General features: G+C 41.9%; 8 protein-coding genes across 13 annotated transcripts in view; 4 read left to right on the top strand and 4 right to left on the bottom strand.

Annotated features, from left to right (window-relative positions):
• ngb (neuroglobin) overlaps positions 1-114 on the top strand; it is a 2,935-nt gene extending 2,821 nt beyond the window's left edge. The window contains exon 4 of the mRNA XM_068580036.1: positions 1-114. This exon is cut by the window's left edge and continues 1,565 nt beyond it. The gene's annotated coding sequence lies outside the window, so the exon portion shown is untranslated.
• A 4,600-nt stretch (positions 115-4,714) lies between these two features.
• On the bottom strand, positions 4,715-29,002 carry tmem63c (transmembrane protein 63C). 5 transcript variants are annotated; one of them, XM_068580062.1, is made up of 24 exons: positions 22,987-24,803; positions 22,736-22,862; positions 20,226-20,468; positions 18,213-18,292; positions 16,930-17,017; positions 15,459-15,496; positions 14,576-14,718; positions 13,689-13,740; positions 13,489-13,597; positions 12,978-13,051; positions 12,763-12,843; positions 12,562-12,682; positions 12,213-12,346; positions 11,923-12,045; positions 10,670-10,823; positions 10,468-10,574; positions 9,737-9,823; positions 9,555-9,620; positions 9,300-9,462; positions 9,094-9,199; positions 8,184-8,351; positions 7,504-7,616; positions 7,348-7,422; positions 4,715-6,808 (listed from the first exon to the last, which is right to left on the bottom strand). In XM_068580062.1, the coding sequence occupies exons 3-24, from the start codon at positions 20,433-20,435 to the stop codon at positions 6,578-6,580; spliced, it is 2,523 nt and encodes an 840-aa protein (XP_068436163.1). In that variant the 5' UTR covers positions 20,436-20,468; positions 22,736-22,862; positions 22,987-24,803; the 3' UTR covers positions 4,715-6,577. The 5 variants fall into 5 exon arrangements, with proteins under 5 accessions (XP_068436163.1, XP_068436165.1, XP_068436162.1 ...); XM_068580064.1 differs by lacking the exons at positions 22,736-22,862; positions 22,987-24,803 and adding an exon at positions 28,922-29,002; XM_068580061.1 differs by having other exon boundaries at positions 22,736-24,803.
• An 80-nt stretch (positions 29,003-29,082) lies between these two features.
• On the top strand, positions 29,083-32,623 carry zdhhc22 (zinc finger DHHC-type palmitoyltransferase 22). Its single transcript, XM_068580066.1, has 4 exons — positions 29,083-29,209; positions 29,634-29,860; positions 30,709-31,266; positions 31,362-32,623. The coding sequence occupies exons 3-4, from the start codon at positions 30,711-30,713 to the stop codon at positions 31,637-31,639; spliced, it is 834 nt and encodes a 277-aa protein (XP_068436167.1). The 5' UTR covers positions 29,083-29,209; positions 29,634-29,860; positions 30,709-30,710; the 3' UTR covers positions 31,640-32,623.
• A 1,493-nt stretch (positions 32,624-34,116) lies between these two features.
• Positions 34,117-36,544, bottom strand: cipca (CLOCK-interacting pacemaker a). The gene is made up of 4 exons (XM_068580558.1): positions 36,411-36,544; positions 35,815-35,926; positions 35,255-35,403; positions 34,117-35,019 (listed from the first exon to the last, which is right to left on the bottom strand). Exons 1-4 carry the CDS (start codon positions 36,459-36,461, stop codon positions 34,237-34,239), a joined length of 1,095 nt encoding a protein of 364 aa, XP_068436659.1. The 5' UTR covers positions 36,462-36,544; the 3' UTR covers positions 34,117-34,236.
• A 2,292-nt stretch (positions 36,545-38,836) lies between these two features.
• On the bottom strand, positions 38,837-51,108 carry pgfb (placental growth factor b). Its single transcript, XM_068580819.1, is given in 8 exon segments — positions 38,837-39,316; positions 39,412-39,474; positions 39,583-39,612; positions 39,926-40,005; positions 40,091-40,287; positions 41,557-41,593; positions 50,915-51,058; positions 51,061-51,108. Coding segments are annotated over 8 exon segments (621 nt in total). The 3' UTR covers positions 38,837-39,294.
• Positions 51,109-72,903: 21,795 nt separating this feature from the next.
• On the top strand, positions 72,904-89,207 carry slc35f4 (solute carrier family 35 member F4). 2 transcript variants are annotated; one of them, XM_068580678.1, is made up of 7 exons: positions 72,904-73,150; positions 85,841-86,141; positions 86,666-86,885; positions 86,988-87,113; positions 87,200-87,392; positions 87,892-87,981; positions 88,548-89,207. In XM_068580678.1, exons 1-7 carry the CDS (start codon positions 72,922-72,924, stop codon positions 88,787-88,789), a joined length of 1,401 nt encoding a protein of 466 aa, XP_068436779.1. In that variant the 5' UTR covers positions 72,904-72,921; the 3' UTR covers positions 88,790-89,207. The 2 variants fall into 2 exon arrangements, with proteins under 2 accessions (XP_068436779.1, XP_068436780.1); XM_068580679.1 differs by lacking the exon at positions 72,904-73,150 and adding an exon at positions 80,817-81,351.
• Positions 89,208-96,396: 7,189 nt separating this feature from the next.
• Positions 96,397-101,659, bottom strand: ap5m1 (adaptor related protein complex 5 subunit mu 1). Its single transcript, XM_068580254.1, has 8 exons — positions 101,007-101,659; positions 100,211-100,871; positions 99,892-100,119; positions 99,670-99,809; positions 99,141-99,226; positions 98,926-99,038; positions 98,636-98,732; positions 96,397-98,544 (listed from the first exon to the last, which is right to left on the bottom strand). Exons 1-8 carry the CDS (start codon positions 101,072-101,074, stop codon positions 98,462-98,464), a joined length of 1,476 nt encoding a protein of 491 aa, XP_068436355.1. The 5' UTR covers positions 101,075-101,659; the 3' UTR covers positions 96,397-98,461.
• Positions 101,286-110,567, top strand: exoc5 (exocyst complex component 5). Its single transcript, XM_068580253.1, has 18 exons — positions 101,286-101,487; positions 101,875-101,969; positions 103,286-103,433; positions 103,565-103,759; positions 105,142-105,206; positions 105,441-105,469; positions 105,567-105,676; positions 105,872-105,916; positions 106,013-106,153; positions 106,233-106,315; positions 106,405-106,614; positions 106,744-106,891; positions 107,008-107,116; positions 107,793-107,913; positions 108,049-108,135; positions 108,236-108,344; positions 108,506-108,721; positions 109,278-110,567. The coding sequence occupies exons 1-18, from the start codon at positions 101,461-101,463 to the stop codon at positions 109,464-109,466; spliced, it is 2,127 nt and encodes a 708-aa protein (XP_068436354.1). The 5' UTR covers positions 101,286-101,460; the 3' UTR covers positions 109,467-110,567.
• Positions 110,568-144,179: the final 33,612 nt, after the last annotated feature.

Below are 144,179 nucleotides of genomic sequence, written 5' to 3' on the forward strand. Positions count from 1 at the left end.
ACAAAGTTTATTTTTATATTCTATAATGTATGTATTGTTAAAGAGCATCGTTTTGTTTTTCAAACGTGACATACAGCATATCCTCCAGATGTATTTACCTTGTGTGGGCTTCATTTATTCAAGATAATATATATATATATATATATCTTCAACTTCTAAATGTACAGTCCTGAGAAAAACGTTATAAAAGCTGAGATTTCTATTGAACTGTTTTATCCCTGATAGTCTGTACAGTACTTTCCAGCCACCAGGTGTAATGTTTATGAACCGTGTATGTGATGTATTTCTAGTGATTATCAGTACACAGCCGACATTAGGTCTTTTTAGCAGGCAAGACTGATAACTGGAATGTTATCCTGTTAACATCCAGCTGTGTACATATTGGGTGTGTCACTGTCTACCTCATCATTATCAGCTGCTATTGAACAGCGATGACTTCACCTAGTTATCCTTCAACCAAAAACGCACAGTACTATTGTAGTTAATACAAGCACGCACTCTTTGTAAACTGGATTCCATCCTAAACAAAACCTGTTGTGTGCTTATTTAAGACTAAATAAAGTGATCTTCTGTGGATATTTTACCGCTAAACAAGATCGGTGTGTTTTCCTCTCGCTCTCGGATTGTTTGTCAAAGAACGCTGATTGTTACAACACAATGGTGAGCGTTTGAAATCAATCATACGATGCCTGATTTCCTTCCCACTGACAGCCCATCTCTTAGTGTTACATAAGAGCCAAGCGCTGAGTGGCTCATCGCCCTTGGCTACAGAGACGAGCCCACTTACTCATGCACTGCACAATGTCACATCAAGATTGTTTATGGAATTTCTAATAATTGGCATGATGGTCTTTGCAATCTGGACATATTTCCAGAAGTCCTTATTGATGCTTGCACGTGTTCCGGTTTAAATATAAATATGCGTGTGTGTCCTGTAGGTGAAGCCGTAGTAATGAGAGAGGCATGGTCGTCGTAATGAGTTGTCTGAATACACGGGCCCCATTTCTCTCGTTCATACAATTTGCTTGTATCATTGTAAAAGTCACATGCGCTGGCTGTCTGTTCCGCTGTTGAAGCAGTGGCTGACATGGCCTTAATCTGTCTCTCTGCACTGCAAACAGTATCCCTACTCTCTCTGTCAAACGGAGAGCCTGTGGTATTTATGTTGGCTCCATGCTCCCTGTCTTGCTTGAGCCTCGAGAACCACACTGAGTTGTCTAGTCACTGCCCTGACCTCCACTCGGGTCACCTAACCAATGGTTATGCAGCGCTACTAACTAAAACACACTGTGTGTTTATTTACCTTGTGGTAGCTCATCGATCATACCCGTAGTTCAGGCTTTTACCTTGGAGTCTACGAGGAGGGCTGTCGTCGTCTGGAGAGGAGTTTGCGAGAAAAGACAACGCACATTATTTTTAGAAAGTCTGCAATGTGTTTTGGAACGAAGGGATAGTGAACGTTGTCATGGCAACTGTTAAGTGGTGGTCCAGAGTCGTATATGTGTGTGCATTTATTTTATACGAAGGAGGAAAGTGAGACATCGCAATGCTCCATCCCTCACTCATCCTAAATCCTCAGTGAGAAGTGGACAATGACGATGCGTGCAGGCTAATAAGGTTTGCTCTGATAGTCTGCGGCACAAGTCTGCCAAGCAACAGAGGGAACGAGCGGTCACTTCCCATGTGAAGTACGACCAGTTCAAGGATACCATAGGAGTCATATTCCTTTTGATAGTCAATCAAAATCACGTGAAAATTAATATCATTTTAAATCTTAAAAAAAAACCTCACAAGTAGCCTATACAGTTTTATTAGTCTGTAATTTCCAAAACAGCTGGGCACTGTAGTTCTTAAACCAGAGGAAATTATGTATTTCACATTTGGTGTTTTACAGTTTACACAGGAGGCGTTTCAACTGCATTTTTGCCTATCTCATGAGAACATGTCCACTTCAAGTTTGATCTATGCAGCCATCAACACAGGTCACATTTGTATTTGTATGTGTATTTCACATGCTGTTTGTATGTGTATTACACATGCTATGTGAATGTGTATTACACATGCTATGTGAATGTGTATTACACATGCTATGTGAATGTTTATTACACATGCTATGTGAATGTGTATTACACATGCTATGTGAATGTGTATTACACATGCTATGTGAATGTGTATTACACATGCTATGTGAATGTGTATAACACATGCTATGTGAATGTGTATTACACATGCTATGTGAATGTGTATTACACATGCTATGTGAATGTGTATTACACATGCTATGTGAATGTGTAGCATAAGCTATTTGCACCAGAGGTGCATTTCAATGCTTCAAGTCTACTTTCTTCCATTTTATGTCTGCACCTACAGTGATTGTGTATGAGGCTCTGAGCACTACCAAAACACGAGTGACCTGCAGTCAATACTGTGCCTGAACGCATCTTGTGTATAGACGCAGATGGAGGACTGAAACTGCTGCTCTGCTTTTGCTACGGGGGCTGTGTAGACATTATGTAAATGTCCTGCATAACCTGGTGTGTTGCATTAGATTACTCTTCTATACACCTATTACTTGGATATAATGATGAAGCAATTTATGCATAAGATTTTGTGATTTAAATGAAGTAAGACCTCTGTGAAACATTGTCTCCCAACTTTACAAAACAAGCTCAACAGATTGAAAATTGAGAGCAACTTCGTGAATAGCTATTAAATGGATCGTTTCAACTTTTATGTCAACATGGACAAAAGGTATGTCCAGTGCTTGCATGGCTACAAAGTGGAAAGAGTAAGATACTCAAGGGGAGAAAAAAAGTTCAAAATGATGAAGAGAATTGCAAGTACTTTGAGCCAAAATCTTATGTAAATACGAAACAACGCCAACTAATTCAGCAACATTTGCATGCTGAAACGAACCCCTATGGGAGCGACAATATGTTTGCTGCAGGAGGCAGAGACATTTTCTATTCCAAGCATCTGGGCAGGAGCAGACGAGCGACAGGCCACGCACCCAGAGGAATTCACCTTTCACTGAGAAGTATGCTCTCGGCAGTTGCCACGGGTGACAGGGGAAATATTCGGGACTTTTCTTTTCGTAACTCGCAGCAACAAAGAAGCACTGCATATAATCACAGGCATGTAAAGCTGTTTTCTGACAAACCCTTTTGTTGCTGAAAAAATGGCGTCCATCCAGTCAGTATGATAAACTTACTGCAGCGTCACTTTGCTTCTAGCATTGACACTTTGGTGCTTCCACTATAAGTTTTTATAAGAGGCTCACACAAGTAATGGCCACGCTCACCCTAAGATGTGGTTTCAGGGCCCAACGAGGCCTACAGTACGTAGCAAGGCTTGCCCCGAGGCTAGTTTGTATGCAGGTACACTGCTTCCAACACTAAGCTAACATGCACTGAATTCATTAGTCGCCTTTTCCCCCGGGCTGTGGATTGAGGAAATATGTTCTGTGATTATCACGGGAGAGACGGTCTGATCAAATGAATCACTGTCATCTGTCGTGCACTTAAGCTTTAGAAGAATATGCATTTTGGGAAACATACTTTTTTTAAAATTTATTCCAGAGTGTTAGATGACATGATTGATACTATTTCAATCGTCTCATCTAAATAATCACACTTTTCAGAATTCAAAATTTCTTTTAATTGTGCAATTTGATTCCTGAACCAGTAATGCTTGCCATATAGCCTTTTGCACATTTCCTGAAGGCATCATGTGCACATTCACTCTCGCACTACAACTAACCACATGCAATGTGACTCACTCTCTTCAAACCCTTCACATAGACCACAGTAGAGGAGCGCAATAAGGAGTTCACGGCACAAGATGAGTGGATTGAGCTGAATTCATTTTAATTTCAGATCACAGCACTAAACTTTTGACAGATGAAACTCATTGACAACACAGCTGACAGAGATCAATCTCAAATGCAGTCTTTGCTTCAACCTCAACCTTCTTGAAGATAGAACAACCCACATTTACAGCAGGCTCACATAATGTATGAAATAAAGCACTTATGATACACACATTTCATAACCATGAGTGAGAACTAGTGGACATGTCTGGAAAGCTAATGTACCTCCAAATAGACCTCGGGTGGCCAAGCCAACAGCATATGAACAGACAGGATACAATAAAACCAGTAAGCATGAAAAAGGACGATCCCTCCTTGCATGAACATTAGAGCTAAAAATGACCTAATATGTTTTATTTTGTATTTTTCAAAGGGAAGTATGTTTAATGATCTGTGAAAGCCACAGGACACATTGGTAGTTCACAGACAGACATTTTGAGATGCTCTTTGATGTTTATTTTTCCAAATAGATTTTTCTTCATGATTCTCTGCACTGACCACTCTCGCTCTGCTGCCAGCTTTCATCTCTTTTATGCAGCAAGAGGAACTGCAGCTAGATTTCATGTAAAATGTAGCAAACAGATTTAATATTATGCAGAACATGTCATCAGTAAATCTGAAAACAATGTATATCACAGGCCTATGATTGTGTGGTTACTGTAAATCTGACATGTTAAAATGAAAGGGAAATCCAATATAAGTTAATGGCACTGGATAAATAACTTTCAAAGATTGTATTGAACTTAGTCATACATCTTATATGAACTGAAAAAATATTGATTGAAATCCACAACAAGGCACCAAAAAGGACACAATACAAAACATCTGAAAGAAGTGTTGGAACTGCTGTGATGACACACACACACACACACACACACACACACACACACACACACACACACACACACACACACACACACACACACACACACACACACACACACACACACACACACACACACGGCTTAGTGGTGAGCTTGACTGTTCTTGACTTTGAATTTAAAATAATTGGCTGCTTGTTCTGGAGCTTTTGATCGTATCACATGGTGTTCATCAGCTGACGAAGTTAATATAGTACAAAGTTAATATCCGGTTGACCGTGACCATGACAACTGAACAAACTAATCTTCAGAAGAAGACCATGATATGTAGTCAAAAGCTCCAGAAAAAGGCAGAGAGCACTTGTTTGAAGATGTTTTGGTCAACATCTCAGTGGAATGAGCCTGCTGCGTATCTGATGACAAACAGAATTTACTACCCACTCCCTGTTTACTACTCTGGGTTCTTTTTTGTGATTGTTGTGTTTTTATCTCTTAGATGTTTCTCCGCCCTTTGGTTTTGAGTCCATGCAGCATATTTTAGGCCGTGCTGGATTGTCACACGAAAGGGAGTGTTTGTTCAAGGCACAGCAAGAGACATAAATAACAAACTATCAGTTTACATTCAGGGGCAAAACAAAAACCTTTCATCCCCCAAACTTGGCAAACACACAGACTGACAATGAAATTAGCACATGTGAAACTTGACCCTATGGTTAAAGATAGAAATGCATACCTCATTTATACATGCATGCATGGAAATAATAAATGAAACTAAAGAGTTCAACATTTTTTTTGTTTTCTTAGAGACACCACGATATATTTTTCAAAATATTCTGCAATTTATGATAAAAAACATATTTCTTTTCTTGCAGAAAATTAGATAAGAAGATAATATACCACGCTCATATGTGAAAGTGGAATCAATCTTCTCATCTAACTCGGCAAGAACATGAACTATCGTAATACAAAATGTTAAACTATACCTTTAAAATAAATACATACAAATTGGATCACGTACACAGTCAACATAGCATAATAAGGGAATACTCTGATTATGACGGGACAGTTCTGCAAATCCTTAAACAATCTCCAGTAGCCCCCCGACCCACAGCACAATATCAATGACACCAAAAATACAGTAGCAAAAATAGCAAAAAAATTGATAATAGTTACAACTAGTTTCAGGTACAGTCAAGCTGCTTGTGCCTCCTTGTTGAGAGTGTACATATATTACAGTACATCTCCGAGTTACATTCGGCCCTCCGTCTGTCTGCGCTCTCACTGCAGATGGCTTCACAACTAGCTGCCCTCACCCTCAGCCTCCCTGAGCTCTGCGTTCGAGGAACCAGATATCACCCGGGCCCAGACCACTCTGTCAGTCTGCCGGGGCAAGCCTGCTCACACCACCCACACTGATAGGAACTTTCACCTCCACTCATGTCCAAGTGGCACAGCATGGAGAGAGGATCTCTGATAGCAACCCAACAGCAATTTCACCCCGGACACTTTCATTACTTTCAACCTTTTTAACTGGCAAAGGAAGTCACAGGGGAAGTTGCGATCCCTGTCATGTAGCATCCAATAGTTTAACTGAAATAATCTGGATATTTAGGGATGTATCGTCAGTAGAGATTGGTGTTTTTGTCCATGAGACAAATTCAGGAGATGTTTTAGCAAACTGCTGTCTACATATTTATAGTGACGTTCACATGGATCCCGCTCCTGCATTCTTTCCTCTTCAGGTTCTTCATCAAGCCCAGTCTGGTCTCAGGGTCTGAGGCAACGCAGTTGGACTCTGAGGTCAGAAGCGAAAATGCAGCATTGCAGCATTTAGCAATCTGTGCTCCCCAGGTGAAAGACACGTGGGATCAGCTTGTGGGATTTGGTGTTACTGGAAGCCTACAGGACTGTCCATGAGGGGGCTGGAGCAGTAGGAGTCTGGGGGGTCTTGGAGTTCAGTCTCATGGGTCTGAGCGTGACCTTCATCACAACGCTCTTCCTCCGCCGCGCCGTGGCTTGAGCTTTGGGAGCTGGCCATGGCACCGTAGCTGTGGTGGGCCGGGGACGGCATGGGAGTCAAAGCCAGCTCCGGCTCCAGCAGCACAGACGCCACAAACAGCTGAAAGAGGAAGATCGACATATAGTTAATGATGGTGTCACGCAGTAAAACACTCAATTCACAGGGAGTACATGAGATAAAAGTATGTTTTATGTTTTGTACTTGGGTTTGTTTACACACTACACTTAGCTCATACCCAAAGTTAAGCTCTTAATTTTAAGTCTGAGTCTGCATATCCTGGATCCAGTCTAAAAAAAAGTAAATAGCAATTATCATAAATTAAGGTTTGGACATATGTAATATGCACTTTTAAGGATCATGCAGTGTTTTAACTCAGTGATGGATGAAATATGCAGATTATTAATGTATTCTTTGGATTATTTACCTGACATTGATCATAAACACAATGCTTATATATGCAACACTGTTCAGAAGCTGACTCTTAAATCTCAGATGTCAGAGCTTCCCACCAGCACAGTCACAACACCTTATGTAACTTTTACACAAATCAAACTATAACTATTAACATGTACATCATCCTCTGAGATATGTTTAATGGTCTACTGTCAGGCTAATAATATAAATATGAGCTGCTGTACACTAGAAGCAGTTGTGGATGTTACAGTGCTCCTGTCTCCATCAGTAAACGTCTCCTCTGCCGGCTGATCAGACATCTGAAACAAAAGATAGCACATTATTTATTATTAGTGCATCTGTAGCTGAACTTAGTCTGTGTGGGTTATAGCAGAGCTGACCTGATAGCTTGTTGACTTGTCTGGTTGCTTCCTAAGGCACAAGCGAAAGAGGGAAAAGGCAATACAGGACAGCAGGGACACTAAGGTGAAGAGGGTGATGGGATGAACTGGACCTGTAACAGTAAGGGGCAAGAAATTACAACTTAACAATGTTATATTGTACACTCGCAATACAATGACGGTCACAGACACTTGTGGCATCACAAGGGGACACGTAGTGGAGGGGCGCTACATTCCAACGTATAACCAGCGCCGACACTACAAAATGGCCACCAGGGCCAACACTACATCTCCCAGACTGCCTTACTACTCACCGGCTGCAGGTGCTTAGGACACCTAACTGAGGCAAGGCTGGGAGGCTTAATGAAGGGCAGAGCGGAGAGCACAGGGGGAAGAAGCTGAACAAGCAGAAGGTGAATCCACACCTTAGTGGAACGAACAGGACTGCAGAGAGGACCGTGTAAACCTACCTGGACGTGACCGTGTTGAGTTTTTGTTTGAACTTTTGTTTATTATATTTTGATCTATGGACAATACCTTGCTGGTGGGATGGGAAATATACATTCTCTTTTGTTTACACTTTCTTAAGTGCCTGTTTCCAGATCTTTTCTCGCACTGCCCTAGCGACAACCCGTGACACTACACACTGTAACAGGATACAAAAGGAAGTGATTGAATACCTAATCTGAGCATTGAGAAGAAGAGCAGCCAGAACATGCAGAGGATGGGCGCCAGGATGACCTGGCTGATGGCTGCTCTGTGGATCCGTTGGCTGAGTTTAGTGGGAACGTACGCATAGTAGATGTTGTAGCGGTCGACCATGTGCTTCAGGATCACATAGAGCAGACCTACAGGGGCAAAGAAAACACATTCAAATATCCAAAACACTACAGCATTCTTATTCTTTGGAAGATCGATGGCGGTATTGTTATTTGCGGTGGAAAGAAAGAACACTCTGGTATGGTCCTTCAACGTTATATTATATTTGTTGTTCTCCAAATGGCCGAACCCAACACAGCCCCCACACAGCCTTAAACACTGAATATGATGCTCAATGCAAAGTTGAATGCAATATGCAATTACATTATTGGGACATGGCTACAGAGTGACCTGAATTAAAACTACAAAAATAAAAATATACGTTTATTTTTCAAATGAATAATTATCCCATTCAGCTTTGGCAGGTATCCTGTGTTGTTTTTTGTGTTCCCACCCAATGACCTTATCTGCCAATGCTCTGCCTAAAAAAAATAACAATATGAGTCACAGACCTGCAGGGCAGTATGTATGAACGGGCCGGTTCTCACTAGTATTTGACTGCAGTGGCAAATAGACGCTTAGTGAGCTCTGGGCAGAGACAGGAGCAGAGTGGGCGTCTGGCTCACAACTCACTGTGTCTGGGTGTCTGGGACTACAGCAGCAAATTCACACAGTCTGCATCGGACTGGCAGGCAGTGGAAGAGAGTGAGGTTACAGCATGAGTGGAGACGACACATGCACACACAAGACTAAAAGGGACGATGATGGGATGGTCGAGAAAGACAGAAGGTGGAAAGAAAGAAGAGGTAGATGAGGAGGTATGTTGCTCACCAAAGGGCGTAATGATGGGACATGTGATGCTGTAGGTCATACTGACTGCAAAGATACACATGGTCCAGGCGTACTCCAGGCCAAACTGGAACTCATAAGCCTGGCTCTGCATATGAAAACACAAAGACAGTAAGATGTTTAAAACACAATCGTATATACTTTAAATAAAAACACTGGGATAAACTAAAAGATAAGGCTCAGCTGACCCGTTTGACATGAATGCGCTCAGCCTGGGACTTGGCAAAGCAGAGGCGGAAGGCATACACTGTAAGTGCTGGGATACGAAGCAGCTCCATAGATGTGCCAATCAGACTGGACGTAATCACATAGTTCACAAAGAATGCTCCGTTGTCAGGAAGAAACACACACCTGCACCAAGAAAACAAAGAAGCTGAGAAATGTCTTCCTTGGAGTCATGATACTATTTATATGTTTAATTTGAACAGAAAGAGTTATCTTACTGGAATTTGACCTCCTTCTCATCCAAGAAGTGGACATCAAAGAGCCATGTGAAGAACAGGTCCAGACTAGAGTCAGGAATAAATAAGAACAATACATCTTAAAGCTGTAACATCAAAATAATTTTGTGAGGAAGAAGTATAAAAACAGAAGTTAAATGTTTATTTTGTCTCTGTGGATGTACCTGGACAGACCAAGTGATGGCAGGATGATGACCATGAAGACCAGCAGGAAAAAACACTTGTGCATCGTTACTTGGTTCTCACCAGTTCTGAGACAAGGAATGAATAACATGGGATTGTAAGAACATCGTTATTCAATGCATATTTTGTTATGTAAAACATATCCACGCAGATCCCTTCATCATAGTAAATTAATAATGTGAAATAATGTAACGTAAAGTCAGCTGACTCTACAAAAGTCATTAGTTGGGTTCATTAGCACGAGCTACGCTTCTCAGTCCAGTGAACAGTTCATTTGCATTCGGTCCTTCGCACATCACGCCTGCACAACACGTTTGTGGGGGTGGTTATGTAAAGAAAGGGTGGTCATTGGTGCTGCGGGAGGTTGTCTCCTTATGCACAGTAGTGCTGCTCCTCCTCCTGCTAGTCCCAATGTGCCTTTCCCCTGCGCATGGTGACTACTGTGCATATCATTACTCTCACATGGAGATCTCTATGACAACCTGCCCAGAATAACAGTGCTGGGAGAGTGACAGAGAGAAGATGGAGGGAGGGAGTAAAATGAGCAACAGGGTGAAAAAGAAAAAAATAATTGAGACAGGTGTGGTGGGAGGGGAGAAATGCTGAGAGGTGAGAGGAAGACGGGCAGCTACACATGAAGGGTCTGTTTGAAGAAGCAAAGAACAGGCATTTTCATTTCAGAGGAGAGAGATGGCAGATGGCTGGTGAGTACCTGGTCCAGTGGGACTCAAAGAAGGCTGAGTAGTAGACGATGAAAGGCAGGAGTACCGAAAACGCCCACAGCAGGAGAGTTGGGAAGAACTGGGTAATGACAGGGCTCTGGATTGGACAGCAAAATGATTTATTGACGAAAACGAAGAAAGTTCAAATGTAGCATTGAGGCCATGCAATTAAACTTAATCTCAAACTCTGACCTGCAGACTGTCCACAGGCCTCGTGACGTTGAACTTGTCCATCGTGTTGACGATGATGGCCGGAGTGGTGAGGAAGAATAGCAGCAGGAAGAGGAGGATGTTGAGGAGGACGCATCGGAGCCACCAGCGAGATCCGCGCACTGACAGGTTTTCCCTGGTGACGGAAGAAATAATGAGCGTCAATACACAATCATCCAGTAGGACAGACAGGACATTTAACACACCACTCTCTCCCTGACAAGCCTGCACTGTATCTGTTGACATAAGCCTGAAATAGCCAGCTCAGTTGCCTCTCGTATGCGAGGTGGTGTGTTTCCACTGCACTGGACTGGAGAGCGGGTTGGGAACAGCACACTTCAACGCTCAGTTTTAATGAAGGAACAAAAGTACCTGCTCAACCCCACAGCCTGCAACTTCTCCAGAAAAACACAAACACACTGCAGCCAATCAGGCGTGAAGCACAAGCAGTGAGCAATACCATGTCTTTGGTTAATATCATATACATATGCATCACTCACTTGTTACATAACCTCACTGGGACTGCTGCATTTATTCTCCACGGTAAGAGACATGCCTTTTAGCTGAATCGATCATAGAATGAGTTTGAATCTGATTGATCTGCTACAAACACAAACATACAGACTGATACATCTTAAATGTTACTGTTGGTTGATTTAATTTTCTAAAAGAACAACACAGAGGGCAACAGGAAAATGAGTAAGAATAGTATTAAAAATGTAGAAGACATTCAGATTTGTGTACCTCTTGTCTAAATAAATATACTTTTTAAGGGTTATCATCACACGCTAATGTTGCATTAGCAAAGTTGCCGCAAACAAAACATTGGTTTAAACTCTAGCCACATGCAGAGGTTTCCAAAGACACCAATGTGCCAAGATTAATTACAGGGAAATGTGTCTAAATGATGTACTAGTGGCTATTACACGCAACATATGTGTCTCCAAGTTTCTGTTCCAGTTTCCTCCCACAGTCCAAAGAGACATGAAGGTTTTGTGCATTAGATTGCTTTTACTTTAGTGTTTGAATGAGTGTGAATGTGAGTGTACCAATGCATGCTGGGATATGTTATAGCTTCCTGCAACCATGCATGGAATACCTACATATAATGGATCTGTGGATTTCTGACTTGCTACAAAAGTAGTAGATGTGTAAGTGTGGAAAATGTTGACTTTGCTATTAAGGGGAAATAAGGTTTAAGAAACTAAGTGAGTTCCGGTAATGTCAGTACTTACCAGATGATGTCACTAGGAGCAGGTGCGTAGTTGACCCCCCACCTTTGCGACTGCACCACAGTGGTGATGCTGGACTGCTGGGGTCTGCGACGGCAGCGTACACAACCATAGTCCTTCACAATGCTGGAAGACAAAACAATATATACAAGAAGGGATCTGCATCAGTACTCAGTAATGTCTGCTTTCATGCCACTTCATGAATGTTATGCTAGCTCCCAGATGTGACAGGGTTTATGTGATGAAAGGACCTGACAAACATAAACCCTGATGTCATGCTGTTGTTTACTCACACAGCAGTCATCCTCTCATCACGAAAAGTCACAAAGGCAATGCCGAGCCTCTTCATGGTGATGCGGTTCTTCTCAGCGTTAAACTCATCTGTCCGCTTTTCTTCTAACTCGCTGTAGTACTGTTCGGCATCCACCTGCGGATAAAAGTTAGAGCACACATTACTCACTGCATCTTTCTTTCTCGGAAAGATTCTTAGATTCACAGTGGCAGGATATCTTGTCGCTGCATGTTCTTATTTCTGGATTGCAGTGCCATCCAGTGGTAACAAACTTTCTGTGCAGCACAACTGACCCGCAAGTCTATACGGGCAGTTGCCCACAAATCCCAATTATGTTGATAAAAAAGTACCTTTTCAAAGCCACAGATGTCGCAGCAGAATATCTGAGCACATGGATGGGTCTTGATCATGATCCTCCCCTCCTTTTGGGCCTTTGTAGCAAAATACAGCCTGCCTTTCATTGCCTTGCGTCTGCAAAACACAGCATCCTCAGACAAGAGCCTCACACTGATCCCAGACTGTGTTGGTCCAATGTGGAGCAGCTACTGTACCTCTCTAAGTCCAGCCTCATCAGCTTGTGGACATCAAAGCAGAATCGGATATCAGTGACAGTACAGCTGGGGTAGGCCTCACTAGTGAACGAAGCAAAAGGAGTTAATCATCGTGAAGGCGATGAGATTGTACATGGACAATGGTCTTATGACATTAATGAAACAAAAGGAGAGGATTTAACTTAACAATGAAAAAGAGAAGAAAACATGTGTACTGGAAGTGTTTGGTGAGGAGTCCTGGGTCAGAGATCTCTCTTGGTATGGAGGTAATCATCAGTGTCCTGGCTACCTGAAACACATAATGTCACCATGACATACAACAAGCTGAAGAAGAAATACATCGTCATCTTTAAAGAGCGAAGTATCAGCGTCATGGCTTTATGGATGGCAATGCGGGTCTGTTGGCTCATCACGTTTTTGCTCCAGCGTAAAGTGTCTCTACAATTCCTGGATGCATTTTCAGGAGATTTTAAACCCACAATCATGTTCTCCTCAGGTTGAATTGTAATCATTGGTGACGCATTCACTTTTCATCCATTGCAACCATCATCATCTAATTCATGAGCTAATGACCTTCCATCCAGCCTCAGCTGTATTTTGTGTTTAACGCTAATTAGCATGCTAATGCGCTAGACTAGAGAAATGGACTTAATAAATTTGATATTTTTGCAGTATAAAAATGTCCAGGCCTAAATGTTTAAACAGTATGACGTGGTGGTGTCAGACCTTCTCATCTTCTCGGTACTCCAGCCGTATCAAGTGGTGAGCCATACACAGCAACGTGATGATGAAGTAGACCAGAGCCAAGATGCTGTGCAGCCACAGAAAGCTGTCCCTATGAGGCACAACAAGTGTTTCAACAAATATAAATATGGTTCTGCGCTATTTCACAAGATTTGATGTCATTCATAAAATGCTAGACTTACTTTGCACTAACATTAGCCAGTGTTGTTCTTCCAAAGTTTTCAGGACTGTCTCCTGTAGAGATAATGAAACATGACAGAGAGCGACCCATTTACATTTTCTAATGACGAAAAGGAAACCTCGCCTCTTTTGTCTGTAGGCAACAATGAAGCAATGTTGCTATTCAGAAAAAAAACTTTCCATCCAATTTAATGACATCTTTCTCATCTCAATGAAATTTCACACAACATTCAAACATCACAGTCATCCTAACTCTGGTGTTTTAAGTCAGGCACCCTTTGTTTGCTGTTACCATGGCAGCCTGACATTGGGTGTTGGTTTATTTAACGACTACGCCGACACACTGGTTCAACTGGTTCATCAGATGATAGCCAGCAGTAATAAAACGTGTCTGTGGACTATAATGGAACAGCTTACTCAACACTTCCTACAAAATAAAGCACACAACTGCCAAAAGGCATTTCTGCTGCTCGTTAGCAGCTAATGTTCTGCACGATCCCTCCCTTCACACCTACATGTGTATGTTGAGAGGAAATGAAGCAAGTTCTACTCCTAAAAGCTTCAGCTTGACGCTACAAACTCCCATTTCATGAAATGCAGCCATTGTGTATATACATAATAGTTTCACTTCCTAATCTTGTTTTATGGGTCATTTTAAGTTAAAACTACCTTTTGAAGTTAATTTCAGCGTTAATCCAATTTCAATACACTTTTTTCGAAACTCAACTTTACCACAGATTATTTTAAGCTAATGTTTCAGCGTGTTTGACTAATACATCCACCGTCTCTGTGTGGCCTGGCTTCTCCCCCTGCGAGATGCCTCATATGACTCTCCTGAGGTTAAGGATATCCCTCGGCCCGCAAGACCATAATCAAAAGACAAACATACCCAGGAGGTTCCCAGAAAAGTTGACCGGCAGGATTATGGCCAAAGACAGCAGGCAAACCACTGTCATGAGCAGGATGATGTGGCGCTGGAAGGACAGGTATGTGACGGCGTCGATGCCACATTTGCTACGGATCTCCTCATCCCTGCAGGGACAGAGATGGGAAACTTTCAGATTCCCTGAATCACATATTTAATAGACCAAAAACGCTCAGTGCCACATGGCAAAAAGACAGATTGTTCCTAAGGTGTCAATAATGGAATTTCCACACTTGCACATGTGATGGAAATCAGAGCTGTGCAATATCATCTGTTTATGTATGCATCTCTGTCTACTGCCAGGACAAATGGGCCTACAGCTTATTTCTCATGAGTAAACTGTGGCACCACTACTTTAGCTGTGGTTTCCAGGCGGGAGGTTCAGGAAACCCGGTCACAAAATAGAACAAAAAGAAAAGCATGAAAAAAATGAAATGAAGAAAAGAGGGGCACGCTGGTCACATGGCGGCCCACACATTGCGATCTCTCAGGGTGGGTTTGCACTTTCCTAGTTAAGCCACCGGCACGGAAGCTAAAAACAGAAGCACCCAAACTCCACCATAATACTATGGAAACCATGGGCACCGGGAAAATCATTTTTTCTACAGGCCTAAATCTGTTGCGTGTAGTCAGACAGGAGCAAGAGCAAATATTCAATGGGAAACCCACGGCACCAGCGGTCGCTTGGGCCCAGACTCGTTTGTTTTTGCTGCTAAATGACATATGACAAGAGACTTTACATTTGCCAGTGACATCAGCTTTGAAGACAGAGGGCCAATAAAAGGACAGAAGCTAAGATGACAGAAGGGTAAAAATAATGACAAGGACAACTGCTTTGTGTACTTACTTCATATGGTAAAGTGATGACAGCCATGAGCAGAAGCCCTGGAAAGAGCAAAGTATCGTAAAACATGCATGGATTAGTTATTAAAAATAATAGATGACATATGTATACAATTCTGCGCACCACATCTGGCTGCTTGCAAGCATCCTCTATTTGCATAGTAATAAGGTCTGCAGTGGCACAGAGGGGGAGATTTAATAGGTCTAGCCTGGAGCAGTAACTACTTTACTGCAGCCTCAGCCTTTAGTAGGCAGGGCGATGACTCCAGTCTGACTCTTTGTCTTACACCGTTATACACATGCAGGGAGTGACCTCAGTTTATCACACAGGTGTCATGGAGTCACACAGTCCAGCTGAGCAATGAGTCAAACTTTCCTCTTCCAACAGTTGATGCAATGCCTTCTTCGACATGTGGACTTATTTGTAGAAGTGCGGCGGGCTGCATTTTTAGACATCGAGATGGCGTTGGTAAATTAACTGTGACACCTTGTTATCTATCCATCCATCCATCCATCCATTATCCGCTTATCCTGTTTAGAGTCGTGGGCGCTGGAGCCGATCCCAGCTCTCATTGGGCGAAGGGAGGGTTCACCCTGGAAAAGTCGCAAGTCTATCGCAGGGCATACATAGAGACAGACAACCACTCACTCTCACATTCACACCTACGGGCGATTCAGAGTCCAATTAACTGGAGATGTATGTCGTTGGACTGTGGGAGGAAGCCGGAGAACCCGGAGGGAACCCACGCTGCCACGGGGAGAACATGCAAACTCCACACAGAAGGACCTGCCAGACACCTTGTTATGATTACTGTAAGGAAATGAGAACATGACCAGAAAGACTGGTAGACAGCCTATCATCAGTGGTATTGTTAATGATAGTGTTTCTGTCCGTCTTTCAGTCTCCTCACATGCTATGTACGCATATTTACACATCTGGCTAACAAGGAGCAACATTAGCATTCATTCAGAGTTGTGTTTGTGTCCATCTGACTACTAAGTCCAATATATACCCTCCTTTCAGCTGTCAACCAATTAAATATTCACTCCTGCTAAATGCTCCACTAGCAGGTTGCTAACTTTGAGAGTGGCGCTTGAATGCTGTCAAAGCAAAACAATGAGCTACAAGCTACTGCGAACGCTCCATAGAGAGTTGGCAACTCATTCTCTGTTGTCTCATCTCTATCCATGACCTCTTTCCCATTATGTGTAGTTATTAATACTTTGTTAATTAAAAACCACACTCAGAGGTCAACTTAGGATGGGACCAGTGCAGGTTTGATCACATAGACTAGAAAAAATATTCTAGTCGGTAGGAAATGCATTCAATACTTGTTGTGAGAACTTAGGGACACGTGTGTTTCGTTGGAAGCCGTTTGTTTAGGAGGAATAATACGTTTAAATGATGTTTAAGGAGTTTCTTGTTGCTTTTAGGAGCTCGTGAAAAACTCTAAGCCAAACAAAACCAAACTCACCATGTCCTTGGTCTCAGAGTCGGAGGGGCTGGACTCTGACGGAGACTTCTCTTTCTCACTTGGTTCTCCATAAAACAGGGATGTGAGACTGAAAAGATGAGCGAAGAAAAAGCAAGATTATCATTTTGATTGACGACCTTATGAATGCATCTAATATTGAATATGTCAGTGCTGTAACAGTAAAGACATGATGTAACTGCTCCAGATGGTCCCACGGTGTCAAACTCTCTACATAAAGAAGACATGAAACACATTCATTGTGGTTGAATCTAATAAAGCCAGTGTGATGATTGAATTTCTGGATATTGTTCTCTGAGCCGTACCAATGACAGCTCAACATTGTGTCAAATTCAGCAGCGTAATTTCATCAGTGCCACAGAGAACTGTTTGTCAAAACACACAGATGCTGCTTGCCCTTGGGTGCTTTAAAGCCGCTGCCGGTCAGGCAGAAGTAAGCGAGCACGTACTCCACTGAAGAGGCGACTCAGGTCAAGCAGAAAAACTGCTGCAGACTCGCGCCGACGGCTGGATGGACCTTGACTCATTTTGTATGATTAAAAGGAATATGATAATTGCTAAATTATTTCAAGGATAAGCCTGGAGATATAATTTTGTTTTCTTACCGCCAGAAAATCTAATGAAAACAACCAAAACAACAGTGAACCATAATGTAGCCTAACAGTTAATTAACATATTGTTATTAGTGATCTTTTTGTGGGGTTTGTGGACAGTGAGTAAAATAAAGACTAACAGCCTCATAGGCTTATCCTCAAAGTGTTTTTATCAGGGAGAAATTGACAACCATTGGCTGGTTTATGCCACTGGCTCAGGCCTCTCTCATTTATATTGCTGTACATTTAACATATAATGGTTTTAGGAATGCCGATCAGGACAAAATAAACAATTTCTTTCCAAAATTAGTTTGATCCAATCCGGAAATGATTATTAGTTGTAATGATTTGATCATTTTAAAAGAGTAAAGACCATCCAACCACTCTCCAATTACATATGCTCTGGATGTGTATGATCTGTGTTGACACATATTTTCACTGTTACTACCAAGGATGTGAATACACTGCCACAGTGGCATTTATCACTCGATAACAACACATGAGCATTATAGAAGCAAAGGCAGAGCAGCTCTTTGCAGAACGTCGCCTCCTACGCAGCACCATCACCAGCCAGCAGAGGGAGCTGGAGGCCTCACGGTCAGGACTGGAGCGGTTCCACTGAAAATCCTAAAATGTTGGCATGGCTCACAAACCAGACGTGTCAGGGTTCACCTGTCATTCTCCATCAGCAGAGCCAGGCGGCCATAGTCCCATGCGGCCTTCCTCAGACAGGAGAAGATGAGCAACAGGATCTAGAAGACAGAAACAGAACGTGAGCGCATGAAGCTGCTGAGAGTAAGATTCACACACTCATCTTCTCCAAAAACCTTTCCATACTGGTCGGTGCGGAAGCTGTGGCCTGTCTCTGCATGTTCATAAGGAGCCTCGACATAATAGACAGGTTCAAAACGCAGCAGCAATAATGAGCCATCGTCTTTCTTTAGAGTGGTACGTGGTTGTCTTGGAAACTACCAGAAACCGGTCAGCATGCGCACACAAACACATGCTGTGCACTGCTGCCAAACGAGTGTGGTCAACAGCGAGAACAAATATGAATAGCCTCCAATCCGCCACAAATGGAAAACTAAAGTGTAGCATCACAATGAAATTTAAAAAAATCCTAGTCAATGATATATCATAGACAAATTCAAATCACAGTATTAAACCATTAATTAGTTAGAGTGTAGAAGACATTTGGTGTTGTGCACAAAGGATGACAGCAATGTTAATAAGAAAAAAGCCCCATTAATGATTCATTCTTTAGTGATCGAGAGTCTTGACTAAGGCGACTAGCTGAATAATGAGCGCATGTTCACATTAACAGTCAGGGTTCAAACTCCCTCTTTGAATAATAACCTCTCCGTTATCTCGCTCGTTTCCCGGTGTCTGTCTCCACCTGATGTTTTAGTTTGTTTGGTCTTCATGCGTGGGCATACTCTCCTTAAGTCCCACAGATGATTCATTCTTATTCTGTATGATGATGGAATTGATGCAGAGGCGTGCTTCCATCACCTGGGGGGAAGCACGCTTTGACTCATGCTCGTCATTAAGAGACAGCGGTCGACCCTCTGTGTTGTCTTGACAACTAGGCAGCGATAAAATGAGCCAATTAAAACACAGAGGTGACAGATTGAGAGTGATATCAATGCAGAGATCAAGCTTGACAAGGCCTGACAGGCCCTATTTTTATCTGGAGACAGGAGGAACATATGCAATTATGTTTGTAAACACTAAACAGTGTGTACACACCGTATTATACGATGTGAGGGGTGAATTCAAATGTGCAGACTGAATGCATTGTGATATCTATGACATACACATAATGTGTGTATTTGTGTGTGTACTTGTGCATCATACCAAGATCCAAAAGCCTTGGCATAAAACAATTATACAACATGTTTTTTTAAGAAAATGGCTTGAATTAAAGTTTGATTTTAAAGACATTTCCTAGAGAAAAACAACAAAGTTAAGTGTTCAATGCAATGTAACATCACTCTCCCTACTGTTTCTTTCATTTATTTAAAAAAATCTGATATTTAGGACTTGCACTATCCATAATATTTCTTATCTATTGTCACTGGAAACTGATGCCTATCCCAGCATGCACCGGGCCAGAGGCGGGGTACACCTTGACCATGTCACCATCATATTAACAGACAAACACTCAACCCTGGGAGGAGCTTAAAGTCTCAAAGTTCACCTAACCACATCTCGTTATACTCTCAAGGGAATACAACACGTTTAAAATGTCATATCCAATTTTATATGGAGGAAACTCATGCAGGGGAGGAACTGCATGCAACCTCCAGATAGAAAAGCCCCAGCTGTGTGACCCCAGGGCATCGTTTTTGTGAGGCGTCAGTGCTGATCACTTTCACCACCAAGGACTGGATATGACATGTGTCCCAGTTTAAATTTTTAGCCATTTAGGTCAAAGTATGTTTGCTGATCATACTTGAAGGCCCCTCAAAGACCTCTCAAAGCAAGAGGCACCTGGGTTCGATCCCGGGCTAGCTCGTCTGTGTGGAGTTTGCATGTTCTCTCCCAGTGTTCGTGTGAGAATGCTGTCTGTCTCCTGAGATAGTCTGGCGACCTGTCCGAGGTGTATCTTGCCTTCGCCCAATGTCAGCAGCCCTGAATTGAACAGTGGGTACATATAAAGGACGGGTCGGTGGGAGTCAGTACCAGCCAGAGCACGACATTGATGGCGAGGACCGTGGGCACGCCTCCAAACGGCAGACCCTGGAGGACACTGCTGCGGGAGTGTGAGCGGTAGCATCTGTCCGTAGTGCTGTTGTCTTCCCCAAAAGAATCCAGGAAGCTGAGAACATCCAGCTCCACACCGGTCCCCTCCACAGGGGGCGCTCTTGTCCCTAACAGCTCAGAGTGCGCCATCAGCACTGGACCATACCTGAAGAAAAGACAAAGCTGCAAAGAAAGTGATCATTAGCCAAGCTGTTCGACTTCCTGTTATCTTTGGCTGTTTTCTTTAAGCCTTGATACACACTTGTTAAAGCTCTGGGATGCTCTTGCTTCAGTTATTCATCGTGTCATCACAATGGGTTAACTGATAATCCATAACTTCTGTAATAATACAATGATGACTTGTGATGGTGACGTTGTGATTGTCTAAGCTATTTTTTACTTAGCATAAGAGGAGGAAAGTCAGCAAACTGAATCCGTAATGGAGTTAATATTTCAATATTGTTTAAAGTTAAAGCCCGACTGTGTCAACAAAGCAAGGAGAAGCTCTGGTTACAACACAGAGGGAGAGCAACTTGTATAAAAGCTTTCTAATGCTATATTAACGCTCTGAATACCGTAGATTACATCCTTAACATACAATTGTTGTGTCTCTTTCAGACTAATAGCTGTCATTCACTCTAAGTGCCATATTGAAAGCATTTGCAAGGATCAGTCTTATGACCATCACAGTCCATTAGCAGCTATTGACCGCCGTGTCTGTTTTTCTATCTGACAAATGGAAGTGATGATTGGATGACACTGCAAGGTCTAGTAAAAAAACAATAATATGTGTCAGGGAGATGCCCTTTTAACTATTTAACCATGAAGACAAAAGCATATTTCTGTTGTGAACTGAATTTACCAGTACAAGAGTAAAAGCTTAAACTGTTTAACAGCTCGCTGAGGATTGGCAGTTTCTGTGTATCCTCTTGTCTACAGAGGCATGTGCAGGATATGATCATTCACTGCCATGACCACAGAATGGAGGCCTGAACCATCTGTCCTCCAGCAGCACACACTCTCCACACGCTCGATCAATACACTCCAGGATCCCAGCTGCTCAGCTTGTGTACACTCCTCACCGAATAAACAGTCTGAGGAAATGGAGCAGCAACAGAGTGCTGACAAAGCTTTGCATCAATACAGCGAGTGAAAGACATCAATCATCCGATTTCATGGAAAAAGAAGTAGGATTTCACGGTATTTTGATAGACTGCTGCGACTGTAAACACAGTAGTAAACAAACCGTGTGCTGCGCAGCAGTGAATGGCAGCCAGAACTGCATCACAGCCCTCTGCTGCCCAACTCTCACAAGAGATGTGAGGTAACACAAGATTGAAGTGAAAAAGGAAGAGGAAGCTAAAGGCCTCCTAACAGGCACACATTACTGATCCCAACCTTGGTGTGATTTCTCACTGCGCCAATGATGTCACTTCCTGAGAAGTTGTGTGAAGCATTTAGCAAACAGCCACAGCAGGATGTCTGGTGTAGGACGGCGAGCTGATCAATGGCTGTGCTGCTGGACTTCTGTACATCATAAAGAGGTCTGGAGACCTCTTTTAGCAGCTCTTCCTGCACTGTTGTAGTCTCTTATACTTTCTTTTGTAAAAAAAAACTGTATTGCTCGCAGTCAATATTCAGATGCTGTCAGCATCTGAGCCTCCCTGTGGAGACAACTGGGGAGGAGATCTTCTGAGGACGGACCACAAAGAAAATCCATAATGCCACACACACACACACACACACACACACACACACACACACACACACACACACACACACACACACACACACACACACACAGAGCCTGTAGTGCTGGTTCCAGAAGCCGAGGTATCGCGCTTTCTCTCTTTGCCAATAAATGAACCTTCGATATGCACAGGAAGTATTATTTTACAGCTAAAAGTGGGTTAATAACTGAATAGGTTTACAGTTCAAGGAGATAGCAAACAAAAAACATGTCATTAACGGCATTTAATTCATTAGATCGTTTATATCTTACAGTTATTTCATGATACATTTTATGTCACATTTTAGAACAAACCGATGGACGAACTAACAAAATGATTTACAGGAGATTTTGAAGTCGTGGGATCAATATAACAATAAATCAACTAAAGTATCCCTGAAGTTTTTATTATGGTTGCTTGAGCATTGCCTGTGATAACACTATGGTGATACTGTTTGCAGCATTTTCCTTTTTTTTAATCCTCATGTTGAAAATTCGAAAATGGAAAGCCGCATGAAAAAGTAAACTGTTCAGTGCCTATTTTTATATTCCTGTGAAGAGCTAATGCAGCAAACAAATCAAAGAGGAGCTGTGTGAACTGTGACAAACAGCAACAGGAGCTGAATCAAACAGAATTGATGCCTTACACGGAAGAAAATACAACTCACTGGCTGTAAACTGGAGCTCCAACTAAATGTGACATGCGGAAGCGTAAACAGACCTTTATCGTCTCATCGACGTTCTTCTTCCTGCATCAGACGAGTCACTTTGAACGCTGCTCCCTGCTGATGCTCACAGCTCCACTCTTCCTCTCCACCTCCAGAACAGAGCAGGATGCTGAGGGCTGGCTACGGTGTGGTTTCACACAACATTTGGACAAACGTCACAGCATGACTCGGCAGTTTAACAACAAGACTCCGTATATATTATTTCTGTCTCACCCATCGTATACAAACACTCAAACGTGCTCACAGTTATCCCATGGTATCCATTTCGTCTCCAGCTTATTGAACTCAGCAAATCTGAAGTCTTTTTAATCCTTTCCCTCTGCTCATTTCTCTCCTCCTCATCCCTGACTCAAGCTTCCAAGCCAATGCAGCAGATTACAAACTGATGTTTGGTTTGGTTGGCAGCGTCGTGCCTCCCGCTGGCAGCGCAAGTGAAATCTCTCCTCTGTGCTCAGTTAGACTATTACGATCACAGATACTGAAGTCAGTACAGGAGCCGCCAGCTGGTGAAGAAATAACAGAGTTTGAGTCAGAGAAGCAGAAAAATAGAAGAAAAGGCTAGCTCAGGTCAGCTAATCAGCTCATTGCACCAGAAAAAACAGCTGAGGTATCTGTGTGTGTGTGTGTGTGTGTGTGTGTGTGTGTGTGTGTGTGTGTGTGTGTGTGTGTGTGTGTGTGCGTGTGTGTGTGTGTGTGTGTGTGTGTGTATGAGAGAGAGAGAGGGAGAGGAAGGATGCCGTCCCTGATGTGATACAGTCAAAACAATTAAACTGTAAGTCAGAAGGTCAATAACTTGCATTAAACCCTGATTCAATCCAGAGATATTTCATCACTCCCTCACAACTTTTTGATGAAATCAGTTTCTGCTTTGGCCTACCATGACTTGTTTAAACGCATCATTATTCCGGTGGTGTCACAAACCCAAACTACTCACAAGTTTAAAACATAAATAAAAGCATTGTGATTCATCATCTTGGCAACATGGGTATCTGTGGCCTTTTTAACCACGTCATTTCAAAATAGCGGCTGGTACAAGGAAGAATAGATCCTGTGGGGTATTTCTGTACACAAAAATCATGAGAATGCATTCAATAGTTGTTGAGATATTTCAGTCGAGACCAAAGTGCTGAACTGACCGACATCGCCCTTCATGGCTTAACACACTGACAAACAGAGGAGGATGGTACGGGCAACACAATTCCCTGTCAAGATATAAACCTAGCGCGTTGGCCTCCACTAGTCACATTTACTACCCTTTTAAATCACTTTACGGGACCCCTTAACAAGTGCTCTGTCATGCTGAAATCAGAAGCCGAATCTTTGTTACCATAAAGAAATGAAACATTGTCACACCAAACATTCCTTACTGGGGTTGGGTCCTTTTCTCAGCTGCACCAGAACCGAATGGCCAACATAAACCATTTGATGGACCGCCCCCCTGGAAGAGCTTTCTCTCATCATCAAGCATTCAGTTGGACCAAGATTCATTGCCTGCCTGAGGAAATGAGATAGATGGTCCTGTTGAGCCAGATAGATGAACCATAAATAAAATGGGAACTTGTGTTGACTTCCAAACCTCTGCACCATATGAAGTGCCAGCGACTGCGAGATAAGAATACCCCCAAGGAGAACTTGCAATCACCATAAATAAAAGAGTAATGGCTTCAGAGCTGTTGTTCTCTTCTTGACTGCAGCCTTGTTAACCGTGCAGTTTCCCCTTGCCACCATACCTGCATGGCAGGGAGAGGTTTGACGCTTCGCCTGCATTTCAACATCTTCTTCTCAAAGGCCCAGAGCTGGTAGAATATTCATGAGAGATTTTGAGCTGTTCTCTGCATGTTAATCTAAAACTGAGCCGCTGATTATGTAAATCCTAGTGTTTAAAAGGTATTCTGTTAAAACAATCCTTCTCTAATGAACTGTTAACAAGCCGACAAAACATGAGTCATGACACGAGTTGACACATTGTGGAAGCAGATCTGTCACAGTATACCTCCCGCTGTCAGTATGCGGAGAGGCATGGGAGCATACTAAAAAGGCAACAGTGGGGAGACACAACAATGTAAACACATATTGACTTGAAGAATGTCAGCTTCAAAGATGTCTTATCACACCAGAGTTGACGCTGTCATCCAGTTTATCAGTGCTCCCATTCACTGTACATGAACTACATGGCGAGCAGGGACACCTGAACATTACACCTGCATGTGATCTCATCATAAAGCCCTGAGCATGAATACGCTGCCTCAACTCTTCTAGGAAGGCTTTCTACAAGATGTTAAAACCTGTTACAGGTATTAGCTCCTTGCCACAAACACACCAGTGAGGGAAACATTTGCTTAGAAAATACTTATTTTACCTAAATTGGAACTGAGGAGCCCAAACGATGAAAAGGAGCACCTGTTTGTGGACATACCTTTTAAAAGGGTACCTTCTCTGGAGTTTGTTGGGAAGTTATAATGGAGATGCCATGAGTGAGTGCATCTTATTTTGAACTCTACAGGAGCGACAGGCCCCTGCTGTGATGCTTCTATTTGGAGGGTGGTGTTGGGGGTTGTGGATGGGAAACCCTCATCAGACTCCTGCCTGAGGGGGAGAGGGGTGGAGGTAATCACACAATCTGCTCACCACCTGCTCAGCTCAGTGGAAGAGGGAGGAGGCTTTCCCTCTTTTCATACCTCTCTCTCTCTCTTTCTCTATCACACATAAACACAGATCACCGAGGTGTGTCTGCACAGGGCACACAGTTATTGCAGCATCCCCCACCCAGCCTGTGTCTGAAGGCTGAATGAGCCATAGCATGACTGGAGTGATGACTGCACACACGGGTCCTGATCAACAAACCAAACACCTGCTTCCTGTCTGGCTGCACATGCTCAGTAGGCCCCCAGGGGAGCGCTGTCTGCGGGCCGCTCCTCATTAGAGGCCACCTGACATCAGTGATGGCTTCAGTACCACAAGTGTGCTGGAGGAACCTGACTAACAAATAACAATCTGTGTTTTCTCTGCAACTCAGAGCTTCTTGAAGATTCCACCCACAGCCTCTTATGCTGCTGGAGTGGATCCTAGAAAAGGCCCTGAGACTCAATCTAAATCACTTTCACCCCCACATCTACAATAAAGTGTAGACACTGCTCTTTTTAACAGAAGCCTTCAGATACATTTCTAATTTTTGGAAGCATCTTAACCATATCTAAAATTAATACACAATTAATCAATCAAATACGTCTTTCAACATACAAACATAATGTCAACCAAACATTTAATATATGCATACGTATGGAAGCAATTGTAAATGGTTTTATTAATGCTGTTTCCAAGAAGCTTGCACCTACATTTGAAGCCTGATATATAATTTTTAACTGCTGCCAATCATATTCTAAAGAAGAGTATGATGGCAGACAATTAATGTTTGTAATGCAGCACATCAATCTACACACATACAATCAAAATGGTCTGCAATGATAATTTTCCAAAGCCTATGTTGGCATATTTTAATATCTTGTATTGCCCGAGTAACAGTACAAAATCTAGTACAATTGATACATTATCAAATTAGTTGTTTCACACATTGGACTAAACAAATATTGACTGATTATTTCAGCTATAATGGGAAATATTTGAAAACCACCAGTGTGGTCATGTACAGATAACATCTAATACATACTTATTATGTCTTAATAATTAGCATACAATGTGTGACGATTGAGAGGACAAGATAGCATGACATCTGAAAATATCTTATGTTCCATGCTTACTGGTGTTATAGTAAGCTTATGGCAGCGTGCATTTTGCTGGTGAATATCTGTGTATGATACACGAGTTACAACGCTGCCTGTGTCAGTGTCACTGTGATGGACCCCTGTGGAATAGGAGGAACGTTCGCAGCAGACATCTCAAAGAGCAGAGAGCCTCGATCCTTTCCACTGACGACATAACAAGAACAAAGCTGTGTCTATCCAACCTTTCTGCTGTGGTTAGATGGCAGGAGCAATGCAAATGGAGGACTCACTAAATGATCAGCTGTTTTGTTCCAATATTCTGTATTTTCGATTTTGCATCAAGTGTTTTCAGATTAATTGTATTCATACACGCTGCCACCATCATCCTCATCATCAGCACTAACAGAGAGGGCAGGAGAGGAAAGTACACTGGAGAGCAATCTGTAGTACCACAGTAGCCATCCTTTACAAACACATTTAAATTAATGTAACGATGAATCAAGAATCGAGTCACGCTTCAACCTCCTACTGGTGTGATGTTTGATATTCCTGGAGCTTAAAACTTAGTGTAAGAGATGTTATTCCTCTGCACAGTGTTTGGTCTCTTTCCATGTGATGCAGAGCAGATTATGTGATTTTGATGCTTTGCACCATGAGAATAAAATCCACAAAGCATCTGTCCCTCCAATGTTTTTACTGTTTGTTCATTATGTGCAACTGGAGCTGTCTACCTGCCTGAGGTGCTGAAATACACACACAGACTGAAGGAAAACATAACCAAGACAAAGAAAATCCATGGCGAGAGGCTTTCGCGTGATTCTCTCATACGTGCAACTTTCTAACGTCGGCCTGTTCAGAGGTTGTACACGTAATCCATATCCATCTCTACTGCAAGCACTGCAAGCACTTTTTTTCAATCTCAGTTTAGTCTCTCCTGAAATATGAATATTTGTTTGATGCTCGAAGATGACCAGCATTAATTTGCTCTTTATTCTTGATAAAATGTACTGTGCACACTTCCTTTTGAAGTGGTGGATCTCATTTTTAAAGTGATAGCACACTGATCATGTTTTAATTATGAACACTATCAACAGTTCATTGTGACAATAGAGATTTGTAAGGCATTGAAATGTGAACAAATTGTATACTTAAGCCTTAGATTGAACTACTAGTTTGTCAGCCATGACACTTTCGTAGTAAATAAAGAGTTCCCTGAAATCCTTCTTGAAATATCTTGTCCTCCAAACGTCAAAAGCACAATATCTCTACACATGAAAATTCATAAATGGCAGCCTTGGAACATGAGTGATCTCTTGGATTAATAAATAATACTAATTGCAATCATCAATTCAATGTATCCTCAGATGGGATTATTTACAGACCCTATTGAAATACATTCAGGGAGCTAAAATCATTTTTCTGCCTTTTCCACTTGCATGAAATTATTTCTTCAAATGCTTTTAAATGCTGTGCACGGATGACCCGCTAAAATGTCAAAAGCCTATTAGAAATTTGACATTTTAAAGGCCACTTCCTTTCATCAGTCAGGTGCAAATGGCAGGAGTTGTAAATTGCATATGGAGTTTGCCTTGGCTTTGAAAATTACAAGACTGCATATAAAACCAAAACAGACTTATATTTAAAAACATAATTTCCTTACTGTCAAATGAAATGTACTTTGTGTATAATTAACTATGACATCAGCTCATCACATTAATTAATACTATATGCCTCCTAGAATAATCCATTAGAAGGCGACAGAGCCAGTAACACTGATGAAACCTGCTGCATATGCAGGAGACATATGGACTTATGGATTCAACAGGTCAAACTACCTGCTCACTTGACCAATAACAGCTTTGTGTCCTTGTAAATCCAACAGAAAAACAGCAACAACAACAAAAACAACAACAGCCTCCTGCAGAGATAATATAGCATAACCACAGCATGGCTGTGATTCCTTATGCACTAGTATTACTATAATTATGCTATTATTATTATTATTATTATTATTACAGTTGGGAGTTAAGGTTGCTCATTAAAGGTCTTCCACCCATTTGACTCAATTAGGAACAATAGATGTTGTGTGGAGGAGGTCTGTTTTGGGTGTCATAGGCTGACACGTTGCCAGAAGCATCTTCAGACTAACAATAACAACACGGTACTATAATGCAGGGAGCCTTTGGACGTTTAGACTCAATTCTAAAATCGTATTTTCACAACTGAAAGAAAATGTGCCTTTCTTTCTTTCTCTCTCTCTCTCTCTGCGATCAGACAGATCTGGGCGACTGTGTTCGCCTGCTTACTGCAGCACTCACACCAGTCTGCACACCAACCTTCCTCCTCCGGCTGGAACTTGGTGGAAACGATTGCGCCATAAATAGCGCATCACACCCCTCCAGTCCACGTTTGAAGCACCACATGGATACCAAAGAATATTTAAATCACATCACTCACCTCAAAAAAGCTTCCTGGTCGCTGGTGTCTGGTGTTGATGGGTGCTGCTTTGTTTTTTCTCCAACACCAAGAAACAAGAGAAACTCCCACCTGCTCAGGGGCCGTCTGACAATTAAACACCTGCCTGGAGACTGCTGAGGGAGCGTCAAGTAATGCTTTCACTATCTGGTTTTCGTATCTATTTTTAGCATATACAATCGTATTATCTGTTATCATTATACAATTATGATACTGATTACGTGATTTAAAGCTCAATGGTACCAGCAGAATGACTGAGACAACACAATGGTAAGTCCATTATATTACATTTATATCACTAAGGTGACGGCACTCAGACTAAAAGGTACAACAATTGAGGATGCATTGCCACTCCAACATTGTCTTTCCTGCATTGTGTGAAACGTTTAGCCGCATTAGCCCTGACAGACTGAACAAAGCTATTTTATAACTAACAATTAGAGTTCATGAGCCAACTCCAACAGTAAATGAATGGATAATAATATTAACATAGAGGCCTAAGTATAATCAAACGTAGGCTACATTTATTTAAAGTATTTGAAGATTATTTTGCTAAAAATACTTATCTAAGTGCATGGCACGTTTATACATTGTTTTACTGCTATTCTAACTGGTTAAAATGATCCAAATACCTCCTTCACTGCTCACAATCAAATTTCAATAATGTACAAAATGATGTTTTATCCTACGTCAGATTCGGGCTGTTACTAAAAACGAGTAAACTACCCAGCCAATAAAAAGGAAGGAAAAACAGACGCATCCAGACCAGCAGGCGGCGGTAGAGAAAGGAGCTGGCACCCCGATAATGAAAAAAGGACGTCGATGTGGATCAACATGACCTTCTCTGCGTTTGAATGAACGTGCGCTGAGCCGAGGCTCCGCGGTGCTGAAAGGACAGCTCCTGCTCTCCAGCATCTGCAGGTAGGCAGCCGGGACACCACGAGGATGCTTTAATTGTGTCATCATGGGAATGAAATGACTGACGCCATCATTGGCACCGTCTGAGAAAACACGAAGGAGAGAGAATAGCGCGATAGAGCGCTGTGTGTGCTGTGTGTTATCTAGGGCATTGATCGACCTCCATAAAGCATTTAGAAATGAACATAAACACCTTTTTTTAGGGTTTGGTCTGTGGGTCCCTTCCTTCCTTCTTTATGTGCTTTCATTTTGTGTGTGTGTGATTTGTGCTGTAGAAGATAACAGAGAAAAAAAGGTGAGATATTTTTAGTATTCTCAGTTGCCCCCTAGAGTCTCCAGACCCTACTTTTCAGAGAAATGAGTTTTTCTCAGCAGCAGCTTACACTCTAGTTATCAAATGAGCAGCCAGAGAAGACATTTTGATGCTCTATGTGGTCATAAGTCTGCCACGTTAAGATGCTTCATGTAAATAGTTCTTCTCTGTATTGTGCTTATTTCCATCAGAACTGTAAGAACCATAACAAGATATGTTGTCATAAAGTACATTATAATTCACAATACAAATATAAGTATCATCTATTCAAGGTGCTATTCTAAGTTCTATTAAATGTTATGGATTTAATCTTTATTTTTATTTGACTTCTTTTGATGAGGTCATGGTCAATAGCTCTCATGTGGAGCATGTGTTTTCTTAAAACCAACAGAATATATTGTGTTAGCCTGTAACTGTTCATTTTTCAAGGTAAACATATGAAATGGAGATTTATTTTGTGTCAAACCTCTGGTACATAATTGCTCCTCTGAGGCTCGAGCGTTTCTGATAACATTGTGCTTACTGTGTCTTCACACAGATATGTTCACCAGGATGTTGAAGCTGAGGCTTCTCAATGCTGTAGCGCCTGCCTACTTCTTCATGGCTACAGCAGTCACCTTCATTTTACACTTCTGCTTCTTCATCCCAACAATCTTCCCAAATCCGCACACATCACTGACAGCGGCTACAACTCTTCACACAGTTGTTTTCCTTTTCTTGATGTTCAATGCACTTGGAAACTACTTAATGACTATTAAATATCCGGCTGAAAGCGCCAACGAGACTGTGGTTCCAGTGTGTTCAGCGCACTGCTCAGACAAAGTGGACGCACACTACCTCCTGAACAATCGCCACTTCTGCAAACTGTGTAAGAAAGTCATCCTTAAGAGGGATCACCACTGCTTTTTTACTGGAAACTGCATTGGCAACAAAAACATGCGCTACTTCATCATGTTCTGCATCTACACATCATGCACTTGCTTGTACTCGTTGGTTCTTGGTGTGGCCTTTCTAACAGTGGAGTACTCCATCTCCTTTGAGAACCCGCTGACCTTCCTGACTCTTCTCCCTCTCTCCACGAGTTACTTCTTCGCAGGTGACTTGTTCAATTATTGCAACTAAAGTGAATACTTTCAGATACTTGTTGACTTGCTGAGCATTACCATGTTCCTTCTTAATTCTCTCCCACAGGAACGATCTCAGGCTTGCAGTTGTTCCTGGTGCTCATGCTCTATGTGTGGCTGGGCATCGGCCTGGTCTGTGCAGGGTTCTGCTGCCAGCAGGTGCTGCTGGTGGCCCGGGGACAGACCTGGTGTCAGATGCAGAGAGGGCAGCTCGTGGAGAACCGCAGCCCTTGGAAAAGCAACCTGAAGGATGTGTTTGGTACCCGCTGGATCCTTGGCCTTATTCTGCCTGTGCAGACCGCGGAGACATGCTCTGAAGACACAGATGCACATAAGCAAGACTGAGTGATAACCACGTCTAAAATAGCTTCCAATAGGTCACACAAGTGGCACAAGTTGTAGAAAAGGGTTTCTCTGGATCTATGGGGTGATTCACTTGAAATACTACATGGATGCTTTATGACCTTTGCAGTAGTGTATGAACTAGTTAGCTGTTAGCACACATTCCTTTAAGGACAGGAGCCATATATCAATGTGAAACTTATGAATAGGTGCATAGTGTAAGTATCTCCTTTAATAAGTAAGTAGCTTTGTGACAAGGCAATATTAAGACTAATAAGTTGGTGGTTTGAGACATTCAGACGTTTTTTCATGCACCGCTACACACTTGCGTCAACATAAAATACAGTATAAAGATGGCTTTGCATAAGTGCTTGCATTTACGGCTTCACATTTTGATATCATGCTATTGATTTAAAGGCCTGCACCACACGGTGCTTTGAGATTACCAATCAAGTATGTTGTTCCTTGTAGGCTGCTACAATGTGACATTCAGGAAACTTGGGGTAGTTTTCACAACAATAATTTACTTTGACATTAAGGGCTAGGAGACAAGGAAACTACAGTACGTCTACAGCATAAACTGCCGGGTTTGACACCAGTCTTTTGACAATGAACTGTCACATGTTGAGAATGATTTTTACTAAAATGAATGTGACTCAGACCGAGTGATCTGCTCCTTTATAAGAATGGGTGAGGGAAATGTGAAGACTACAATAGTATTATATCCAGGGTATTATTCGCAATGTGCCATAAACATGTCTTACATGCTTACAGATGACCCCAAAGATGATGTATTCACTACACTGCTAATGAGAGGGTCCTCTGTTTAATAAAGATAATAATAGTATTAATAATAAGGACGTGTCACTGTAATGCTGCTGCTACAGCTACTGGCGTATTCAACATCATGTCAAGGCTGTTTTGGATTTCAACAAATATACTTTTTAGAGCTATTTTGTCTATTCCTGTTATACCAATAAAGTATTAAAATCCCATCAAGCAGCTGGTCTGTGTTTTTAAAAACTACACATTGTGACATAGAAAAGTGAAATAAATGACTGAGAGGAAATGGTTTACAGAGTTTTATTAGTCAAAGTGACATTTGCTAAAGAATAACACAGAAAGCCCTTTTTACAATAATAGTAAAAAAAAAAGAAGCAATCTCTGAATAGTAGTCATAAAATCTTTTTGTAACTCTCCTTTTGCTCTTTTACGACAAACACTATAGTTTGATTATTTCTTAGTTTAGGACTTGTGATTTGAAAATATTGCAACAACAACCTTTTGTTGCAAAACAAACTTAACATTTAAAACTGAAACATTAATGACTTAACTTGTCTTCATGCTATTCTTTCTACATTAACTTTGCTTAGCTAGGACATAGTTTGTTTTGTTTCAGATAAGAAAATCAAATCTTTGGAGACCTTTAATTCAACTTTCTTCCGCTTGAAACTCACAATCGTAGCTGCTGAGCGTTGATGTGCTCGAGCTAACATGAACATATTAAAAAAGGCACAGGTATCCACACAATCATGTATATATGACATTGGTTTATCAGACAGAATTGTCATTTAGGGATAAAAGTAGTAACGTTTGGCACCAGAATTGTCAGCCAACTTATAACTAAAGTGCAAGTGTCTGTAATGAACTATTTAGTTGTTGTTACTTTTCTTTGATGTTTCAACGTAGACACAACACTAACACTACGCTGAAGCAGCAGGAGAGAACATGGCAGCAACATGTGCAAAGTCAAGAGAAAAAGATGGACGGCTACAGTATTTCACTTGCTACAGTTTGAGCTTTCGCAAACGCTGATGTAGTTCTTCAAGAGATCTTCTGAAAAAAGGACCTTCCTTATAATGTGAATGGTTTGTTTACGTTATTCACACACTTTTGTTTTGGTTCTGTAAAATATTACAAATATAAAATAGGGACTTCAAGTAACTAAATTGCCCTCTGAACTCTCTGATGGACCCAGCTGATGTTTGAGAATAGAAACTGTTTATACGTGTACTTCTTCACAAAGGAGTAATCTGCTTATTCACTTACATTTACCATCCAATTTAAAAGCAAAGTAAATGGATGAGATATTGTCCTGCTGATTGAATATTTCATTAAAGAGCCAAATGAAACACAGGCCAAATGAATCCACACCGGGTTTCCTAAATTATGCTTCTATTTTCACATTCAGGGCATGTATGAGGACTTAACCCCATGTGCCTTATGTAACGTATACTTGTGTCCAATGAAAATAAGAATTCAACATGTCCAGGACATAGCCCTTGCAAGTGACACTTTCTATTTTGAAACTGCAGAGGCAAGACAATTCATAATAGGCAAGGGTTTAAACGGTACGCATGCTTCTTTACTCCCACTTGGTTTTCATATTCGACCATATTCTCTCTGCATATTTGTTTAGAGAACTGGTACTGTCCTGCCTGAAAAGCGTGAAAGTATAGTTTAGTTATGAGCTAATGTTTGTTATGCTAGATTATTTTACACAAAGACAGCTTTCGTAAAGATTTGAGATATATATTTTCACATTCAATAAATCATCTTCATCACCTCCTGATTGAGAACCACTCACGTCCATCCCTTTATTACACCAGGACTCTCTGAGCTTTGGCTCCCCGTTGCTCCTTGTCTGTGCGCTGCAGAGAGAGCTGCAGTTTAGTCCAGAGCTGCGGGTCTCCGGTGCTCTGAGCCTCCAGCAGCAGAACCGTTTGCTCCTGAAGCTGCTGCAACTGCCTTTGGGTGCGCTTATTCTCCTTGATCAGCTGCTTTGTGCGCATGGTGATCCCCAGCAAGCCAGATTTGTTGAGAATGTTGTAGGTATTACTGAAACGTTTCAGTTTGTTCACGTCCATTGAGAGCGCGTCGTCCTGGTCAGCATCCATCCTGTTGCTGTCTGTGCCAAACTCATCTGTGTAGGGCAGCAGAGAGTTGCTCCCTGCGAGCTCGGAGAGAGACTTGTCACTGTCTGGATTCTCAGCTGCCTGTGACCGGTTGTTTGCTGCTTCAAAGTTTGAGATGCATTTGACAGCAGTCTGCAGTGCTGGCTGCGGGCTGGGGGAGCTGTAGAGCCTGTGACCGTGATGGTGTCGCTTCTGTCGCTGGTCATATCCTGACGTTGAACTCACCCTCACCTTGGAGGATCCCACCCTCTTAGTGGGCTCGTCTAACAGGTGCGGGGCGATCGTGGGATATGACTTGAGGATGGGCATGTAGCTTTTTGATTGTCGGATATTTTCAGAACCCGTGTTTGAGGAGCTGCTGCTATCATTTGATGCCGTTGTTTGAAGGATAATCACCTGTGACTGAGGCTTCACTTCCACGGGTGAAGGTAAGCCCCAATGATCTTCTGCTGGAGCCATCGGGGAGGGCTAGAGGGAAAACAACAACTTTAAGTATCATGCTACAACCTATAGTACAAAACATAAATTACAGTTCTTAAATACAAGGAGCATACATACAATTGACAAATATATAATGGTCAAATCACAATGTACACAATCACGTTATGTTTGCACTCTTAGCAGAAGGTAATTTCACCCTGAATTGACAATAAAGCCCTGGATTAGTGCCATGCAGAGGTGGACATGTGTTCCTGTATTTTACCTGCTTTAATAGAACGTTATTCATGATGATCATTGGAGAAAGTCCAGCATATGGGCCTCCAATCACAGCCACTTGCGAACCAATCGGGTCAGTCCTTCCTGCATCTTCAGAGTCAGTCAGATCGACTGTACTGAGCTCAGAGCCGGCATCTGAGGAGGGGGAGGAGAGCATATGGGTTTTAAAGCACGGTATTTACCTCTCTATTGGGGCAGAACATTAGCTCTATGAAAACAGTGGCAGATGTAGATAAGCCTCTCCAGAGTGTCTGGAAAAGGATACCATCGACATGAGGAGGAGGGCGTAACCAGATCCAGGTCGGCCTCAATAGTGAATAGAATAAAAGTCATAACAAAAATTGACCCAATACCCTACATAGAAAATGTGACCTGGAATCCTACATTTGATTATGACTGACCTTGTTGATAGTCATGCTTTGATAATTATATACGGTACACTCAGTTTACTACGAGTGCCATACTGGCAACAGGACCATGTCAAAATCAAACAAACCCAAAAGTTAAAAAGGTGTATAACTTTACAGTAACATACAACAAACAAACCTGAGAAGCCTGAATCTCTCTCCAGGTCTGACGTGGTTGCTCCAAAGTGTGTTGCCTTGGTGAATGATGGTGTCCTGTGTCTGTCGGGTTGACTAAAACTGATCATATTTGCCTGGAAAAATGGAGCGTTAAGAGTTGAAAGGTAACTGACACTCTCAAAACATGGTTTTGACAAGTTCAATGTGCTTTTGCTTTGAGTTAAAACTTATATAACGGCAAAGTAAAGACATTAGGTTGGTAAAGACTCCAATTAAGACTGAACACAGTGAAGAAATCAGTCAACCTGTAAACAAACAGTTTGTGCATGTTTTACACTCCATTATTGTGTATTGCTATCTTTTACTGTCTTGATGGCAGATCATAGATCAATTCAGTTTGTGTTGGAGGAAATGTCCCTGACTGAATAAGACAATAAAAGCTTTAGGAGGCCTGCACTCCCACCCAGCCAGTCTCAGTATTCAGTCTCATACTTTCCAACATCTACTGACGCTGCTCAAAGTGAATTGACGAATAAAAGATGTCAATGAAACAATAAACACGACATGCAGGGAGTCCAGTCTACTCAGCTCGTCTGACCGCAGCCACAGCTAACTTACTGCTGCTGCTGTTGAATACAAACGCACATCTGTCAACACATTTTTTTTCATTTGTTTTCAACCGTTTAAGTTGACCTGGTTGAGGTAACTACCCGTCTGCTGCAAAACCAATCGGTGCTCGGTGAATTGCAACATGGTCAGTGATCCGTACTCACTGTTTCCTGTAGCTCGCTTAGCTCGCTATGAGACGCTTCCGCTCGGCAGCCAGCGCATCACACTGTTACTATGCACGTACACACCTTCACCAGGACGCCCCGTGCTCGGAAACAAGTATCCGTTCATGCTGCCGTCCAAGATTAGCAACAACGTCAGAGTGTTTTTCCAACACTTGCACTGGACTCTGGTTCAGCTTCTTCTACTTCATTGAGACGACTTGCATACTCACTGTTGCAGTACTGCCATCTTCTGGAGTTACCAAGAGTCCTGTTCTCACTGGGAAGCGACACAAACACCTCCTGCAGTCACACGCGGTGGCTAAAGGGGGAATATACTATGTATATATAATTATATTAGAAGTATTATACATAATTTAAGGAGGGGAAAGGCAAGAGATGGAGGAACGAGAGAAAAATACAGTTTGGAGTGCTCTATCATTTTGAAATGTAGGTTTGCCTGCAAGTGTTTGCTTATTAAATGCATATCATTCTGCAGGTGTCATGTGAAAATGTGGGCATACATTAAGATCATATTCAATAAATAACACTTACACATGGGAGTTGCATATCTGAAGGTTCACAGTGAATGTTACAAGAAGGGATGGCGTTAATGTGTTTTGCTTGTTAAGGTACACCATGTCATGCACAATACAAACATTAGTGATCTTGGTGTGTGCAGTTTTATATTTCTATACTTAAATTAATCAAATGTGGTGCTTTTGTTGACGCCGCATAATCATGTTCATACACAACAGCGTGGCATACCAGTGATTATATAAACTTTGTTAAGGTCAATATGTATCAGCGCTATCTATTTGGAGGACATAATAGCTTAACAGTGATGTTACTGACAGCATGAGGAATACAATAGGACACAATTGGGCACACACACAGATAATTATGGTAAAGGAAGAAGTAGGCGCATATCCACTTACAAACCGAGATCAATTAATACAGGAAAAAACAAGCCGAGCTCAAAAACCTAAAACACCTTGAGGACCCAAAGCAAGACATGAAACTGATCCGGGAACAGTGCCAGCTCCTCAAAGTCACACAGTGCCGGCTCTGTTAACACAGACTGACTGGAGAGGGCTGGACGGAGGATGCTGGAGAGGTCATGTAGGCCTGGCTCCAGACAACAGGGGGCCCTGGCAAGACTTTCTTTGTTGGCCCTTCTTACTTTTTGTGTACGATTGTGAGACAAGTTACATGTTGGACAACACTGGTAGACCTGACACATGTCACCCTGACAGTGACATATGTAAGAGCCAAATGGCCGCCACGTGAATCTGGTCAAGGACTATTAGTCAGTAGTACGGGTTAGTTCGGTCTGAATGAAATAAATCACATGAGACAAACTGACAACCATAACAATTTAATAACAAAATAAATATCTAAATGAAATACAAAATACTAACAGTAGAAATGTTACTTTGTACATATTGATAGAGATTTTCTTTGTGTAGTACTGGGAAAAAATACAAAAGGACAGAATTTTACATCATTACTTCAACTGATCCTTTTCCATCAGACTAAGACACTTGTGTTGTTGAGGGAGTCGGCAGGGTGGACACAAATGTGTGCTGTTTAACGGCACAACACACACACAAATGCTTTTATTTCTGTGAGAAACTTGCAATCACAGTTCACTGTGATTGCAAGTTCCTTATGACAACAAGACAACAAACATTCATCACCAAATTATTGTATTGATGTAGGATTGATCAGTCCATTCCTACTGGGCCTTTCACGTCCAATCTGGAGTCAACGACACACACACACACACACACACACACACACACACACACACACACACACACACACACACACACACCTCGTGTGATTTGAAATAAACTGACAAAATTGGATGTGACCCAACTCTCCAAAATAATAAAGAAAGAGAGCTAGAATTCAAATTTCGATTTTTGACAATTTAATACATCATAGTAAAATATTCATACACAATCTTCTGTGGACACGTCTTCCTTTGATAGATTTATCTGATCTGTGTTGTTCTTATTTAATGAATTGACAGAAAAACACTGTATAGTCATGCCTGGGTCACACTTCGCTACAGAGGGAGAGGATTCATTCAGTTACCTCCATAATAATGATGGAAGAGTCCAATAAGCTGATGAAATGATTGTGACTGACAATACTGTCCTAAGAATACTTCATTGGAGCAGTTTTGAACACGTTTTTTTATCAACACTAGAGGGAGACATTTCATTGTTGCATGTGCAAAGCAGCTGCACACTCAGTCCAACATGTTGCATGACAAGTCAAGGTGTCTAAATATAGATAACAAAACAAATGACAAACTTTTGAAAGGTTGCTAGTCCAACTATATTCAGCTGTATCAATAAATATATATGTCAAAAAAATGTGACCATCTTTAAATACCAAAGATATGACCAAATTACGATAACTGATACAGTAATAACTAGTATAAAAGAGAAGGCGTCGGTCTGTTTGGTTCGACATTGCACTGGCTCCCAGGGGTGTCCATCGTGTCAGGTGTGACAGCAGTGTTTCCACCAATCAAAACACACTTCCGGTTGAAGCTTGTCATTATAAACGCTCTGCCCATCAGCAGAAGGCCATGTCAGCAAAACAACCCAGCAGTTTGAGTCTCTGACTGCAGACAGGGAGGAGACTCTGGATGCTGTCACCGGGTTGGAAATAAATAGTGAGCCACACTGCAACTCGGGGTTGGACCGCCACTGCAGTTACCTGCGCGGGATCTGGCAGCTGAAAAAGACAAAAAAAGAATAATATGTTTTTAATGACGTTAACTGCGAGTTGGAGGGTAGATGAATCTCTCGCACTTGAGATTGCGACGTCACCTTTCACATTCTTTTGTTTTCTGTCTCTCCTTTCTCTTCCTTCCTCTTCCTCTTTGTCTTTTCCTACAAATGGAGCAAAATTACCAATACACCTTTTTTCTCTCAGATGGAAGATTAATATCTTTTTCGACAATCTGAAAACTGATGTGAGGAATATATTCATGTTCTTACCTTTCAACATTCACAATAGGTTTCCGGACTCTGCGGAAAAAGCAAAAAATTAGGAAATAAATAGTTATTTTAAGAATTTGTCAACCTTGTCTCTTAGATATAACATTTATGTATTAATATGTTTTATCAAATATGTGTTGACGATATGTTCATATGTCATACAGCCTATGGCTCCAATATTTCGAGTGTGTTACATTTATTAGAAACATTTCCTCTTTATTTTTTATTCAAACTTTGTAACTCAGATGGTATTTCTTTGCTAAAGTCACTTTGCAGGATATTAATGTCATTTCTAAGTAGACACGGTTGGTATTGAAATACAAATTATGACTTGTTTTCTTACCTACATTCACATGTCTGATGCTCCACAAACGTCATCTCAACATATTCTTGACCCGGCTCTGTTGGCCTGATCTTCAACAGCTGAGGGATGAAACCAGTCAACGTTACCAGAAACAGATGAAGTAGATTCAACACACTATTGCATTGCACTACGCCCTCGTCTTACCTGCATGGTGACGTTTGCGGTGCGGGTGGGATGGCACTCGAGGTTTTCATCCCCACAGCAACCGGCACACCTCACCAGCGGCACACAGGCGGGGCTGTAGATGTGCTCCACCTCTGACGGGTACTCCTGCACCACCTCCACCAGCTTCTCAATGGTCCGGCAGAAGCTGCGACCCCACACTTCTTGGAACATCAACACTAGGATGAGAAGAGGAGGAGGAGGCTATGGGCTGCTCTGCAGTTACAAACCAGTCATCTCGTTTCTTATGGGATTACTTGCAGGTCAGATAAATGTAATGAGCTGCATCATTTTCTGTCTCTCTAGCTTACGTTTAAAGTGCAGAGTGCAGTCGACATCCAACTTACTTCAGCTTATGTGTATAACTTAGTACTGCAAAAAAAACTATTTAATTTGAATTGAACTGCACGGTTAATGATCACACACAAACAGTCTCATGCAGTAATTACCTCAATAATCCAACAATGGCAACCTTATACCATGTAGACAGAAATATAAAACCAGTTGCAATACGCCAGTGTGTGTCCTGTTTTCATTTGGAAGTAAAAATGTTTGTGTAATGTACAGTACGCTTTCCTGTGGGAGCTTATGTGTGAAAGTGTCCCAGTTGCACAGTCTGTGGGGGAGGAACAGGGAAGACTACGTCCGAACAAACAGAGAAGGAAGAGAAAACAAACATTGGAAACATGGCCATGAACAGAACCCTGCTCGCTGGAGCTGTGCCGCCCCACGGGCACCTCTGGGACGACGGTGACCCCCGAGGTCACCGAATGGAGCCTCACAGCACAACAGCTGTTTATAAAAGCAGACAGGCTGGAAGGAGACGGGTGGGGAAGCGTCTACGAGAGAAAGTTCAGGCCACAAACCATATTGTTATACAGCGCAAAGTGCCAGTTTACTGGCCAGTTACTGTATGTCTGCTGCTTGTTCGGCCTTTTCTCGTACTTTAATCCTCTGGCTGCAAGTTATACAGCCAATCCATTTCTCTTTTTGTCGCATTCATTTATAGGGATGTGAGGGAAGAAGAGGAAATGAAAGGAGAAGTTAAGCGGTTGAGTAATCCCTGCTAGTGAACATGCTTCTTGCTAAATTAAATGTATTGACTAATTTAAATGGAAAACAAAAGAGCTTATTCATTTATATTTCACAACCGTATTTTGTCAGATCTGGCATTGATTTAATTGGTTTGCATCAAAGTACTTTTGTAACTTTATTGTGGGTCTGTTTTTTTGGTAAATTGTGACTGTAGTGAGGGGAGAGTTGAGAGTTTCATTTTTTAATCACAGGTTGTCACAGGGATATTGTGAGACTTTAGTTTTATCACAAACGTTGTAATAATATGGTATGACAACATAGTTAGTTACTTTTTTAAAGTAAGTCTTGTTAAAAAGTGTTTTAAAATGAACACCCCAGAAACTATTTCATGAATAAAACCAGCTGAAACTTACCTTCAGTTGTATTGCTTATGCTTGACAAGGGAAGACTCTGTGAAACAGAACAAAATGTTGGATAAATATTCAGGTTTCTTGTGACTTCATGTTACAGTGTAAAACCCTAAATCATTTTAGTTGAGCATTCAAATTACATGACTGAAACACAGATGATCGCAATCATTCACTCATTACACCTCCTACTACCTCAATACACACCTTTCAAACTTAAAAATGCAATATATACAAAATATCCTGCAAGACAGCACCAGTCTGCAGGGTCACTAATATCAAGTATATTTGTACTCCAGTGGTGACAGCTGGAACTGCAGTGGAATAATGCTGACAGTCACACCTTTCTTTCCACTGCAATGGAAAAGTCTTTCTGACAAGCAGCAGATCCTGTCTCTCTTATACATCATGTTCCTCTGTGTGCCCAACTGTTTAGGTTAAAAAACCTGTTTCCTGTGGTGTAAGATTCAGCTCTTTATTTATTTTCCCCGTTCGTCTTGATTTTTTTCCCATCATCCCATGATAAACAGAGTGCATTTCTCATTCGCCTGGGAAAACACAAAACCTCTACTTGACTCCATCTCAGGAAGGGAAATCTACGTTTGATAAAATGCCCTCCAGCAGAAGAGCTGAAACGGCGACAGACAACCTGCCTCTGCAATCCCTCCTCATCACCGGTGTAATATTTCAGTTTTTGTGTAAACCCACACACCTGATGACATTCATAATGTAACACTGTCGGTGAAGGTGAGACAGATGATGATATTGAAAGTGTTGGACTAAAACATGTTATATAATAGCACACAGACAGACAAGGACGTTCCCAAATGATGCCAGTGAGGAATGTTGCTTCTTTACACCATCCGTCCGTTGCTAAAATGCATCTACTTCCTGTTAAGTGGCAAAATTAGTTTGAGTGTGAAGATAGCATCTGTCAGCAGCACAGCGCTGCGCTATTTATTGTCTCTGAGTATTGTGATTAAAGAGGTATGTCCTGCTTTAATGATGATGCATTCACACTGACACAAACATTTCCAAGGCTCTTATAAAACTGTCACAGAGATAAGGGAAAGCTAGGAAATTGGGACAGATCTGTCTCCGCAGCAGAATGTACCGTACAACAGACTTCATATCAATAGATGCACAAGAGCTTCCAGTCAACCATTTATACGGTTCGGTCCTCCCTGTGTTAGGCGATCTGTTCAGGCATCTCCCATTTAAAAAAAGAAAAAGTGTCTGCTTGGTGATCTGGCCAAAGTGTACAGCTGTTCCTCTGTCGGACCAGCTGTTCTATAGAGTAATGTTCATTGGACTGTGTTGTCTTCACAACAGCACCACAGGAGATGAGCTCCGCTGGCAGCTTCATTCACAGCACGGGAACGTCACAGTTCAGTTTCAGTTTTTGTTTAAAGTTGTTTTAAAAACTTCCACTCTCTGGGGTATAGCTTTTTTTTTCAGCATGTCTAGCAATGCCAGGCTTGTAAAATAAATCCTTTTCCAGTATTAATTGGCGTATGATCTGTGCTTCTTTTCTGTTGCTGCTCCACATCACAAGGGCTTTTTGGCTCCGGCTCCTCAGTGGCCGTTCAGAATGTGGTGAGGTGGAGAGAGTTTTTGGCCTTGGTCATGGGTTAAGCCTTGACATGGTGAGCAATCATCTTTGACACCTCCTGTGGTTAAGAACAGAGGAGTGAGCTGCTCACAAGAAGCTGCCAGATTAAGAAAAGCTGCATGAAGATCCTCACGTAGACGTTCCTTCCTCTGTTTGTACTTGTAGCAATACTGTGTGATTAATGGTGACTGGAAGGTAATTCAGCTCTGGTAGGAGGGGATAACTGCTTAATACATGTGTGTAAACTTGTCTTACGGTTTCTCGTTCCCTGGTGACCTTAGTCAGGGAGTTTTTTCTCTTACATTGCTGCTTGTCCCTTTCATTTATTGTTTTCATGAAACTGAACTTTGATAGTTAAATGTTATTAAAGGCTAAATACAATTGGCTTGGCTGTACATGATTTCAATGATGGAATACCTCTACTTTGTGTCCATGTACAACATCTGGGTTTTAGGAAAACAAAAACTAAATTCCAACAACAACAACAAAAAAAAGGAAAAGTTTTCTACCATACGCCGAAGGATAAAATATATGTGCAAGCTTAATTTCCTGCACAATCTAATGCTAATTGCTGGAGATGACAGATTGAACCCCAAGAGAAGGGCATAGTGCACTAAAAAACCCCAAAACAGTTGTTGATGAATTCTAGTTCAAAGTTGATTTTATTACAAATTGTTTAGCAACATAAAATGTTGATATAAAACAAAATCTGTGTTACATGTACAGTGTAAAGAGAGGAGAGAGAGTAAGAGACAAGTTGCTTTCAACTCTTGACATCTGCTTCTCAGAGACCTTTTGTCGAGCAGCGCAGTTTATCCGGAGCCTTTGACCAGATTGTGTTGCAGAGTGAGGGACAGGGAGTTTGATCAAAAGCAGTTAATAATGAAAATGTGGCATTGACGGGTCACATATGTTTCTGAAGTCTCTGGTGAAAGTTTGTAAGCTGCTCTGTGAGAGCTTGCTCTGTCCTCTGGGTCGGATCAGAGGACCTGTTGTGTCCCTGGGCTCCTGCTGTCAGGCCACAGAGGCTCCGGGCCTCATTACTCCCCACTCCCACACAGCTGAACTGTGTCATCTTTAACCTCCTTGCTTAACTCCATCTGTCAGAGGAAGGGCAGCATGCGTAGGGAGCAGAAACAAAACATGATGGGACCCAGCGTAATGGTCATAAAAGATTTTTCAACTTTGAGGGTCAAGCTGGGGAGGGGTGGTGATGGGCTACTCCACAGCAGGTACTATGGCCATGAGCCAGAAAAATCTGGATACCAGCCAGCATATAGTACAGTGTGTTTCCTGAAGAGAAACAGAGACGACTTACAGACGAACTAAAGCAATACAAGTCAAGTTTCTCTTCTCCCTTGGATTGCAAATCATTGACTTTAAGGATGAACCATGTTTTATTTCAAAATAGTTTGAAATGAAAGCTATTTGATGAAGCCCAGTAATACCGATGACTTTTCATTTCACTTTGAATCCAGGAGAAATGCAAAAATAGTGTGTAGTAATAAAACACATACTAGTATGAAGTGTTTTCCATTGATACCCGTAGACAAAGTTGAGTATCAGAAAAGATGCTCATTTAGGTTTCAGATGATGATGACTGGCAAACATGTTTGGAGTTTTCTTTTCATAACTGAGTGAAACTGAGTCTTTCAGAAGATTGGTCAATTTTGGCTCAAAAGTAGCTTTCACAAAACTGTATCCATATTTGGTGTAGTTTGTAGAGCAGGGGGATTTCAGTTTCAAATCCGTATTAAAGAGGGAGCAAATACGAGCATGGACATGTAATTACCCCTGTTAGCACAAATACTGTCTTGAGTAACAAAGTGTAAACTGATGCTAAACTGCTGTAGGAGCAGTGAGTGATGATGTATTTGTAGTTCTCTAACAAATCTCATCCGACAAAGATCTTGTACGATCACTTTCAGGCTGGGTCTGCCTGAGGATTGAAGAAGATCTTCAACAGAACCTCAGTGATCAGTGATTTGAAGAAATGTCCTGGTTTACTTGATGTGATTGGAGCTGAGTTTTTGGAAAACCCCTCTTCAACCCTTCTTAAGTCTAGCAAATAAAGATCCCAGCTATGGGCATCATGCCATTATTTACATTGCTTTGCAAAAGGGTCTACTTTCAAACTTAACCTTATTCGGTGTGGGTGACAGTGTGGATAAACAGACCACGGATGAGATGCAGGCTTCTGTCAACTAAATTTGCTCTTGAGCAGAGTTTGGAATTTGGGGGGTGCACGCAGAGGGGAAGTTTAGCAAAAGATGTAAAGCTGGCAAACATAATCCAGACCAGTAAAGCACCTGCACCTCCAGCTCACTGAAAGACATATAGGTCAGGAGGACGGTGTCCTGGTTTTCGCTTTACTCAAGCTCGACTCTGAACACGAGACCACACAGGGCCGAGAGCGCTAAAGCAGAACAAGTGAATACAAACAGAGACGGCTAGACGAGGGAGAAACAGGGCTGCCTCCCTGCCTCACTGAGCGTCCTCATCCATCCTTTATCGAGACCTGGATTCCACATCATCAACAGCATGACCGTGACATTTATTCTCAGGCCTCTTACCCGGCCTGCAGCTCGCTGTATCTATTCTCAGCCACCACGGCTGTAAGCAGGTTCTGTTGTGTATACACAAGGTGGGTGAAGCTACAATGACAGCGGTGCTATTACTGGTCTGAGAGCATTCAGCAGGATCACTATGGTGGTCAGGTCAGGGCTTGTGATCACAGAGCGCTGACCAAACACCAACAAGCTCCAACAGGAGCATGTGGTGAACGTGCCACAACCCTTAACTCTCCAGTAATCCGGGTGAACGAAGACAGACTTTGGTGTCTGTTGCTGTTTGATTTAGTCTAGGTTTGGTTTTACTGTACCATTCATTGTCTGGGAGCAGTTACTTCTTTAAGTCTTGGCTGGTTCACTGACCTCACTGTCGTGACATGAATCCAGGAAGAAACTGAAAAACTTGTCGTCACATGACAGTTTTTGTGCAGCTGACAAGTTCATGCTGACTTTGTGTGAGTTTATACACAAATTTGAGAGTGGTTTCAATATTCTCATCTAGCTTTCAACTAGAAGGCAAATATTCCCCAAAATGTCAAACAATTGATCTAACATTCATTCTTAAACAAGGATAATTATATTGTTTAGTAGTACAATACAAAACAACAACAGTAAAATAGGGTCAAATGACAGGGGAGAGGTAAAGGTCCGTCTAAACGTTGATTTAGATAAACACCATTTCCTCAGTATAAGTCCATTAATTCACGCACAAATGTTCCCCTAAAGACATACAAACACACACAACCACAGTATAAACCTCATCTGCAAACACACACACACACACACACACACACACACACACACACACACACACACACACACACACACACAACAGAGGTCTTGAGATAAGGCTGACCGGTGGTAATTGTGGTCTCTATTACAGTAAACGCTGTTCTCCCTGTGTAAACCACAGCAAATTACATCCAGATGGGAGATTAAAGCTGAGTAGACGGCTGCCCCGAGCGCCACCGCTCCTCCTCCTCTGCAGGAGGAAGGAGAAATCCATATTTCCTGATTGCGATTGCGGCCCTCCCTTGGGCCGGGACATTACAACTAGAGAGAAATACCACAACAGAGCCGTATCAGTCAGCCAGCCACTGCTACTGCATAGCCAGCATGCAGACATCTGAACTACAAAGATGCACGAGTGAGACAGCCATAGACACAAAGAAGGGGGCACTTTTTATGTGTTATTGTGGATAACTGAGCTGCATCTTGACAAAAGCTTTTGCTCTTTGATTCTGAGAAACAGAAAAACACCTGATGTTTACTGTTGACGTTTTAGGAAACCCTCTGATGATGAAACTCTATTGTAACAACTGGAAGTGTGACGTCATGCCGTCTGCACTTGGCTATGAACGAGAATGACAAAAACACACCATGCACACAAACACGGAACACGTGTGCAAAGCAGATGGTCAGACTCAAGTATTGTTTTGCTGCCGGTGATGACGTAGAGGAAACACCTGTGTCACGTCATGTCCTCCTCACACACAGCGAGCACACAACAGGAACATGCTTCACTGTCGAGCAACATCAGATGAGTTCGGCAATATCAGATTTAAATGGTTTTATACAATGTAAATGCAGTATTTTCTTTAGATAGACACAAACAAATAAATGAATAATCTCATGCCAAAGAGGATTCTTATTTACATCCCACACAAACATATAAATATAACATAAATATACATCCATAAGTATGTCAATGTTTTCAGCACTCTAAAGAACAAGTTCCACAGGAAAGTCTTTCCTTGAGTTCATCTAAAAGCACATGTGGAGTAAGAAGGGGTGAATAAAGTACATTAACTACCCTCTTTAAAATGATTTAAAATAATAGTACCTATTGAGCTTTGTCTAAACATGCTTAATGTTGTCAGTGATTTTGATGCAATATTGTATTTGCTTTTATTACAATCACAATAAAAATAAGGTATTGTAAACAAACTGTGCTATTGCATTTTGTACGAGGTGGGGGAATGCACAACGGCCAGGAGGTAACAGGTACTGCAGATTTGAGCAAAGGTCTGAGTGAAGTATACAGCCAGGAACTAAGCAGGGATATTCACATTGTTGTAGTTTAACTGCACACGCACACACACACACACACACACACACACACACACACACACACACACACACACACACACACACACACACTGTGCATATTATACAGTATGTGTGCTGCAGGAAGTATCAATAATACACTGAACTGGAGAACAGAGAGTTTCTTGGAACCAAATAACCGCTGGACAGCGTTGGTAACTAATGACCAAGAGGCCACTGTTGTTCAGGGGAAGCCCAGGTGCTTCCACTCCACCAGGAGCCATAACGGGACCCGGACCGCTTTTAAGAGAATGCATCACATCTGACAGAATACTGATTCTGCTTGCTGTTGAATCCCAACATACAGGAGCAGTGATGTTTCTTGTGCAAAAGGTAACTAACTAACTCAAACCAACTAACTAAGCAATTAACTAACGGTGACTATTTATGCTTTCATGCATTAGCATCATGCAAGCCATTACTGGTTTAGATGCTAGAATTTGTTTACCCAATGGTAATTTCCTCAAATCTCATCACTACTTCACCTTTACACTCACCATACTTCATTTCTTTACAACACCAGCGACTGCCCGCTGGGATCTGTGTCATTTTGAACGTTGAATGTTGGTAAATTGAAGGTTAAAATGGGAAAATAGATATAAAAGAGTAGTCATAGTTCATTTTTTACAGTGAAACAACTATTGTTACCTCAGACTTTGTTTTCTTATGGTTCCAAATCTGAATCCATTGTAAAACAACAAAATTAACATGATTGCTCAACAAGAATATATTTATTAGTTTGGGGCATTGTTTTTGTAATTGCTTTTCTAGTGTGAATACAATCATTTGAATGTTTAAACCTCTTCTGGTCTTACTATACGCAGACATTGTTTTATCAAAGAGGTCACAAGCCAAATATTGGTACTCCTGCAGTGCACATGGATACCAACCACAATCACAAGTCAGCATATAGAAGAAAACACCACGCAGGGGCCACAATACACATCTCACTTGTTTCATCAAACATATTCAAATGACAGACCTTTGTTTAAAAGTGATTCAATGTTTTGACCACACACACACACACACACACACACACACACACACACACACACACACACACACACACACACACAGTTGTATGCTGTAACTCTCTGGTAGCAAAGCAGAGATATTAAGCGCATGAAGTTAACCCCACCCTCTCTCTTGGCCACTCATGGGGAACATGAATGACTGCATGAGTCACTGCTGACTGCAGCTCCAGCTGCAAATATAATGAAAAACTCAAAATCAATTAGTAACACATATTTATGGGAAGGGAATCCCAAAGAGATGCATTTATGAATCACATTCCCAAGTATTTGGCCAATGCTTTTTCCACTTTGGTGGGCCAGACGGTGTATTGTGGGGGGCTAGCAGGACGGACACCGAGCAGAACAGTCTCATTTTGCCACTATGACTTTAAAAGAGCTGCAAGAAAGAGTGTCGCTTGTCTGCTAAAAATTTGAAATATTTGGTGCATCTTTGCACTAAAGCAGGGAAGCAAAGCAACCTTTCCCTTTAAAGCTAATCTTTCGACAAATTATTAATGACTAATGAAGAGTTAGAGAAATACCTCAGAGACGCTCAGAACCTCACAGTCAATCTGTATCAGCAGACAGGTTGTTGAATCTCAGAGGTTTACATTTGCTGTCAGTCTCTTGGGCAGTGAAGGGGTATTTAACCTGCTTTACTTTGATGGCCCCGGATTTTGTCACCCGTATTTTGACTGAGCAGGCCATGAGCTGATTATGAGGATTAGTAGAGATGTGGTGATCCATGCCTCTCCCACTCACGCTCAATTCAGCAACAGCTGCAAAGTCCCCGGCTTGGGAAAACTGGTGGGACATGGAAGTTCTTCCAACCTTGAGAGTCTGACTTTGTGAGTGTAAACTGTCTAAATGTGAACTGCAGCCTGGCAAAAGGGAAGCTCAAACAGTGTTACTAGTTCAACAGGCTGCAGCAGTGTATGAAGTGTGACAGGAGCACTGAATGGACACAACAACGGTCTGGTTTGCATTAAACATGAGAGGCATCAGAGATAGCTGCCAGCCATCAGCCACCTTCAGACAAAATCAGAAACTGAATGGGTTTAAGTGCCAAAGCGCAAGTTGGCACAAGTCCCGCTGTCCAGAGGCACACACTCTTACAAGTGTTTTTAGCCTTTGAATGAGATTCACTCCAGTTTCAGCTCTGTCCTGCTCTGGCACATTTTCATTTTAAGACTATAAGGCAATGCCAGGCAACAGAGAACAGAACATCTTTGTACCACAGTAATCCCCTGACAGCCTGACAGTGATATGACTGGCCTGAAATTAAGTTTCAATAGATTTTTTTTGCACACACAGACACACAGAGACACACACACACACACTGGTTCATCTCAACCGGATTATTCACACAACACGTACCTATTAAACATGCACACTGAGATGAAACAGGACAAGGAGGAAAAGCTGGTTGCAGATGAAAAGAAGACAAACTAAAGACTGCAAACTTGCTGACCAGTTTTGCCAGATACATTGCAAACACTTAGAGATGGGCTCGTCACCTCACCAGGATCTGGTGAAACTACATTACCATTCAAATATTTATTGAGGATTGTTTATTTATGGGATGTGTCACCAAGATGGGAATCAGAGTGTCAGAGAAAATAGGAGTGGAAATGTCTGCGTCTGTAATTATAATCTAAATCATCTTAGAGGTCTCTGTCAGCTACACCAGTGAGTCACTTTGCATCATGAGTTATATGTGCAGTTTGTCACGTTTCATTTTATGAATGAACTGAAAAGAAAGACGCTCATTCAATGCGGAGGTGTCAAAGCACGATGGATTATTAGCACTTCATCAACGTGGCTTCTGCTGACTCAACCCTTTTCTATGTCGCCTACATTTTGAGACTGAGCTCTAAACATATATGCTATCTATCAATACAGGGTTTTGTTATACTTTAAATTACGACTTTGTATGTGTAATGATAACAGATCCAAATAATCTATCTACCATGGAAATCCTAACGAAATAAGTATGCCAGTTAAAACGATAGGAAATCCCGTTTCTTGCTGAGCATACAGACGTCTCGGTGAATGTAACTTACCTGTGCAGGTGAGAGCAGCAGATAAAGCGCCACCGCAGCCTGGATGACGAGACCGAGTTTCATTTCGCGAAGTCTGCGAGTGGAGAGGAGGTGGTGCTGATGGCTCCCGGTGTACACAATAAAGAAATCCAAACCAAGTGCCAAAAACTACTCAGAAAAGAAAAATAGATGCTGACCGGGAATTTCCAACTCATCCGCCCTCCCGGCTCAGCAGGCTTATGGGAATGAGTGCAGTCACGTAGCTGCGCTGGCCGCGTGTAACCTGATGAAGTGGATTGTGCTTACTAAGGCCCCCGAGGCGGACTGGGGGTGCTGAAGAAATACGTGTTTTGAATTCCCTGAATACACTGAATCAAAGCACAAATCTTAAAACGTCTCTGCAGGATGAAATAGTGGCAGCCAGTTTAGACAAAGCATATTCAGTGCACACACAAAAAAGTAGTCTACTCAGTCCAAAAACGTGACGACCCGCTCCATGTGTGAAGTTGTACCGGCAGCTTCAGTTTTCAGTCCTGCTCTGAGCTGAGCTTTGCTTCTAATTGCCACCACAGTACCTTTTTACAAGCTGGCCATTTAAATCTCCTCCCCTTCTCTGTCCTCTTTGCTCTGCCTCCTCTGTCCTCACACAGCTCACTGCCCCATTAAACCATACAAAAATGGAAATTCATGTGATGCTGTAAATGGTTATGCAAATAATGTGACACTGCTGCTGGTGCTTTATTTCTGATTGGTAGACTGTACACCACAGGTGGTTTTAATACATACTTGCTGAGAAGCTTCTCCTGAAGACTTTCTGTGAGAGCTATTCAGGCAAGGTAAACATTAAGAGAGCCTTTGCAGTGGCGGCATGGAGAATATACTCATTGCCGTCTCAGACTCGAGGATGCACGGAGATTTTCCTCTGAGGCTTTAGTATTTGCAGAGACAGAATGGGAGATTCCATTACTGTTGACACACAGAGTTAATCTTCAGTGTGAGACTTCTGTGTTTGGAGAAACCCTGGAACGAAAGGATTCCTTGTGGGCTTCCACACATTCCTTCAACAGTGCTGAATAGCTCCACTGCCTCCTGCTATTGTACAGACCACACTCAGGAGTGTGGTGTTTCTAAACATCTCAGACACTTTGGGCAGAGTAAACCATCCCCCCATGACCATCGCCCCGGACCGAGCATCAGTAAGTGCAAACAATCAGGGATTGTGAAAGACATTTCCTCTAATTATGCTGGGCAGTGTCACAGAAGTCTTTTTTCCTAAATTGTATCTGTACATGGCAATGATGGATGCTCTTCAAAACTCGAGGGGAGGACAGAATAGAAATAAGCAAACACTACTATCCAACTAATTGCCGAAGAACCGAATATTGCCCAGAGGCTGTTTTCTCCCATCTAAGAAATTCAATTAATACATCAACTTCAAGCAGGAATAAGGCTATACTGATGGTGTGCACATGATTTTCTTTTAAATGTTTTAAATAGAAGAGCTTAAGACCATTATGCCTCCTCTCTGCCTGCAGCTCAGAGGACACATCCAGACTCTTACTGCAGTCCCGCCATCTGTCCAGTGATCTATCTGGGTTTTTTTTTAATAGTGCACAAGTTGATATGGCCTAATACGATCACTATAAAAACATGCTGACAAGACAAACAAACCAGGCATGAGTGATAGCATATTCCAGGAGGAGCCGGACCTCTGGTCCTGTCAGATGGTGAAACAACCTTGAGGCCCACTTGGCTTTTGCTAAAACCACAAAATGAGTCTAAATGTTGGTCTGTTTGGTGAAAAAAAGACTGCGTGGATTCAATGTTTCTTTTCAAATATTTATTCAAACATAATATTATCCATTTGAGTGATGCCTCTTCAATGAAACGAGCTTCTAAAAGAGAAATAGGCTTCTGTTTCCACGTCAGATAGATGGCTTTGTTATGATCAGGGATGAAAAGAAAAGACTTTCTTCCTGAATATGAAGAAAGTTTGACAGCTTTTCACTGATCCAGAAAAAAAGGATCAAAATGTCAACTTAACCTCTTCACTAATTGGGTTTTGTGATAAGGCTTCATGATTGAAGCGAGCTCAGCTGGTCGAATAAATAAGTCCTTCGCAGTCTGCGATGTCTCTTGATGTTGCGAAGACCAAACGGGTGGCTCGCAGAAACTGGAGTCCCAAAGTAAGCACATTTCCCTTTTGCTGTTGACCCCTCATTTTCCCAGATTGCGGGGTAAAAGGTAAACAGATGAACAACATTAATGATGTCCATTCATCATCGCTGGGGCAGCTTTAGTTTCCTCCACAGTGGGGCCTTCAAGGGGAAGGTGGGAAGCCAGAGAGCCTCTTACTTTGAAGGATCTCATTAACACAAGCGAGAGCCCTACGGGCAGAACAACATTTCTGATTATCATCTTTGATTTGAATAGCATGCTCTAAAAGCATCAGTGTTGCTGAATACATATTTGAAACACTAAACCAAAAGCAAACGCATTAGAAGACAAAGGACAACCTGGACAACAAGCTTCTGGGATATGACGTAATATGATTTTACACTTACTACCGGCAAACAGGATACGGCAATACTGTATGTAAGATGCAGACCCTTTCTTCCTGTCATTAATTATAAGTGACAACATGACTCTTTTCCTTCTGCGCCAACTGCATCATTGTGACGAAAACTATATTTTGCATAACTGGTAAATAGGAAGTGAGCTGGCCATGAGTAAAAAGCTGCTTACCGTGACCTAAGGTGATTAGCATTACATCACAATAAGTTATTTCCTTTAAAACGTGTCAAATCCTGTTTACACTTCCTCGCTACATTGACATATTTCTGGCACAGACACATTTCGTTCCAAGGTTGTCAGGTGTCATCCTGTTTTCATGCCTATGTCTGGACATGTGTGAGCATTGTTTCATTCTGTAGGAAGTCAGCCAACACAGAAACAGACAATTGGAAGTTATTTTTGTCTGAAGACAGCGTCAGTCATTGCAGGAATCTGATGTAATCTATAATACTATTTCACTTCATGCACCTGTGTCTTGGACATCACAATGTCAGTTGGCAACGGTAACCACAGCTAAAGGATTTCATTCTTCATGTCACAAGGAAATGTGGGTCAGTTTATTCTGTTTAAGATGAGGAGCAATTATAACAAACAATATTACCTTAACTGCTTATGGAAAAGAGTTGATATATTTTGACATTTACAATTTACAATCCAATTTCTTTCAGTTTCTTTCCCCAAGATTTATATGAGAAGATCTATACAACACATAATATCTGTGCGCTGGGTGTGAAGCTGGAGCAAGAGGGTAGTTAGCCTAGCATAGCTTAGCATAAAGACTGGAAGCAGGGGGGCACAGCTAGCATGATTCAGTCCAAAGTAAAATAAAACTCTAAAGCTCAGTATGTTCTGTTTTTAGTTAGTGCTATTCCAAAACTGCTGGACAAATAAACAAACTGTTCATCAAGAACTTCTTACAGCACATACAAACTTCTTCTGAAACCACATTGTATATTTGTGTACAGATGAAACAAATGAGACATACAGCATTATTTAGTAAGCTTTAGAGGCACTGATGGATTTTGTGTTTCTGGCTCTTTTTGCACAGTTTATTAGCTGCTCGCTCTAACTACATACTGTATATCATACTGAGTAGATATCAGAGTGGTATCTAATCTCTCCTCTCATTCTCAGCAAGAAAGAGAACAAGGGTGTTTTCCAAAATGTCAAACTATTCCTAAAGTAGACAGATGCAAATGCAGTTTTAAAATGCTCACAAAAATCCTTTTAGTCACTCTTTACATCACATTTTGTAAGAAACATGCATTTTCTCTTTTAATTAAGAGATGGATGGGCTCCAGTTTGGTAACGTAACATACATGGCGGATCCAATGTGAGGATGTCTGTGTCTACCCATGAGGCTGTGCAGCGCCCGACTAACTGTGCAGAGGACCCTGAGCACAGCGGCAGCAGCAGAGCTCTGGAATGAACTTGTGTGTTTGTCCAAGATACAATTTCATCACTGCTACAAGCTGCAGGGACACGGGCCTGCGGTTGGTAATATAGAAGCGGAAAAACAGCACTGAGACTGAGTTATCACGGCTCGTGTCATTGCCAGTTGTAAAAGCTGTTAGCTTTATAAATGGACAGCGAGTGGCGCAAACTGCGCGGAAGTGGTCCCGCAGTCAGAGAGCGGGTCATAACTCAGGCCTGTGGTGATACTCTAAACTCCATTAAGAGGTCCCACATGTGGAGAACATTCACAAGTTCATGTGTTGACGCTGTTGGGGGTGATTCAGCCTGGCCATTAAACAGATACATCAGATAATTTTTTTCTCCTTCATGTTAAAACATTTCCTTCACAGAACCCAATAACCCCCATATATATATATATATATATATATATATATATATATATATATATATATATATATATATATATATATATATATATATATAATGTAATGTTCACTTCAGATCACACTGTAAATGCTTCCTTGTGACTTTGCAGGGTTTATTCAGGCCTCTGACATGTTATTAAAAGAGATGAAGGAGGCAGGGGCTGATGGAATACCCTTTAATAGTAAGTGTTGCAGTGAAATCGATTGGCAGTGGACTGGATTTATTCCTAGAAGTGGGGGACACTTAAGTAAACATGAACACAATCAGGCTGCAAGATTTACAGGACTGCAATCGCACTTGAGTGCTGCTGTTTATTTTTTCTGGTTACAATGTTTTTTTAAACCTCAAATTAGTTTATCCTCCCTTTGGGGCTATATGTGTAAGAGTTTTAAAAGGTTTCCTTTAGAAAACACACGCACACATCAGCCACATTCATTAAATAAACCTGGGTAAAGTGACAGCAACATGTGGAACACTTGTGCACTGAGCATAAACACGGCATTACAGTTTCTGTGTCAAAACAACCTTTCTACAGCTGCACCTATGAATTTAAATGAAAAACACATTGAACTGCTTGACTATGTAATGCTGCTGTGGACAATTACAACATAATCATACACAAACATTGCACCTTTATTGCTGTCTTAAAAGGGATTTAGACGAATACTCTTTTTGTTTTTTTTTGCTGGGAGTTAAAAGAAAAGGTCAATACCACTCTCAGTTCTGTAAGGTCAGGTCAGCAGCCTGTAGCTCAGCTTAGCTTAGCATAAAAAGCATAAAGCAAACAGGGGGACACAGTGAGCCTGGTTCTGTCCAAAAGTAAAGAAATCCCCCTCCAGTATCAGTGCCTCTAAGGCTAAATACATAATGTGTTATATCAAGTGGCTTGAATCCGTTCAAAAAAAGACAAATTGTTCCTCTAATGACTGAATACGTGCTTGGATCCAGAATAGCGAGATAGGTAATCATTTATTTACAAGGTCTGATCTTTTAAGTTTTATAACAATGCCAGAAAGCTGGAATGACTCAACATAATTCTAACCCACAGAGACTAATTTTTAAAAACAGCGACTTAGAAGCATGGTGATAAAATGATCGATTGACTGTCAGAAGAGGAGTCCTTAGAGGAAACGTACAGAAGTAGGCCGTGGCCCGAGCAAGTGTTAGGTGAAGTTCATCTGTGTGCAAATGTTTACGCAAACTGCAGCCAAGCAAAGTTGTGCACTGAGATTTATTTATGTGTAGAGAAATATATTCACTCAAATAGCAATAGCTTGTAGAACAAGGAACAAGAAAATGAGAGCAGAGCAAGGAGAGGGTGGGTGGAGGTCAAAGAGCAAGGGAAAGTTAATAACTTGGAATAATAAATAATACAGCCCACTGATGGGAATTTGGCAACAGGGCCATTTATTATCATCAGTTAATTCAGTTCGCTTGACAAAAATGTCTGAGCCCCTTATTGCTTCGTGGCTACTGTGCACTTGCCGGGACAAGGAGATTTCATTCCCTAAGACAATGTGTATGTTTGTTGTTTTACGCCTGTGATTAAGTGTCTGGTCTAGAAGTGTTGCTGCCATGGAGATGGTGGAGACAACTAATCCCAGATGACGCTGTGCCCAGAGGGGAAGGATAAACGAGGACCACCAGGGTGGATAAAAGAGCTGGACCGTGACGCCAGTTCTGCAGCGTATACATGCATTGTATTAACTTAAAGCAAAGTAATAGATGGAGAGAGGTTTGACCAGTGTGTCTCATATTATATTCTCACTTTGATCAATTAAATGAGCCTCAGCTCTCTGTGACAAAATCTGAATGACTTTCCATTTTTAAAGGAAACATTGACATTGTGTGACGTTTCATTTTCCATTACCCTGAAAAAGAAAATAAGCAAACAAATACACCAGTTGCAGGGTGGTGAAGTTGGGGTTGTGAGAAAGGAGAAGCAGTTAGACGTCATTATTTTTTTTGCCTTGCTGATGTCGGCGTCATTGCAGCGAAATAAACCCTCAACTAATCCAGATACATCCCTCAAATATTTGGAAATAATTGCGGACATAAAATATTGCTTTGCCACTAGTCATTCACAGCTCTTACATTACAACATGAGACCTTTTAATTCTCATTGCATTTGCAGATATTTCAGTGTTTCAGTGTACTCAGCAAAAGGATCTATTGCAGAGCCAAGACTCTTTTTTTTATCAGAAACCAAGTGTGAGGTCCTTCCAATATACATCTGTGATGAAGAACAGGGCATCCATCTTGTCTGTAAGACTGACATCCAAGAGTTATCAAGCGTGATTACGGGCATGATTGCTTTCAGACTATACAAATCTGTTACCAATGCAAATGCTTTTTATCTCCTGAATGATCGGCTCGGGAAATGATTGAAAACTGATGCTTGACAATTCCAGAGGTAAGGTCAACAAAACCTAAACGCTGTTCTCGTCTGGGTGTTCGGGAGCAAATCTGGCATTGAGAGGGTTGGGGAGGGTTTAGAAGGTGTCATGATAAGCTTTGAACCACAGCGGAAAAAGAGCTGGTGTTGAATGAACACAGACCACTGACTGACTCCTGACACCCCAAGCCGTGAATGAGTGAAAATGTGCAGCGCTAATCAGGAGAAAATAAACAGAGCAGCACCCTCCGGGGCATCATGGTAACAAGAGGAATGGCTGCAGGATGGTGAGGCCTAGACATCATGAGACATTCAATACCTATTCATGTCAGTCTTGTGGTTATATGCGGAAGCAGCAACCCCATTAGACCGAGGAATCATCACCTGATTTAGTTTTTACAACTATAAATTGGTCGAGGTGTCACTGTGAGGTTTACTCACTCAAATGGGTTATTCTGGATTAAAGCCAACGAGGCCTGAGGGAGCCTGCTTAGAATTGGTGAGCCTCGGAGGAGCCAGCGTGCTCTGTCTGGGGGACTCCATGCTAATCTCCAGGATCAGGGGAACTTTCCCAACGCGATGAGAAGCAGATGTCTCTTTTTCTCTCTCACTCTCGTGCCGTCGGACTGACTGTTTCTGTCTCCCTCCCTCATTCGGTCAAACCTCGCCCGTCGTCCCTAGAGGGACATGAGGAGGAACATGAGCACCATGGGAAGGGTGGCTGTCCCCAAGCCCGATCACATGACGAAGGAGCCCTTTTTGTGGGAGGCACTGCTTTAGGTACAGAGCTGTGAGCACATGGAGCCGATCCAACAGCTTTCAACTTTCTCATGGAAAAACACAAACAAGGCGATTTGATACGAACATCATGTTCTGCCGATTTCCACTTAAGAAGGACAAGTGCTGGCTAGCATGCTTTTCTAGGTGGTTACTTTGACCTGACTATTTTGTTCCCAGTTGATGTAGGGTGTGACCCCTGACTCCTGCATGAAGAGGAATCACGGAGACTGTAAAAAGTGATCCACGCCTCCTCGTCTCATCATGCCTCTGGAGTTGGTTATACTCTGAGTTTTATGTGCACCTGCGGCTCCTCTGGGCCCTGGCGTTGGCTTCCCTAGAGCCCAATCCCTTGGCTCCAGCGGCTCAGTTCTGACGTGCATACTCTGACTTACAGCGTAAACAGACAGAGACAAACTGTGGGCCAGTCACCGGGTGTTTGTTCGTGGTCTGTAAACAGATCAGCAAGAGGAGGAACAGGAGCTCCCACTGGAGATGAGACGAACTGACTATCCTGAGGCGGGAGAGCAAAGGGATGAGATATAAGGCTTATATGGATGCCTGCTAAATGTCCAAGTCGCCGTGCCATCATCCAAGATAGTGTTTTTGGTATGAGATTGTTTAGGCAACTATTCCTGGGTGGTTGGAAAGATCATCCCGAAACCAAAACATTAAGGTTAAAGCCCCCAATTTAACATGAATTTTACCTCCTGAAGTATCTTAAGTATGACTCTCTCTGTGATGCTCCACTGAAGCTGAGGAGACCTGCACTGATTTGATACAATAATCTGTTGGATAATCTGGGAGTATCGCATAAGTGAAAAATGTTGTACACCGCAGGGAGATTCTCAGGGAATGGAGTTAAAAAGCAGTGAATTTACAAGATGGCTGTAACCCGCCCAAGGCTACATTAGCAACTACTAGCATAGCATACCCAAATCTCTGAATGGACTGTTGGTGGTTGTGTTGCATCGTGGGTAACGTAAGCGCAAGGTATACTAATAAATGTAATGTAAAAGACAATTTGCTGGTTCTGCTTCATCGGTTTAGATACTGAAAAAAGAAAAGTCCACAGTAATAGTGAGTGTAATGCAGCGCTGGTGCGGTTATCTTCTAACTATAGGAGCGGTAGAGTGTTCTTGTTCATACTGTGTGACAACTGCTGTGTATTGTTAACAGACCGTGACATGACATGCGTATTTGGGGTGGATTTTAGGAGGGAACTGTCGGGCAGCTGTCTTGTGTTTTCAGCAGAAGCTTTAGAACATCCTATTTGCAACCCTTATTAATGTCCCTGGTTACATCTCATTAACCCGTTTAGCCATAGCCTGGAAGGGTGTTTCACATAACTTACACAAACGTAGCTCCTCAGCCCGAAGGTTGAAAGATTTTCAATCCTTGCCTCATATATTATTTAAATTTCAAAAGCATTCCCATTATAACTGACATAATAATGCAACTAAATATGTATATGTTGACTCTTAAACACAAATGGGACCGTAAACTTGATGAAAAATCACTTGATTTTCATGAAATCATGTTACACACAACATACAAGTCAAACATTATTGAAATGGTAAACAAAATGATTGTTGATCAATGTTCATCGGTGATTTGGCTGCTGAGCTTCATGCTGTGTTCAGTAACTTCTTACAGTGATGCCTAACTTGACCAAGATGAAAGACTGAAACTTCCCTTCAGCCTGAACTTCAGTGTAGAAACGTCAGTAAGTATTTTTGCAAACTATCAAATATGTGTTGTCTGTAATATGTTGGCAAGAAAGTATAGTTGTGTTAGTGTGACTATAAAATGTGTCACTGCTGAAGTTGTATGTTTCGAAGTGCGTTTATGTGTCTTAGAAAGTTTGGGATTTCTATTTTCCAACCATGCCATATTACGTTTGTGTCATAGGTTATTGTAGACTGACGAAAAAGTTAAACCACTCGAACACCACTCGCTCTTATATTTACGAAGGTTATCTACGACTCTGTTGTTAAAGTACTTCATAATAAGACATAGTTTCCACAACATACAGTTGGTTTTCAGATTCTGAAAGCAAAAGTTTGTTTGTAAAAAAGTATGCATATCTTCTATAAATTGAACTGGCGCTACTTTTCATACCGTCGGGTTTAAGTTAAATAAACAGCCTGTTCAATCATCTCTTTACTAATGATTGATCATTGAAATCTATTTTGAACTACAGTAAACAGTAGAAATTGCTTTTTGATGACGGTTTTATCTCATGAAGCCACACACTATTGTGTATATATATATATATATATATATATATATATATATATATATATATATATATATATATATATATATATGAAAATTATATATATATATATATATATATATATATATATATATATATATATATATATATATATATATATATATATATATATATAATCAAACCAGTAAAATGTAGAGCAATGTTGACGATAAACTTCACCCTGCTGTGCCGCGCTGTAATGAGCAGAGCACAATGCACATCTGAGGCTGAAGCCTGAGTTACGGTTGAAGGTTACTCAGGAAGATTACTGGCAGTGTTAATAAGGCTGTGTTTACATTCTGCGGCTCTGTGTTTAAGCAGACCTGAAAGACCTGGGATTAAAAGGAGGCTAGTGTTGGCTTGATGGTAGACACACAGATGACAAAGTGGTGCCGATGAGGGTTTGAAGACTGCGTTCAGGAAGTACTGAGTGCTTTCATATCAGCAGGATTGATTGCTGGACTGGTATGCATGTTCACATCAGCAGAACTGCTCCCTTATTCATTAGACTTATCTTTTGTATACTGTATGAAACACAAAAACACATGCACAGCCAGATAAACCAGGTTACTTCTTGTAAAATACTGGTAAAGTTAAGTTTGTAGTAAATTACATAGTTTCTCTTTTCATACAGTTATCAACAATGCACAAAAGCACTGCTGCGGGGTTTTTAAATCAAGCGCAGAGCCAAACAATGATACACTCAGTTCCTGATTGTGAATCTGAACATAGATGATTCCCGCTGTTGCAGACAACACATTTTACATCTAAATTGTAAATAAAAGTGTATGGGACATCAGGGGTAGTTTTGATTTGAATGCTATTAATACAAATGGGTCATTGAGAGGGTTTGACCCTTTTTCCTAAAGTTGGTGCTACTGCATAACTTCAGATGAAACAATGAGTGACACACTGGAGCTTTTAGGCGAGGAAAACCAAGTGACAGCTATTAACTAGATACAACGGGGAGGACTTCATCATTTGTCGGACATAAAATCAAGACCGTGACAATCATCAGGCGTCTTTGTGCCTGTGATCAGAGAAGAATTACGGTCTTTTGTTTACACCTGACTCTGTATTCTCCCAACATACAAAAGCAAGCACTTAGTAGTAGACTCATCTATCATTTTGACATATTTTGGAACTGAACAATTGGCACTCTGCTCTAATAGTCCACTATCTAACCTCTTGGGTCTCTCCATTCGCACTCCACTACACCTGGCTGTAAAGAAACACCAGCCCACAGGCACCTGCGCAGCCAGCACGCTGCAGATGGAGAGATTAATCACACAGCAGATGAATGCTGGTGATTTATGGGGAACTGTGACAGTGTGGTCATAACACGCAGTAATGTATATGCGGGACGGCCAGGAGACTAAATGGACCATTATTTGGAATTCAACGCTTGGGCTCAAACCAAAGGGGTTTCCCCTGTCTCTTAACCAGGGGATCTGAGGGGAAGGAGCAGTCCCACAGCTACCGCCTTTGCCTTTGATGGTGCAGTTACAAGTGATTCCCCCCTCCCCCTTGTCCTCTTCCCCGTGGTTTTCCTCTTCTTCTTCTTATTCCGGCTTCTTCCTTGGAGGACATATTCCCACACTGTGACCAGAATGAATCGAGGTCCTCTCTGTCGTGACTTTGTCCACTTTCACCGCAGACATATCCAGCAGCTTTATGGCTCTGCCGAGGGCGGGGTGAAGGGGCTCGCCCTCCCAAGGGACCAAGCTCTCTAGTCTTCCTGCCCAGAGTAAAAAGGTCTTGTGAGATAAACTCTCACAAATGGGTTCTGGCCAGTGTTTTTTACACACTCTCGTGATATCAGTAATTAAACTGGTGCTCCCCTCCTCTCGGCATTCTGCCCCCTGTGTCCCCTGGGAAGACCCTTATCAATGTGAAGAAGTCACCGAAGGAAATGCCAACTTAACTTGAAGAGCCTGCACACTGCTGTTCATCTTCTGTCTACGGTGACAAGGGATTTGCAGCAGCGAGGGGAGGCCCGCGTGTCTTGTAACTATTAGGCAGTGTGCCCCGTGGCACTGTGGACGCTGTTGAGCTACATGATCTGCGTTGTGCACTCAGTTGGATCCTGGATCAGATTACAGGCCTCGGAGATGGGGCACAGAGCATGGAAGGAACAGGATCAGGCTGAGCACGCAAGCATGGGAAATGCACTCATGAATAGACAGACCTTTTTACTCTGGGCAGGAAACACAAATCTGCAGATGTTGAACAGCTGGGAGACATCCGAAATTACTGCATGGGAAATAAGTACTCGTGAAATACAGTTCACAATGCTGTTGTACATGTAGGAATTGTTAAACTTGAATTAACTAATTTGACTTCTCAATGGAGAAGCAAAGTGTAATTTATCTTCAATGTCCTTGTTTTGTTCTTCGATTTTTCAGATTTGTCTGTATATTATCAACCTGAAGAACAATTGGCAGTTGATGCATATGTATGTCGTTGCTGTGGGAATGAGATGTACACTCAGGGACGTGAGCAGAGGAAGAGATACGAGCACTTTGTCATTTCAAAGATGCAGACAGATAGGAAGTAAAACTCTACTCTCATTGTCTTGTCCAAAGCAGATGGTATCTGAGATGATGGTATGCATGCAAGCCACGAGGGATTCTTTTGAGGTATTGGAAATGAAGTGAAAAACCTCAAATTAATAAGAATTGGTCATTCCCCGGAACCACTCCATGGAAGATAATATACTGTGCTTATTTTTGACAATTGTCTGCTCTCAGTTCAAGAAACAGTAATCATAGTTTGTATATGTGTATAGTTCCTTTTGAGAATTAATTTACCTTTAAGGACATGTAGAAAATGGGAACTACTACATGTGTGGCATGAGGAACATCTGTTATAGTGTCCCAGTTTGAGATTTGCAGATCAACAGTTGTGAAGTCGGTCAGATCAGATCAATGAAGCGTTTTTGAAATATTTTCAGTGAAAAGAATAAACACGTATATCATCACTGTCGGCCTTATAAACAGAAGGGGCCGCAGATGTTTCTAGGTTCAGCAGTTCAGATACATATTTATGAAATGCAATTAAGAACAAGTGTTGTGTAAATGATATCTCAGTAAAAAAGTACAGAAGGTTTTATTTTGAAAACATAAAAGATCTGAGTTAAGTTCATCTTTTGTTATTTTAGATCCTAAAAGAGGACAGAATGATTCATGGAGAGAAAATTAATGAATGTTGAGCAAAGCAAAAGAGAGTTGTGATTCACTACTCTGTACATGACCGTTAATGTGAACTGAAGCCAGGACAAATATGAGGTCAGCAAACCTAATGAGGTAGTTTGTGATGTGAATACGTACCCAAATTAAATTTGAGAAAAAGTGCTATCTATCTTTTTTATGTTTTAATCAGATCTATCCATCCATCCATCCATCCATTCATCCATCTATCCATCTATCTATCTATCTATCTATCTATCTATCTATCTATCTATCTATCTATCTATCTATCTATCTATCTATCTATCTATCTATCTATCTGTCTGTCTGTTTCAGTATATCTGGGTCACCTGCACAAACATACAGATATATTACAGTCTGTCATAAGTAATATTGAGAATGTGAAGTGATCAGCATGCAGCATGCTTAACTTGGGATTTGGACTCAGTTAGACTCTGGGAAACTTGGCAATCGCAATACCATCTGAAATTACTCCAAATCCTGGTTCCCAGGTTGAGAAATTGTGTTTTGCTTTGCAATTGGAGCAAACACATGAAGCCAGTAAATGTTGAGGTTTTTGTGAGGTGCCAATGCAATCGGTGTTGGCATGCATCAGGAAGTCAATTGCCAGGAGGAGTGAGAACATTTTATTATGGGACGACTGTATCATGAGACTTCTAGATACAGAAGTCAGATAAATGTTCAACTGTCATGAATAAAAGGTAAAATGACTCATGGTGAATGAAGTCAACCTGAACAGAAAGAGAGCTGACTCTTAATGATAATGTTCATTTCAGGAACACAAAGTCTACCAGCAACAGGATTTTACCTTAAATGAAATCTTTTAATGCCAAAACAGCTCTCATCCCAGTTCAGAAAATGAAAAATGAAAGCTTTAGATTTGAATCCCCTGAGGGATGTATTAATAGACGGCTTCTTCAGACAGACACTGTCTTAGCTGTCTTACTGCGTGTATCTGCCGTCCTGTTTTAAGAATATTACTGCTGCGAGATAAAGGTGGCATATAATTAAATACTGGGTGCACACAATGATAAAAAAACAGGACACAGTCAGTGAACTGCAGGGTCGACCATTCAGCCACACCGAGAGTTTTCAGAAGGACCCTGAATCTTCCTCCAGACCACCGTGTCTGTCTTGTGAAACTCTGTGTGAATTAATACACACAGAAACAGATGGCATCTGGCTCGCAGCATACATCACAGTCTGCCCGCCAACACAAGAGCCAAATTCAAGAGCTGCTTCCATTGATTCAAAGTTTGAATTTGTAAGTTGTGTATTGGATTTTATTGGAACTGCTTGAAACTGAACATGAGGATTTGAAGGTTTAATTGACACATTACAGTTTGTTTCATTCAGCATAAGTTAACAGGGTGTTGTAGCATTTCTGCCATCTGAATTGGTAACCTCAAAATGTAAAGTGAACAGTGTGGATGTAGCATTTGTACACACGATTACAGAAAAGCAGTTATTTTAAGCGGTACTTTGATCAGATATCCAAACAAAATATTTTCATTTTTTGAAATGAAATGAAGACAAGAATTAAGACGCTAATTAAGTCCCTTTAAAAAAAAAAAAAAGATAACATGTGAGTGTCTGAAAACCCTAAAAGGCAATGTTATTTTAGCAACTAGTTTCACTGTAATTGCAGAAAATAAAATTAACTACTAGTGACAAGTGACAAAATAATAACAAAGCTCAAACATAATCTTGAATATGAATACTCTTCTCTGAATATTGCATAAATACTTACATAAGTGAACCTTTAATACAAATTTAAAAAAAACACATCTATCATGTGCAAAGTCTGTTAAGAGAACCATCAGACACACTTACAGAGTTGTCCTTTGATATGCATTCTGAGGGCAGCTCCCGTTAGAGAATCTCTACATCCATCTACAACATATTCTACTCAGATTAAGTGCAAAACACACATAAAGCATCCTCATCTTGAGCATGTTTTAGCAAACTCAGATCCCGGCAGTCCTGGTCGTGCATTTAGCAGGTTGACCACTGGGTGGCAGTCTGGTGACAGCTGTAAAATGATTGTAAGCAGCAACAGCACAATATCTTGTAATAAAAATATATTATGCTTTATACTCACACTATGGGACCAGGATATGTATATAAACTGTGTTCCTGAGAATAAAATCAGCAACAACAAGTTTCAAAAAACAATTTACATAATTTCAGCATTTACAAGACATTATACCTAAAATATGACCTTCAGCCCAGTGCCTGTAAAGGCAACAACGTGTTCTGACAAACTGGTTGTTTCAGTACAGGAAGGCATGTATTACACTATGTTACACAAACACACATGCAGTGTGTAAGCACAACATAAAATAAAGGATACATGAGAAACTAAAAATGATTAAATGATAGAGAGAGAGAAGAGAGAGAGAGAGAGAGAGAGAGAGAGAGAGAGAGAGAGAGAGAGAGAGAGAGAGAGAGAGAGAGAGATGCTCAAGGGTACACAGAGTCAAAAGGGGATTGGATCAATATTTCCTCATGTATATGATTGAAAACAGTTGCAAATATTTACATCCTTAAGATACTACTATGTCCAAAATAAGTGCAAAACGAGTCACGTTGCCAATCACAGGGAAATAAAGCAGCCCTGTATTCACACTAATGCAGATCAGCTTTGTATGGTACCAAAAGACTGTTATGGACCATTACTTAGACAATGTTTGCTGACGAGCACTTTCTAACACTCATTTCCATGGCCGGTGGCTCTGTGTGCTTGAGGAACCTTAAAGAACCAGAGCTTAATGAACCCAAGTGGAAGTTGTGTAACTGCTGCTGGGCTTGAGCGCTGCAGCTACAGGAGACAAATCTGCTCGAACAATGGCGTCCTCCCTTTACCATTCTTCATTAAGACAAACAACAGGGGCTTGTACAGAAGGCTCTATTGAGAATACCCAAATCCCTTCATAGATCTCCCAGTCAATACGCCTTTCAGCGCGGTTTCCCTGTGTTAGCGATCAGGCCATCAGAGTTCAGCGGGTTTGGCTGAGATTTGACCCTCAGGGCTGATCCCTCCGCTCCCATGGATTTGATCTATTTAATGAGCAGGGCAGTATAGTTGAATGGGACTATTAATCGCCTGTGGAGCAGAAGGACCCCCATCGCTATAGTCAACTCCACTATAGAGCGGATGTAGTGATACTATAGTGTTAACGGACCATCAGTGAGGTCAGCTGGTTCAACGACTGCTGTGTATTGAGGTTTACGTCCTGACTGATTGTCTGTCAAATGATCTGCCTCTGGGGCTGAAGTCCCTCTGATCCTGGTTTGTGTCAAGTCACAATCTCAATTTGTTCAATGGTTTGTGACCAGATACCTGAGAGCTATGACAGTCAGCTGTTCGGTGCTGAATGTCACCATGCTCACACACTAAACTAAGATGGTAAACATCTGCCAAACATCAGCCCGTTAACTTTGCCATTGTGAGCATGTTAGCACGTTGAGCAGCATGTTAAATCATGGAGCCGTTAGTGCTCATAGTTTAGACTCGTAGCGTGAGAATGAACTCATACAATGTTGTAACTTATGGTTTCATAAAGGGTTGCAAATAGTGCGGCTTTACTGATCAGTCACAGGCCATTAGCTTTCAGGCTGTTGGGTTGTGAGAAAAACATCCATTTATGAATTGATTTATGTTACTGCTGACTTGAAAACTCTTTATTATTTATTCATTAACATTTATAACTGCAGATTGGCTGTTATATTAGGAGGTGAGAAACGCATGAGCATTTATCAATGCAATACTAACATGTATACGTGCATTATAATGCTGAAAACAAAAGGGATTTTTTCACAATCTGCAAACCTAAAAGTTGGTATTATTAAAGGCTACAAAATATAAAGCATTGGTGAATTATGTATGTATTATTAATCATTAACAACTCATCAAACAGATAGTGGCACCAGATATTCTATTATATTCTATAAAAATATTGTCCAGCTCATATGCGTGTTTGTTTACTCGTCATGTCTCTGTCAACACAATAGATGCTCTATTCATCAAAGCAATCTGATGGTACAATAGAAATAAAATATATGCAGAGGCAATCTGTTGGACAGCATCTGTGACAATAAACATCCTGAAATAATCTAAATTCAGAGCGGGTGAGAGTGAGACAGCCCCTCAGCTGATATCAATGTGAACATTACTAACAATCCCGCCTGGTCAATCAGACTAAAGGCCCTGTCCCTGCTGCTGCTGCTCCTCAGCCCCCTCACAATGGCGGCCTAATCCATCATCCTGACTGCAGTGAGGACGGATGGAGCATGCCGAAAAGCTAGGAAGAGGGATTTAATTTTGTTATCTCCAGAGACCATAAATCTCCAGCAGTCGCCTCCTCCCAGATTCTGCAGGTGAGATCAAGTTAAAATTCCCCCAGAGGAACACAGCCTTTGTCCACTTTCATGAAAGCAGAACAGAAAGCCCTGCATCATGGTGATGGGATTAAACACACGGGATAACATAAAGGATGCGTAGATATCATGTAGAGAAATGACAGTATGATGCATGTACGGGGCTTCTGTCGTATTTTTTTTCTGCTTTGAGCCAAAGACTTATAGTTTTCACCAGGATTAGAGTATTGAGCAGTATTTAAGTTATCCTGTGGATTTATGGTATCATCACATTCAATTATTCATCAGGTTAACTTGTTGTTGGTAAGCAGTGTGCCATAATGAAAATAAGATTTAGTTAACTGAAACTTAAAGCCCCCCTCAACTCAAAAAGGAGTTTTGCATAAGTGTTTGTTTACTGCGCAATCTTCCAGAAAAGGCTTCACCTCTATCTGGTGAGCGTGAGGGGACAGTCGACCTTGTAAATACCGATTACACCTGACATGCACTGTCGTTTCTTTATGCAATCTAATAAATAGACATGTGCAATACGTCCAAATAAATGTAAATACAATTGCATGGTCAATATACACGAGCAAATATATATGTAGGAATGATTGAGAAAGAAAAACTGAATAAAACTAAAAATCTAAAAAGCCCACAGTAATCTGTAAACAAATGCCTCAGGATGGGGAGCCTCACTGTAGCGTTCAGTCAATTGGATTGATATATTGATTGTTTTTTGACGATATAGTATAAGGTCAGAAGTTAAGTGTCTTCTCATGTGCAAGCTCTATGTTTAAAACATTGCTTTTTCCATTTTGCTGACGCTTTCAGTGGAGTGCCTCCAGCGTCCCTTGTCAGCCAACATTAAATCATGCTCACATGTTTTAAAACGCATGGCCACACGTGAAGAAGCTGACCTTCAGTCAAATGGATACGTAGACAGTTGCTTATGAAATGTTGATGTGTAAAACACTTCCACTTACGTATGTCATTCCCAGGCTAATTGCCTGCTGGGTCTGTTGTACAGTACATGTTACAGCAGCGACCTACAGCACAGTTGGTGGTGTATACTGCACATACAGTATGCAACCGCCTTCCAGTAAAAGCATGTTCAAACAGGCCTGAGACATAGTGGAAAGAGAATTGGCCTGATGGAGAGTCCAAGATTAGCAGATAGTCTATTTTAAAAAATGCAGTCTGGTTATTTTATATTTTATTCATACTTAGATTGGCATCCTTGAAAGAGAGCATGCAGGCTCAATCGCCTCCTCGAGGCAAATCAACTGTTGTTGCTGAAGAGAGACACAGAGGAAACCCTATAGGCAGCGCAGCGCTCAGTGAGACTTCACAAGCAGGTGTGTGTTTGTATGGAAACAACAAAGAAAGGTCACATGAGGCTTTAAAGGACATTATGATATTTCATCTTGTGCACCGCTACAGTGAACAAAGAGAGAAAGTGCAAGCAACACTTTGTTGCTGTGCAAGAGAATAGCCTCTATTTAAAAGATATATATATATATATATATATATATATATATATATATATATATATATATATATATATATATATATATATATATATATTCTGGCATGATCACACATTCTTGGCCTAAAAAGAAGACTATTCATCCTGTAAATCTGCTCTGGGAGGATTGTGTATTCCTACATGTGCTAACATTCCTTTCTCTCCCTCTAATTAAAGCCATACATTCCCACAGAGACCCGTTGATCAAAGGTATTCAATATTTACCACGCTTTCAACCGTGACCTTTGCGGGCCAACAAGTCATGCAGCCGCAGTTGAGTTCACTATAGTCAAACACGTCTTCTGCCGAACAGAACCTCTTTCTCTCTCTCGGATGCGCGAGCCAGGTTATCTTTAGTGCACATTGAATATTTATACAGCAGGTGGCTGGGGAGTCGGTCACTGATCTCTAAGGTGACTTGCTGAGTCTCTGTGGGGGGTGCTGGGGCGCTGGGGTTGGCCTGAGATGAAGTCACATGGGACATATTGTCTCCTCAGTGTGTCCTTTTATTCCACTTAGGCAAAGTATAGGGTTCAATGCCCATCACAAGCACCGAGGAGAAGAGTCAATGAGGTTTTAGAGTGAGGCAGTGAAGTTATGGTCAAACTATCATTTGATTTATCTCGAACAATACATCATATCTCAGCATCAAAATCAGAACCAGCGTCTAAAAATAGAAGCCACACTCTTTGCACAAGCTGCACCGAATAAACACAGCTGTGTAGTAACAGAGAGATCGCTTGTCTCACCACAAATGGAACAAATAAGGGGAAATGTTTAAGGATCTCATGAACATGATAATATGCTCAGACTCTGAGATTCACTCGACTGAAATCGAGCAGGTTAGAAGAGAGGAAGGTGGAACAATGTTCATCATGCAGGATTTGTGTCCAGGGATGCTTATGTTAATCATGCGGTCTGAAACCTCATTCCATCATCAGGACTGGGGGGATAATAAGAAATGATATTAAAGCAGATATGAGAAACCTCCTCTCTTGATAGCTTTAAAGATATCGCTCCAGGGATTGAATGATTCTGATGGAGATCACTTGGCGGTGATGACACTTTGTCGCACTACAGTGCTCCTCTATATCCCTGCACTTGCATTGTCACAGCTCATATTCATGTTGCTTATGGCTGCAATGGGTTTGAATGAGCGCACCACTGTCAGAGAACAATTTCCCCTTTTTTTAAATGTATTATTAGCTAAAAATATTAACCTCACATGGCAGAAAGCAACCACCTAATGTTGTAATGTAGCTCCTTAAGTATTCTATTTCATAAACTATACCAAATTGTCAAGAACCACAACAAAAGAAGAAAACTTTTTTTGGACTGTATAGCGGCACAAACTTGTAAGAAAGTGTCCAATAATAAATTAGCAATTCTCAAAAAGCGTCGAGAAACTTTCTGGGCATTGGCATTTCATTGTTGTAGCCACAAAGCTGTCCCTGAACTGAACGTGTGAGATAAGTGCTTTGGAGCTCACACAAACTGAAACAAAAGAACATGAGGTGGAGATTGGTTTAGTAAGTAAGAGAGGGGGAGGAAGCACTTCTGGAGTCCAAGGGCATCATAAACCCAAGCATGTGTCTGCACAACAATGCCAACAGGGGCGCAAATTCTCCACACACTGGGAATCGATTTCACACAGAGAGTGGAGGACTTGGAAAGAGGCGTATCGGAGAGGCACTGAAATACTGCATCTTGTGTTATTGGATTTGGAGCCCAGTCTTCTGATTTTTTCTTTTTTTTGCGCAGCATCTGCAAGCTGGGGGATCCAGTCAAGCGGAGCTTTCTCGAGCCAGCCAGAAAACCTGTGGCCAAGGAAAAGAGAGGAAAGAGGGAAGGCGATTGTTCTGGGTTTAACTTCAGAATAAAATTCATTTTATAATATGCGTTTGAAAATGATAAGAAAAACTTTATTTATGGCATAAAATACTATGCACAAACTTCAATATCAGTCAACTTTTATATTATACTGACAGAAAAAGTAATGAAAATAAAAATAACCCTATTCGTTGTTAATAGATGTGAACCAGTGTGGGAAACAAACCTGTGCCACATTTGTTTTCTCAAAAGCACATGCATTTTTTATTGAGAACAGCAAATGGAAACATCTCAGAGAGCTCGAGAAGGAGCAGCATTAGTCCACAAACATGGCAGAGACCCGGAAGAAACAGTGAATGGAAATAGTGTCTTAAGAAAAAAATATTGGTGATCATGTTGGATATTTTTGTGTGGGGTTAAATGACAATCTAAGATTTATTTGGATCTTTGAAGTCCTTTTAGACCGAAAGCTAAAAATAAAGTGTTCTCTGCAGATCTAAGTTTACAGATATATTCCATCATGTTTGTTTCCTAAAAAACAACTGCAGACAAATTAACTTCAGATGGTTTATTTTGAGAGCCAACAAGAGAGAGAAGAAGTTTTTAGATCAATAACGCTCATTTAAAAAAGAAGCAAACCAAACATTACAGGAATATCACAGCGATACCAAACGCACTTTATCTTCACCAGCGCCTGCAGCGATATTAAAGTAATATAGAGGTACAATGACCAAAGATCAAAGCTTTTAACAAAAATACCAGATAGCTGTCTCAATCAACACAGAAGAGAATCACACTATACTGAATTATATTGACCTGCAAATGCACATAGTCCATTTATTATAAAAAATAAAACACAGTAATTTTATCTCATAATTCCATAATGTCAAATGCCATAAAGAGTTGTGTCTTTTAGAAACGTGTTCAAACGAAAGCTGTAATTAATGTTGGCTCCTGCTCCAGACAGGTGGCAACAGCCAAGTTTTTTCTCTTCCTAATTGAATTCAAAGCATGTGATAGTAATGCCACGCCCCCTAGTGTTTGGTGCCTGCCAGACTCCTGGAGTGTGATAACCTTGCTCTGCGTCCGGGAACCTCACTGAAGGAATGTGGACGTGGATTTGGATGTCCTCCTCCTCTTGTTGTTAATTGTTGATGCAGCCCCGGGGGTCCCTCGCATGGTGATCAGGGCTCATCCCCGCTCTCTTCTCTTCTCTGTCCGCTCGGACCTACAATGATAAGCACCGAGAGTGTTTTGGAGAGTGGAGACCAGCCATGCATCCGGCTGGAGCCCCTGATAAACACGCACTTGCCGGGGAAGGCGACACCGACCGGTGGCAGCTGCGCTGTCGTCGTGGACGGCAGCGCCAAAGTGACAGCCAACGGGGTGCACGACATCGAGGACCGGATTCTGAGGATCACCGGCTACTACGGGTACAACCCGGGCTACTCCAGCCATAGAAGTGAGTGCAAAGCAGGCAAAGTGCACTGATGGCTTCATCAGTGGATGCGACAATGTCACGCCTTTCTTTCCAAGGTGTGCGATGCCGCTAATGAGAGACACCATATGTTTATGAGAATGTTATGCTAGAAATAAAAAGCCTATGCATTAGTGGATTTTTTTTTTTTAGTTACACAAAAGCTAAAATATAGTCTGCGCCAGTGGTTTGGGGAAGAAGAAACAATATGCAAATATTCCGATCTTTGTAAATCCGTTATAATTTAAATAATGTATTTACACATTAAACTTTTGTAAACTTAGCTAATTGGGTTTTAATTATGGCTATTACGCACCAGCAGGCTGTCAATCATGCCAGAGAGAGAGAGAGAGAGAGAGAGAGAGAGAGAGAGAGAGAGAGAGAGAGAGAGAGAGAGAGAGAGAGAGAGAGAGAGAGAGAGAGAGAGAGAGAAATCAGGCTGTGCAAAGTGTCAGGCCACTAATTACTCTGGCTTTTTTTCAAATTCAATTTCAGAGTCAATTGTTTAAACTGTCGCCTAATGTTGTCCACATCGTGTTGGTGAACTCTGCAAACAATGACTTACATGGCGGCCTTGTATGGAATTCCAAATATTTAATTAAAACAATAAATTTTCCCAATGACAAACAGGGAGTGTGTGAATATTACCAGCTGTCTGCTGGCGTGCATGAGATATAGCAGCAGCGCCTCAATATTGTAAACTTCTCTGTAATGTTCATGTGTCAACGTGGTCGTGATTGGTGGAGCAATGCTTTGAATTCTGCTGACTCAGAGACAATGGCGTGGAGAAGAGAGCTGATGGTGCACTTTGTTCAGGGATGATCTTTCTGTCTTGCCCTCCAGTTGTGTTGAAGTATTGGATTGTAACAAGGGAAAAGAACAAACATTTACATATTCTGTGCACAGCTAATGTGTGTTTTTACAAATGGCGTCATGGTAATGAACAGAGTGTAGAGCAGGATTTGTGGCATTAGAGAAGTCTATCACCTCTGTGTTACTTAAATGACCGATTCATTGCATGGTGTCCTCATTCTTTTGAGCTGAACTGATGCTTTTCTTAAATATATCTTCAAAAATGTAGATCTTCGGTCATCTGGCTGTGAGTCTCTTGTGTTTCAGCTGCTTGTACACTTTCAATAAATTGGACTTTTCGCCATCTCCCTCTGGCTGTTCTCTAAAAGATAACTACAAAATCATGATTTAGAGATACACTTCTGGAAAAGAGATGTACCCGTAATGTCATGACGTTCCTATACTAAACCAAACCCTGGCACTCTGTGACACAAGCCATTACTCTGACAAACTTGTTTTGAATCTGAAAGGAACATGCAGATTGGGCCTCATTCAATCAGTTTCAGCCGAGGCTCTTTTAGATGAGCTGAGAACACCTCAATGTTTTTTTAGATTGAGGCTGAGGAAAAAGTAATGAGGCAGTCTCACATTAACTGCCTCCGATTTATCAGAGGTGTCAGTTGCAGTAGATTAACCATGAATGCAATCACACACTTTCATTTGAGAATAGATCTACTCGTCCAGATTAATCTTTTGGAAGAATAAGGAGGGGGACCTAGAACTTTAAATTAAAAACAGATTGAACAGCTTAAACAGTTCAATTGCATCTGATATTGTGTAACGAAACAGCTTTGGCTCGGGTACTGAAAGTTATAATTAAGATAATTAAGACTTCTAATGTGATATTTTTTGTGAGACTATGAAAGCCTGAATTCGTCATTGGTTATGAATAGGTTTGAATGAATAGGTTTAAATTAAGATAGTATTGTTCTTAATAAGAAGGATAAGTCGATTTCGACAGCCAATAATTTTAGTCTTTTTTTTTAGCAAAAATGCACACAAAAAAAGAAAATGTCTTCTTTTCTTTGATACATATGAAAGATGAATGTCTTCATTGTCTTTGTTGGTCAAAACAAAAGATTTGAATATTCTTATGATAATGTACTATGGGACTCAATAAATGTCAGTTAGTTGCAACTTTTGTTCGAAGGCCTTTGTCGACCATCTCATGCCTCCTGGATACTGAATAAGACACACATGAAAGATGGGGTGTCATCTGTGGAGTCATTTCAGGGATAAGGAGCAGCTGTAGATTGTAATAGCATCCACACCAAAACGATAAAAAAAAACAGTGTATCCGCGAGCTGAGGAGTTATTTGATCTGAGAGACATTTCCCATTGCTCTGATGAAATATGTCATGCATAGCCCTAGATCATTTCTCCATCTATCCATCAAATGGTTTTATGCATGCCAGAGTCAACAGAAGGTATTCCTCAGGGCAGCATACTTGTCACCATTTTTCCTGCTTGCACAGCTCTTAAACATGCTGTTGCTGGCGCTGTCACTGTGGCAAGGCCAGCTCGTATTCCTCTTAAATGTATTCCACTTATTCTCAGAAACTAGAATGTGAAAAGTCACTTTTGTTTAATGCTGTTTTCTGTCTGAAAGTGTCAACTTTGTTCATTTTGTTTTGTTCACATATTTGTAAACCTTGAGTTGAAAATCACACATCCCTCAATCTGCTGAATATAATTTTCCACGAGGGTTAACAAAGAAGCCCGTAAATAGAACAGTGGGCTCACCCTGCCAAGCCTATGGGGTAATGATATATTTAGTAAGATTCTGGTGCCAGTTTATAATTGACACTTGCCATCTGCGTTGAATTAGAAGATGCCTCTAAGGGGGAGTGTGGACTACATTTGGTGACAGGTTCTGAGCTGTAATGCATACAGTCATGATACAATACTAAAAGTAAGGTCAATGTCATTCTTAACAAGCAAGCTACTCTAGTTCCTCAGAGAAAAATGTCTTTAAAATGTATTTAAAATCAGAAAAAAGAAAAGACGACATATTCTTACAGCAACCACTTAGCTTTTGCCGCAGCAAACAACAATGCCGTGTGCAGAAATTGCTTCCGTAGCATCTCCTGCAAAACTATTACAATAATGTGCTGTGTACCATGTTTTGAGTATAGCCAATTTATAACAGGGCAGGTCTGTAGTGCTGGCATCCCCACTGTGTAAATAGGTGTGGTGCAGGAGAGATGACAGGTGATCGTAGTGGCAGTGTCACTCAGCTCTGTGCCTGTGTAGTTCACTGCCAGACTCACACTAAGACAACAACAACACACAGCGGCACTCAGAGGAGCATTTTGAAGGAAGGGCGTGAAATACAACCCTTTATCACAATGGGGTATGTTGCCATGTCTATGTCAGTACAGAGAAAGCCTGGAGAGATAAACAAAGAGAAATGGACATGCCTTTGAATCCATTCATGCTTGTACTGATTGGTAATTCATTTTGCAGTTTTGCGTTTACATCAGGTGAATTCACTGTCTTCCTTCGACATTGCCTGAAACATTCTGTATGTGCATGCACTTATTTTGGACTGTCCCGTTCCCATGCCTGCTCACTAAGTGCTATTTATAACTAGCCTAGAGTCGAATGGGATATGAGCTTTGCCTGAATGACTCCTGGAGGGCTGTTAGTCTCACATGTGCCTGGGAATGAGCAAAAACCTGAGAAATGCCTGCAATATTTCTCTATGGGAGTTACAGAACTGCTGACCTGTAGGCCACTATGATGCCGTGATATGGCTCGTATGTTGTAGTACTGCACATCAGGAGGAAGTTTTCGTGCAAGCTAATTCCTGCGAACAAAAGTAATACTACATAATAGAAGGGCACAATATGTGAAAGGTTGGTAATGGCCTTTCCATCATGCGCACAGCAGCAGTGCTATCAGCAGCCTACACTGCCCTCCTGTGGTCAGCAAGTCCAATAACAACAATAAAGTGGCCCTCATACTCTAATGCAGCGGTTCTCAAATGGGGGTACATGTTTCAGGAAATGTGGTGCTTAGTACTCTTAGTACCTGGAAAGATCAATACACTGTTATACTACTGCTCATTTTGTTTGCAAAAGTCAAATTGTCCGTAATTTAAAAAAAGAAAAAGAAAAAAAAAGATTGATTGTACCGCACAGGAGTTTTAAATCTGCTACGTTTTGAGTGCTAACTTAAAGGGTTATTTCACCAAACTCACTGAAAAACGTAGACAGAATATCCATGTATGTAGTCATTTAGATAGTTATTGGATGTTTTATTTGTACCTGTTTTGGTTAATTACTAAGTCAATAAAAACTATCAACTCAGACAGGTCCTGCATAATTACCTCACTATGGTGGGGATCTGCCTTGTGGAGAGACAGACAGGGCCACAGAGTACAGCATAGAGCTTCTGGCTGCTTGAAGCTGCCATTGTTGTGTGTGCAATGAACATAATGATAACTCGGAGGTGAAACACATAAATACAATATAGGAGCAGTGAATTGCAATGAATTGTCGGGGGCAGCCCAACAATGTGTCACTGACATACAGCACTACAAGCTGCACTTGAAAAGAGGACAGCAGACTCTGCTGGGACTAGAGGAGATGGACTCAGTTTACGTCAATGATGTTTCAGCTAAAACATAGTCAAAGTTGATTGAGTGTTTTACCTGATTGAACAATTTTTATGTGAAAATCGTGGCCATATTTCCCAGATAAGTATTGTATTGTTGCTGTTTACATTTCTCCTGATGCAGGTTAAATAAATTAGAGAGAAAGGAGTATGTTTTCCTTGCTTAGCAAATGGCCTATAACTGCATTTTGTTGTGCAACCCTTTGTTGCATAATGGAAATACATTATCTTTGGAAGCATTCTGTTATAGTTATTGTTATATGAAGTTTATTTCTTCTCTCCTTTGGCTGCTTGTTCAGTTAGTTTTGATCAAAGAGTAAATAAAATGCTGTTGGATTCTATTTATTTCTTGGTGTTGTAGTTGTGTCCAATATAGGTACAAAATGTGATCAGGAGCTTTAGCTGAGCTTCTTCCCGTTATGTGGGTGTGCAGGATAATTATGTTGATATATGTAAAGCAAATGTGGTGTTTGTTGCAATGTGCAATCCACCATATTGACCAGTAGATGTCCCCATTTTCTAATTCCATTGAGTTGAGTGGCTCATACGAGGTCCACTGAGTGAAAACTAACAGTCAGGACTTGATTCTGGTTCTGTCCAGTCTCCAGTGTATACGACTAGATTCAGCTGCAGAGAACATCCATGCCTCTGTCTCTCATCTCTCGTCCGCCTTTGCACCTCGTCCTCACTGAGATGTGCTGAGTAAAAGAGATGGCTAAAGACAAAGGAGCTCGTGCCATAAACTGAGGAGCATTGGTTAATCTGAATGACAAAAAGAGCCTGAATTGGGAAAGTGCATCAACACACGCAAGGTGCACTGTTGCTATGGAGTAATGAGAGAGGTTTGGGTACAATTGTGCTTTGATCTGTGATGCAACAGCACCATTGTGTCACATACACTCAGTTTCCTGTTTATTATTTACACCTAGCGAGATTATAGAAGGTTGTGATGTTGGAGTTTTGTTGAAATTGTTGAAATTTTACAGAGGAATTAATTCAACGTAATGGTCAATTGGAAGTAGTTTGTTGTGCTGTTATAGAGTTAAACCTAGAAGTGCACACGTTTTGTTTGATACGATGCTTTTAGGCCACACATCAATGAAGAGGCCGAACATTATAATATAATCTGCTAATATTGACAGCTTCTGAGGTGAAAGAATAAACAAAACATACAAGTGAACTTGTGAGCTGGCAAAGACCTTAAGACATGTTAAAAGTACCTTCAAACAATAGAAAAATACACAACAGAGAAGGAACAAGCATTTTGAGTTAATTTGAAATTGAACCATAGTCTCCGGGTATTTCTCTTAATCTGATAGTGATTAGCATCCTGGGCTCTGCTGACTGGACTGTTTTTCTGTCCCCTCCCTGTCTAGCTGTTGGCTCCACTCATCATCAGCAGGGCTATTTTTAAGTTTAACCCTCCTTGTCTCAGGGGATCCATACCCCCAGCTCATCCCCTTCTTACACCTGACCAAACATTTGTTTCAAGGCTAATCAAGGCTCATCCTCACAACAACACTTAATGCATTTGTATTGCACTCATTCTGTCACACTCACAGACCATGGGAAATAACCCTGCTTGTGCCGTGGCATTTTACCAAAATGACAACAGAGTGTTGCTTTTTAAAAAATTTTATTCAAAGCGCCTCCTCAATTTTGAATTCTTTATACATGGCTCTGCATTTTTTTCTTCTATATAGCACTCAGGCAAACACAAACTGTGCTGTCTCACACAGCCTGAGGAATACACAGAGAAGTACTCTGATCTGCTATGCTCTCTATGGAAGTGCCAGAAATTTGGCTGATGAGCATTGGAGAGGCAGGAAGGGAGGGGCATGGTGATACTGATATAATGACAGAAAGCCCGGAGCAAAAGGGACAGTAAAATAGCACTCATTTAGTATTCTTAACAACCCGATATAGACATTTACCACAGTGCATGTTAATTTGAGTGCGTTTTCTGTTTCAGGTCATAGCGCTACTGTTTCTGGCTTGGCGAGTATTGATTTGTCTTGTGAGAGTGTAAGCATATCATGGCACAGGTTATATTAAGATCATGTTCCAGGCTGCAGGCCCTTATGTGTCGGGATGCAAACACTAGACACTGATACAGTGTTTATGTAAAGGCCCAAGCAGTATAGGTCCATTAATTCTTCAGGCAGATAAACCACAGTTGGAGATACAATGGCCGCAGGACTTTCCTTGAGATGGAAACTTCGACCACAGTCCCGAGGGACACTCGCGAGGCTCAGACTGACCCTCCTCAGGTCCACACCTTCTGCTGATGAAAGGGTTTTCTTTGACTGTACAACAGTGATGGAAAACAGTATTGCAATCTCTTATTGAAGTAGTATCATCACAATGTAAATATTTAATGTAAAAACACTGCGTTAACAGTAAATGTCCTGCTCAGATTTTTTTAAACAAAAGTTAGGAGGCACCACAGCTTACAATGGTACGATGGTTTAACGTGATGAAATATAGCATTTGTTCAGGCGGAGCCTTTTCACCCGAGCTGGGCGGTTTTCTTTCACTGTTATGGAGAAAGCAAATTACGTTGCACACATTTATTCTTGATTTAATGTTATAGTAGAAATATACAAACACAGAAAAGCAAGTTTGATGAAAAGAAGTTGAAAGTAGCATGTATGTATAACATAACATAGTAGTGATGTGTAATATTATTGTGTGAGTGTGCAGAGGCTCCCTGACCCCTTAGAGCACTAGATTACTTCAGTGACAGGTTTGTCATGTCTGTGATGGTTGTTTTTTACAATGTTGCAGTGGTGAAAGCAACAGGACAGAGCTCGACTAATAATCTGACCCTCAAGGAGTAGTGAAGAGCAAGAGATGTGCAAAGAAGAGATAGTCATTGGAAGACAGGGGACAAGAGTATGTGCAGAGAGACAGGAAGGAGAGGAGGGAGAAGAGCCTGGTCAGGTAGAGAGGGCAGGGGAGGGAGAAAAGAAGGGGACAGCAGCTAACACAGCATAATTAGCACGGGCTGCTTGGTTACCTTCCAAACAAAGCTGCTGATTTGTGGAGCGAAAGAAGAGGAGGGGAAAAGCGAGTGAGACAGAGAGAAAAAAGGAGGGGGAGGACTGAAAGAGATGAGGGGAGTGATTGCGCCATGCCAGACACACTTGAAGCTCAGTCTCCCTTGGAGACAGTGGCAGCGTTGGATCCCGGCATGACAGTGCAACAGTAGAGTTTCTACTTCACTGCACCTCCACTGAGCTGTGTCACTATCCAGACAGACTGAGAGAGAACCAGAGTCTCATCATCAGAAACAGTGAAGTCGCTGGGCTGGGGAGGAGCAGAGTCAGGACCGGAGTGCTGGGAAGAAGAGACAGAAGAGTTTGACAGAGATCTGGGAGGAGGGGGGCCATCAAGAGCGTGAAGAAGAAGCGGAGGAGTTAAGTCTGAGGATGCAAGGAGCTAGCAGGAGGAGCTGCTGAGCGTGCAGCAGCCCGGACGTATTTACTCTCTCTCTCACACACACACACACACACACACACACACACACACACACACACACACACACACACACACACACACATACACATACACATACACACATACACACACACACACACACTTCCCAAGGAAGGACAGCGTGTTGGGCCCCCAGTGGAGGATGAAGAAACACTCAGCCCGAGTGGCTCCTCTCAGCTCGTACAGCACTCAGGTCCTGACCTGCCCCATCTCTGAAGGTAAACTGAAAGGACCAGAGAGGCTCAGTACATGGTTCAAACTAAACTATTTATATTCTCATGTGTGTGTTAGCATGAACTTAGTTAATTGCATCGTTAGCTCAGATAGGAGTAGTTATATTTATTGCATTTTTTTCACAGCTTTTACAGTTGACAACATATAATTTCTCATGAGGCATCACATGTGTAATTCATTGGCATACAATATGCAATACAAGTAGTGGGATGCAAAAGTGTTCTTTCTAAATCAGTGTTTTGCTACATTTACTTTGAATTTGTGATATCAGAAATTAAATCTAAAGACCAACTGCTGAATTATACTATTTTTGGACCTTTAGACCTTTAGCTCGTGTAAAAAACACATTCGTATCATTTCAGTTTTCAGCTTGCACTTAATGTGTTGAGAGAAGGAATATAGTTGTAGCAGCATCATGTTTTTAGCCGCCCAGCAGTGAAAGTAAAACCGTACAAGCCCAGGTCAGCTGCTTTCACATCTGTTTATTCTGTTCACTTGTTCTTCCTTCATCCAACTGAGCATCCCTAAACGCCTTGAACCTCACCTACATCCCTCCTCAAAGATGTTAGATAACAGAGTGAGACCGCTGATCACCTTTCCATCAGCATCATCATGACCATGTCACATCTTCAGACCTAACTTAGATGCTGTTTGACCCGCAGTACGCCTTCATCATAATGCTGCAGACGTGACTGTGAGCTTCATATTGGATTTGGCAGCGGTCCATCCATCAGTGTCACTGGCATGCAGTGTCAGTGGTGGAGATAAAACACAGAATGGATTGAAATGTTAGGTTCAAGCAGCGTGCTGCGTCACACAGAGGAAATAAGCTCTGTTAATGGGTGCCAGTATAGTGAGTGACCCTGTGCAACACTGTGATTTCTGTAATGAAATGGCATGGCGCTTTTTTTATTTTTTCGAGCCATAATGAGCTCTCAACTATTTCATGTATGAATATTAACTTTTTTTTAGTTTATTTTCAAGTGTTAGGTATTGTATTAGTTAGCAATAGCATTAATATAGCCTTAAAATGTCAAATCATGTGTATGCTGCTTTGACAAAGGTGGAAAACAACTGACATCTTAAACTCAAATGTAGTCACATACTTTAATTAAGCAGATGTTCTGACTCTAATGTTAGTGTTAGTCTATATTTGAATGTTTAGGCATTTACTCATTTGTGATGACTTTTAAACAAAAACTGTTTTATTCTGAATCATCATCATTATCATCTTTATATGAAAGATGAATAGCACATAATTATGCATCAAATTTTTTCAGACAATGAATAAGTCTAAGTAGTTGATGACTAATCTTCATCATTTGAGTACACTTTCTTTGAGTTGGCTGAAATTAACTTGAAATTGCACTTTTTCTATTGAAGTATTTCACTGAAAGGCATTATGTTTCCCTTTGCAACTTTTTAGCAGCAATATTAGTCAGAAATATTAGTCAGCAATAACGCTGCCTATTATGAGATTACGCATTTGGCCACGAGAGCTGCTTTTATGAGGCAGGGGAATAATAGAGTTATAATATTACTGCATCTTGGCACCAGATCAGCCTGTAGTGGCTTTTACCTCTGGACAGAAGAGCCCGTATCCAACACTAAAAGCTTTAGGTTTTGTCGGTGCCATGAAACACGAACCATCTTGCTTGGTGGAAGAGGAGAGGCAGACATAAAGAAAAAAAGGAATAAAAAAGATGCTTCTCTCTTGCAGAAACATCAGATCTGTTTTCCAGTGAACAACCAGCAGGTGCATTAGATTAATTAATTAAGAATTATACCAAATCCCTTAATGGTCCCTTTAGAAAATAAACTGTATCGGTGTTGAACAGTTTGCTTTCACCAGATTCTGTAAATCTGCTCCCAACTGGGACATACCACAAGGTGAAACATTTGAACTTAGAGTTTTCTGAGGTGATAGTCACAGTCCGTAATGAATTAAAGTGGACTGACTGGACTCATTGTGACTTATTCTTGTTTGAAGGTTATTTTTGTCTCTTGTTTCAAACGTGGCTTTGTAAATCCTGTAGTTCTGCAGTGTGGCCCGGCTCAAGGCCAGTGCTGCACCGACACAGTAACGAGGTAGTCTACATTAACCCAAGCACTTGTTATACTTCTTGTTATACTTCTACTCAACTTAATTTCACATTGTACTTTTTATGCCACTACATTTATGGACATAGTTATAACTCTATTATTCCCCTAAACTTTTCATGTGGGTTTATTTTTGAGAATTTTCCAAAATCTGACAAAAACAGTATAAAGCAGAAGTTTGTTTTTATTCTCTCTACCCATTGTCATGTCCTGACGACTGCTCAGATTTGTCTTCTGCCTATTTGGAGGAACTTGACTGAACTAAGTAGTTAAAACAAATTCAAACATGATTGGTTACTTTACAGAGAATACTCATGCACTCGTACATCAGTATGAGCAGCCTAATAATGTCAAATAGTATTAAGTATATCACTTTTCTATAGGAGTGGAGGATTTTAATTGCATGGCTTTTACATGGCATGGGTCATTTTTACACTGTAGTGTTGTACTGCTTCCTCTATACTGCACTGAGGTGATGGAAATCTATGACTTTATAATCATCATTATTTCTTGGGTATAACAGTTACAGCCAGGACTTAGCTTTAATACTCTTACTGAGTGCCTGATAATATCTCATTCATTCATTCATTCATTCATTCATTCATTCATCAAGCTTATAAAGTGAGTGGCAAGACTGTTGAGTTATTTAGTGAATGAAAGAAGTTTCTCTAGAAGATACACTTATCAACTTATTGCAGGGTAGATACAGAGAGACTTTAGATTTCTTCAGGTTAAAACATAGTGATTTAGATGATCTACTTTCATTAAACCTGTCAGTGACTTGCAGTCCCTTCGCTTGTCTTCCTGCTGAGGTCTTATGGCAGTTAACAAACTAAACATATCAGATGCAATGATGAGCATCCCTGAGATGCTCCGCTATTTTAAAGGGGAGATACTACGGGTACACGTTCCAGTGCTCGCGGGGCTCTGGTGTCTGTGGCCGTGGTGTAAATGGCAGAGCTTCACGTGCTGAGCTAGCACAGAGAGCACAGGCAGCAAACATCCAGCACATGTCATCTTTTATTCCTGCCCCAGTGAAAATTGATCACACTATCGAAAGTTAAAGAATGGATCTGAGCTCTCTCCGGAAACGCTCCCACACACACAGCACTTCACATATTATACAGCACAGTTGAGGACGCCGTTCAGTCCCGCAGTCCATTAAGACACTCGGCCAGATCAACCCTGTGGCACTGGCGGCATACAATTAGATTAGAAATTAAATTAGATTAAAATCCCATTTATTTATTTATATTCATGGCACGTTTGTGTTATTTGTCGGGTAAGATCGTACCTCATTCCCACTCACTTCATAAAAGTATTGTTTCCGTGTTCCAATGTGTCTCAAAAGCAACATTTCCACAGCAGGAATTTATACAGTCCAAACAGTGGCTGCCAAGGTTGACATGACTTTCTCGTGGAATGTCATGTGGTTAGGTTTGCTCTTGCTTTCTGGGTATCAGGTTTCTGTGCACACCTGCCTACAATGCGTGTGGGCCGACAGTTCGTGCTGCATCATGAGGCGTCAAAGTTATTTATGACATGCACTGCCACCATGCTAACCCAACACATTTTAAATAAAGCCTTGCCTTACAGATCAGCGCCTTTACAGCAAGACATGCAAACTGTGATAGTGATCACAAAGGCAGTTGATCAATAGACGCTTATGTGCTGGACCGTGGCCAGGGAGACACAAGCTGTATGCACAGGAACACAAAGCATACACAATATGCATTGTTGGGTTTATACAAATGATTTAGGAACAAGGTTGTGGGGCTGTACGTATGCACATCCATGGGAGTATTGGGCTTGGAACTGAATTATAAATGTAGTCATGCTAACATGTTCACAAAGGCATTGCTATCATGCCGACGTTAAGCATGTTTAATGTTTACTACTCCCACCATCTAAGTTTAGCATGTTAACATTTGTCCAACTCAGGCAATTTGTTTTGCAGGTATTTTGGTCATGAACCATATTAGACTACTTTTAATTTAGACCTGCTGATTAAAGTTATTGGAATTCATGAGAGATATTGACATGTTGAGATATTTCCCTCAAAACCATAAATGGTGGCTCTACAGGAAAATTCAGGGCTTCATCCTCTCAACACAATCCACAAATGGCTGTCAAAGATTTAACTAAAGTAACAAATGTCAACTATCGTCAGGAGGATAGTCTTCTGGGGATCATGAGTGCTGCTAGCATGGCTTAAAAAAAGCCTTGAGATCTTAAAATTATAATCTAGATAAAGGCACAATTTCAGCAGAAAATATATTCATACTTGAGGCTTTCTCTTTTCTTTGTCCGTTGAAGTACAGATGCTGCAATGCATGTGTTGTTATTGTCTTCTCTCCTATTGTCTCCCATCAGGAGAGGATGGAACAGAGTCTCAAGCAGAGACACCAGGCAGCGAGACCAGCGAAGAGAGCCAGTCCTACCAGACATGTACCAACACAGTTCTGAAGGTGCTCGGTGGTCTTCTGCTGGTGCTGTGTGTCTCCTCCTCCTGGGTGGGTACCACGCAGGTGGTTAAGCTGACGTTCCAGTCGTTCTCCTGTCCTTTCTTCATCTCCTGGTTCAGCAGCAACTGGAACATCCTCTTCTTCCCCATCTACTACTCTGGACTTGTGGTTACCACGCGGGAGAAGCAGACGCCCATCCAGAAGTTCAGGTAAACTGTAAACAAAATGATCCTTCAATTCAGAAAACATTTACATTCTGCCCAAATAGATTCCTGAGAACCTTTTACAGTAAGCAGTAAGTATGAGTGCTTGCCACAGTTATTGTTTCTGCCACCTAAAAAGAGCGATAGCAGAAAGAGAGGAGATGCACAGATGTGTCAGTGAAGTTCATCACCGAAATAAAGAGAAATAGTCATTTTGTTGTATTTATGTTTCGTAAAATGAAGTAATCACACTGTTAACTTAGAACATGAAGCCAGTTACTAGTCTACCATTAAAGCTCTAATGGTGTCCCCCTGGAGGCATTGCTGCTCTTTGCACTCATCTGGAACACATTTTAAAATACCTGACTGTCCACGTGGAACCAGGCAACTAAGCAACCAACATTTCCATCTTCAAAGCGTAGTTCTCATGACAGCAACAACTAACAGCCTGACAAACAAATATGCGGTTTCAAATAGAAAACAGGTTGACACTCACTTTTGGACACCTTTGTGTTTGTTCTCTCACACAGGGAGTGCAGCAAACTCTTTGGGGAGGATGGGATGACGCTCAAGCTTTTCGTAAAGAGAACAGCACCTTTCTCTATCCTTTGGACACTGACCAACTACCTGTACCTCATGGCCTTGAAGAAACTGACCGCCACTGATGTCTCTGCCCTTTACTGCTGCCACAAAGCTTTCGTGTTTCTCCTCTCCTGGATTGTTCTGAAGGACCGTTTCATGGGTGTTCGGGTCTGTATAAAACACCAACAATTATAATGATATGTTAATAATTTATTGTGTTATTGCTAAGGAGTAGCAATGCCACTGATGGCTCTGAGTCTCTATCTGCAGATTGTAGCGGCCATCATGGCCATCACAGGTATTGTGATGATGGCTTATGCTGACGGTTTTCATGGCGATTCCTTTGTGGGCGTGGCATTGGCTGTGGGGTCCGCCTCCACATCAGCTCTCTACAAGGTGAGACCACACAGTTCGAATCACTTGTTGCTTTTGTTCTGGCTTTAAGTAAAGTGTAAATTAACAGTTGTCTCCTCATCATCCAGGTGCTGTTTAAGATGTTCTTGGGCAGTGCCAACATTGGAGAAGTGGCTCACTTCCTTTCCACCATGGGCTTCTTTAATCTCATCTTCATCTCCTGTGTGCCCCTCATCCTCTACTTTACCAAAGTAGAGCACTGGGGCTCCCTGTCCTCGCTGCCCTGGGGATACCTGTGTGGACTGGCAGGACTGTGGCTGGGTGAGAGTGCATGAGCAACCATTTAGAGAGAAGAGCGGGTTTCTATAAAAGCATTTTGAATTCATTTTGGGACTGCAGCTAATAGCTATGTTGTATTATGTATTAATTATTCATACTTTTTGTGTAGGGGCCTTGTGGAGTAAACCAACTATATGTGTTACTTTTAGTTCTTCTCACTGTAACGTATTGTGTGTGCAATCATGTGCATGATTCACACAAAATGGACTCACGACTGAAAACATTGCTCAGTATTCAATTAAAGAAACTCCACATTTACCTTTAATAGGAAACTATAACATTGAATATTGAAATAGGCCTGACACATTCCCAGAGCCCCGGTGGACATATGGCTTGTTTTTTTCTGACTTACAGTCCAAAAACAGATGTTTTCAGTTTACTGTCAGGACTAAACAATAAATGAAACAGGATTCTGCAATCAACTACCTGCCCAACCATTTGCATCAGTTCTGATTAAATCATACTCCAATGTCTCCCACAGTGTTCAACATCTTGGTCCATGTTGGTGTGGTGCTGACGTACCCCATTCTCATCTCTATAGGGACACTACTGAGTGTTCCGGGCAATGCAGGTACGGTTTCTTCATGTGGCTCAAGACCTCCAATTTACCGATTATTATTTTTTTCGTTAATTTTGGTGAGAATGAATATGATTGTGAAAATGAGAGTAAATGGCCCCACATGCTGTGGTCTTGTGTTGAGAGGTCAGCACTTTGGGCCTCTGTAGCAAACAGATTACACAGCAAGTCTGCCTCTCTCGTCCTGGAAACCCAATCGTCAATGTGCTTCAACAGAACCTGCAACTATTCTCTCGCTGAGGGAGGATCCGGTTGCAAAGGCGACACTAAATGCATGCAGACGAGTTCTTTTCTTTAACCACGATGGACCGTATGAAGGTCAGTGGGTTACGGCATCTTGTCCCAGGCCCCAGACCGCAGGACATAGAGGATAAAGTAGATGGCTTGTGCTGATTATAAGCCGCATTTGCTACACTCATCCCCTACAGCCGCAGAGTCTTGTGGTTTATCTTACTTTATGTAATTAATCTCAATTTGTTTTTGCTTCTCCCCCGCCCTCCCTTCCTGTTCCTGCTCTTCGGCTCTCTCTTTTGTTTCTGTCTTTCTTTCCCCTGCTGTAGCCGTAGATGTTTTGAAACATGAGGTGATCTTCAGTGTGGTGCGCCTGGCAGCCACCTGCATCATCTGCCTGGGCTTCTTGCTCCTGCTGCTGCCAGAAGAGTGGGACTCTGTCACTCTGCGTTTCCTGGCCACAATTGCAGACAAGAAGTCAGAGGAACACGGCGAGGAGCTAACGGAGTCCAGCGTGAACACTCGAAGCCGCAGTCGAGCAAATGGCACTGTCTCCATTCCCTTGGCATGACATGGCTGAGCTCTGCTGGCCTCTGTTAACCAGTCTTAAAGCCCTGCCTGCTCATGCTCCTCCATTGCCCACCCAGGCGGTGTGGCGGGGTGTTGGCTCCACGTGGACTCACTGTCAGGGAGACTCTGGAGATGCACCTCTGTCTCCAGCACTTCACTACAGGAGCAGAAAAGAACGACATTCATGGATTTTGCTAATTGAAAGGGTGGAAAGTGTTATTTACTTTCTTAAAACACTTGCCACGCTCAGTCCTGTTCCTCGCACGTACCCAAAGCAAGAGCTGACCTGCTCTGTGGACTGTATTCTGTGAATATAAATATTGGCAGGGCCAATTTGGCTCAATCTTATATGTATTTATGATATTTATTTAGAGTTGTATCAATAAGAGTATTATTTTAAGTCTGATTAGTATATAAAAGAATGGCAATTATACTATGCGTAATGTACAGGCTATTTTGGTTTTATAATAAAAGACTAAAAACTCAGATTAGCAGTGTATTACTTGTTTACTTTATGACCACACAAATGTGTGAGTTTTCTAACAATATATTGGAACGTATTTAGATGTCTGAGCAATTTGCATACAATGCTAATGGTGCTTGAAAAGCTTCACAAACACAAAAATTGCCATTATAAGTTTTTATTATAATTTACTTTCATAAATATTACTATTATAATATTAATTATGTTGTTTGTTATCTGTGTTATCAGGGTTGACTTGGACTCAATATTTTTTAAATCCTGCAAAAGCTCTGATAGCATTTAGTTCCAATTGAATTCACCCTTTCGTCCATGTGGCCAAGCATATATCTTGATGTTAAAGTAGGCTTGAAGATGAAGACGGAACTATGTTTTCAACCATATACCTTGTCTCATCACCAGATATTTTTAGCAGAACTAAGCAGAGAGGTCTATATTGGTAATCTGTTAAGTGCATTGCATTGATTTATCAGCGATGACTTCTCCCCATCATAATAAATTATGCAATGCTTTGCTGTGCTGCACTTAGCTGTCACTTACTGACACACATACACAACCATGCACTGTAAACTGAAGAAGATTAAGAATGATTGTTTCTGCTATGATTTGTTCTCTTTCACATATTCACACAATCTGTGCGAATATTGCGTCGCCATTTATCTGTCTGTCAATGTAAAACGGCCCATGGGACATTTTGTACCTGTAAAGCATACAGGCACTTGCCCAAATGTGTTTAGTGTTTCATAAAATGGTGGCATTTACATTTTAGTATAAATAGTGCTATTGAGATGATGAAGTGTCAGGAGAACATCCCTCTTTGTCACACACACATCAAACACACACGCAAACACATATGCATGCACACCCCCAAGAGGCTAACACTACAGTCCCGTCATGGTTGCTGGAGCCAGTGAGTTGAAACCTCTCATGAAGCATTTGCTGAGGTGACACTTTCAGCTTAGCAATTGCAGTGGCATTTTAACATATTAAAATAAATGACCTACTGTAGAAGAAGCAGAGGGATGTGTAATGTTCACATCTTAATTCAATGATACAGGAGGTCTGCTGGATGCTGATAAGCAAGGGCGTAATTGGCACAGGGGTCATAGGAAATGTGTGTCCTCCACACACACACCTTTTTTCAGAAGGCAGTATTGGTTTACCACGTTTGCCAGTGGAAAACAACATTTTTTTAGGTGTTGTTTTCCTAGTTTTTGCTCATATTTAAACTTCTAAAATGTACTTGGCTGTAATCTTGGGCACAGAACGGATAAAACAATGAAATAATAATAATAATATTAATAACAACAACAATATCACGATTCAGATGAAGAGAAAATGTCTGACAATGAAGTTGATAGAACTGTTTTAATCAGGAGACGTCCATGTGGAAGACATCAAGCTGCCTGGAGACAGTCCAAATGTAGCCCAGATCATTTTATGTTTATTTAATTATTCCTCTGAAATCTTTATTTTAGTTTTCACGGGGAACAGCCTACCTGTAAGTGGGTTGCTTATATGTTTGCCCTTGTGGTTGTGTTATCTTTTTGGTCTGATTATGTGCCTTTGGTATTGATTATGTGATTTCTGTAGGTAATGTGATGTTTCATACCATGGATTTAATTTTACATTAAGTTTGTTACGTTAAGGAGCCAGTGTGACGTGTTGTGTGTGTAACGTTACCCTGTTCGTCCTATATTGATGCTGTATTTCAAGTGTTCAAGTGTTGATTGAAAGTGAGTTAGATTAACGGTATATATTACACTGTAAACAATGTCCCTGTTAAAACACAGGAAACTTCTGGCAGCTATAGACATCTGTAGAACATGTAAGAAATGGTATCAAAATTAAAAATGAAATTGTGTTTACAGTGATAGTAGACCTAAAAAAACAACACTTGAATCAGCAAGGAGTATCAGTCCCTTAGGTTCTTTCATCGAAGTGGGTCATCAGCAGCTCTTATTTTCAACAGCTTGCATAATAACCAAGTTTCCCCGCCCTAAGGCGAGAAAAGCAACATGACACATCTTACAAACTGTTTTACTTGAAATAACATTAGCTTCATTATAAATGGTAAAGTACAGCATCGGCCCTTAGCCTACATAGATTTTATAACATCAATATGGGATCACATTGTACCTCGGACCTTTGATTTTACATGAATTAAATCTAAAAAATGTGTGCAATTAGATTCCACTTTTTGTTGAGAAAATCAAAGGTGAACATTGCCTCCTGATAAATGATATTCCAATTTTTTATTTACAAAATGAAAAAGACCAATCTGAGGATTACAGACTTACAAGCATAATGATGATAATAGTTTAAGAGAGGTTAATATGGACATAATTATCAGCAATGTGTTAATGATGTGGTGATACCAAAGACAATAAAATAATGCCCCAACCAGAAAGCATGGACGTATCCAGGTGAGAGCAAAGAAACGCCAACAACAAACTAAATGTACTGTGAAAAAGCAAGAAGACAACGAATGTCACCAGCAACACGTCACCAGCGAAATGCCTTTGACCTTTTCAGCATATCATTATCACCGCGTTTCCACCTGCTTCCGTCATCTGTCCCTAAAAAGTCTGCAGCATCCAGTGTGACTGACTGCTGCTCACTCTGCACTAAACATTACCACAATCCATCCAACAGTTGTTGAGATATTTCAGTTTGGACTAAAGTAATGGACGGACCAACCTAACAAATACGATACACCAATAAAGAAGAACAGAGGTCACATTGTGAAGCTCCAGCAGTGATGTAAAGTAAAGTACACCTCCTCCCCTCACTGTGGTTTTCTAACTACTCAAGTGACATTTTTTTGTCAGTTAACAATTTCCCAAAGTACCTGTCTCTCTCTCTTCGCCCCTCTGGGCTTTCCAACATGGAGCGGGTGCAGGGAGATAACTGGTCCTTTCAAGCATTAACTTATGAGTTACAAAGTAACCTGTAGGGAGAGTTGCCATAGAAACCTCGCTCATTACAATGATGGCAGAGATGAAGTGCACACCTACTATTTTAACCACTGCCTAAAGTGTTTTTTTCAATTGTACTTTGGCACTAGACAGAGAGGCTTCAGGACCAACGTTAAGCTCGCCAGCAGGAGAGACTTGAAGACAAAGTTTTTAATAGAGGAGACCAAAAGTACAAAGTGAATCCACAAGTTTGGAGGAAAAGTCAATAAAACCAGTGGACTTACAAAGGCAGAACCGACATGTCTGATGAGAAGACATTACAAGGTGGGATTAGAAAGTGTAAATTTACACAGAGCTTGTCGAAAGAAGCTAACATTTTCATACCTCGAAGTAGAATTTAGTATTTGAGTTTGACAGCATTGGGACAGGGTGTGAGACAATGGGCTCCACAGGCTCCAGACCCAGGCTGCGTAAAGTAGCTCCATGCAATAGCCTGCAAGAAGATGGGGCGCAACTCGAGCCACAGTGGACCCTCCCTGCTCTGCCGGTCACTGTGGAGAAGCAAGCAGGATTTTTGGGACAGAAGAAAACAATCTTACCTCCAATGAGACAAGAAATAACCCTTTCCACACTCTCAGGTCAGTACGTCTCCTGGCTCTATTGTTTAATTCCTATTTAGGCTTTTGTTATTTTTTTATAGACCGATACTGTTTCTGATAGTATATATTGGTGTTGGCATGGATGTGCTGTTAGACCCCTGCTTTGCAGGAAACATCCCACCAAAGCAAAGTAACATTTCAAGCATCATTCAATCCCATCCACCGAGAAGACTCCAGGTTAGTACGGCAAAGTCAGCTGCCTAATATAGTTTTATAAACTATAACAGGCTTTAAGTGGCCTGATTCATATGAGAAGTTTCAATCCTGTTCAATCCTGTGCTGGGACTCTAGCAGACGAAACTCTGCGCTTTGTTTCTAGACTGGTTGTGATTTTTACACAGACATGGAATCAGTATCTCTCCTCAGACACTACAACCACTGGCCCTTCAAATTGGCCACACAAGCACTGCCAATCAAATTGCTGTGGTAATAACCAAAAGGAAAGAAACATATCCCAGCGTCCCTGAGCCCATGCCATATCAAACCCCAATAAGGACTTTGCTGTTTGTTGTAGGGCAGGGACTACAGAGATGGGGGTGTCCACCTGTTTTCTACAATCGGCCTGACAGGACACTCCGGCTCCGGCACGGTGATTCAGGTAAAGCATCATGACAAAGTACGGGAGAGCTGAAGTGCATCTATATCATAAATAATTCAGATCATGCATTTTTATATTGAGGCAAAATTAAAGTGTGCAGCCGGGCTTGCGAGAAATAGAGGGAAAGAAAGAGGGAGGGAAGAGAGCGAGACAGCTGTGAGCTGTGAGTGTGGGCTCTTCCAGTCCCAGTGGATCTGATTAAAGTGTTGGCGGAGTGGAAAGTAGGGTGGTCTACAGCCATGACTGGCCCTCAACAGGATCTATTCTCAAGGTGCAGGGAACAGAAACCCCCACTGTGAGATACACTTAGACACAAACACAAGTGTGTTCTTGACAGTCACAAGGAAATCTATTAACTAAACTACAAATCCCAAAAAACGCATGAAGCATGCATTGTAATACACTATGTGTGTGTTTCTTGCAGTGGTGGATAATCAGTCAGCTCCTTTAATTATAAGTAAAAGTACCAATACAACAATGTAAAGATTGTTTTGTCCTCCATTCAAAATCATATCAAAGTAAAAGTAAATATAATCTCTTTTGTGAGACTGATAACAACTGATAGACATCTGAAATGTCATATACTCAACAAGAAGCTAAAAGGTTTAATCATAGTTTAATCTGTAACAATGTATCATTTTACTTATTTCTCCAAGTATGAAAAATAAAATGTAACTACGCCTGTCAAATGAATGCAGGAGAGTAAAACAATAGAGTAATAATAAACAACATATTTCCCCACAACATAGGCCCAGACCGCTCTCACTCAACAGGCTCATCAGCATCGGTGAGTTCACGTTCTGCATGCCAGAGAGCGGAGAAGACATAAGGTTGTCTACTCATGGTAAGGCTATGAATTGTTAATTTATTTCTGTTAGCTTGATACACAACATATATATATATATATATATATATATATATATATATATATATATATATATATATATATATATATATATATATATATACATATATAAATGTAGTGTACCGATTCCTAAGAAATTTCTGTAATCTAACTTTAATCCTTACAAATGTAAAATTATACTAAGATATGAGCCGAGGCTATATCCTTGATGAAACCAACTAACGTGGCTTATTTGGCTATTGATAATCCGGCACTGGTAAATTAGAAGACGACTATTCATTCGACAGGGTGTTAACTCGTACACCCAACCTGGCAACCCATGGATCATCTGATTAGAAGCCGTGATGACACAAGCCGCCGTTTGAATGTCGTTGCTCCTCCAGTTCTGCTAAGTGAAGACAAACATGCATCTTCTCTACAGACCAGCAGCGACTCGTCCGTTTTCAAAAAGAAGTCCAATCGTGTGGAGGTCTACGAGAAAAAAAAACTTTACTTCTCACTTGATTTATTATCTCAGTAAACATTAGTTTATGGTCCCACTGACTAGCATGTTCATTGAGTAAATTATGGTCCCATTCCCTTACCACCAGGCTACATCTTACCAGGCTGTATACGCTACTGTACATAACCACCTAAGATATTCAGCTTTAACCTGACTTTTTTACCAAGCGTTTTTTCTTGGTCATCTTTCTTCTGTCAACTCCGTTTTAAGTGTGGCATTCATAAAACGGTGTTATGTTAAATCAGTGGGTTTACAAAATTGAAAGGCAAAGTTTCATGACACATCTGTATTCTGCAAAGTAGCCTCTATAACAAATTTGTTTTATAACTTGTTTTTGTATTTACTAATGCCAAATAACATTTTATGAACAAATATATTAGGATACTAGGAATAATGTACTTTGTAAAATTACATCAAGGCATCAACACACCCACTTAAATCAGACAGGTCATAAAATGAGCAACGAGGAAACGGAACTGCACATCCTGCTGACTCGAGACAAAACACAAGATGCACACTTAGCAGGAGTGGGCAGGACACAGACATATGCAAGACAAAGAGACGCAAGAAAACGAGATGCACACAGCCATGGCTAATGACTAGCCACGCCAGTAGCTCATCCAGTAGCTGCTAGGTGGAACGCCTTGGTCAAATGAAGCTCATCATTGGTGAGATCAGTAGCTGGTGTCTGCCACTGACATGTATCTCTTACCCTGCACCACACAAATACAGAATGCATCTAGAGGCGGAAACTTGCGGGAAGGCCCACAGAGAGGGACATCTTCTAGGATGAGACAGGAGAAAGTCTGGACCCCAGGAAAACCAAAATCTCCACTTCAACTCTTTGAAGAGAGACAACTTAACCTGCTGTTGTGCAGTGGTAAAGACGGCATCCAGGCAGAACACGCTCAGGGTCCCAGAAACAGAGCAGAAAGACAGTCTTCAGACAAAAGACTTATCAAAGAGAACTGAAAGGGAACATGTGAGAAAAGAAGACAAACACAGATGGGACAATAAACTGGGCAAAGAACACTTAGTCAACCAACTTCTATATGAATGAACCTCTTGATGCCATGCAGATACTTCCCATGTCTGAGTGTTTGATGTCTAAGTGTATGATGCCCTCTATGGGTGAAAGCAGTGAGAACACTTGATGTCTAGGTAGTGAGTCTGAAGATCATTTGGCCTGACTCAAATTTTGATAGCAAACATTCAAAAAAAAAGAAGAAAAAAAAATATATTCAGTTCAGAGAGTTGAGATTCAACTCAGCCATCTTTGAAGCTTCTGTGCTATAATTGGGCATTTGCTGTCGAAATTAGCAATGAAAAGAATCCTCAGAATAAAAGATATTCCATTATTTGAGATGCTGCGTCGCTCTTGAACAATAATTAGTTTGAAAACAGGGAACAGCTAATTGCACCATTCTTCTTCAAGTGGTCTCCCTGAGGTGGTTCAGAGAGACAGAGAAGAACTGGACTCCTAGCAAACACCTGGGGCCACAGTGGCCAACAAAAGCCATGGCCCTCAGGCACGGAGCATTAGATGAACAATGGGATTTCATCACACAGAGGGGGCATGGGGGAATTAAACAAGCAAAGAGTATCTGGCAGTGGTTGAGAAGAACTATTTCAATAGATGAAATGAGCATTAAAGAAATCAAAGGTTCAACATGACTTTTATTGTGTTCTACCACTGGGTGTCATTATTGGGTTAAGGGACCAGTGAAATCCAACAGTTAAGTCGATACCAGTAGTAGTGTTTAGTTAATGTTTTGGTATATAAATATGTTGGTATAAAAAGGCCATTTTGAGCTTTAAAGGCTATGCAACATTGTGATGTAGTAATATGATCTCTGACAATCCACACTGCTAATTCACTTTCACAAATGTATTTTATATGTATAATTTGTGTTATTTTGATGATTATTGTACAAAAGTATTAATCTCTTGTTTGTAGGTGTGTTTGTGTGTGTGTATCCAGGAGTAAACAATGATGAAATAAATAAATTCCTGAAAAACTGTGTCGCACTAAAGACCCAAAGGTTTGAGCTGAAGGCACTGGAGCAGAACAACACATTAAAACGAGTCCATCTACTTAGCAAGCTTTTCAATCAACAAAGCAAAGTCAGCCAGTGAGAGGCCACTGACTGCAGACTTGAGGAGCCAGACTGACCACATATTGGGAAACTGAAGAGATTTAGAGTGGCCCAACTCTTTAAAAAAAAAGTCTCCTTTTCCAGTTCGCTAGCCATACACACTGGGCCTTAAAGCCAAATCATCGTGCAGGGGGAGAGCCGAGAGGTCTCGGTGTCTGCCACTCCGTACCGCTACATAAAAAGAAGGTGAAGGATGCCGTGTGAGCAATTGGTTCCAATTGACAGAGGATTGGTCATGGTCAGCCTTCTGAGTGGAAATCCACGTGAGAATGTAGCATTTGGACCAGCAAGGGGCACAAGAGGCCAACAGCAGACAATGAGGGCACTCAGAGGAGTCTGGCTGCTGTGAAATAGTGGGGCGCAATCTTCTTTGATTTAACCCTTCATCGGCTGGTTCTTCATTTACCTTAATACACTGAGGTGGAGCTTTCATAGCAATATCGTAACCGAGTATGAAACCTATCATAGTTCAGGTAGAAAAAAATGTAAACAGTGAGAAACATCTGGAACTACATGCCCCTCATTAAATAATATATTTGTACAGTCATTGTATTAATACTATTGATTAAAATACTACACTGACACTTGTGTTACTATACTATGGATCAAAATAATATACTTAAAGTTTGACACTAATTAATTTAAAGCATGTACACAACGGAGAGACAACCCAATCATTTCCATTCTTGTGACTTTTTCACCAATTAGGCAAGTCCTTCTCTCTGAAAGGGGCCGGCTGCTTTTAAGTCTCAGAGGGCCAGAAGGTCAGCGCTCAATCACAGTCTGGCTGGAGAGCTTGAGTGTTTGAACTAGCCACTAGTTGACAGGGCAGGGATGGGGTCAAAAGGGGTGGGGGAGTGATTGGTGAAGGGTGCAAGGACTCCTGCCAGCTCTAAAAGAGGAGTCTTTTGTAGCCAAGACACTGGCCAGAGCAGCCTGGCCTTTCACAGCCCGACCGCCCCTCTCTTCCTGGCCCACAACAGCTGATGACAAGGCCCCAGCTGCTAATTATCCGGTGATAGAGAGTCACTGAAGTGGGACTGTCAGAGCGAGGGGTGGCCCTTGTGTCTGCAATGGGATAAATTGGAGGGAGGGTGAAGGTTGGGGGATAAAAGAAGTTGGACTATAGGCACAGCTTGTTGTTTTTGTTATTTAAGTATCCATTCATCAATAAAATCAATACTTCTGCCAGTCAAAGTTGGCACATTGTTAGCTGTACTAAATTATAGCAAACATAACATGATTCTAATAATATCTACTGATTATTTTGACTGCTATCAACATGTTATATCATTTGTGAGCCCTGCAGTAACAACAGGATAGTAACTTGTTTTATTGGGTCACATCTAGATACGAGAACCTAGAAAAGCGCTATATAAAACGAAAGTATTATTATATCTAGTCTGTTCACTGTACAGTATCTGCTCAACAGTTTTTAGTTGTGTTACAATGAACTGAACACATTTCCACTGAGCGGCTCTGAATGTATTCTCGCTACAACATCATCTGCCCAGACGATACCGGAGCAGTTCCAGTTGAATTCCAGATGAAGTACTCTTTGGATTGAAGTTCTCGGGCTGAAAAAATAAACCATACAGACCATTTTAATAGTATCGGAGAATGTGCATACAACAAACATTTTGATGAAAAAATGTATTGTAATCTTACATGTTATAATCCGTGGTTTGGCAGAGGAATACACCTGCACTGAATGCTGGTCAACACAGCATCCAGAGAGTGTCATGTCAGGCACTTTGAAATACAACTGTGGGACGGTGGGAGTATTAAATACTTCACAAACCAATGAATATGTAGTCAGAATGTCTTTATTTATTTTACCGTATCTCATTAGCGGTTTGAAAATGGATGCAACATGCTGTTGATGTATATAAACAAACTGGATCATAACTCAAAGATCTTTCAATCAGGCTTCTGAATATCACTACACATTAACTTACTTTGATATAGGCTGTAAGTTCTGTGCAAAGGGAGTCGGTGGGTCCTGGTATCGTCCCAGAAAAACTGATCTTTCCCTCCATTGTCACCTCACGAGATTTAGGGAACTTTTGTCCTAAATAACAGTGTGAGTAAAACTGCTCTTTAGTATGAATTTCAAATATAAAGCTGCATTAAAGTGATATGTTACAGTTATGCTCAGCAGCACAGTGCCTACCCAGGGCCCAGACCAGGATGTTCTTCTCCTTTGAAACATCCATTTGTCCAGAGCTGACCTTCACATCCACAGCACCCATCTGATCCCTGCACAAAAATACAGTCAACATTTAGATGTTAGTGCAAACATACTGATTTAAGTGCTTGGGTTCAATCACTTTAGAAAACAGAGTGTTTTATCCTCTTTACTCAACAAGAAAACCCACATGGACAATGTGTATTGTGAAAGAACTAGACAACAGAATGGTCTACTGCAAAAACAGAAAGGATTTGTAGTGCAACCTTTCTAGGACATTTCTGCAAAGCATGCAACAGGAGTATTTTACCACATGATAGAGTTGAGTTTGAGACTTGTAGTACAAGTAATCTGGTTTACTTTGTTTATTGAGGGTGCTACTGTGCTGTTGGATGATGTTCCATAACCATGGCTCTGTTCCATATTACTAAGACCCAGATGAGACGCCATAACAGTTATAAATAATGCAACTAAATCTTCGGTCTGAAAGACTACATCCTTGTGTGCTACGTACCTGTTAAAGAATGGCATGTGTGCCTCACAGTACTCAAAGCTGTTCTTCACACTCTCATGAAGTTTGAGGTTTACTGACACACATAGCTGGTTCTCTTCTTCCCTCAGTTGATACGAACCGAGGATAGGGGGAACGGGGACCTAATGAAATATTGTAGAATTAACTTATGACATTAACACTAATGTGGGAGATGAGAAGTATGTTAGTATGTATGGTTAGTACCTGAGATGTGTAGCTGCATAGTCTGAACGGCTCCAGAGGAGGGGAGAAGGGGAACTTGTATGGTCCAGAGAAAGCTGAGCCATCACAGTTATCCACACTGCTGGCAGTGAGGATACAAGAATCCAGTGAGGTGACACAAGGATGGACCAGGATGTCCTGTAGTGGAGAACCATTTGGTGGCAGTGTGAGGGTCACTGTCACATTTGGGAGCATGCCTTCCACTTCACACTGTTGGAAGAGAAAATAAATGAAGGAAAAATAATTAAAATAGGCAAAAAAGTTATAAGATGACTTTCTTTCCTTTACACCATGCTCTTACTTTGCATGTTACAGTGCCATAAACATCCCACAGGTCCTGTCTGCTCCGGTTACCATACTGCATGGAGCGCACCATTTCTTTCAGTGCTACGTTGACCACGGCTCGACCGCGGTGGAGCCCCGTCTTCCAGGCTGGCTGCTTCTGGTTACCAGCAGGAGTAGGCACTGTCGACGTAGCAGGTGCCCCCAAAAGTGGCACATCCAGGGGTGTGCCAAGTGGACAAACCTGTAAGAGTACAGATGGCAGCATGGCGAGGCGAGAGGCCAGACCCTCGTTATCAGGCTTTCCCCCAGAGCCGAGGAGAAAAGTCTGCAGACCTGCCAAGAGTGTTAGGCCCTGGGAGACAGACAGCAGGCTGGCAAGGGGTGGCCGTGGCTCAGCAGGGGCATCCACTATAGGCAGGCAAACTAGAGTAAGAGGCCCGTGTGAGATGGCCAACACTGGCCATAGTATTCCCTTTCCTGGACTGTCCACACGCAGCTCCAGAGCTGGTGATCGCTGACGATGAAGGCAATCATCTCTGAGAGCGACATAGCCCTTGTCTGAGTCTGAAAGTCCCATCTCAGTGAGCAGGAGCTGCAGCACACTGTAGTCTTCTGGGACTGCTACGTATGAGGAACCTGCCAGGATCTTTGCGCGGTGCTCCACAGTAGCAAACCTCCTGTTGGGGGAAGAAACAGGACATTATAATACAAAATGCTGGAGGCTGCCAGCAGTGAGCACAGCAGAGATTTTACTACACTCAGCACTGTTGTAAACAGGAATACGAGAGCTATCGTAGCTCACATGACGTTACCTTGTAAAGCGTATTGACACATTGTCACCCTTCTCGTGAGAAATAATCCACAACGCACGCACACTCATTTGTCCCGCTGCACTTCTGTCCTCTATCTACAGCTTATTCCGTGACTTCACTATTAACACTCGCATCTTATTGTGCAGTTGTTCAATTCAAATATCCCCTGTGAATTTGGTGAGCGTAGCATTTTTTTTAACTTCCTGCTGCTGTTTCATGTGACATTTGACCACCAATCACACGACATCCGCGCATGCGCACTGGCCAGCAAGTATTCCCACCCTTCTTCTCCACCCATACAGGAAGCTGGACTGCTAACCAGCTAACGCTAGCTGTCAACAAAGGGCGAAACTGTACTCAATCAGTAAATCGATGTGGAAGTCGGCGGTAGTGTCGACTCTGACAGTCTTCCTCTAAATTGCATCTGACTCCAGCCGCCAGCTGAATCTGAAACATGGCGACGACAGCTCAGCTGTTCGAGGTAAAATGACTGCTGCTCCGGAGAGCTGTGTTAGCTGTCAGGCTAGCTACCGTTGGGTCGCGAGCTGTCTTTAACGGTCGCTCTGCTGCCCCAGCTCAGGAAAAGACGGATAACAACGTCCCTCACTGCTGTTATAAGATATAAAGAAAAGGGTAACTTATAGTCCTTTGAGCTATTCGGAGTGAGGTCAATGTTATTGACAGTTCGTGTGCAGTGGAAGAAGACAAATGCTGTAAAACGTCATATTAGGGGGCAAGTTATGTGTGTAACCTTAACGTGTGTTGGTCAAGTCTACTGTTCCATCATATCGGTTTATTAGCTGGCGTTTTGCTGATGTTATTGTATGTGGCAGCGATAGGTAACCTCACTACTTCCTCGCCCCCTCAGGAGCCCTTTGATGCAGATGAGTACATCGAAAGGTTGGCATGGAGGACACCTGGGGGAGGATCCAAAGGAGGAGCTGAGGCGTTTGACCCCAAAAGGTACTGTCGGTGCACATCGCTCACATTAACTGGACACCTCTTCCTTCCCATGAACATGAGTCTGTAAATCAATAGACTGTTTTAATCTCAATTTGGTTGACACTTTGGTGATCACTGCCACTGTGACCCCCCCTGGTTCCCTAAATGTGTGTTGTCTCATGTTAGTTTAAAATTGCACCAACACAGATGCATAGTTTTTTCTTTATGTTCTGACATATCAATTTCGCTCACTGACGAGCACATTTCTTAAAATTGCAGTCATGTCTGCTCACAGTTTAACACAGCCAACTATCTGTAACTCTTTCTGTGAATGACTTGATGCTGGCCTATTCCACAAATTCACGCTTTTCCCTTTAAAATTTTTGCTGAAGTTGAGGAGATGTTGACATCAAGATATTTGTCCTCAGTCGAATCAAGTCATGCTAATAAACAAGACAATGATTTTTTTCTATTCAGATTATATTGTGGTCTTTACCACAGCCTCCCAAAAGCATTTTTTTGTCTGCAGCTTTTAAAGTCTCTGGGAGCAAAACAATGTGATATTTTAAACATATTTAATAAATCAAAAATTATTTCAAAATAAATGAAGATTTCTTTATTTTCAGGCGCTATTATAAACTAGCTAAATACTTGCTAAAAAAAGCTGTCATCTTGGTCTCTTATATGCTGGGTTGGAGAAAAACCGGAAACATCTTTGTGAAAGATTCTATATTAATGGTATTTTCACTGCTTGTTGTTGTGTTTACACTTGAGGGCCAAGTTGCTTCTCGCAAGCAAAAATGCCATAACAATTTAACTATACTGTGGATCCACCCTCCCTTATCTACTTCCTCCACAAAACTGTTGCCACCACCACCTCCTCTGAAGCTCTTAGAGAAGAGTCAGAGACAACATATCTGTGGAGGCCACCATACTGTGAGTCACCAGCCAGTGAATGAGTGTCTATTGGGAAGGGATGGGAGATGTCTTTAAGCTGTAGCCAGTGCAGAGGGAATTAGTCAAGAGATTATACACTCATCATTTTAGGATGTTTCCTAGTCTGTGAAATGTGGTGCTGACTTAGAACATTTGCTCTGCAGTCCTGATGGCACTTAAAATGCAGCTGACGAAGTAGCTAGTTTTCAGAGCTTCTTAAGCCTGGGGACCCAGGAGAAAAGCCTCCTGCACTATTCTCTAACTAACTATAACTATAACGTTCAGTGGGACAGATTTAACCTTGTGGTACCCAATTACTCCTCCAGAATAATACCATTAGTGTATGTTGATAAGACCAGTGTAAAGTTCTTGATCTACAGTCTTTCTTTCTTATGTGATAGGCTGTTGGAAGAATTTGAGAACCACATAGAAGAGCTGAAGCAGTTGGATGAGAAGATCCAGCGGCGAGTGGAGAAGCTTGAGCACCAATGTCATCGTGAGGCCAAGGAATTTGCCCACAAAGTGCAAGATTTGCAAAGAAGCAACCAGGTGGGTTGCATGGTCAAGCAGCCAATCACACATACCATAATGTCTTTGAGCTTTAGGTGCTTGTTTTATTCATCACATTACAGTATGATTTTATCTATTCGATACATTGGCTTGGCTCTTTGTCTCTGCAGGTGGCCTTTCAACATTTCCAGGAGCTCGATGAACACATAAGCTATGTGGCAACAAAGGTTTGCCACCTTGGTGACCAGCTGGAGGGGGTGAATACGCCTCGACAGAGGGCCGTGGAAGCTCAGCGTCTAATGACCTACTTCAACGAGTTCTTGGATGGAGACCTACGCAGCGACGTCTTCAATAACCCCGACAAGGTGAGTAATCTCCATATGCCTTTCATTCACTTCACTGTAGGTGTGTGTGTCCATTGACGAGGACCCCCACTGTGACACAGTTGGAGGTGAGAATGAACGGGATTATGAGGTAAACCATCCATATTAATTTGTCAAGTTTATCCCTTTAGTTGGATCCCAGGGCTAATTTGGATTAATAAACTGTCATTTGCTGTCTGACAATAGCTGGATGATTGACTAGCATGGATGTCAACATGCTCATGTCAACCCTAATTGCCTTTACAGAAGGTTGTCTCGGAGCTAGAATTTGGTTGGTCCTCAGCTTTGTGTCGCATTACAGCAGCGAAGAGCTTGTGGCATTATGGTACATTTAAGGGCGGTGATAACATGCATGCAGGAAGATGACTTTCACACTTTTACTTAGTTCCTGCCTACACAGAGACCATGTTGTTGTTAGACAAGTGACCCATTAAAGTTTGATTTGCAGTTTTTTAAGCGGCGGTAGGGAGATTGGGACGCTTTAGATTAATTCCTGGTAGTAACACCATCAGTGGATGCAGAGCAATGAATCTGGGGGTCAATCCCAGATACGAGAGCTGGAGATGGGAGCTAGTTTTCCGGAGAGGCATGCAGAAATATCTGGTCAGATTCCTTTTTTCCTGAGCATACCTCCAGACGAGGGGGAAAGAGGAAAGCTGCAAGTGAATAGCTGAAGGGGGATGGCTTTGCTAATCCTTCTGAAAGGGAGGGCTGGGCCGCCAGCGTGGAGACAAGTGCTGCTAAACCCTGACTGCAGGGAGACGGCTACATTACTTACATGGGATTTAGCTAATCTTAGCTGGGGGACAGATACTTAGAAAACCTTCGCCGAGCAGAAAGGCTGGATCCTCCTCACGGGAGCAGAGTAATGATGTTAGCTGAGGCAGGCATCTGCGGGAACAGAGGAGTTGCGGACGGCGGGCCTTTCGTAGGTCTGGGGCTTTTTCAGCCAGTGTGTATGTCAGGAGGGGCGGGGGGAGGGGGGCTCTCGACAGGGCCCCCTTTTTTAAGACAGATATCCCTGGCCGGACAGATTATTGAAGGCGATTTAGACTCCTGTGGGATTACAGCCCATTCAGAAAAGGCATGCCAATATAGAGTTGGATGTGCTGCTAAGTCAGGACTGCTGCTGTTGCTGCTGCCGATGCCCAGGTGAGCGCAGCCTGTCTGTTATCAGCTCCCTGTTGAACATGGGGAGGTGGAGAAGGGCAGCTCTAAAGTGATGATCCCCCAAGTGGAGACACCGCCGGCGGCCTGCCAGCTTTCTGTCTGGATGTCCACCTCTCATGGTCTTGTCGTGCTCTCTCTCTCTTTTTGCCTCACCTGACTTACTCTCACACTCACTCATGCTCTCTCTCCGTCAGATTAAGGAGGCTGCTGATATAATTCAGAAACTGCATCTCATTGCCCAGGAGCTGCCATTCGACAGGTGAGTCAGGCATCCTGGAGGCAGCTTTAGACAAGAGCACTGTCAAACAACGGGAAGGTGGAGTATTAGTGATGTAGACTATTCCTCATAGTGGAAGCCCAGGACATATCAAGAATTAAAGTTTTTTTTATTCAGTATCAAGAAATGAAACGCACATTAATTTGTATGAATTTACACAATGTGTATTGTGATATAATTGTTTCCTTGAAGATTCATTATCTTTTCCTCTGACAGATTTGCAGATGTCAAGGCAAAGATTGCAAGTAAGTTTAAGAAGAATTCATGTCCCCAGTACAAATACATTAGAAGTTATCTACAAATGATAATATCCTTTCTTGTACTTGTTTGTGTTCTGCCCAGGTAAGTACCATGACCTGGAGCGGCAGTTAATCCAGGAGTTCACTGCTGCCCAGCGCAGGGGTGAGATTGGACGTATGCGGGAGGTGGCAGCGGTTCTATTACATTTCAAGGTGACCTGGAAGAATCACATTTGATGTCAACATTTTAATTTTAGTTCACATTTAGCCATCAGTCTTTGATAATTAGGATTATCAGTATATACCATTCTAACGTGCTTTTTTTGTGTGACTCTGAACGGTGCTTCAAATCTGTACTGCAGTGATGTAATCTTGCATAAAAGTAACTTCTGGATCTTTTTGTTGAAGGGCTACGCACACTGTGTGGATGTCTATATCAAGCAGTGTCAGGAAGTGAGTGTAAAAAGTTTCTGTTATACATAACATCCCACTTTTTTGTATGCCAGTAATATCCACAGATTCCTGTTAATCCTTTGTTGGTCTCCCTAGGGGGCCTACCTGAGGAATGATGTGTTTGAGGACACTGCACTCCTCTGTCAGAGAGTCAACAAGCAAGTGGGGGAAGTTTTCAGCAGCCCGGAGACTGTTATGGCCAAACTCATTCAGAACATCTTTGAAATCAAATTGCAGGTATTTATGTTACTTCTCCTGGTTTTAGTTTTATTTAGACATACCTTATCTGTGATATTCAACACCTTTGTGTTTACAGGCCCACGTTAGAGAAAAACTGGATGAAACACGACACTCTGATGTAGAACAATACCTCAAGAACCTCTATGACCTTTACACCAGGTACTTGTTCTCTTGTTTTGATTCACTTTCTGTTTACACAGTGACCTATTGTTTTAATTCCTAAACACTTTCTTATGCACGTTTTCCAGGACCACAGCATTGGCCACTAAGCTGAATGAGTTCAACCTGGGCTCCGACAAGCACACTTTCCTGTCTAAGCTGATAAAGAGCATATTCTCCTCATACCTGGAAAGCTACATTGACATGGAGAGGGAATACCTCCGCACTCGAGGTGCCATGATTCTGCAGCGTTACTACGACTCCAAGAATCACCAGAAACGCCCAATTGGCACCGGCAGGTCAGTTTTGGGGTTTCACTTTTTTCCCCTCACATAAGGACGGATTAGGATTAATTATTTGAATATGTTTTGCAAAATTATAAGAAATAATAGTGTAACAAAGTAATCACCATCTGTGTCTTTCTACAGTATCCAAGAATTGAAGGAGCGGATCAGACAGCGTACCAACCTCCCTCTTGGCCCTATGATTGACACCCATGGGGAGACCTTTCTATCGCCAGAGCTAGTTGTCAACCTGCTGCAGGAGACGCGCCATGCCTTTGAGAGATGCAACAGGGTGAGCTACTCTTTTTTTTTTTTTTTTTTAATCCAATAATATCATTATTAAAGAGAACTCCTGCTGTGCAAAAATAGCTAAATGTGTTCCTTTCTTTTGGTTTTGCCGCGACATAGCTTTCAGATCCTTCAGACCTCCCCAAGAACGCCTACTCAATCTTCCTGCTGCTGGTTGATCATCTGTGTGTCGATCACATTGACTACGCCCTTGAGATTGGCCTCTCAGGTACATCCAATTTAGCTAATTTTAACCACAATCAGTGGGTGAAGACTGCTGCTGCACTGCCCACTTCAGCACAAATCAGGGACACTGTCGTAAATCAGAGACTGAATTCTTTAAGGGAAGCGAGCCACACAGGCCTTTTACATTCCGGTTTTACTGAAAGCAAATTTCCTCAGCGTCTGGGAACTTTAAGATGCACATTTGTTTTACCTTTTACACCTAAAGGGGAACTAAATAATACCTCATAACATAATACACTGTTGGTGAAGTAACATGATGTTACTACTGTTCATAGCCTTGTACTTTGTCATCAACCAGATGGTGCTTGTTGCAGTTAACAAAATAGAAATATCTAAGTCACCTTGAAGTACAGGATGTAGCCGATCCTTTCAGGCAGCTCCAGTGTAACTAAATATGTTCATTCATCTACCAGTGCTCTATTCATAAGGTATATTCTTCATCAAAGAAATACAATACTGATGTCTTCTTAGTTTGAGGGCTTTCTCTTCACTGTCTGATGCTGAAGCCGAGAATGTTTGTTTGTTTACGTTGTATTTCTGTGGTTAGAATCCATACAGAGCAGGAAACAGGGATTTTTCTGTGAATCATAATGATTTATCCTTTCACGTACCTTATTTTCTTTTTGCCTGGACTTCTTCCCTTTCTCTTTGATCTGCAGCGATTCCCTCATCAGATGCCAAGAATTCCAACCTGTACTTCCTGGATGTCGTTCAACAGGCAAACTCTATCTTCCACTTGTTTGATAAGCAGTTTAATGACCAGCTCATGCCTCTTATAAGGTCAGTTCCAGGTTAAAGTCTTGTATAATACACAGTTTTTAGTTATTCTCGCCACTGCCTTTTTAAATCAACACATTAGATGAAAGGGAGACCTCTGATTTTGCTTCTTTTTTTTTTTTAAATCTATGCCTCCAGCTCATCTCCAAAGTTGGCAGAGTGCCTGCAAAAGAAGAAAGAGGTGATTGAACAGATGGAAGTGAAACTGGACACCGGAATCGACAGGTCAGTATGTTTATAAGTTGCTCTGTTTGACCAGAGCCCATCATAGAACATTGAATGATCTTCAAAACATTTTCTAAAGTTTTCTTTCTGCGACACACAGAACAATAAATTGCATGGTGGGGCTAATGAAGCACATCTTGGCAACCGAGCAGAAAAAGACTGATTTCAGGCCTGAGGACGAAAACAACGTCATGATCCAGTACACTACAGTAAGACATAAAGGCCTCAGCTTCCACCACTGACCACGCATGCAAAGCAAAACAAATCAGCAAATGTGACTTGCAAATCACTTATATCTGTCTATTTTGTTGTTCTTTGAAGAAGACCTCAGCATGTTTTCCATGTGTCCCTGTGTGTCTCCTCCTGGCAGGCTTGCTCCAAGGTATGCGCCTACGTCAGTCGGCAGGTGGAGCACGTGCGGAAGTCCATGGATGGGAAAAATGTGGACACAGTGCTGACAGAGTTGGGCGTTCGTTTTCACCGGCTCATCCACGAGCACCTGCAGCAGTACAGCTACAGCTCAATGGGAGGCATGCTGGCCATCTGCGACGTGGCTGAATACCGACGATGCGCCAAGGATTTCAGGGTGAGCGGGGGGGCATAGGTCCAGGGTGCACTGTTCACAGGGCAAAACATAGCACCCTCCAACAACTGTTGGTTACATCAAGTAGTCATGTCAATTCAGAGGAACACTCTTAATTGTTGGGTTATTTTACGGATCCAGTAAATACCAAAAAAAATAATATACAGAAAATATGCAAATTCTCATGTCGGAGATCCTGGAACAATTAAATGTTATGACTAAAATGATATATTACATAAAATGATTTGTATGTTGTAGAACATTCTTGTTGATACATTTTCTGAAGAGCGAATGATTTAATAAAATTGCCTAATCAGCACTACATTACAAGTGAATTAGCAGGAGTAGAGATGGAGAATGTTTTAAGGCACTGCGTCTATAGAGATATGCATAATATATATCATACTGTCCATTTAAAATTACAGATTTTGCATCTTCAGTCACAAATTTAGAGCATTTTTTCATTAGAAAAGGTTTGCATGTATGCATTGAATAAATTTGACTCTGCTGTATATATTGAACATGGTATAACACAATAGTGCACTTGTCTGTTCTCCAGGTACCTTTGGTGCTGCAGCTCTTCGACACACTCCACGCCCTCTGTAACCTCCTGGTTGTTGCCCCTGACAACCTGAAGCAGGTCTGCTCAGGTGAGCAGCTCACCAATCTGGACCGAAACCTTCTGCACGCCTTCGTCCAGCTCAGAATGGACTACCGTTCAGCCAGACTGGGCCGACATTTCAGTTAATGACTATTGCAACACCTCGCTGCCCTCCGTCCATAAACCCATGCTTTGATGAGACGATGCACCTTGAAGGAACCATTCCTGCTTCAGAGAGCGCCTCGGCCCGGCCCGGCACACAGCCTTCACTGGGGTTGCTTTGTTCATCACGACAAAAGGCTACTGCTCCTCGATTGTGGGAAATGTGCATTTCACTTGTTTTCATTGTTATTTTTTTTTCAAGCTAAAGAGATTTAAATGTCTATTGACTTAATATTTCATTTGTTTTTTTAATACTGATCCATCATCAATCCACATGGCTAAAATGTCTGATATATTATAGTAAATGGACAACATTGATTTCTGTGCTTATGTAAACATGTTTTTTTGATTGTGCCAAATACATAAATTCTGTGGCTGCAGTTGTGCACAGGAAGAGACCCCTAAAGCTGCTGGAAAGGGAGACTGTCAACAATCACGCTGTATCGTCAGACATGGAGGCTGCTGTAGCGCTGTGTATTGGGAACAGCTACCCTTTGTAATGAGGCGTAGGGGATCCGACAGAGACGGCCCCACCAAGCAGATATAGAGCCTTGTCTGGCTGAGAGAGACACATGACCACCACGCCAACCTTTGACTTCTGCCCACAAAGTAGAGGTCAAGAGGCCATCACAGCAAAGTGTGATCTGAACTATTAACAGGTCTGAGAACCTCTCTGGAGGTTTGGGTGGTCCCCTCTTAGGCTAAGATGACTGGTGTGATGGGTCAGTGAATATGTGTCACTGTAATTGCACAGATCAACACTTGCTCATCCAGCGGGTAGCAAAGACATTGTTGGCTTGATCTGCCTTGTTTCTGGGTCACGGGACATTAAAATGTTGACCTCTGCTAAATAAAAGAAACAAACTAGAGGGGACTTCTTCACACAGGGCTTATTGGGTCTCGGTCACTGTCTTCTGCACTAAATTAAAGAAGGCCGATATCCCTGATGCCTCAAACTGTCTGCAACGCAAAGCTGCTCCCACTGTACTGCTGTTTACCTTAATTAGTGACTCATTAAAAAATGTTGCATTTTATTATCATCCCTCTTCTGAACATCCTTAATAAATGGGGAGCTGTGAATAGAAAGTTTGCCCGGCCCTTCTACGAATGTCACTTTCAAAGTGAGATGAAACAGTCTTTCTTTCGATGGAAGTCATCAAGTATTCATGGAAATTCTTGTCACCAGAGTAAAGTTCTTTCTTAGACTTCAGGAAGTGAGCAGAGCCAGAGGGGATTAGATATCTACGAGTTGATGAATTGTGTGCAGTAGTCATGGACTGGGGGAGAGCTGGGGCGATAGAGACGCCTGAGAGCTCAGTTCCAGCTCCGGCTGGTTAGTGTTGTGTAGAATGTACACACAGTGCTGTGCAAGTTCAAACAACATAATTAATTAGGCTAATATTAATATTATCAATGCCACATAAATTCAATTCTCTCAGCCCTAATCACAACTGGATAGCTTGTAAAAATTATTTTGTTAGGCCCTGATGCAAACAGTGGGTCTTTTCCAAACATTTGAAAACTATTTGTTTTTTCGGCGATTAATGTGCACGACGCAGGAAGGGTTGGGGGAGCGGAGCCGGGCCAGGGCCGATAACTGCTGTGGAGACGGAGGCAGATGCGCAGCCTGGCCCCAGGGACTCCCAGCACAGGCACATGGAAGAGGCGGAGGGATGTGTTTTTTGGGGTGGGTGTTTGAGCAGGTGGAGGGGATTAGTGATACTGTCAATACTGGAGCGCTGGATAAGACTGTCCTCTCCTACTCTTCGGTTTGAGCAGCTCTTGCATACACATTCAGACACATAAAGACGCCAACACATACAAACACAGGGGCATCAGGAGAGGGGAGGGAAATGTATCCGCAGTTGAACTGACCATGGACAAGTTGTTCATGTTCCACCTTTGATTCTACTTCTGCTAGTTGTCCATCCACATCCTTCCAAAAAGCCCATTGCACTCAATAAGCAATTTCAGTATGTTTCATGTAGCCATTCAGATAGTAGGAAACCTTCCTAATAACACAGTAATGAGCCCGGAATAAGGACCTGTCATTTCTAGCCAAGAATCTTGAAGATAAGAAGTAATAGTTACTCCAGTAAATTGAGTTTTTATGCAAAGTATGAACACAAAATGAAAGCTACCAATTAAAGCCGACAGGCCCCAAACACATCAGTCATTTAGAGCACACATAATCAGACCTTTAGATTTAAATAGAACCTTCTCATCTCTGTAAAAAAAAACACAATAAAAAAATACTGCAACTGAATCCTCTTTTCCACTGACCACAGATAGATACCCTCATTTGTTTTCCCCTTTTTCATGCATCTCCCTCTCTTTGTCGCCTTTGCCAAATCATCAACCATACTTTCCTGTCTTTCTGCACAACAGGCTGGTCCTCCAACATCCCATAAATCCTTGCTTTCGGCGCATCGCTGCTACCCCAACTAGGCCGGCCCTCCCTCTGCCTCCTGGAGCACTGACAATAAAGCATTACAGCAGTCAATCCATGTCAACAAGAGCTTTGCTTAATTCCTGCTAAACACGTTTAAACTAAATCTTCACCTAATGATGCATAATGATTTTCTCTTTAGCGTGCTGGCGGCTAGTATCAATTTAGGTGGTTTGTTTTACCCGCCCTCGTAAAGATGACTGAGGTGGTCTTAACTGTAGCACACACACAGGACGGTAAGGATCCCCCCGTTAAAATGCGTCAGGTATGAGTGACTAGACACACTGCAGAGTGTGTTGCCCTGATGCAGAACATACCAGGGTTTCACATGCTGAATGTCGTTGGCGTACAATAGAATATAATTACAAATCATGCAATAGATGTGATCAGTGTCAACATCAGATATGAATCATGGAAATAATACTGTGTAGCTGAGAATGGTGAGTGAGAAAACTTGGTATTCATAGAAAGCACTTTGTCCTTTTCAAATCTATTCTTCAGGATTTCTCTGTGACAGACCTTCCTGATGTGGGCACACAGCCAGGCCCTCTGATGTGATGCAGATGTTGCCCTGGCCTTGACCTCCTGCCCATATGACGCCGGGGCCAAAATGGCACAGGTGCCGCGCCACCTTCAGTCTTGGGCAGCCGGGAGCTGCACTGTGCAGGATGTGAATGGTGCCAACTCTCCTCCTTTGCTCACTTTCCTCATTATCAAGGTCTAGTCTGATGGGGCTTCACGAAACTCTCCCTTGATTCCTGCAATCATACACAACTGTTCTTTTGATGATGCAAAACTAGTGTCCTTTTTTTCCACCCTCCCCCATGCACTCTCTCCAATAAGAACACTATTAATTCTCTGCCATGGCGGAGTGTTTTCCAGTGCTATTTCCTGGCCCGCTGCCTGTGCCTTGCTCTCTCTTGGCTGGGCTTGTCTGGTTGACTGCTCCACAGGAACAGACTGGCACTCTAGCTGAGGGCTCCAGGGTCTGCACACACAATCCACTAAACATGTCTCTGTGTGAGGAGCCGCACTGTTTCCGAAATGGCAACTAGGAATAGGAACTAGACGACCACAAATTGAGCCGATTTATTAAGCTATTATGCAAATTAATCCTATTCTTTATTATTATTACTCATGTGTATGACTTTTTTTTTGACTGATCTTTTTTGGGAAATATACATTTGAATTAAAAGTGCTAAAATGCACATTTCTATTGTTCTCTTGAGATAATATACATGCCTGCATGCTTAAAATTATACAACATACATCCACTGGCTGTCAAATTGGCAGATGTGCAAAAGCACAAAAAAAAAAGCATACTGTATACGCAACATATTAAAATCACACAGTGACAGTATGAAGAACAAATTGATTCTGATGGTTAAGGGACTTCAGTGCTAAACACATTCACTCACAGGGCAAACAAACATCTGTTTGTTTGTAAGGCCTATGGCCCTCCTAACCCACTGATGTTGAACCAAGCCGGCACACATGCCAGAGAAACAAATGAGGTCTCTCTCTCCTCCTCTGAAGATGAAACACTGCATCACCAAAGCATGTGCATTTGTCTAATCAAGCTTTTGCCTGCGGCTACACTGAATGTAAATGAATAGGCGTGTGTGTGCCAGCCTCTATTTCTGTTCAGACTGGCTGGTGTTTGATGATGAAATGGTGCGGTGAACATCAGACAGAAGGGGGCACTAGTGCTCCAGTGTTGCTCTCCTCCCCTGTGGAGCGCTCTCTTCCTCAGAGCTCCTCACAATGGGGATCTGCCTGAGGGGGGAAATGTTGCTTTTTTAGGTCTGTGAGCGCATATCCCTTAATCCCAAGCCATGATTGACAATCATGATTTAGGGTATATGGTGTCCCATTCTAATCCACGAGCAATGATTTCATTTGCATACCTTCCATACGTGGCCTCATTTTGGAGGAAACGACTGCCTTTGTAAGTGATACAGAAAGAGAGACGGGGAAAGCTGAACAGAGTGCAAGATAGAGAATAAGGAGGAGAAAAGAGAATGGATGAGGGAATGTTTGTGTTTTTTTTTCTTCTCTTTTTTTTTTTGCCAGAAGGAAGATGATAGCAGTCGCTATGCCCGACCAAACATCGCTGTATATGTGCCTTTTCTCTGCAACACTTTCCCCTGTCACACACTCACACACACAAAATGCATGTGCATATTCAAACTCTCAAGCACAATCACAAGAATATTCAAAGACGTATGGAGACGCCGGGACACGGAGGAACACACAGAGATGCTCCCTCACACGATGCAAAACTAAATTGCTATTTGCTCATTTTATAACCAAGTCAGGCTTAATTATAATCATGGGAGTTTGGGAGTTACCGTATAATCTCTAGAAGGTATTAAGAATTACCCAGAGCACACCACAGTGTAAAAGAAACAAATACAAATGCGTACAATTATTTCCCAGTCATAACACCCAGGGGAGTGTAAATCAAATAATGCTCAGTGTTTGGTATACCCACAGAGACCATTCATCCTCACTTTTATCTACTGAGAAAGTGGAACAGGAGTGAAACACTGAATAAAAGGTCAAAGGGGTCACGTTTCAGGGTAACGTAAAGGAACCAATTAAAGTTAGAGATGTACAAGAAAAGATTAATTAATTGTATACTATAGATAGATTAGATATAATCTAATCTGAATACCCAAATATAATTGTAGGTCTTTTAAGATTTCATGATAATTTATGTTGCTTTTAATTTAGTATTAATTTAATGTCCAGAGTACATGAAGTCATTTTAAATAATGAGTAAATGAATGCTATATTACTCTTACACTTTATCTGTTATTTAATTACAATGTATCCAATACTGACAAATTAATTTGCAGTTATACCATATTTATAATTAGTTTTTTTTATTGTTCTGTTATTAACCCCCCAAAAATATTTTTAGGGCATATTATTTGATTAAGAATTAAAATAATATAATTTCAGTTTGCATCTTCTAGATGCAAAGTGTGAAGTAATCCTTTAATTATTTAATAACAAATGTAATTTATATAATAGTATTTACTAAACCTTCAAAAGTGTATGAAATGATGCACAAGACTTCTACAATATTTATATTTCATAAAATGGTTTAAAAGAAGTCATGGTTTGAACATTTGATTCAACGTTATAAAAGAAATATCCTGTAGATATATAAATTAATCTAACGTCTTTTGAAGAATTCAAACCAGCTGATGAATTTGTTTTGTATTATTATATGTTCCTCTCTTACTTCAGATGAAACAAAAACAGAAAACTGCATGTTAAAGGGTTAAATTATGATTTAACAAAAGATTGCAATAAACGCACAGCCCATACTTTGAACCTATTTACATGCACACACCAATCACACCTAAATTATTCTAATAACAATGGTGTCATTTTCAAAACAAATGTCAAATAACCCTGATGTATATTTATCAGATATTTAGAGCCCGAGGCGACGCTACCAAGGTTATGCCTACAACAGAAGGAAGATAGTGAGGGAGCCTCTTCCCCCGGTAATCACCAGCACCACATACTGTACCATCCTCCCTGACTGACTGAGCCTGGCCAGGTCTCTGTGACAGAGGACTCCCCTTTGGAACAATAACAGCCTGATAATCTCCTCTTATCTCCAGTGTGTTTAGTGCCTGGTTAACAGGCTGTCGACTTGATGGGTGTCTCTCAACGCCTCCGCCAAAGGGGAGTGATGGTGTCATCATGAACCTGAGAAAGAAAAGCAGTGCTCTTGATCTAGTGAAATCAAGAAACATTATTATTAGTATAAGTTGTACAATATTACAAGTAAAAAACGGATTATGTACACAACTTAAACAGGTGTTGCATTTCTGCAAAACTTTTTCCTCTTTCTAAAAATAATTCTAAATGTAGCATGCGAATGAGGGCCGGTGTGTGTGTGTGTGTGTGTGTGTGTGTGTGTGTGTGTGTGTGTACCTGTCCTGAGTTTCCTCCCCCTCTGGCCTCGCCCAGCCCAGTGCTCATCCAGGGTGTCAGTGTGGGAGGTGGCGTGGAATTAGGCTGCCTGAGGATGTGAGCACTTGAGCATCTCACCCATCACTCCACCTCCATGGGCCATCCCACCCTCTTAGCACTGTTTACCAGGCCTGGCCTAATTGATTCCCTCTCTTTATCTTTTTACCTCCTTAATTTTGTTATTAAGTGTGCGGGAGAGGCGCGAAAGCTCCTCTTTTTCCCATTTTGAGAAATTATACTCTTGTACTTGATCCAGCTAACAGGATTTTCTTAAATTACTTTATAAAAGACCATCTTTTAACTTTCTTCTTTCTCTCTCTATCCATTCATTAGCAGGTCTGCCTGAAGGCCTGCTCACATCAATTTCTTGGGTTAAAGTTACAAACTTAGGCAGCTCAGCTTGACGCTCACGGTGGTTTGCGGACGAGTGGGGGTTGCTGGGGGCGGAATGGGGACGAATTATTAATTTCTGAAGTATTAGAAAAATAAAGAGATTGAATTAAGAGTATTGGTCCTCTGTTATCCAGCATGGCTAGCCTCAGGGACTTACTGTGGTGGAGGACATTATGCAAATGCTCTCCCTCACTCTCTCTCGTAGCCTGCTATCATCCATTCTCTCTATCTCCCTCCTTTTTTATCCTCTCTCTCTCTCTCTCTCTCTCTCTCTCTCTCTCTCTCTCTCTCTCTCTCTCTCTCTCTCTCTCTCTCTCTCTCTCTCTCTCTCTCTCTCTCTCTCTCTCTCTGTCAATCTCTGCTCTCCTATAATCTCTCAGTCTGTGTCTCTGTCCCTTTAATCTCCATCAGTCAGCAGAGACAGTGTAGAGAGAGTGTCTTCTGGCTCGCTACTCTCTCTCCATCTCGCTCATGAAGTCTTGGTTCCCAAAATCTACAAAAGCAAATTAAAGGTCAAGAATGGAGTCAAGGTCCCAACAGTTGCTAAAAAAAATAATATAAAGGATAAGATACATAGGATTCTATAAAGAAACCTATGTATTGTCTATGACTGTATCAGTGGATGTGCATGTCATCGCAATGGGCTTAATCAAGAGGTGTTGGAGTCCTGGGCAGTACAAGCTTTATTTTCCTTCAATGTTGTATATATCATATCTGGTTCCAAGTGTTGAGGAGTATTACTGCATGAAAAGAGTTGTACAAAGTATTTCGTGGTCCAGTCGGAGCTGCGCACATTCTGATAAATGACTTCAAGTGATGTCACTTGTGTTCTTGTTTGGTTGAAGCCGAAGTCAAAACGTTTGGAAATGGAAAAACACGAGGGTGTGGAGTTAGAAAGAAGGGAATAAATGCCATACCTCAGTGGCTCCTCATCTTTAATATAGCAGCTAAAGATATAACCACTATTGGATTAACACACAAAACATTGAATAAATTCATGTGCATCAATTTCAAGAAAGATTCGGGTGAAGAGGTTGGGTTGACGGGTGACATGGAGAAAGAAGGAGCTGTTTGTTTTACACATTAATATACAGGAACCAAGCTGAACAAACTCCAATATGCATGTATTCTTATTAACTGTGACGTACTAATGGTCTGTTGTATCGTGAATAAAACAATTAAAAGTGAAAAAGGGGCATTAACAAAAACAAACATATGAACACTGTTTTGAATGGATCCACTGCACCAACGTATTTATACTCTTTGAGACATTCTTGCACACATGTCAGGTCATCAGATATATTTCTTGTATATTTTCTGATGTTTTTATTCAGAATCTGATGTAGCAATTACTTCTTAAGTTGCTTAAACTATTTTAAAAGTCAAACCTGAAACAGGGGCACAAATTGGCTTCTACTAGTTGTTTGAAATAAAATAAATAATAAGATAAATAACTGAAGTCATATGTAAGTCAGAGAAAACATAACTGAGATGACGATAGTATTTTTCAAATGCATCCAAGTACAAAAACCATAAATACAATCAAATCTTCACATCTCTCTTTTGATCTTAAGCTTCACAGAATATTTTCTGACAGGTAAGTATTGCAAGTAAAATGTAATAATTATCAACGAGTCTGTTGTACAATGACAATATATAAATAAACTTTGTAAAGATCCAGATAAACTGACACACATAACTTGGTTTAAATTAAACCTTAATAGAGAAGAAGAAGAAGAAGAAGAAGAAGAAGAAGAAGAAGAAGAAGAAGAAGAAGAAGAAGAAGAAGAAGAAGAAGAAGAAGACGAAGCAGTTTGGATAAGAGGAGGATGGCCAAAAGGGAGGAAGAGGAGGGCAGTGAGGTATGGTGTCAGTAACAAGGCTGGTAATCTCACAAGGAGGGGAGAGGTTCAGTACCGGTGGCATCCTGCTCCAGCCGCGTACACGGCACTAGTGGCAGAACAGACAGGTTTGATGTCAGCAAATATTAGCTTTGTGCAGGACGCGGGTGTACTCTCTTTGACACGCTCATTGCATATTCAGAGACAGATGTTTCTGAGGACAAGACGGAGGAGGGCGGGAGGCTGAATGAAAGGCCTGAGATGGCAGCGTTGCTCTCGGAGGAGCAAGTAATTGGCCCCTCGACGGTAGTGGCGACAGAGAGAGAGGCACTTACGCACACACACACACACACACACACACACACACACACACACCTTTCCCTTGCTCATCCCCTCTGCCTCTCTTCCCGGATCTGATAAAGGTAAACGTGTAGCAAATTTGTCATTTGATGAAGGAGGATTTCCACAAACAGAGCTGACATGATGAGCCTGTGATCTTCCTCTATGAGAGTCAGCAGGGGCCCAGGCAGCCAGAGATCTCAATCCTCCCTCTTCCTCTTCCCCTCCTCTTGCACTGTGCCTCTCTCTTCCTCACATACTGTCACACACACACACACACAGACACACACACACTTGGCTGTGTTCACATGGAGCCTCAGTCTCAGTAATTGCTGCCTGCCATCCATATCTTTCTCCTTCTCTGTCTCTGAGTCCTTCGCTCTGCTGCTGTCTATCTCTCCTCCTCAGAGACTTCCTCCTCTCCTTTTCCCCTGTTTCCTCTTTGCTCCATCAAATAAAGGGCCCGGCCCTCGCCTCAGCATCACACTCAATTTCTGACTCTTTCACTTATCTCTGAGCTCCATGCCTGCAGACTGCTCAATTATCCACACTCACCTAGTTTCCTCTTCTTCTTCTTGCCCATGCAAAAAAAAAAATCAAATATTCCCAATGCCATATTGACAAGTTAAAGGGGTTATTGGTCAAGAGCTCAGTCGTATACATGAGCTGAGTGATAAAGTTGCAACACATACCTATGATAACAGCCCACTGGGATAATACAGGGATGTATGAGTGGGTTTTTAGGTGACTCGTATCAGATGGATTCAGAAGGACTGAGTTAAATGAAGTTTAGTGGCGATGGCCCATCCAGGCTCCTCAGCCAGAAATTGACCTCCATTACCAGAATCATTCTCACGACAGTAACCCCTCCATAGAGATTATGAACACACTCTTTCAACGTGATCACGAGACTCTCCTCTGACCATAAAAACACATCTTCCCCATCCCAGCACACCTAATTGCTCTGCACTTCTGCAATCCTCTTCTCAGACGATACCCCTCCTTCTATCCCTCTCTGCTTCTTCCTCTCTTCTCGTTTGGGTCTTTTCTCTCCATCAGATCTGAGAAGGAGTCACTGGGTTTGAGCCCTTCCACTCAGAGGTAATGGTCCTGCCTCTGCCTAGTCCCATGACTCTAATCCTGGGACTCGGGACCCAAGCTACTGCTGTCCTCCATGCTGCCTGCTCAAGGCCCCTCTGTCTCTCTGAAATACCTCAGCCAACGTTAACCCTTTAGCGCAATTCTGTAAATATGTATGCAAATGAATTGTTTTCCATTAACACAGTGGACAGGCAGGACTAAAACAAAAATGTAATTAAATAAAATGAAAAGCTACTGACAACTTTGGTCATATTTTCCGAGTGTTGCATCATTTCTTTTGGTAATAATTCAGATTTCATAAGTTATACTTTTGGGGAGATTTTCACTTTTTTGCTGAAAGCTCAATACCACTCACACACAAATCAAACATGTACAATACAGATGAAGCTAGTGCAGTTAGCTTAGCATTAAGACTGAATTCAGGGGGAAACACTTAGTAAGAAATAGTAAAATTGCAATACGGACAATCATTTTTGACAAATAAAGAGCAAACAATTATGAAGAATTACGCATGTTTCATTGTGTGGGTGATTAGTTTTTCAGGTGCACTCTTTAGAATAAATGATGTGGTTTCTCCTTCTAGTATCACACATGTATGTGAAACTAATTATAAGCATTGTTCTGTAAGGTATTAGGTCAGGGATTGCTGTGGCATTAAAAATTAGGGTCAGCAGTCTGAATGAATGTAACTGAAAACTGAATTTTATAAGAACATTGATGAACAAATTGTTTTAATGTGGACTTGTCTGTACAAATATCCATAACTGCTAAATTATTGGATGTTCAATCACCTCACAGCTTGTGTTTCTTGCCCCAACAAGTATGATAATGTTAATATGGTGATGTTTGCAAATCACAACAACTAACATGATGAGTGCAGTGTTATCATTACTGATGAAAAAAAAAAACAATATATAAAACTCGGAAAATACAAGTTGTAATTACTGCAATTATCTTTTCAAACTCTAACCAGGCCTGGAGCTCCCTCAGTCAGCTGTTTGCACTGTTATGTACATTCTTCCTGTTTATTAGGGCAGGGTACCCTCAAACATTATTAGAAGAAAAGCTGTGCTGCTTGGGAGAGGTCTTCTGTGGTGGGAGAGGAGGAGAGGGGAAGAGAAGGGGGCTCAGAGGAGAGCTGAACTTTGTTAATGGAGTGTTTCTCTGTGCAAGTCACTCAGCTTTGAAAGCCAAGCCCCCCGGGTGAGGACTCTGAAGCGCAGGAAAATCAGACATGCACAATCAGTTCCACTCCTTAAATCTCCTTCAGAATCATATCTTTTTGAGCAGCCTTTCCTTAATTTATTTCTCTATCAGTTAGTGGGTTGTGATCTGGCGAAGTGCTTCGGGAATAGGAGGCAATGCTGAATGGTGAAATGGAGAAGGTTTCTCTCTTTCTGTTTTCTGCTCCCTCGCTGATTTCCACACACACTTTTACTCCCTATCTCTCCCCCTGTGCCCTCGCCATCCATTTAGGCAGCGCCTCTGACTAATTTGCCCATCACGCTTGCTGTCTGGTCCTTTACGGTTGAAGATGTTTTGACGTGTCTCTCGGCTCGTTCTCTCCACTGGCACTGTCTCCACTATGATTAAGAATATTCTGATAATAAGCAAATGCCAAGAGTCACCGAACGGCTGAGGAAACTGGAGTGCCACAGCGTGAGAGAGTGTGTTCCTCTGCATCAGTGGAAAAAATGTTTAGAGTGAGCGGTGCATGCGCAGCATTTTCACTCAAAGGAAACGTAATCCAAAGCGCAGAAAGAGTGAGGCTTCTAGGGGGCAGATTCTTTATGCTGAAGATGAAAGCGACGCACACTCACAATATTCATTTATAACTCAGATTTCACATTTAGATCAATGACAAATGGAGTCAAATCTTTTATTGATTACAGCCAATTGTTCGGGGTTTGTAAGTGCCAGCATGGATGTGGGTGCCACATGCACGCACCCACGTGGCCTTTCTGCAGGGCCTGAGTCAACGCCTCCCGCCATGCAGCGGCTCACTCCGAAGGTCGCCCTGTTTGACTCTTCCCACAATCCCCTAGGAAAAAAGGGCGTGTCACTGACAGGAAGAATGTGCCAGGCCACCGCAGAAGCCCCCCTCACACCCGCCCCAACCCCAAACCTCCACCCACTGGACTCACCAAGTGATTAGTTGGGGATTAAAATATTTGCTGGGCAAATATCTGCCTTGGCTGTCTGACCCAACATCACAGTTCAAAGACATGGGCTTAACCAACTTTCCTCTTTACTTGACAAACCATCAAGACATCCCCAGACCACACCCAGTACACAGAGCATGAATCATTTATAACCTCCAGCGAGAATACAAATCTCATGTAAAGCTTTGCGACGGTAAATCATCTGATCTCGTGCTACATACGGGGCTGAAATGCTGAGAATGCAAGTCAAGAGTCGATGGGTCATGCGCTCTATTGAAACTGAGGTAATTACCAAAGGGCTCCAAAGAACATAATGTATACTGTGGATTAGTACCCACGCCGGCTGCAGGAAAACACTAACCGTAAGCAGTTATACAAGAATTAGGTTCTTTACTTGAGTGAAAATGAATGTCACAGTGTAAAAAATAAGTAATAGAGCTTTTGAAATGTTACTTTGGCAAGATAATGTTCAGCTAAATGTTCTTAAAGTATTAAATACAAAAGTACAGAATTTAGCCAGAGCATCACTTGTATATTTTGTTGTGCCCTTCATTAGAACGAGCTTCTTCCTCGACTACTAGTATTATTATATTTAGGAGGAGGAGCAGTTTTACAAGTTTTACTTTAATAACAAATTACAATAAACTAGTGTCTCGAGGAAAAATATTAAATGTTTTGGATATTTAATTATTTTATTGAGATTATTATAATTATTATTTTTACTATCAAGATGAATTATTTGAATAAAAAACTACAGGAAAATGTAACAATAATATTGCTGATCTATCATGGTCTTTAGTTGTTTTAAACAATTTGTCTTTTATCTCTGAACAATCATTTTCATTCTTGATTAATTTGCAAATTACTTTTTTGATTGATTATTTAATCTTAGAGATGTCATAAAACAGAAAGAAAAGTGCACGTAACAGTTTCCTAGAGCCGTGGTGACATAAAAACATGTCACCACCATATGACAATTCATTTTATTTCAAAGTAATTTCTGATATATTTTCTGTCAACCCAATGATCAAAGTTATATTTATAGATAATTACAACTTTAAAAAAAGTTTTATAGTTTTATCTCTGTCCAAAACTATACACTGTAGCAACCTTTTGATGTTTCTATAAAACATGAAACAAATATATTATGAGCTTTTAAGAGCAGTTTGAGAAAACATCTTTTTTTCTATATATATTTCCACATAAAGTGAGGAATTCAGGGGATATGTGGAGAAGCTGCCAAGTACATTATTACCCTCAGGGCCAAACAACACGCACCCCTGCGGACTTACATCACTCAGCAAATTAAGAGCAGACTCTGTGTGGATGGGGCCGTGCACCTCAGCAGCCTCCACCTCCGTGCCGAACAATACAACCTGCACCACCACCGCGGAGCATTCATCTCAACTCTACGCCCGGTCCAGTTATTCCTTTATTATGAGTTCTTGCCACTGACTCAGGGGGCTAATATTGTTTTGCTTCCGACGGTCATTTGGCACTGAGTGTTCTTAATTTCTTGCGCCCCCTCTTTCCATTCTACCTTTTCTTTGTGTCCTGTGAGGGTGGGGGCAGACGAGGCAAGTTGGCGAAATGCAAAGGTTTAATTACTTTTTGTTGAATTAATTAAGGAGGAAAAACTTGTTCTGGGGGGAACAAAAGTGAGGCTGGCTGGAGGCAGTGGTCGAGAACGGGCGTGGGGCACAGGGAAAGCGTCATAGTAGCCTGGCAGGCTCAGAGGATTTAATTTAGTGGCTCTCCTGGAGGGCCCATATACGAGAGCCTTGGGCCCCAAATCGACCACTTGGAGGCTCTTATTGGTACCAAGCTTACAGCTATCCATCACTGTCACACCTCTCTCTGGAAACTAGGGCACACTGGGGAGAAACTGCACCAACACTTGTGGCTTCAGGAATCTAGGAGTCCCTGTCAGCAGGGTGGTTTCTTTACACCTGAACACATACACTTCTCCCTGGGCCTGCAGAGAGTTTGCTGTGAATTGTGAAAGTAAACAATTTTCTCAGAGAGAAAAATATGACTGTTTTGTTAATTTGATGCATAGCCTGAAGCTGCTTCATTGACAGAACAAAAAGTGAACTTGTTGATACATTCAATGTTTGTTTGAGTTTTAACACCCTAAGGGCTGCAAAGTTTCAACCAGAAAATGCACTCATACCCCAATAAAACCTTTCTGAGTACTGCTACAGCAATTTTACAGATTAGAAGGAGGAGGATTTATTGTTTCTTGTTCCATATGTGTTTGATAAACTGAATCAAGTGAATGAGTGAACCTTTGAACAGTTGTGATTTTGCATTTTTTGCTGTAAGTACAAGTGTAAACATGTAGCATTAGACATTAGACTTTTGTCTTTTTGGTGAGTGTGTTCATTATCAAAAATCATCACCTACCATAAAATAGTCAAGGTACAATGCATAGTACAAGGCATAGTTAAACATTATGGAAAATATTCTTATTTCACTTTCTTGCTGGATGTTGGAGGAGAATATTGATACCACCTTTAAATCTGTACGGTAGCTATGAAGCTAGCACATCTTTAGCCTGGCATAGCTTAGCATAAAGACATACATAAGGAAACAGCTAGCCTGGCTTAAAAGTAACCAAATCCTCTGACCAGTACCTCAAACATTAATCATTCAACATGATATATCGACAGGACACGTCAATGTATGAGGTTTATGTGCCGTACATGTTCTTGGTGAGACGTAACACTTAGTCTGGTTTAGTTAGTGAGCCTTACAGGTATGGAGATTTGGTTACTTTTGGACTGAGCCAGCTCAGCTTTTTCCCACTGTTTCCAGTCAATAAGCTAAGCTATGTTAGCCAGAGACTGACTGTAGCTTCATGTTTATCATACAGACACGATCATGTATTAGCTAAATGGTAAACTATTCTTTTAAAATTGGTCAATTGGTGAAATAAATCTTTGAACCCTTTATGCTCAAAATCAAAAAACTGTATTTAATGGTTGGACCAGTCATTTCGGGACCTAGAGGTGGGTCAATAAAGATTTGTTAGTCACCAAATCAATTTGAAGAAATGTATTTTGTCTTTTATTGAACATTTTTACCTGCTTGCACACCTTTAAGCAACATGAATAAGCCTGAAAGTTTCTATAATTCAGAAAATGGTCGTCGACTGATAGCGTTCAATCTAATATGGAAAGTAGCGTTCCTTCTGTTTGAGAGAAATAAAGGAAAGCCTCTTAATAATTACACCCAAATGCATATTGTTTAACTGACGAGAAGAAATACAAACTGGGGAAATGAAAATATTAAGTTAGTCGAAATGCATTTATTTTCATAAAATATTTTTAGGTGTAAATGTTTCCAATAACACGTGCATAAAACAAAGTTGTGATTCATCAAATGTATATCACTTTGAAATGGCTAATCAATATGATATAGGAAGACCGTAAAAATATGAAAAAAGAGGGGAAACATTGGGTTAAACACTAAGATCACATATATATTATGAGACCCACTATTATTACTACTTATTTCATTGTATTTTATCAATTTCCACCAGGGGGTCCCTTTCGCGTTTGAATACAAATAAACTATAAGGACTATTTTCAGGCAACAATTGCTATCTTCTGATCTAATCTGTTTGTTGCAGTTTGTCTCTCTCAGACTTTCACTTTCTCCCTCTAATCTGGATCTATTGGCTCCAATGTGCCTCTACGCCGTGATTTCGTTTTGGAAATACTTATCTCCGTGTTTTCTCTTCTTGTCCTTATACTGAACTCTTATCTGCCCATCGCACCATAACGTAGATGTCCAATGAAGCAATGAACATGAGATTCTTTCAAAAACATAAGAAGATACGTAGCTTGGCAAGCGAGACAACTTCTTGATGTGTATTTGTGTTTTGTGTGTGTTTTTGTGCTTGTGGCAAAGGGGGAGGGGAAGAGTGTTTGAATACTACATCCAGTGTGCATGACAGAAATATCACCAAATTAGATGTCTCTAATCCCTCGGGAATATGACTTAGCCTGGAATGAATCAGTCCTCAAATGAGTAGGTGTTTTGAGGAAAGAGGCACTGATATAAAACGCTGAAGCCAGTAAACAACAATCCACAATGAAAATACAAAAAGGAACGCGTGTGAGGCTGCCAGAGGAAGATGCCAATGAGATCTGAGACATTACATTCAGTATTGCAAACAATGAGATACTGCCATTGTCAACTGAGGATTTTTAGTTTCATTTTTCTTACCTTTTGGCTTAATGTGAACAAAATCTTATAAAAATATGGCACAGTTTTTGCTCAGCTTCTTGGTGTGGGTTTTCACTTTTGTTTGATTTGTCAGTATATCTAATAGATAGAAGTTTTAGTTCCAAAATGACATTTATAGACAGACACTGAATGATGCTTTGTCTTTTTTTTAAATAGAGATGGAACCACACTGGAGGAAACAGCCTTGTGCTGCTTTACTTTGATGTTGAGAGAGAGAGAAATGAATTTGAGTTTTTGTGATTTAGTGGAAGTGGGTTAAATGGAACTGGTAGATGTGTTTATGTCGTCACTGCCAGTGATTCAGTGATCAAAGCTGCTACTTCTGCAGCCTTTGGGTTTGTTAGTGTGTGAGCCGAAGAGCTGGTGCTGAACTAATGCCTACCATCGCCAGGGTGTAGAGTTTCTCCTACCGGGTGGCCGTGCAGCCCCTTAGCTCTGTGTCTCTCCATGTGTCTGCCCACCCACAGTATGGAGGTGTTCAAATCTCCATTGGTACAAATCTGCATCTCTCTGGCCCACGGCTCCCTCTCTCTGTGTTCTTTCTCCCTAACGCACACACATAAACACACACACACAGATCCACTTCTTCACTGGTAAATGGTGGTGATGGCAGCCAGAGTTAGAGCAATTATACTTTTCAAGAGGCTTCAAACTGTTTTGGGAGGTAACCAAAGGTGCATGCAACTCTTTACCTCAGAGTTCTCTGCTTTTTACCCCCACTAAAGTAATATTTACCTATCTGAAACTGCAAGCACACATTCACACACAGGAATCAAAGCACAGAGGTGTCCTGGCTGCAGAATCTGCAGCTTTGCTAATGAATTCCCAATTAAAAGCAATGCAGCATGGCCTGTAACCTAAAAGTGTTCACTTTTTTTAGAGGCACCATCTTCCCCCTTAATCACACTATCAAGTTGTAAGATCAATAAAGCTTAGTGCTTAAGCTCTGTTTTATTTTAGGGAGGAAAATGGAGGCAGTGTACTCTGTAAATGTTCTTACTGGCACATGTGAATTTCTTTGCACTCAAATTAAGCAGGATTAAGGGGTGTGGGGAGGGGGACAGAGAGGGACAGAGGGGGGAGCACTGGCGTCTTCAGACTACAGCTCATGTGACAATAGCTGAGTGTGGTCAGCCAGACTGTCAGTCCAGCAGTAAGCGGTGTAGCACAGTTGTGAGGTTGCCCCCTGTTAGCACATAGGGACCGCCAGTGACTACAGATGGGTGACAAATTAAAGGAAAAAATAACATAAAGTGTTTAAGTACGGTGTCGGGGCGCCCACGAGCTGCCAGGACAGCTTGAATGCACTTTGGCAAAGATTCCCAAAGTCTCTGAAACCTATAATCAGACCAATGTGCTTCATTTCCTTTATTCAGCCTGACGCCGTGTTCATGTTAGTCCCTTTCTGGATGTGAGGAGGGAAAGTTTGCAGGTGACAAGGCGGTTGGACGGGCGGCATTTTCAGCTATAACCGCTGTATGAGCTCAGTGCAGACCGGCAGTGAGCTCACCAGCGGGGACGATAGCATACATGAACGCGGGAAGCTTTGAGTACAACACACACAAAGGGTGAGCGACTTCATTCTCTGCTCAGGTAGATATTTCTCCAGATCAAAGTTATTTTCTGCTGTATTAATAATCTGAATGTCTTATATTGATCCTTTAATTGAATACTGATTTAGGAACAAACACTCTCTAGAGAGATCATTTCTATTAGTGAACAAACAGCTTTTCAGTCATTAGATGCCAACACATTTGGCACTAAAAACCCATTCAACATATTAAGGAAGATACACATGGTAGATTAGAAGTCCATGTTGGAATATCATGATTAATATAGATCTTATTAGACATGTATAAACACTATGTATACCAGTGTTTTCATGAAACTACACTAATCTTGAAAATGTATCAACAACAATGTGGTACAATCAGCATGAAGAATGGTTAGTGCAAAGCAAAAGCTTTACATAATAGTTAGCAATGTTCAGTGGGACCAAAAAGGGACGCATAGCTTGGTGAACTTTGAAGATGGATGCGTGTCGAGTGAGTTTTGCTTCAACTGGAACATACTTTTTAGCCAGGCTTCGTTACACTTATCACTATCCTTCTCTCTCTCTCTCTCTCTCGACCTCGCTTTCTGTCTTTATTTCACTCTCTCACACAGATACACACAAGCACATACACAAATAAACCCTCTCAACACACACATCCCTCGCTCGTGTTGACCGAGAGAAAATGAAAGCAGGCAGACCCAGAGAATGGATGAGGCTGTGGCCATAGTGTGAGGAGGGGAGGAGGCCCCAGTGTGCTGAAATAGCTTAGGCCCCAAAAGAAATGAGATCCAGGCACTTATTTGTCAGGGTGTCTGCCTGCTCTTTCCCCGTCTCTGCACTGTGTGAATATGCATGAGGATTTGAGAGGTATAAATAGCGGAGGTGTCCATATTGCCACTGCGTTTTCCATCAGCACAGAGAAAGGCTTTAATGGGCTTATTATGAACCGCATTACATCACCAACGGCAAATTACAAATTCCTTACGGGAGAAGGAAAGGGAGAGCTTACTCTGTGACAAAGTTTATGCAGCTGACAGGTCACAGCTGTAGTGTAACGCCACTTGTTTGTCTCCCGAATAAACATTTGTGACATCTTGATCATAAGATTATTGCTTAACACATACACCTTGCGCAACGAACACATCTGAGGCCAACTCTAAAATGCGTAAATAAAATATCTACCTGTCAGTGGAGACCAGTTTAAATCTAAAGGGTATTTTGACCCAAATGAAAATGTCATATTTTGTGACATCCATCTCTGAGATTTCTGCCTCCTAATCATTGGAAATGAGTGTATTTATTTCTAAGTTGAAAAAAAAAGTCTCCACTCGGCTTGATAAGTCAAATTTTCAACAGGACAACTGTGTGACAAACTAGGGCTAAGGAGTTTGAAAGACATTTACTCAGCATAAAGGGTCCAACGAATTATGCTATCCAGCTGTATTGTGGGAAATATCACAATATCACAACTCACAAGTCCCCTAAATCAATAGTATAGCAATACTACATCGCTAAAGTTCCTCTTTAACAGACCTGAACAAAGACAGTAATACTTTCCTTAAGTTTAGCTAAAGTTGTTTCAGCAACATAACAGTGATACAACTAGTAAAGTGCACTCAGTTCCACTTGCGGTCCCTTCTGGTCAGTGAAGAGTAGTGAAAAGTCATCAGTCAGTGACAATATAACAGTCAATGAAAGTGTGAATCACTGCAACTACAAGAGTATGAAGTCATAAATGAGCACAAACATATGGAGCTGATGTGAGCAGTCGTACGTGAGATGCTGAAGACAGATTGACACACGCACACACTCATGCACACACACATATGACCGAGAGCCTAATCTCCTGGTGCAGATAACAAAAATCAAATTGAAACTCAACAGCAGTTGTGTGTTGTTGTTACCTATGTTTTGACTCTTGTTGGTGAATCAGATCCCCCTGTGCAGTTCTGAATACAATCTTTGCTTATCATATTTAAATTTGTTTAGCAGCGTGTACCCTGGCCCACTTGCAACCATAGTTCCTGATGGGGATTCACTCAGTCAGACTTCTGCTCCACTTTCTCCTTACAGTTCTGTCTTCGACCCACTTTGATTCATCTCATTCTCCTCAGCATCCTATAGAACCACATCTGAACAAAGCAACGTTGTATGAAACAAAACTGAATGAATTATGGATATATAAGATAAATATTCCGTCCCTTGGGGGAATGACGAGATGAGCATGAGGTTGCGTCATCATAAGATAGTAAACGGTGCATTCAAGAAGAGCACAGAGGTCAGAAGCAGAAAGCACCGCGTATGGCTGAAGAGAACGAGTACAGCCGTGAGAGATTAACACGTGAGATACAGCCAGAGTCCATGTAGGAGAGAAAGAAAGAGTGAGGAAAGTTGAGGAGGGTGGGCGAGGAGGAGATGAAGCAGTGATCTCATGATAAGCCTGATAGGAAGAGGGCTCAGAGTTCTCCCAGGGAGCGGGTCGCGGGAGGTGGATGGATGCAGCAGACGGCCCATCGAGCACCCCTGCCATCAGCGGGACCTCGGCATCGGCAGAGGGCCTGCAGCCGGGAAGGTGCCAGTGCAGATGCAGATGAACGAGCGTCAGAGAGAAACAATTGGGCAGGGGGCAACGGGATGGGCATGAGGGGAGGCAGATAGAAGGAGAGAGGGAGCTAGGGAGAGGGTACCATCCCTGCTGCTCTTTATCGCAGCCATTGATCGTGGCGTGTGTGCATTGATCCAAGTCGACCATCTGCTAGAGTTAGATAAGCGTGCGAGGGCCTGGGCATTGTGCTGTCACTCATGGAGTGTGCACTAAGAGAGAGAGAGCGAATGAGCGAGATGGAGGGAGAGCTAGATAGAGAAAAGGGAGTGGTGATGTTGAGGAAGGAGGGGTACTTTGGCTGCAGGGAATTATGGGGGCAGGATTAGCCTCCTCACTTGCAGGAAACAGAATTTTAAACGGCTGTCTCCTGGCTCACACACACACACACACACAATCGCACACACACACACACACACGCGTGCGCACACACACACACACACACACACACACACACACACACGCACACACACCACCCCCCTGTGTCTTCTCTCTCTGCACCCGCCCTGACTCCTCACACACTCTCTATTACAGTGAACTTCATCAGAGCAGCTCCAGTGTGTGTGTGTGTGTGTGTGTGTGTGTGTGTGTGTGTGTACCCCCAGAGGCCACACAGTGGATTGTCTCGATGACTTCAGTGGCCTTGAGCTTCGGCCCTCGACTGCTTTCTCCCTTCTCGTGCCTTCGAGGCTCCAACCATCATAAGAAAGGGAACCCCGTTTCATTGAGATGTCTCATATCACATTCAAGGCTCATCATCATCATCATCCTTTTAAGTTCGTTTTTGGGAGATTTCTGATGCAATTTGGTTTCTAGAAATGGCTCAAAAGACATCCAATTTGGTACAAATTCCTGAATCCCTACAGCCTGATTACAAAGGCACACAACCAGTCTGTCCCATGTGCAAATACTCAAGTAGGCAGCTCTAGTTTAAGGAGCCTGAAATGAGATTCACATTTTGTTGATGATTTCTTAAAAAATCACTTTTGATCCTTCAGCAAAGAGAGCCCTTGGAAGCCACAATCCCCACTTTTTTCTGTTTGTTCACATTTGGCTGCCTTTTTGTTTTACTGGCTAATCCAGCAGGATTTAGAAAGAAACAATATGGTGTATCACAGTCGGTATTTGTGTACAACGGTAAGCCCATGTGCATTCGGCTGAGTGGCACCTGTCCCTTTCCCCCTGGCTTGTAGTCTTTCTAGAAAATGGAAAATACGGAGGATTCGGGGAAACATTTTGGTTGCCAAGGAGACCTATAAAAGAGCAACTGCAGCAGCATCAGGGCCCGACCTGAGGGGGAGAGCGGCGGCGGAGGGAGCGTGTGTTCTCGTAGCGATGGAGCCTACCATGCCCCCACTCTCGCCCTAGAGCTCACCCTATCTTCTGTGCAACTGTCTTTAAGTCTATTCTGCTCTGTTGTTGCAACTTTTTCTTTGCTCCATTTTCCTCTTTAGAATTTGCACATTGGGGTCCAACGCACAAGACCGCTGCTTTGTGGGAGGGTGGGGGGGGGTTTGATGTGAAGGCGAAAGTGGTATGGAGGGATTAGTGTGGCCGGTTGGATCATCTTACAGCCGCCGACCCCCCCACCAGACTCGTGGACAATGGGGATTAAAACTTCTCTTATTCTTCGGCCCCAAACGGCAGGATGACAAAGACAGTATTCCTCGGGGTCTTTTAACACCGGGCTGCACAGCTGAAGTTGTGGACAGGGTGGGGGTTGGGGGTCTGGGCGGGGGTCTTATACAGAAAATTAATCCTATGGAATTTTCTCCTCATTGCAAATGGAGATTTGTAGCTTTTGCCTTGCTATCTTGGCCAATCCCACATAACGTATCAGTGTCACTCAATAGAGGATAACAGCATCCGGTGGAGTGAATGTTTATATCTGAGGCACCCAGGGGCCAGACACAGCTGATAGGGATCGACATCCACGCAGCAGCACAGCTTCAAAGGGAAGGTGTCAATGGCTCATTTGGAATTGATGTGATAGATTAATTATATTTCACTTACACTGGTGTCCCACAACACAGCTCCTTTGCAAATTACAAGGCCAAGGCAGCAGTCACCGTGTCCAAAATGCTGAACAGGCCTCGATTTCTTCCTCATCATTTCACCGAGCAGTGCAGGACTGTGATTCTCTGCGCGGGGGAGTGAAGGTGTTTCTCATCTGAAATTGACCATTAAACATTATGTTATGTATTGTGCCTGCTAGGTCATCTGAATCATGTGAATGTCAATTACCTGACTATTATAACCCGCCTGCCGCTCTCTGACTCCGCCACAAGTCAACAAAAGGCTCCTTCTAGGTTAATTTATGCCGGTGTCTAAAATCACTCTGCCATCATCACATTGCATTGTGTTGTTGTTGTTGGTTGGCTTTATCCCACCAGAGGAAACTCACAATGTCACTCCGTTCCCTTTCACTGATGAATGGAGAAATGCAATGTCGTCTTTGGGGGTTGACAGCGAGCAATTTCCAACAACAAATGACAAACTACCCCCTCCTCCAACCGGGTGTGTGGCAAAATTGTTTCTCTAATAAATAAAAAAAAGCATCTTTTGATTGTGAGGTTGGGGATATTTTAAATATATGCATATTATCTTTCTCTCTTTCACCCTAGCCTCCCTCACCCCCTCCCCCTCTCTCCCAGCGCTCTTCCCTTTCTCTCCCTCTCTCTCTCCCTCACTCTCACTCTCCCTCTCTCTCTCTCTCTTACTCCCTCTTCTCCCCTCCCTGTCACTTGCTCGCTCGCTCGCTCGCTCCTCCTCTCTCTCTTTGCAGTAAATAAAAGATTAAAATGACTGTTCTAAAAACACCGACTGGTCACCAGAAGATAATTGTTTCAGCTTTGTTTACTGTGCGTGAATGTTTTCTCCCTTTTTAGTCCTTTTTTCTTTTTCATTGTGTTCATAATTAAAATTCCTTTATTTTCAAAGTAGTTCTAAAAGAGGGAGCTAAATTGCCTTTTCTGTGTTTATGTTGTCATTGGCCCACTGTCGGGAAGGGTAGAGGAGGGGGAGAGCGGGAGACAGCAGCAATGTCCTTGGGCTGAATGGAAGATCAACTTTTAGTGTATAGTAAATGGCATTTATATTATTATATATTTATGTGTGTGTGTGTGTGTGTGTGTGTGTGTGTGTGTGTGTGTGTGTGTGTGTGTGTGTGTGTGTGTGTGTGTGTGTGTGTGTGTGTGGTTGGCAGGCAACAAACTCAATGTGTTTCTTATGCACATGTACATTCAGAGATGTACATTTGCTGTGATCAGACATTGTTTGCTTATTTTAATACATCAAATTGTAATCTTACTTTGTGCTTCAGAAGTAAATTCCCACCTGTCTTCTGAAGAGGTGCATGCTGGGTGGGCTAATCTAATATCTTCAAATTGGTACACAATTGAGGTGTTGATGGATCCCAACAACAACAGTATGTAAATGTGAATGAAAATTACAAGAGCCACTCTAACACCTTGTAATGAACACAGCGTCTCCTCAGAAACACACTGCACACACACTGACCTGAAACATGCTTATGTGGCACAGGCGACAGAAATGAATTTCCGGAAGCCCTACTTTCATGCACATTGATGAAGCCACAGTGTAGTTCCAGTTCGCCTCCCACAACTAGGCTTTACGTCTACACCTCCTCCTCCCCCTTCTTCCTAAAGCAATGTCAGAACTGAAAACACATTTGATGATCAGGGAACTCATTAGAAAAAGGTGACAATGAGGTTTCACAACTCTGAATTTCCACCAGCCAATTTTCCACATCTCCCTTTGCTACCCAGAGCACGGCTGGGGAGCCTGACGTGGGCTGCCTTTGAATGATGACAAGACTCCTGGAGGGAGAGATTGGACGGCCTTTTGCTCCTGATTCAAGCCAGCAAGGGCAAAAAAATGACACCACATTATAAGCCCTCATATATATAACTCACCCACAGTGACCAGGAATGTTCACGCATACATACACTTCACACAGATACAGAAACATACAGACAAGCTCCAACTATACAATCACAGTCCCCTCACCCCTGCCCACAGTGCTATCCCTCTTCTGCTTAGCCAGGCGCCCGTAATTGAATCTCAGGTTGGGATTAATTCTAGGAGCTGCACTTGACTCGGTCAAAAACAACTATTACAGAGAGGCAATGTATTTTTTTACACAGCACTTCACATTGATTAGGCAATGTGCAGCGATGAGAGATACATTGGATTCTAGATGACTGTCATTTGCATTAAATGAGGGGTTTGCCGCATCCAGTGGAGAGGGGCTGCCTGACACCGAGCGGAACAGACTGAATAGCACTTTCCATAATGTACTGAGAGCCACACACACACACACCTGCATGCACTAGTGCATGCACAAACACAAGCCTACACACACGTTTGTATGCATGTACACATGCCAACCCTATCTGCTATATACACAAACACAGCTGGTCATATTTCATGGATCTACTTCATAAAATCAAAGACGTTTAACTAAGATCCACACTATTTTGGAGATGGGTGGAGTTTTTATCTCAAGAACAGTTGATTAAAATAACATGATCATAGCTTCTCCCAATGTAACTCTTCTTTTGTCATTCCAAGGATGAACTCAATGAAATGCGGCGTGATCTCAGGGGAGCTGGTGGTCGGAGAAAGCCAAGGGCTGTTTCATTGCTGGGTGAAAAGAAGAAGAGGGGTGAGATGATGGAGGGAAGGCAGAAGTGGTTGGCGAGGAGGGGGGAGACTGAAAAAGGCCCTCTTTGAGTTTTGAATGAGACCAGGAGAACGTTTTTCTTGCCTCCTCCCGTCGTGCTGTCAAACTCGATCAGCACTGAGGAGCAGTGACGCTGCTCGCCTCCCAGACTCCCCCTCTCCACAATGGAGTCTGCGAGGACCCACCATGCATTTCACATTCAATTTAGCCCTCCCCGGGACATGGCTGTCAGGGTCAGCATCGGCGGTATGAGACAAGGCTGGGGGTGGAGGCCAATGTCTTGGACGGTGGCAGGTTTCGAGGGGAGGAGGGGTATAATGACAATGCTGATGGGTTTGGGCTCATAGTCGAGAGAAGGGGTGCTGGTGCTGGTCAGGTTGGAGGGAGGTCGGCGGGGACAGAAGATCCAAGGAGAATGGACAGGAGATTTGGGGTGAAAATGGGGGTGATGGAGGGTGGCCTCTTCCCAATAATAAAAAAACTCCAAAAGAAAGGTCTGGCCAGGGCCTTTATTCGATGGAGCTTATGCTGCTTTCCATGGGGTCTTCAATGGGAGCTAGGAGACTGTTACTCTGCCGAAGCCCATTAGCCAGCATTAGGAGCGTCCACACATCCGCACAAGGAGATTTGAGACAAACCCTAAACAGCCCACAATAACCGCGAGGTACAAGCCTTGAGCCTTAAGACCTCGGCTTGGCCCAAAAGGGCCTTGAATAGACGCGCCCCAAATCATGTTGTTGAACAAATCAGGTATTAAGGAGAGAGGAGTTTGTCCGAATTTACTTCCCTTAAAGACTTTAGTTAAGCTAGTTACTGCGGAGCTTTAGTTAGGCGTCGGTGGCTTGTGTGTGATTGTGCATGTGTGAGGGGCCATCATTCTTCAGACGTCTTATGCTATGACACCCTACACCCCCCCGGCAACATAAAGCCTTCCATCTCTTCCCCCTCTCACATAAAAACACAGCCACACTGAAGCCTAAATTCACCCGCTCCAAACAATGGCCTGCTATTGGCAATTAAATGGCATTTGGCAATCCAGGGTGCAAGTTAATGGTATTACTGTTGCAATTCTTCCCCTGAATAGCAAAAAGGATTCCCCTCTCCACCAATAAAGCACTACTCACTGTCTTACCAGCATTACATAGCTTACCTTAGGCTTATGATTCACGGCCTTCCGATTACCATTTGAATATTTCCTTTTTCCGAAGAGCTGGCAGATGTAGTTTTAGGTGCTGCTGGGCCTCCAGCTATTCATGGGTGAGGAGACCGGGCTGTCGTCACCCATCGCAAGCCTGTCCTTCAAGCCAGCCGCTGCTCTCCCACAGTCCATCACTGGAGAGCCACCCAGGTAGATTTGCTGTATTCCTTACTCACATTGCTTTTTGGATTTGTCACTCACACCCTATAGAAACTTTGAGCATAGAGACAATCAGTTTAACATGCATCAGTAGCTTTTAGCGAATGCTCTAAACGCTTTCAGGTGTGATGGATGCTTGTTCAATTAATTAAAAGTAGTTATTGACTCATGAAAGCCTTTTTATTATCACCTTCATGCTATTAAAATTAGTCAGATTTCCCTTATGATTTTTTATTACAACTAGTAGCAACGTATAAAAACGAAATAAGAGGAGGCGTTTTTATTCCTCTTCAGTGGTTAAATAATTTGCCTCCAATAGGTCTCGCGTTTCTCTCATTCTCCACATCTCTTGTTTGTCCAGAGAGCCGCTTTGGCAGGCGCCTTTTCTATGGACAAGATGCTTTGAGAGGAATATGAAAAGGCAGATTTAAAGGTGACGGCTGGTCAGAGGGGAGAGCGAGAGAGAGAGAGAGACTGGTTATCACAGCGATGCGACTACATTTAGAACGCTCCCTCCCCTCTTCACCCTCAGCTGAAATGAACAAGAGGGGAAACGGTGCAACTGAACAAAGTCGCAGCGAGAAAGGTCTGCTTCGAACAAAGATGAATGAAATGATGAAAGGACCGAAAAGCTCAGGGGAAATATCTAATGTATTTCTCGACTGCTCTCCTTATTCACACCTTTATTCTGCTTTCACAATGTGAAGTGAGCCTGAAACTTTATTGCATAGATACTGCCAAACCTCAAATGCATGTGCATTGAAATATAATCCCCGACTTCAATATGGAACAAAAAAATGGCCATTTTGTTGTAGGGCCCAATTAAATAATGATTCCCATTGAATGAGGAGGGACGATGGCAGGCCAAGGACTACACATAGGAAAGGCTCGGAGATCAGTTGAGGGTTTGTTTATAGATTTGGTTCCCACAAGCACTAGAGGGGCTCCCTTAACTTGACAGACCAAACAGATCAGGCGGAGAACAGAGCAAGCCCTGTCAATAGTGAGGATTATGGGAACGGCTGTTTGGCCTCCAACCATTTTGCCCGCCAGAAGACACAAGAGGGCTCCAGTTTGATTCAGTTCCACTCTTATTGTCAAGTGTCTCTGGCGCTAACATGCCCAGGCACTAGCAGACAGACTGACAGAGATTTGGCGATTGACCTACTGTCGTTTTTGTCTTATTTACATAAACATTTGAATAAGCAGTAGAGTACCATGTGCTCAAACAATCAATTTCAAACATATCTTTTAAAACGTGCCATGACATTGACTTTACATGAAATGTCCTCACACCAGCACACTGGGAGCAGTTCTCCTTCATGCTTTGTTAACTTACATTAATGTAAAGAAAGTGTACGCAGTCACGCACCTGGCCTCCCAATAAAACATACATGTGCATTCAGGGGCTGCAGGAAGATGGCGTCTCACTGGCTTTGTTCAGTTCCTCTGGGACGTGACTGGTATTGCGGTACAATTTAAGCCATTTCAGCCACAGCTATGATCTTAATTAGCTACACCTAAAGCCCATCTCTCCCCAGACAAGTCTAATTAAGCCCAGCGCCTTTCCCCAGTCAGAGCCCTTCTGCTGGCTAAAAGGGAACCCACGATCTCTTGTCCGAGGATTACAACCTGGGATACATCACAAGCAATCATCTTCCCCCACAGCCCCAAAACCTTGAACGCTGCCCCCCACCAATGCTTGTTTCATGAAAGGCACAATACCGTTCTCTCACTAATTTGCAGTCTGTGTATTAAACAGCCTCTTCACTCAAGTCAAAGAGGAAGAGAATCCCTCTTACAGGAGTCTTAATAAGTCCAGGGCACAGAGGCTAACTGTGTAGCAAAAGGCAGTCGTTCCTTTGTACATGGCAGCAGTCGCTCAAGCTAAACGGCTTGTTATTAGTAGATGGGGGTGTATCTTTTCTGCATTAGCTTGAACAGCGACTCTTGCATCGCTTGTGAGGCTCCAACTTTGCGTGAATGCATTGAAAGGCGCGAATCCTTAATTGGATAGTTCCCTTAACCCTGCGAGAATCTTTGATCCTTATTGTAAACTTTCATTGTTGTCCATCAGTCTTACGGCAGCTACTGCAATTGCTGTGTCTCATCTTAGCATCCTAAACTCCTTAGTGTTAGTATCAGCTCAAGCTCTTAGCGCTGGATAAGCCCTTGCTAATGTCATAATGGTGATGATTTGGCTGAGCCCTCCGGCGTTATGTCAATTCAGCCGAGGGAAGTAAGAGCCACAATTAACAGAAATTAGCTAAATGCTATTGAGTGGTTCTGCATATTTGAGGGCAGGGCACTGACCCCAACAACCCCACACTGTGTTGCCAATCAATTATGTTTTCACTGCTGTGGGCCAACTTTATGACTGTGAGCATCAGCCAGAATCATTCAGTCAATTATACAAGTAGCCTTTTATAATAATCTGTGGAATTTGAACACTTTCTGCTACATCATTAGTTCACCCTGAACAGATATGAGTAAACACTTTTATGAACATGTCTATTAATGGCGATGCACTCTTTGTCTCTATAATTACATGAATGTCAGTGAGTGAGACATTGAAAAGGTATGATCATTTAATGCTAAAAAGGCAAGTTATTTAAATATTAAACTATTTATAGAAGTGTTATGAGCCGAGCATCGTGGAAGGTGTTACTGGCGCCACTCAGAGTTGAAACAGCTGAAATGACTCTGTGCACTTTCACTTTGAAGTTCCTTAACAGACTTGTGGGTCAGACCTCCTGAGGAGAAAGAAAGACTCAATTCATCAGGGTGCAATACAAGTGAAAGTAGAATACTCTTCATGTCCAATCATTGGAGGGGAGGGGGGGCAAGTGTGTGAGGCTGGAAGTGAGACTGCTGCAGGAAAGACGGAGCAGAGCTGAGGAGTGTGTGGGGATCTCCTGCGAGGAGGCCAGCCCTGGGTGGTTCTCACTGAAAGCCTATTTGTGGATGAAAGTGCAGCAGCCCTGGGGTCCACTCGCACAGAGAGACGAGGCCAGTGATTAAAGGGGCGCGAGGGCAGGACGGCCCTTTAATTTGGGGCTGCGGAGAGAAGGGGGGAGTGGGGGGGCGGCACTGGTGTATCTGTAGCCAGACAATGGCGATTACCTTCCTCTTTATCTGGCGGAGAGGGGGCTTTGAGAGAGCAATCTGAGGAGCGGAGGAAATGGCACGACACAGGATTAGTGGCACAACAGGACGGTAAATTAAATGTTGGAGATGAAAGAATGAGGCTCTGACATGCATCAATAGAGAGCATTTGCTGCATTCTAATAACAGCAGCCGAGGAGAAATACCTGTAGAGATTAACGTGTGTGTGAGAGAGGGAGGAAAGATACACAGTCATATAAATGACTTTGGACGTCTTTTATCATATGACAACCCTCAGCGGGGAAGCAAACAGGAAGGTTTAGTTTGTGACCATAACTGTTACTCTACTTTAAGTGTGTGTGAGCGAGAAATGGCTCCAGAATGTCATTATATCTGCACAAACACTGAATATAAAGAACAATCCCTAGTGCACAATCATCCTGGTCTGGTGCTATTTAGGTGTTATTCATGCACAGCTTTCACTTCATGAAACGTTTTTAACTTCTTTGGACTGGGTTAACCAAACATTTGTGTGCATTCGAGATTTATCTCTCCACAATTAAATAAATATAAGGCCATAACCATTACGAATCTTTTTTTTATCTGCTGACGATCATAGGAACCTATATTTCATTTGGTGCTATCGTCTGGTCAAGTAACCTTTTTACAGAACATTTCTATGATGTGATGTATTTGAGTGCCATGATTTAAGTATTCAAACAGAAGTCCAACTAAAAAGCCTCCAAATCTAAAAGACATGCTGCACCATTTCCTGGCCTCCTAATTTGAATGTGAGTGTGTGGGTGTGGGTATATCTTTATGAGGCTGGCACCTATCAATACAAATGTTGCACTGAATACGATCCACAACACCACCGGAAGGATCATCAACAAGTCGCTGTCAACTCCCACGTGACAGCTGAAGTCTCCTGCGCAATACTGTGCCTGGCCCCCAACATTACAAAATAATCCTGCATCTGAAGATTCCTGAGCATGTCCGCTCAAATTAGTTGGTATTTTGTATATATCATTCATGGATCAAAGAAGGACTCAAACAAACCTACCAGGGATTTGATAGACGCTGTACGCTATAATAATTACACAAGTTTAAGCAAAAGTTCTGTGCTTTGTTAGATTGGAGTTGGGATGTTTACAGACAATATTCAAACATATTCAAGACATCATTAGTGAAAAAAAATCACAAACATTCTCATTAGCGTCTAGCATTGTGACTGACAGGTATTATAGATAAATAAAAATAGAGAGTTATGAAGGGAAAGAAGCGTAGAAACAAAGTGTCTGATGCACAAGAGACAGGTGACGTGGTGAGCGAGAGTAGGTCCAGAACATGAGCAGAAATGATTCAATCAAAGAGTAGCTTTATCTAGGTTATTACTACACTGGAGCAGGATGATGAAGAGGAGGTTTGCCTTAATCTCAGCCACAATGGAAAGGAACAAAGGCGTGCTTACAAGCACTATCAGCTACAAATATCAAATCAGCTCTATGCACCTAATCCTGCCAGACAGCATTGTTGATTCAATGAACCTGCGGTCAGAGACAGACACAGTTGTATGTGCAAAGGAGGTACACACACTGACATGCACACATTAGGTGAGAGCTGCAGTGTGTAAGGACTGATTCAAACTGCTGTAACTTCCTAACAACCAAAAGTATGTTTATTCTTCATAGTTATTTAGTATGAACCGTAGTATTTCAGACTAGTGACCTGCTTTTCTCTAACTATTGATTGCATTTTACTTTCTGCTCTAACACCATATAATTAAATAACTTATTATGTTACACAACATCACTGTCATAAGACAGATTGTTAAACCTTATACGACTACTACTAAACATCCTACTATTACCTAACAAAAGCCTTCAACAGATCTATGACACACTGTGTGACCTCTGAACTTCTGGACAACCTTCTCCTCAGGGTCCTGTCCACAGTAACAGCAGCAGTGGTGGGAACGTCCTTGTTCAGGATGGCACTTGGCAGAGGGAAAAGGACACTGGCAACTTCATTATCCCACAATAACAGGCTAATTATTGTGTTTGTTAGCAACAAATCAGAGCACAACAGCCTGCATGTCCCTGTCCTGTTTTGAGCATCTTAATTACTTACCCCCCACACCCCCATCCCTCTCTCTGTTGCCACTGCTGCTGTTGTTATTTTGCATATAAAAGGCAACAGCTAATTGTCTGGACTATAAATATTCGGCATGCAATTAGCGTCCTGGCCTGCCTCTGCGTTGTGTTATCACCTCGCTGTTTGGAACGTGGTGCAGACCGCACACTCAATTCTCCATATCTAATGGGAGTTTGATAGCAGCACAGAACCTTTGTTTATAAGAACAAATGACAGCGAGCGCATCCCTGTCGTCTCGCCCCTCCACTCGGCTTTGAGGAAAGAACACATCCACATCATCACTTAAGTAAGGGCGCACGAGAAGGTTAATGCCACACAGATTATACCTGTGAAAAGTGTGCTACAGCCGGTAAGGAGAGGGAAGTTTATCTTTATTGCACACTTTAAAAACAAAGGCAGAAATCAAAGTCATTGTTAAAAACATTTAAAAAAGAAAAGCAGCATGAAAACGTTGAAATGCAAATGAAAGGTAATAGAAACATTTTTAATGGGTATTAAAAAGGTCATGGAAGGGGCATGTTGTAGCAGCAATAAAGAGAAGTCCAGTGCATGTGACGGAATTAGGTTAAAGATCATTTTTTGTTGTATTCTGAGAAAAGATAAAACTTATATTTGAATAGTATGAACAATCCGTTTTCTGCACCTTAGTATTGCAACAAAGAGTAAGTTCAAACAGCTCTTGGTGACAACAAAGTCAACGCCGCTGTTGCAAGTGGAATGCTGCAAATCAAACGTTCCCACCGTCCAGGGAGAAAGAAAAAGAGCAAAAGCATGAGAAAGACGAGGAGGGGCAGAAGTGAAAGGAAGTTGAAACACCCAGACTGCATAAACGCTCCTCCACCTGACCTGGAATCAAAGGACGAGGGGTCCAGGAGAGAGGTGCAGAAGAGAGACAGAGGGGGTGGATGGGTAAGAGAATCTTCACGGATGATTGCAGCCCAGTTTGAGCTGCTAAAGTGCAGACGTGAACTTCTTTCATCTACCTTCAGGGTCACTGTCCATGGAGGGAAGGGGCCTGTCATCCTGCTCTCACTTCCCCACAGTGAGCTTCCCAGCTCCTCAAGATTCCCACCCAACAGAGCCATGGCACCCTGTGAGAGCCGAGCAAATGCAACAGGAGGTGCATCACCCCAAAGCTGAGAGCAACTATGTGCGGCAGAGACTTCAGGCATCACATGGCCTGAAGTAGGTTAGAAAGAGGCCTTATTTGCTTTCATTAAGAACTTCACTTTTGGGACGAGTCAAAATGTAGAGGAGGTTCATAATAGGGCCAACATGGATGATTGGATGGAGCACATGGAGTAAAAAGGAAGACAAAAGCTCAACTGTGCTGATGAGTGGTGATGAGTAAAATCACAAAAGAAACCTCTTGAGATCACCGCCCTGCAAAGTGGGTGAAACCAAAAATGATTAATGAACGGCAGAATAAAGCAGGTGCAGAGTTGGTATGGGAGAGGGGGGAGGAGGAATGAGTTAGACTCCAGTCTGTGTGGAGAGGCCGACTAGAGCCTGGAGGCTCGTTAGAGGCAAGATCCTGAGGGCTCCTAATTGGGCCGGCAAGGGTCAGGAAGTCTGAGAGAGAGAGAAAGAGAGAGAGAGAGAGAGAGAGAGAGAGAGAGAGAGAGAGAGAGAGAGAGAGAGAGAGAGAGGGGAGTCAGTCTCAAGAACCGGGTTTGGCGAAGGGGAGGATAGAGGGGTGTGGGAGTGAATGGTGAAGGGGGCTTTCCAAGTCACATGAAAGTTTGTGGGGATGAATGTGCCATAATTAGATTAATAAGTAGCTTAATTTATCGCAGCAGAGGATATCAGCGGCTCCACATTAGAGGCAGGCCAGAAGATTAGCCTCGATCGGCGTTTCCAAAACACGATTAGCCCCCCGGCACAAAGACCAGGCTCTTTCACAGGTTCCTACCACAAGGGCTGGGATTAGAGAAACATGTTGAATAATCAGCAGTGCCCCTGCATGCTCCTCTCAAGTCTGCACCGCAGCCAGGGGTGCACTGCAACCCTTTGCCCCCTCCCTGTCCTGCACACAACACTTATCAATTAGACTATTACAGGGCCAATTAAAGTCACGAGCAGCTACACTAACACCAGGTCTGCTGTACCACCCAGGTGCAGACACATTCTGCATGTTCACTCCATCCACCTGCACCTGTCGATTCATGAGTTGACCTTCAGTAACTTCTAGAAACCCTGTGTATGGGCAGTATTCCCCTAATGGCCGTTGCCCATGCAGTCAAGCCCAGTTGATTGGTATCTGGGTGTGTGTATGTGTGTGTATGATATCCTGAGAGCCCATGGGGACAGACAGCTTCATGGCTAATTGATTGTCCCTCCAATATACTCCTGAATGCCAACAAAGACCTCAGCATATGTTCGCTCCAGCCTCGGCCACATGCATCATGAATGCAGTGCTCTTAAGCTTTAGATCCCTTGATCCTCTAAAACCTCCACATCCGGCCTCTTGTTTGAAAAAAAAATAAAAAAAATCTTGGTAGGGTAGCCCATTTATAGTAGAGAAGTTGCAGCTCACTTAGTCATCTCCTCATACTCCAAATTCTCCAAACGCGCAAAACCCTGGCACAAGAGGACACTTGACCAGTCTTTGTTTCGGTTTGTCTGGACAGTTGGAGAATCGTAAGGAATGTGGAGAGGAAAAGCATCTCATACATTGGAGATATT

The sequence above is a fragment of the Clinocottus analis genome, unplaced genomic scaffold (assembly GCF_023055335.1).
Source record: "Clinocottus analis isolate CAN_PGR_092001 unplaced genomic scaffold, fCliAna1.0.p SCAF_17, whole genome shotgun sequence".
Classification (NCBI taxonomy): Eukaryota; Metazoa; Chordata; class Actinopteri; order Perciformes; family Cottidae; genus Clinocottus; species Clinocottus analis.

What these genes read in the sequence shown, in the direction of transcription:
- slc35f4 (XM_068580678.1), top strand. Translation starts at nt 72,922, where the DNA reads ATGATAAGCACCGAGAGTGTTTTGGAGAGTGGAGACCAGCCATGCATC. An exon ending in CCACATCAGCTCTCTACAAG is followed by an intron (nt 87,114 to 87,199) that starts GTGAGACCACAC and finishes CTCATCATCCAG; the next exon opens with GTGCTGTTTAAGATGTTCTT. An exon ending in ACTGGCAGGACTGTGGCTGG is followed by an intron (nt 87,393 to 87,891) that starts GTGAGAGTGCAT and finishes TGTCTCCCACAG; the next exon opens with TGTTCAACATCTTGGTCCAT.
- zdhhc22 (XM_068580066.1), top strand. Translation starts at nt 30,711, where the DNA reads ATGTTCACCAGGATGTTGAAGCTGAGGCTTCTCAATGCTGTAGCGCCT. An exon ending in CACGAGTTACTTCTTCGCAG is followed by an intron (nt 31,267 to 31,361) that starts GTGACTTGTTCA and finishes TCTCTCCCACAG; the next exon opens with GAACGATCTCAGGCTTGCAG.
- exoc5 (XM_068580253.1), top strand. Translation starts at nt 101,461, where the DNA reads ATGGCGACGACAGCTCAGCTGTTCGAG. An exon ending in GAGGCGTTTGACCCCAAAAG is followed by an intron (nt 101,970 to 103,285) that starts GTACTGTCGGTG and finishes CTTATGTGATAG; the next exon opens with GCTGTTGGAAGAATTTGAGA. An exon ending in CGCCCAATTGGCACCGGCAG is followed by an intron (nt 106,615 to 106,743) that starts GTCAGTTTTGGG and finishes GTCTTTCTACAG; the next exon opens with TATCCAAGAATTGAAGGAGC.
- cipca (XM_068580558.1), bottom strand. Translation starts at nt 36,461, where the DNA reads ATGAAAAAAAATGTGTTGACAGATGTGCGTTTGTATTCAACAGCAGCA. An exon ending in GAGAGATTCAGGCTTCTCAG is followed by an intron (nt 35,404 to 35,814) that starts GTTTGTTTGTTG and finishes CCCCCTCCTCAG; the next exon opens with ATGCCGGCTCTGAGCTCAGT. An exon ending in ATAACGTTCTATTAAAGCAG is followed by an intron (nt 35,020 to 35,254) that starts GTAAAATACAGG and finishes TTTTCCCTCTAG; the next exon opens with CCCTCCCCGATGGCTCCAGC.
- tmem63c (XM_068580065.1), bottom strand. Translation starts at nt 21,423, where the DNA reads ATGCAAAGCTTTGTCAGCACTCTGTTGCTGCTCCATTTCCTCAGACTG. An exon ending in CTGCTGATGGAGAATGACAG is followed by an intron (nt 17,018 to 18,212) that starts GTGAACCCTGAC and finishes TCATCTTTTCAG; the next exon opens with TCTCACATCCCTGTTTTATG. An exon ending in ATGAGGCTGGACTTAGAGAG is followed by an intron (nt 12,683 to 12,762) that starts GTACAGTAGCTG and finishes TGTGTTTTGCAG; the next exon opens with ACGCAAGGCAATGAAAGGCA.
- ap5m1 (XM_068580254.1), bottom strand. Translation starts at nt 101,074, where the DNA reads ATGAGTGTGCGTGCGTTGTGGATTATTTCTCACGAGAAGGGTGACAAT. An exon ending in GTGTCAATACGCTTTACAAG is followed by an intron (nt 100,872 to 101,006) that starts GTAACGTCATGT and finishes TTCCCCCAACAG; the next exon opens with GAGGTTTGCTACTGTGGAGC. An exon ending in TATGCAGCTACACATCTCAG is followed by an intron (nt 99,810 to 99,891) that starts GTACTAACCATA and finishes ATATTTCATTAG; the next exon opens with GTCCCCGTTCCCCCTATCCT.